The following is a 144,179-nucleotide window of genomic DNA, read 5'->3' on the forward strand; positions in this document are numbered from 1 at the left end:
CACGATTCACAGATTAACAAGTGTAGCTAGAATATAGCTCACTAACATTACTTCCTACTATTCTGAAAATACTCGCCGGTATTTATTGATAATCCCGCTATATTTAATCTGAAATAGTAGTTTTCTTGACGGTCGATGCTTAAACGCATCATACAGTTCGTCCTCAATGCCGCACTGTCTCTCTTCTACAAAGTACGGGCAGCACAGTTGGGCGGTACCATTCTAAAAGTAGAGGGGTGTCTCTTCCAAACGAGTAGCTTGCTCCTGCGCTGCGCTGATGTCAGCACCCCTCAGAGTGAGGTGACAGTCGGCCGGTCCGCGTCGGAAGCGGTGAGCGCGAGCGCAGCGTGTGGCGTGTCTCCCGGCGAGCCGCGCGCGAGGCAGGAAGCAGCTACCCTGGTCCTCATCCCCCCTCCCGGAGTCCGAGCAGCCGCCTTCCTACCTCAGACATGGCAGAGCCCGCCGAGAAGAGCCTCGATGACTTCTTTGCCAAGCGGGACAAGAAAAAGCGCAAGGACAAAGGAGGCGCGGGCAGCGCCGGGGCATCGGGAGGCCGCAGCGGCAACATGGGCTCTGGCAGGCCGCAGCCCGAAGGGGGGCAATCCGGTGGGCGTCCTGCTGGCAAGGTGAGGGGACTAGGGTGTGCAATGCCGAGATAGTGGGGCTCGGTGTCTTGAGCAGCAGTTTTAGAATAAGAGGCGAGCTTATCTGTAAAGTGGGAAACCTTGCTGAGGGTCAACTCGCTTGGTTATGCCCTCTTCTAGGGTGTGGGCAAAACACTAGGTTCATAATGTGATGCGGTGCTGTTAGTCACCCTTGGGGTGGAGTCCAAAAAAACAGACCGAGTGGCAGCGAGATCATGCTGACGGGCATGTGCCAGTCACCGGGGTGCCCCCTGCCTATGGCCAGGTGGTCTAGAGCGGGCAGATGCTTGGCTCAGTTGGCCCACGGGTTGGGCGTGGTCTTTATGGTGCCCTGGGCTAGGTTTTTAGGCAGGGGGCAGAGATAACCTCGCACGTTCTGTCCGGTTGTGTTGTTGCTTCTGTCCCTGTAATAAGTGATGATGCCGTGCTGGGGTCTTCTAACGAGGATGGGGCATGGAGAACTTTGACTTGAAGTAGCATCTGCGGCTCTGCCTGCCCCACCCTGGTCTGTGGTTGGGTAGTCTTGGTGTGGGAGAGGTGCCGCGTTGTCTGGCCTTGTATTTGTATTTGTCTTGTATAGCGCCTTAATCCAAGGTGCTTTACAATGAACAAAATATACATTAAACATGGAACAGTAGAAACTATAATGTTAAACATGAATCAAACCAGAAAATCAGCATGTAGAACAATTTACATATGAGGGGGTGGAGAAAGAAGAGGGGAGAGAGAGTAGTGAGTAAAGTGAAAAGGGAGATTTAGAATAGAAGGGGGAGAACAAGGGGAAGGGGGTACACCTTGTGGGGTACACCTTGTGGTTTAAGATTGTCATTCATCCTAACACTGCCCATACACAGTCGGTGAGGAGGAACTGTCATTGTGCAGTATGAGCAATAATGGGGACTTGAGTCGGACTGGCATTGGTGAAGGGAACCCCGAGACCCATCTGCGATATTGTAGTGATGCAGTAGTTGATCTTGTCGGCATATTGCGAAGCCGAGGTGAACGGTCTACTGAGGGGAATCCAGCAGTCAGTAGTTCTGTGGATGGTGGACCTAAACGCACCCATAGTTTTGGCAGCGTTTGGGCCAAAGCTCATGCACTGCTTAACGTTTGTCTTGCCACGTCCTGCCGTACTTGGAAAAAGCCTCAATCGTTGCGTCTGTGCGGGGGCCTTGCATCATCCAAGAAGGTCTTTCTCCCCTAAAAACACTTGTTGTAGAGGGGAGTAACGTGCTATGATTTCCGATTAGGGCCGTAGCACCGTGGCATCATTTTCTTGCATCTGCCCGTGTATACAGCTGTCATCTTAAACGTGCGTGCCTGAGCGCGTTCGAAGGGAGGAGCTAATTCGCCCTTAGACCGAAAAAAGTTAGACCGCGTTAGCTTTAGTCACCATCTGTCCAGCAGAGGGCAGTGCCAGCTCAGTATGCCACAGATATCTTTTGGGTGATGGCTACTGCACATTTTTCCTCTTTTTGTGCAAACGTGTCTTCGTGACCCTGCTGTCAATCATGCACTTAACACAAAGCTGATTGTACCGTGCACACGCTTGCTTCATTTTTTCTGTTGCTATAACTCGGTGATGATGATCGCACTTATATAGCGCCACGAGCCCTCAAGCATCGAAGTGCTGCTTATTGGACACAGTGTGGTTGATACTCGTATGCGTTTAACCTCCATATTGCCACCCTCTGTGTGTTTTCAAAACTTCTGCCTTTTTTCATTGTAGTTTTAGAAATAGCGGTGATGAATTTACTGTCGCAGGGCATGCCGGGAACTCTTTAGCTCTTGCTTGCCCAGGAGATCTTAATTTCACACCAACCTGCCGGTAGTTTCTTTTAACTCGCCATCTCTACTTCTCTATATGCACGTCTGCCTGTTTTCTAAAGTGTGTGATGGTAGGATAAATTCATCAAAAGCGGAATGGCTGACACTGAGCAGCAGCGGAGCCAGCTTCCCAACATTTTGGGGTGTTGGGGATGGAAGGTGTCTGGATGACGGTTTTAAAAGCTGTTCGGGATTGAAGACATTACCTATTCCAAGTGTCAGCCCCCCTCTAATGCCACCCGAATTCAGAGGACATTTACTTTCTCAAAATGCTACTCTTCAGGGGGTGTCTGTAAAAGCTGAGCCTAGTAAAATCTTTGGCTTTATCGTAGTGTGTCCTTGTCGGGTAATTCCCCCCCCCCCCCTTTTTAACAATATACACGGGTCTAAGGAATGTAGTTGCATCTTTGTTGATGGGATGAAGAAGTTGCCCAGTCTCTCCTCTTCCTCTATCGTTAAGGTTTACAATTCTTCAACACAGATTAGTTTTGGTCTGGTGAAACAGTCTGAGAGTGTTTTAGGTGGTAGGGGTATTGCACGATCGGACCGAAAAAAATAAGTCCGACCGCACAATACGACTGAAAAATGCTACCACCAAAGGTTTGGACACCAAAAGTTCGAACCTTTGGTGGTAGCATTGTAGATAAGTAAAAAAAAAAAGGCTGCGGGGTATCCCCACAACACCCCGCTCACTATACTATGTGGTATAGTGAGCGGGGTGTTGCGGGGACACCCCTGCAGCCCCTGTAGTATGTAAGTGTGTTCGCATGAGAAAGGTGTGAACTTTTGGTAGTTTACACCTTTCTCATATGAACGTTCCGGCCGCTGCAAAGCCAGATCACTTGGAATCGTAGATAGAATGCAATATTTGGCTCTGGGTCAGAGGTACTGGTCCTGCACCCGGTAGCGGCCCCTATGGCAGTTATTACTGTTATTCTGACACTAAAGCACAAACAGAATCAACTTCAGCGTTACTGAACAAGGCTAGCCATTGGGTGAATATTAATTTGCATCGACTTAAAATTGATCTACGTTCCATCTTAATGGCGAGGAGAGTAGGTTGGGTGGGCTGGTCTACCAAAACCGTTGAAGGTGACAGTGGTCTGACTCTGGTAAATCCCTCCCTTCCTCCCTGTTGTCCTATCTCGTTCAACTCTTGCTATCCTTATATTTTATCCCCTCCAAAACTTTAATTTTTGATAAAAATGTGACACAATATGAAAGAATCCCAAGTGGGAGCTAACACGGGAAATGACTGTAAGGGAGTGGACGTTGTAAATTCGTTGTTAAGTCTAGGGATGAGTTTGGGGATAAAGTCTCCCCTTCTGTTTCTTTGCTGGTGGGGGTCAGTATCTAACCAATTAGAAGTACTCTTCACAACCGAAGAGATTGATTGACTTGCTATTGCTCTTACCATGAGTACAAAGTTAGTACCCATTCCAGTGGTAAATCAAGGTAGGGAATGGGGGGGGAGTGGTGTTGCCTGGTGCCTTCACATTCTCCCTCCTTTTTGTCATGGTATATAGTGGGTGCTAGTGGGTCATTTCTGGATCAAGTTATATTGGCTATATATCTTTTTTACTCGCAGCCTCTCAAAATAAGAGATGACATCATTTTGGTGGCATGGCAATTTTCATCAAGGCCTCTCTGCAATGTAAGACGGTTATAAACATTTCTTACCATAAAAATATTAACCTAATTCATGCTAAGGAGCAACCTGTGACCATTGTACTTTTTTGTAGCAGCCCCCATAACTCTAAAACCAATAGATTGGATGCCCTCTAGATAATGTAATCTCTAGCCTAAATAACACCCTTTTTTTGGGGGGCAGTTTTGAATTTCGAAATTGGGGAGGGATTACAAGATGACCTTTCAGTTATTATAATGTGTTATTGTTGCATTGATTATTTCTTTGTAGAGGTTTAAAAATGTGCATCTGATCTGAGTTTGAAGTGCAGACTGACATAGCGATCAATTTCCTAGATGTCTCAGACTAGCATGTCTCTCTCCTTTCCTCTATTAATCATCTAGATAGAGCAGTGATTAAACTGTCATGTAAAAGTGGGAAAGAAGTGACCCTGGGAAAGGGGTGACCCTGTCCAACTCTATCAAGATTTGGGCACATCCTTTTCACCATTACCGTTGTCAATGTTGGATGAGGTAAGACATTTCTCACCTGTTATTGATTTTTTTTTTTTCTGTCTTGTTCATTTCAAAGAGACTTTACCAGGAACAAGCCACCAGCGAGTCTGGTTCAATGAACAGGGTAGGATGTCTAAACGTTCTATTCTCCACATTGAGATTCCCCCGCTAGGTCCCAAAGAGAAATTACTTCGGCTAGAGCCGTTTATCAGGGAGCTTTAGAAAGTGGTAACTGCAAGCCGATGCCTGGGAACCCTTGGTGGCAGCTTTGGAGGGTAATGACTCCAAGACCTTTTGAGTTTGTGGCCCAGGGCCTCAAACGTAAGCATGTCAATAAGGGCACACGTGGAGACTAGGGCCTGCGTTGAGCATTTCTTCAACTACTTTGGCCTGCCTGAGGAGTTTACTCTGGTGGCCCCCTCTTGCTTTGTATGAGTGAGGCCCCGTTGGCTTCTCTAAACAAGCCCATAATCTCCCCTCCCCCAGCTCAATGCTATCCCAGCAGACTTTCTAGCCCTAGAAGCGTTATGGGTGCCCATGCAGTTTGAATGCCAGCTTGGATTCAGGTATGATGACCACCCTTGTGGAAAATGACAATTTTACCTATTTTGTAAAAAGGAGATTAGCCTGACTGCTTATTGACCCATTTCTCAACACGTCTTTTAAGATCTTGGACAGATCTCTGTTCTAACATCTGGAACGTCTGGACATCTGGAACGTCCAATCATGTATTTGCAGATATTTAGTGTGCTTTATGCCTGTGGTAGGAACGGTATAACAGGCTTTGAACCTTTATTTGTGGAAAAGTCGGTTTCTCAAGATGAGCCCATGTTTTTTTGTGGCTTATACAGGCCTGAACACTGTCTGTGGCAAGGTTGATCGTGCCAGGTTGTAGTCAGTGCTCGTGTCCATGGGTTGGCGGCATGTGGAAGGTGTGGAGACCAGGGCTAGTGTACAGTTCACACCCTTCTATGAAGTTAATTTGCGGGTCCATCAGGGTTGTGTACTGGCTCCTGTTCTCTTCACCCTTTACATCATCAATGATTTACATCGGTCCCTAGTGGAGACTAGAGCAGACTATATCGACTGTGGGCAGTCAGAATAAAACAAATGTGCGCGGGGTGCACCAAACCATATGTTGGATTACATTCATCAAAAACCTTGGCTTGGAAGGTTTGGTCTAACTTGGTGACATCTTATAGTAGTGAACAAAAAGTAGTTGATACAATCAATACATTAAGTCCATGGAGTCGCGTCTCACCAGGTCTGGGGTTTAGCCAAGTACAAGACCCCTTGCAAAATAGTATAAGGTATAACTAACCTGGAAAGAGACTGCGCCTAATTTTTGCAAAATAGTTTTATTTCTCAGAAAATTGCCCTTATAGTTGATGACACATGTTTCGGTCCTCCAAGGACCTTTTTCAAATCTGGGCTATTGATTAGTCTTAACATATAATCATAAAAAATAAGCAAATAGTCACATTGGTAGACGTGTGTGTATATATCCAAAATAAAGTGATGATAAAAATAATAAGATTACGTATGCATTGAAAGAAAAATACATAAACACATAAGTGCATGGATGTTAGAAATAAAAAGTCAGACAATAATTGGATGGGGAATAGGGGTTGGAGAAAGTAGAGGTGAGATTCGGAGAAAAATAGATGCAAAGTCTTTGTTAGTTATGATACATGATGCATTTACAATAAAAACATTATTATAGTCATTCATATTCTTTCATGTCACAGAATATATGGAGAAGCGTGTTACCATGTAAGATGCCCGTCACATAATGTGAAAAATGAAGTTCCATATATCGAAATGGTAAATCCCTGTGGATATATACACATGTCTACCAATGTGACTATTTGTTTATTTTTTATGATTATATGATAAGACTAATCAATAGCCCTGATTTGAAAAAGGTCCTTGGAGGACCGAAACACGTGTCAACAACTATAAGGGCAATTTTCTGAGAAATAAAACTAATTTGCAAAAATTAGGCGCAGTCTCTTTCCAGGTTACTTATACCTTACAATATGTTAGATTACATAGGTGGTGCTCTGGGCTCAGTTGGCAAAACTGTCTCCTACGTAAGTGCAGGCAGCCCCACAAGCCACAAAGGGAAACGAACAAAAGCCCGAGCACTCATATGTACTTGATAGATTAATTTTATTAAATGTATTGCATCATAACGCAGTAAAAAAGATGTAAACCAGCCAATCTTAACGGACCAGGATAGAAACATTTGCCCTATAGGATTAAACCATGCCATGCGTTCTGCTCATAGCTTCTTCAGGCTGGAATTCATTAAACATGTTTGCTCGCTTACACAATATAACCGTTTGCCATACCCTGCATCCCATTCACTGGTCATGTGACCGCAAAGAAATGGAATAGTAAAGCCTACTACACAGGCGGCCATCTTTGAAGTCTTCTAAAAATTAAGAAATGAATGCATGGCACAATACTATGTGTATTTGAAATGTAACTATCAAGGTACATTACAGGAAACTTTTTGGTGTAGAATCGGAGGATTTGAAGGGCAAAAAAATTAATTAATTAAAGGGTGCATAAATTGCAAGTGCAAAACAATATGTAGCCACTTGTGCGTGTAAATGTCAATGCAAAATTAGCATATTCTCATAATGGGCGAGTGACTGGCAGCAGAAGCCTTAAAACGAGGCAATTGACATACACTCTGATAATTGAACGGGCACACGTGTGTGCGCTCCTATATTCCGGTCCCCTGGGTCAAGGTAATGTGATCACATATACAAACATTGCCGGACCTAACCTACAGAGATGAGACCTTGCCCTCTACACATTATTACTTTTAGACAATTACTAAAGTGCCAATGCATTACAAGAAGCATAATTGCGAAATACATTACTTTGTCCGTAGGAAGCCAGATCTTCTGGTAACCATATCTTACTACTAGAAGAATATGGCTCCAAAGCAGAACCCATAATGGGTTTAGCAACTACATTGTTGCACGTTCATAGGATCTAAAGCATTGATCATGGAATGCATTCTATTCACATTTCCGTTGCGCAGAAATAAGTGCATAATCTTTTAGACCATAGATGGATACCTAACCATTCTTATAATGTGCATGAGCAAACTTGAAATTGGAAAGGAAAAAACTATCCAACAAAAACGCTCTCTAAAGTGCATTCTGTTTCGTACATCTCCATTGTGCAAATCGCGCAAGTGCATGATCTTGTAAAACAGTTCATAAGTATCAAACGTTCCCATCAAATGCATATACAAACTTTCTATGGGAACAAAGTGAACTATGCAAAGGTGATATAGTGGGTATCGGTTAAGGAACGCCTACATTTCCGAGTCCAAATGGTTCATTGAGCTCAAATGGTTGTAAGGTGTTGTGTTTACATATTAATTTGGCTTCTAGCTGACGTGATTTCAGTTCTCTACTCCCCTTTCGTTTATATTATGGAATATGAGCTAGACCAAGAAACGTCATGTCTGACACATTCCCATTGTGCTTCTCCATAAAATGTTGAGTAAGCGGGTAACTCGTCTGCATTCTTTATGGCTATATAATGTTGCAGTATGCGCAGTTTCAAAGGACCAATAGTAGATCCAATATACCTCAAACTACAGCTACATATGACGTATACCACAAATTGTTATTCCATGTTTGTAAACCCACATTTTGCCATTTGGAGTTTAAAACAATTCTTTAGATGCAGATGCACAAGCACACATTTTACATACAACCTGAGGTTTGGACTCTCTCAGTGAGTCAACTGTTTGATTCTCCCTCATTTCTAATCCTACTGGGAGACAGAATGTTCTTTAGCGTAGGTGCTCTATAAAAGGTGACCTGTTGGGAAGAGCCCAATACTCTATTAAGATCCTTGAAATAATTTTCCAAAGATTTTGCATAATGGCTCTGACTTTATTGGCTTGATCTGTATAACCTGTGATATCTAATGACGTCATCTTTAGGTTTAGCCCTGGGCTTAAGATCCATTCTCGTGTTCGCTTCAACTTTATTGTGCGATTGTTGTATGGTTATACAGCTCTAAACTCGTGCATTTATTTATTTATTTTTTGCTTCTGTTTGATTATCTTTAGTACTAATACGCTGTGCTCTGAAAAATTCTCCTTAAGGTATAGACCTTTTGAGAGCCCACGGATGGTGACTCTCAGGCATAGTGGAGTTTGAACTGGTCTCCTTTTCTATACAAAGTAGACAACAATTCATTGTTAACAATCTGGAATTGAATGTTCAAAAATACCAGTTCCCTCGTGCTCGCGGTAGTGGTCAATTGGAGATTCATTTTATCATTAAGAACAGCTATATACTTGTATCCTCCGAGCCGTCCCACACAAGTTGTCTATATAAACAATACTATATTATATGCTTGGCATATTGCTCCAACTCCTCTTTGCCTGCAGTTTTGTTCTCTCACCATCCCATATACAGGTTAGCATATGCGGGAGCCATACAGTGTTGCAATGCCACGTTTTGCAGCTGTTTGTCTGCATTCTATTTTTGCTGTTTCTTCCCTATATCTCAATGTATCGGTTGATATAACTCTTCCTCTCAAAGTATCATTACTCTGGCTATATGTTTTTCAATTTCCTGGTTGTGGTTGCAACACCTTTTATTATCTATCTTGCACTGTCTCTTTATGCTATTGACCTGCCCTTCTCTAGTCTTGCTTTTCTATCTCCACCCCTCCTCCCCACCTCCTGTTGATCTGTTTTTATTTTACTGTCTCTTTTGCTCTGCTTCTATCCCTCACTCCTATTGTTAACTCTGCTTCCCTTCTCTTTGTTGCCCTCTTTCTGTTGCTCGAATTCCTGTTTTGGATTGTTTAGTCTGTTCTCGGTCCCTTTGCTCCCCCTCCCTGCCACACCTTTGTTCGTCTGTATTGCTTAGGTTCAGAGTTGCTCTTCCCCCCCTCCTGTTTGTCTTTTAACACAGCACCAATAAATATCCAAAAAGCTGAAAATGCCCTTTGCATTTATAATATCTAGTAGTGCAGCTTTACCATTGGGTGCTCCTTTTTTTAGATGTGTTCACACCATCTTTTGGCCACTAGGCTGGGAATTAGAGTTGAGGTTTCTCTCACCAGTTGCAGCACTTTCTTGAATGCAGCTTTTTCAACACAGTATGCCATTACAAGTATAAGAGCCCATATGAGACGTGTTCTGAGCCATTGCACGTATAGCAGTCCTCATGAGATGTGCGTGTTCTACATCTGAGCCATTGCAGCCCCAATGAGGTGTGTATCAGTATAGCAGCCCTGAAGAGTTGTAGGTTCGGAGCTATCACATGTAAAACAATCCTAATTAGTGAGCCATTACACATATAGCAGTCCTCATGGGATATGCTTATTCTGGGCTATTGAAAGTAAAGCAGCCCAAATGAGATGTCTGTTCTCAGCCCCCACAGGTTTTGCCACCCCAATGAGGTGTGTTGTGAGCCATTTCAAGCATAGCGGCCCTGAAGAGTTGTGTATAGCAGTCCTGATGAGGTGTGTTCTGAGCCAGTACAAGCATAGCAACCCTGAAAAGTTGTGTTCTGAGCCATTGCAAGTAGAGCATCCTGATGAAATGTTTGTGTTCTGAATCACTGAACATTTAGTAGTCAATTTGAAAGTTTAATCTGTTGCAATTGAATATTACCTGCATCTTAAATGCAGATCTCTGATGCAGACTTATTAACTCACCTATCAACGGGATTTGAACTGATGGGTTACACAATCTCTGCAGCAGGGTTATTGACCTACTGAGCTGCCTTTCCCAACAGACTGTTACTGAAAGGCACATGGGGGGTTAGTGCACTGGCAGTTCCATGCGAGGCTTGCTTGACATAAATGGCTTTTCAAAAGCTCTGCCTGTTTGCACTATCCTACATTAGTCAGAAGATTCATAACGAGGCTTTGAAGTTTGCTAGATTTTTGGCAGTGGAACTCAGTAATCAGACATGGGAGAAGCAGCAATTTTGAAAAGCTCAAGACCGAGCAGAAGGGATTGAAGTATGACCGCAATGCCATGTTACCTCCCTGTCGGAGGTTGGTGGGAAGAGCTCACACTGTTCTTGCTCAGTACTTGCTGCAGAAGATGCCAACACATGTTCGTGCTTTCTTAACAGCAGATCTATTAAATTCAGATACTGTCCCAAAACATAGCAGTCCTGCTAAGAAATGTGGGATGATGCAGCCCACATTCAATCAAATATGACATGCATATAGCAGCTCCGCTAATGCATTAGGCTACTTTGCCTGAATATATAGCAGTCCTGCTGAGAGAGGTACAGGTACAATCTATACCACTGCAAATATGTACAGCACTGCTTCTACCTGTATCCATTATACCTGCTTGCAAAAGAGAGTTGAAGTTCAGACCACATGCCTAGCTATTTGTTGGTCTCTAAGAAAACATATGTATAGTGCCCTTTCATGCACGTGAACGCATGCACTCTTAAGACTAAAAAAAAGAACACATATTCATATAGAACATCAACAAAGTTTTTTTTCTTTCTCACAAAAGCCAAAAAACTGCTTGCTGGGAGGCGCTCCTAAAAACTTCAAGATCAAGCGCCCAGATTCCCCAGGGCGCTTTATGAATTTTTATATTTATTTGCATTTATAAAGCGCACAGAGCTGCCCTGAGGCATCGTGGCGCTGTTACAGAAGGCTTGAGCTTAATATAGGTAGGATGTAACAATCGGTAGCAGTAGTACAATGACGGGTGTTAAGAGGCAGAGGTTATACTTTACTTTGGTTACAGTGCAAGCATAACCGTGCATGTTGGTTTGCAAAAACATTGGCGGAATAAAAAGGTTTTTAGGTTTTTGCGAAAGGTAGTGTATGATTCTTTATTCCTTAGTGAAGTAGGCAGGGCATTCCAGTTTTTGGGTGCAAGGTGTTGGAAGCTAGACCCTCCAGCTCGAGTTCTTTTGAATGTGGGGACATAGACCTGGTTGGTGCGGTGTGCTCTGGTCGGTCTGTTGGAGGTGTTGAGGATGATTCTTTCCGAGAGATGGGGTGGGGCATCTGATGTAAGGCACCTATGTGTGATGGCCATGGCTTTGAAGAGTATGCGTTCCTTTACCGGTAACCAATGGGCATCTTTCCTTGCTGCAGAGATGTGTTCCGTTTTAGGAATGGTCAGTGCTGCCCTGAGCGCCTTGTTTTGCGTGATTTGGAGTGTTTTTATATTATTGGCCGAGGTACGTAGGAAAATGGCATTACAGTAGTCCATTTTGGTACCTATTGTGGCTTTGGCGATGGATAGGCAATTTTTGGTGGAGAGGAACGTTTTGACTGCATTGATCACATTGGTGGGGAGGAGGAGACTATGGTGTTGACCTGGCGGGACATGGATAGTGAGGCATCTAGGTGAACACCTAGTGTTTTGACAGTCTTGGAGACTGTGATGATGAAGTTATCGATGTTAAAGGATTTATATTGTGGAGGTAGTTTGAGAGTTTTGCTGGTTCCTACTATGAGGATCTCGGTTTTATCCCCGTTTAAGCAGAGGCCGTTGGCAGCCATCCAGGTTTGGATGGCTGTGTAGATTTTAGTTAAGGCTGTCACATCTTCATCATAGATCCCGGTTAGTGGGAGTAGTGCCTGTGTGTCGTCCGCATAATTCGTGTACGCTATGTTACGACAGTCGAGGTCAATGAAGAGTGGAAGGTGTTAGGGAGAATTCTCTCTTTTAGGCTGAATTTCCTAACCTAGTGAGTCCCCCAGCAGCTTTGCTGGATTTCTGGAGTTTGTTTTTTTTTCTCCTGCCAAGAGTGAGACTCTTTTTCTCCCACTCTTGGACATGATTTATGATGTTCCTTTGACTGTTAATGTATTTTATGGGCTATGAGGTCCTTTACTCCATAGGGTCTCATGTGTTTTTACTGTGTGTTACACAGCACCCTCCGTACAGTAACACAGGGTTGTCATAGTGACACCCCACCATAGACCCATACCCTGGGACTGACTGTCTCCCAGGGCATGTAAAGTCACCATTGGCTTTACTAGTCCCAAATTATTAACTGAAACCAGTACAAACCATCATATTGTGGATATACTGGTCGGGGCAATTCGATTGCCCTGTGGTCTGTTAGTCGAGGGGGCACGTCTCCGTCCCCCCTGATCGAGTTTTGGCTGGTGGCAGTGGAAACTACTTTTTATATTCGACCGCAAATATTTCCCTATGGGATTTTCCCATTGTTCGAGGCTACCAACTTTAATTATTTAATTCTTATAGCCTCGAACATACCGCCGCTTTATTTAATATTAATTCGCCGGTTAGTATTTTTTGCCAGGGCTCTATTCTAAAATGGCATTTGTGTGCTCTTCTGTGACTCCAACCCAAGTCGAGCCCTTTGTTCCACTTATTGGTGGGCTTCTCCACAGAAGCCTCCAAAAGTGGTGCCACTCTGTCTGGGTACCACAGTGGGTGTGGGAGGGGGTTTAGGCACCCTGGACTGAGTTACCTTGGTAACTAAAATCGCACTCTTGTGTGATTGGCCGGCCGGCTCACCACTTAGCATGTTTGACAGCTAGGCTGAGTGGGGGTATGCTGCATAAAAGCAGGGCTTTGGGGACTGGAACTTGTCGCCACAGGACCTGAGAATCCGACGAGGGAGAAGCTGAGCCGACCTACCACGACAACACCACCGGTGGAGCCCTGCGGAACCGACTCGCCAGTTCCCGACGACAGAGAAGATCTCCCGGCTGGAGAGGCTTCTTCCCCTGACTGGTGGGCACAACCAGTTTACCTTTTCCTCGCATCCCAGAACGTCTTGTGGTCGAATTGCCCGTGCCAAGCACCCCGGCAACCGGATAGCCACTTACCACTGGACCGCGAATAAAGGGACCGCTCCTTTTACCTGAGAACTCCGCGGCTGGTTTCTTCCCTGGCAGTGCAACAGACTCCTGTCTTCCTCCCCGGCGAGATCCTCTCTTCCCCCGGACGGAGCACAGACTTGCATCCGCTGCAGGAACAACTGCCCCCGCTGGAGTATTCTCGCCACTTTAAGGTACCGTGTCCGCCAGGCCTCCCTTTCTAAAGATTGCTACAAGGTAATAATAACCCCTTAACCTTCTGGACTGGGCTGGCCGCCTTGACCCTCTAACTGGTCCCTTTCTTTGGTCCAACTCCTTTTTTCAACCGTTAGAAGACTTTGTGCACTGCAACCGTGTGACCTTGGACACATTTAGTTTTGATCCTCTTAAAGCGGACCCGGCCTACTGACTCTGAATTCACGGTGTTACTTTGCCTTCCTCTCGTTGTGTTAGTGAAAAAGTGTTGGGATCTGTTTCAATTTATTCTCTGCTTTTCTCTCCCTTTTAAAACGAATTATTTGAGTGCCATCTATGTTAAGCGCTCACCGCTGTCTGAAAATAAGTGGGGCTTTACTTAAGACTTGTCTAATATTCTTTTAAAGGAGTGTATATCTTTTAGTGACCGTGTTTTTGAATTGCTTACTATTAGTGCCTGTGTTTTTTCTAGATGTGGTTTATAAAAAATAATTATCTCTTTTACACCAAGCCCTGGTCAGTGTTTACTTGTTCTACTGGGTTCTCTTGACCTATTGTGAATACTCTGTATACTGCCTAACTCTTCTTGAGGGAAGTCTGACTGCTCAGCCACAACTACCAAGTGAATCTGTGTGGTACAGACTGCTACCAAGTGGGTTTACTGCCAAACACCTGTAGTCCTAAATCTTTTGCAGTGGTCCCAGAGGGAACTGCACAGGTTTCTGCCTAACAGAAGTGTAAATATATTGTAGAGTGTAGGGGCCGTGCAGGAGCCCTGAGGGACGCCGCAGTGGATGATGGTGGGAGTTGCCAAGGCAGTGTCTGAGAAGACCTTCATGAGTCTACCATTTAGGAACGAGGCCACCCAAGCGATAGCTTCTGGGGAGAAGTTTGCTTCCTTTTTTAGGTGCATGCCTAGAATTTCATGGTTGACCATGTCAAAGACGGCGGACAGATCCAGTAGGAGGAGTAGTGCTGGTTTGCCTTTGATGTCCCCAAGTTGTATTTTTAAGTCGAGTAGGACTGACTCTGTCCCGTGGCCTCGTCGGAATCCTGACTGTCTTTTACCTAGGATATGGTTGGTTTCAAGATATTCCTGGAATATTTAAATGAAGAACGCCAAGCCATTGAATGCAATTGATGTGCTTCTGTGATGAAAAGAAAGTATGAAATACCCATGCTGCTGCAACTGCGCTGCATGTATTAAAGCAGATTAAGACAGGAAAATGAAGCAGAAATGCAGCCCTTGTTTAAGACCACTTTCATTTTACACAATACCACCTGTGTCCTAAAGCAAAGTGAAAAGCATGTTCATGATTCAAGATGCTTTAATAACACTGAAACCTACAAAATGCAGGCAGGTGAACAAAACACAAATTCCCTTTTACATTATTCAGAAAGTATTATCTTGTTAGACTTAACAGAGGAGAGTATTAAAAAACTAAAGACCAGGACTCGCCCCAGTTGCTTCTTTCAAGGAACTGTGGATTGCTGAAGTAGAGGGTAATTTGCAACCTGCTGCTGGCAAGGCTGTCGCCAGTGAGTTCCTTTATTTTATGGGGGTGCTGCCATAAATAGCCTGTGTAAGTGGTTTGCAAGGAACAATTAAAGGGCCATAATGTCAAGATTGAAGTGCTTAAAAAGGCCTGATACGCTCCTTATATGGAGGGCTTAGTGCAATCCTCAAATTCTGCACTTGCATAATATTGTCTTGGCTAGTATGCAATCGTATGCTGAACTGAGTTGATGAGTGAATTTTTGTGAGGTGCTAGTAACTTGAAATTTTGGCTCCTGTTATGGTGGGTTGCATTATTGTATTTGCTCAGAATCTGTCAGAGGCGGACATGATCTTTCAAAATGTCCTAACTTTGAGGCAACTGCTCTCAACTATTGCGCTCAGTCGCAAACCCTCCTAATGAGGGTGACTTTCTGCAAGAAAGGGATCTGTCTGATTGCTATTGCTCTTAATGAATACTAAGTGACTATTTCCCTGGAAGCCCTCTACTTTTTCTTTTTGGCACACATACCTTACACATCAAAAAGAAAAAACACCAACTTAACAATTAACTTAATTTATAAACTTACAGTTCATGGTTGCATAAAACACATCTGCAATACATCCTTAGAAAAAAAGTTAAAATCCATTCGTCATTACCACCCCTAAAAATCAACCAATATTAATTTTACACACAAAATCCACTTCAGAGGTGAAGCAAGCCCATTGCCCACACTGTTTAACTTTGCCCCTTCCGCATGGCACTCTGGTGGTCATGCATTTCAACTCCTTCATTGCCCTCAAAAACTATCCATGTAAACCAAATTCTAGCTCGTTTAATCGGAGTATACTTTAGGCTTCCTTTCTTTTGTACTCTTTTCTCCATTGGGGCTTGATTCTGGAAGATATTGATCTGATTGGGGGCTTTCTTCTAATTCTCGATGCCTTTTGCATATTTGCCAGCAATGTGAACTTTCAGTCAACTGGTGTCACCACTGTAACTTAGTTTGCAATCTTGTCCTCCTACCCCCAGCACACAGGCAAACTTTGAATGCCATCTTCATCACCTGCTTCTTCATTTTCCACTCCATACCTCAAGTATTTTTGTACCTTCTCGCCTGGCACTTGTAACTTGATCAATAACCTTTCTTGCCTCCTTGAAACTCAACTGCCCAGCCTACATGGGACCTGTGAGCATGAGAAGTGACATCGGGGATATCATGAGGCTAGTCTTGTCGGTCCTGTTTTTCGCACATGACAATCTTGATTGTTTTTTTTGAAGCGTTTCTTTATTAGCACAGTTGTTAAATTACATCTGAGTAACCGGATAACTAGCGAAGGAATAGCAGCCACACATCGTTGGGGACATTACTCAATACATCACATGGGTGACTGTTGGAACAAAAGTGAGCGGTCACAGTTCAAGAGTCAGTTCTCCGGGGCAGGAGAGACATGCACAAGTATACCTTGAGTGATCCCCAAATGTGTCGGGCGCGATTGCACATGTTGCATATTCGCCCATTGTTACTCCGAATTATTTGGCCCACACTACATCTTGCAATTGATCGGCCAAGGGTAGTCTTGGAGTCATCCATCTCATCATTATGCATCTCTTGGCCAAGACTAGGCACACACGTACAAATGTATCCATGTGGACCAGTGCGGGCGTGAAAACCTGAAACAATGCATCAGCATAGGGTCAATACTTTTGCCCGTAATTTCCGACAGCAGCTGGCAGACATCCTACCAGAATGATACCAGTAGTGGACAGTCCCACATCATATGAAGATGATTTGCACCAGTAGCAGTGCCGCTAGACACTCACCCGTCGCCTCCCCAGATAATAATCGCAGCCTTTTCGGCATATATTGGTAATGGTGCAGACCCTTCAATTGCAGCAGCTGAAATTTCTAGTTGAAAGACACTGTTTGCACATGCATTTCCTCCTAGGGGGTCATCTGTGAGATCAACCTGCAAATACTCGCCTATTTGGCACGTACAATGCACCGGGGTGTTGCTGAGCAGCTTTGAATCAAGATAGAGGACACCCAGTGAAGATTAGCGCCTGCACCTTAAATGTACCCCTGCATTGCATCCCCCTCAGCCCGGCATGCCGCAACCCACAGCAGGGTTTTACGTTGTACATGTCTCCTAAGGTGTGAAATCATACTGTGCCCAGACTTTCTAGGAACCAGAAACCACCTGGGGCAAGGCGGTTATACAATTCCATGAGGTCTCTGATACGGGATGGACATGCCAAGCTCCTTCCAGAGCTTACGCCAGTCCATTGCTGTTGTACAAGCCAGCTCAAACTCGCAGCTTTCAACTGCTGGAGAGGGGAAGATTAAGTACCTATGGTCACTATCGCCAGCAGAATAATCCTCCAGCTTGACATGCGGTTGGGGAATGGGTTCTCAGAAAACCAAAAGGCAGCAAATTGCACCTGGGCTGCAACCCAGTGTAGGTAAGTTGGAGGCCACAACGCCACTTTTTTGTAGGGTTGCGACAGTATAGCCCATTTGAGACGGAATGCATTACAAACCAGCATAACTCGGCTTCAAGGTCCTGAAAAAATGCCTGCCTAGGCCACAATGAGACATTAATATAGAGATGAAGGAGCTTCGGGAGTACTGTCATTTTAATGAGCGCTATCCTGCCCACAAAAGTGATGGGAGTAGGGTCCACACCTTAAATTTAGCCACTAGTATGTTGCATAGTTACGTGTGAACATCTAGGCACCCTTCCGGGCAACCGCAACACCAGATATCGAAGGGTGGAGGGGGACCAAGTGAAACCCTGTGTCTCATTGGGCCACAGTAGCATCCGTGAGGGAAAAGAGCTCTGATTATCTGCAGTTGCCGGCCTAATACCTCCTTCAAATTCTCAGACATCAGTCGTTATGGGCGTCAGATGTATGGGGGAGTCTCTAATGAATAACTGCATCGTCTGCATACAGATTTCAGGTGTGCTGATAGTGGTTCAATGACAACAGCAAATCGAAGGGGCGATGGGGGGGGGGCAGCTCTGCCACATGACTCGGGCAACAGTACATTGGGAGATAGTTTTCTGTTGGTCCCTAGCTCTAGGTGCTGTGTACAGAAGGCGCAGAGATGAGAGAAACCCTAGACCAAACCTGCATTTCTTTTTTTACTGCTTACGTGAATTGCCAGAAAATCGAACGCCTTTATATCGAATGCGGCTGCCACTGCTTGTGCAGGGTCTATTAGCGCTAATATGTTGAAGAGGTGCTGCGCTGTAGAGTTAATGCAGTAGAACTCCCGGGGATAAAATCCGATTGGTCAGGGTGGACAATATTGGGGATAAATGCGATCAGTTGGGAAGCCAAGATCTTTGCGAAAATGTACCTCAATATTAGAGAAGGGGGCCTACATGATCCATATAATTCAATAGGCTTATCTGGTTTTAGGAGGACAGTAATGACCGCCTTGGGCATAGTATCTGCAAGAGCTTGTGCCGCCAGAGCTTCCTGCCACAACTGTAGTTGAGGGGAAAAGGGGGGGGGGTAAGGACTGCTTCATAGTGCTTGTAGAAGTCGGGACGCGAGGCACTTTGTGCCCAGCACTTTCCCTGCAGACCATCGCCCGTGGAATATCCGTGAGGGTAATCTGGAAATGCGCTCTGGCCTCCTGGGACAGCTGACTAAGCGGGAGTTTCCAGAGAAACCCATCCATGCCTGCCAGGGTACAAGTATACGTGTCGGAGTAAATATCTGCATGCCTGCATGTGCACCCACCTGTCCACCACGTCCTGCCGGGCTGCCATCGGGGCATCCAGGAATTTAAGTTCTCGTTCAGTGTACCATCTAAAGCCTCTTTAATCTTTGTAAAGTGTGGCCGTGGGCGGGATCACAGCATGCCCCCATTCAGCTCACCTAACCGCTCTTTACAATCTGCCATTCCACGCCGGATAAGGACACTGAACTTGACATGGCAATCCTGCGCACATAAACCTTAAAGACTCGCCAGAGCATACCCGTAGAGGGGACCATGCCTGCATTAATATCAAATCTTTTTTTACATGTTCATCTATCATGGTAGCAAATTCATGCAGAGCATGTGGCTTGAACCGCCAACTATGCAGAGGCCTTGGGAGCGATTGCAGAGTTGGGGAAATTTAGAATGGTGTGAATAGGTTCTTGGAAGCCTGTAAACCTTGAATACCCCAAGAGCACATCCAATGGCCACAATTTGAGAAATTGAATTATGCACAGTAGAATAAGGGAGTAGGCTCTCCGCCTAGCTTGCAAGTCCACGAAGCATCTACCAATCCCAAGTTCGCCATATCCCTTTCAATAATGCGAGCAGTCTGAGAGCGGCCTGTGGGTGTGAGTAGATCGGTCCAATTGCACATCATCACGTCTATGGACTACGTTGAGGATGCAGTATAAAATCGGTTTCTTTGTTCCTAGCGAATCCTTCGTAGTTTGCTGGCAAAGCGCGAGTTTCCTGTAAGAACAATATCGTTATGTTGCGACGTTCAATGTGCAGGAGTAACTTGCGCCTTTTGACAAGGATACCCAGTTCCCCTCAAGTTCCAGCTCACACGTTCTCCCATCACAGAAAGCACCACATCTCACAGCCACCCTCCCAGATGTCCACCCCCACTCCACCTCCATACACCCCACAGTGCCCGCATCCTCCCTGAATGTGTGCCCAGTGCATTTTCATGAACCTGCATACCCCCTTGAAACTGGGGTGACTTAAGTCCCCGAACCAGGTTACCCACACAGCACAACATTGCATGGGGAGGCCAATGCACGGACCCAGACCTGGGTCTGTTAACTAGCTTCAACATAAACAAGAACCAGCATTCACACACTTCTTCTCACCCTGTCTGGAAACCAATAAATGTACTGCATCTTATGCATATAGTTGAGGACGCCCTCTGTGGAACAATCTAGGTTAAACCTAGATCAGCAGTTGGTTGCACTAGAAAATAAGATCCATCAAGAAAGAATAAAGGAAAGAGAACATAGCAGGCTGGCAAAGCAAGATCCCTGGGAAGCCATCTGCTTGGTGGTCATGCCGGCGCTAAAGTGTTAATCTAGGAACTTCGTAGCCTCTTCGGGTAGCGTGAACAAATGTCTTGGCATTCCACTATCTGCAGCTTGGCAGGGTACAGCATTGCATACTTCAGCCCACTATCCCGCAGATGCTTCTTGACTGCCAGAAAGGTCCACTGCCACAGAAAAGTCGGGATAGATGTGTGCATGCTGTTGATCCCAGCATTGTCTCCCTACTCGCGGGCAGCTCTGAGGCGGAAATCCCGTTTGCAGTAGTTAAGAATATGGGTGATGATCGGCTGCAGGGGAACCCCATGTTTAGGTGCAAGAGACCTATGGGCCCGCTTGACGGCAAATTGCAATGAAAGTGGAGGGTTGCCCCATAGCGGAAATATGGTATTCTCTATACATTATATATACATTTTTCAAGCAATTTGTTTCGGGGTATACAGTCAATATAACGGAAAATGAATAACGAATGGAATTATAACGAAACATGACCAACTTTTTAAAAAGAAAATATGTGGGTATGGGTTAAATCTTGTGGGGCGGGGGTATGGGTATGTGGGGGATTAGCAAAAATAATTTGTTATAAAATTCATTCCTTATTTAGTCATTTGACATGGAACCATGTTTTGGTATTGCTCTCGGGCACTTCTTTGCCACTGTGTGAGCCTGTTTGGACAGGGCTTTCACTTCAGCCTTCAGGGCGGTTAACATCATCCTCCATCCTACCCGCGCTCGTTGTCTGTGATCTTTTCCATGCAAGCCGACAGTGGTGGTGGTGGCGGTGTCGTCCAGCTTGCTATGCACTGCAAAGAACCCCTCCTACATGTACACCATGTGCTGGGTTTCAGTGAGTTCCGGAGTCTGACTAGATCCATCGCCTCGCTAACCTCGGACGCCCTCAGTGTGGACTTGGTGTATATATTCAAGAAGCACTGCTTCTTTGCGCTTACTTTAAGTCCTCTTCGATGTGAGTGGGGGCCAAATCATAGATTGATCAGTGTTGGGCAGAAACCTGTGCAGTTCCCTCTGAGACCACTGCAAAAGATTTAGGACTACAGGTGTTTGGCAGTAAACCCACTTGGTAGCAGTCTGTACCACAGAGATTCAGTTGGTAGCTGTGGCTGAGCAGTCAGACTTCCCTCAAGAAGAGTTAGGCAGTATACAGAGTATTCACAATAGGTCAAGAGAACACAGTAGAACAAGTAAACACTGACCAGGGCTTGATGTAAAAGATATAATTATTTAAAACCACATCTAGAAAAACACACAGGCACTAATACTAAGCAATTCAAAAACACGGTCATTAAAAGATATACAGTCCCTTAAAATAATATTAGACAAGTCTTGTAAAAGCCACACTTATTTTCAGACAGCGGTCAGCGCTTAACGTAAACGGCACTCTAATAGTTTGTTTTAAAAAGGGAGAGCAGAGCAGAGAACAAGTTGAAACAGATCCAGATCCCAACACTTATCAGAACATACAAGGGGGAAAGGCAAAGTAAAACCGTGAAGTTTAGAGTTCAAGCGGCCGGATCCACGTTCAGAGGATCCAAACGAAATGTGTCCAAGGTCACACGGTTGCAGTGCACAAGAGTCTTGTTAAGGTTCAAAAAGGAGTTGGACCAAAGAAAGGGACCAGTTAGAGGCGGCCAGCCCAGTCCAGAAGGTTAAAGGGTTATTATTACCTTGTAGCAATCTTTAGAAAGGGAGGCCTGGCGGACACAGTACCTTAAAGTGGTGAGAATGCTCCAGCGGGGGCAGTTGTTCCTGGCAGCGGGTGCAAGTCGGTGCTTCGTCCAGGGGAAGAGGGGATCTCGTTGTGGAGGAAGACAGGAGTCTGTTGCACTGCCAGGGAAGAAACCAGCCGCGAAGTTTCTCGGGTACAAGGAGCGGTCTGGTGATTCGCGGTTCAGTGGTGAGTGGCTATCCGGCCGCCGGGGTGCTTGGCACAAGCAGATCGACCACACACCGGGCTGGGGTGCGAAGAAAGGAAGGTAAACTGGTTGTGCCCTCCAGTAAGGGGAAGAAGCCTCTCCAGCCGGGAGATCTTCTCTGTCGTCGGAAGTGGTGAGTCGGTTCTGCAGGGCTCCACCGCTGGTGTTGTCGTGGTAGGTCGGCTCAGCTTCTCCCTCGTCGGATTCTCAGGTCCTGTGGCGACTTCTGAAGTTCCAGCCCCCAAAGCCCTGCTTTTATGCAGAAAACCCCCATTCACTCAGCATGTTTGAGTGACAGCTAGGCTAAGTGGTGAGCCGGCCGGCTCACCACTTGGGCCAATCACACAAGAGTGCGATTTGAGTTACCAAGGTAACTCAGTCCAGGGTGCCTAAACCCCCTCCCACACTCCCTGTGGTACCCAGACAGAGTGGCACCACTTTTGGAGGCTTCTGTGGAGAAGGGCTCGACTTGGGTTGGAATCACAGAAGAGAACAAATGCCATTTTAGAATCGAGTCTTGGCAAAAAATACCAACCGGCGAATTAATAATTAAATAAAACGGCGGTATGTTCAAGGCTGTGAGAATTAAATAAAGTTGGTAGCCTCGAATAATGGGAAAATCCCATAAGAAAATACTGGTTTCTGTTAATAATTTGGGACTAGTAAAGCCAATGGTGACTTTACATGCCTTGGGAGACGACAGTCAGTCCTAGGGTATGGAGTCTATGGTGGGGTGTCACTATGATGCCCCTGTGTTACTGCACAGAGGGTGCTGCGTAACACACATAGGAAAAACACATGAGACCCTATGGAGTAAAGGACCCCATAGCCCATAAAACACATTACTAGTCAAAGGAATACCATAAATCATGTCCAAGAGTGGGAGAAAGAGTCTCATTCTTGGCAGGAGGAAAAAACCAACTCCAGAAATCCAGCAAAGCTGCTGGGGGACTCACTAGGTTAGGAAATTCAGCCTAAAGAGAGAATTCTCCCTAACAATCAGCCACCTAAGGTTGCGCAGCCACTTCCAGTGTTGCATGTCCACTTCCAGTGTTGCATGTCATCCACAACATGGCTTTACTGCAATAGCGCTCTCAGACCCCCTCCAAGGCAGAAGCCTCCGCAGGTAAAGGGGCACCATTGTCAAATGTGCCTACCTCTGCAACTTCTGCGGCACCATCCACCGAAAGTAATCTTCAAAGCGCAGGTAAATAACTGCAGTCCCAGGCACCTCAGTCCCCGTCCTAGGGGACGGGGTCAGAGCAGGCCAGCACATATGCCCTCGATATAACGGGCCACAGAAGCTCCAGTGGACACAGCACAAGGAAGGAGGTGGGGTGCTACATGCACCAGGAAGGGGAAGCTCAATTTTGACAAGTAGATGGGTCTACTGCAGAACCAGTAGGCAGGCACACAGTCCCAACAATAGCGGAGCAGCAGGGTGCACTCTCCAGAAATGGCACAGTAGTCAGCAAGTGTTAGTGGCCACAACCCTCTGGGGGCTCAATTAGGCCTCCCAACAACCCTGCAGGTGCCAGATGAGCCGGGCTGCCTGGCCTCCGGCGCCTTCAGCAGCAGAGGGACACAGCACACTGGGGCCAGGTGCTGCCTGCCGGCATGGCCCGTCGTTAATGTAACTTTTTTTCCTCTTTTCCTTCCTTAGTTTACTTTTTAAACTCGTATCTGAGTTTCTTTTCTACATGTAACACTTTTCTGTTCTTTTTTCTATCTGCAGTTATCTTTTAAAATGTTCTAAATTTGTAAAAGTATTGTTGAACCATAAACAAATTAAAAAAAATAATAATGTGGCACCAACGGGTGGAAAGTCCAGTGCCTGGGCCATCTTGCGTCCACAGAGTGCTCGCTACCAGCCAGATCAGCAAACCTTCCCTGTAGCTCCCGTGGAGTTGGGCCCACCAACCTAATTTTCTTTCGCGCGGCAGGGCTCCTGTAAACTGCTGCTCTCTGCTCCTGGGATCTGCACTGAGTGCAAGCAGATGCACTGCCCCAATATCTCTAGCCCAAGGAAGTATCATGATGCAGGAATATAGAGCAGATGTTGGCCCCCTAATGACAATAGGTTGTCGGAGCACAAAGTGTCCATCTTGGTTGCTGCGCAGTAGCGCCTCCCGAATTTGAGCTCTTTAAGTGAATCGAAATCCTGTTTTGGAGAAATTAATAGCAGACATGCAGATTTTGCCAGGCGGACTTAGTTGGATGTATGCAGAGGGCATGTGCAATAATGTTGTGCCGTCAAATTATCATATCTTTAGAATTATTTGGTATTAACAGGAGCGTGGTAATGCTTCTGTCAAACCTAAAGGTTATGAATCATTTGTCTTGGACTGATATTTTTTCCAAAGATTTAAGCAGATATGGAACACAAATGTTGTGACCGTGACCAGGTGAGAGGGTGGGGAAAGATGGTGTCGGAGGTTCATAGACGCAGCATGTCCAGCACTAGCACACGAAGGATAGAGGCTTCCATCCAAGGCCATCAGCATGCCGTTTTCAACCAGTCTGTCTTCGAACTCAGTATTCGTCAGGGCTAATATTGGTCACAGCAGGTGTAATGGTCATAGGCATCTGTTTTTCGATGGGCGGAAGAAACACATTCCAACTTCAAATACTTTCAGTAAGACTACTCGGTGAATGAGCAACTTATAATTGTGACAGTGAGTCTTAGTCTGAAGAGCTGCGCCAATAGGGTGGGGTTTGCATGTACATGTCTGGTTTTTTACTTTTTATTTTTTTATTCATTGATTCATTGTTGGGCTAGCCTTCATTTTGTGTGGAGATCTGGGCAGAAACGCCTGGTGGGTAGTTTTTCTGGTTACTCTAATTTGAGATCTCCATTCATGTTTTGCCCACTGAAGACATGCTTGGTTTTGTATTTGCAGCCCTTTCTCCAATGTTGAGGCACAGATTTCCCAACATAATCTGGATACGTTCTCCGACTGATTCGTACGTGGCTCACCCAGCTCTACACTGACCACACACATATACTTTCTGGCAATTGTACTGCGCCTCGCATGAAGCAAACGCCAATCATTGACTTCAACACACACCAGTTCGACAATGTCCACCCAACACCTAGTTCAGTAACAGGGCATGCCTCCACACCATTCCCTTTGACCTCTTTGGCTCATCCTTTTGCTTAAAATGCACCCTTAACAAACCAAGCTTTTGGGGCTTGGCACATGAGCAAGCCCTTTATGGAGGACTGTCTTCATATGGGAACTTGCAGCTGGCTAGCTTTATTCCGGGTTTATCATCCCTATTACAAGTCAAGCCTGTTGGGCAATCCTCAAACACCGGTAGCAGTGCCACCTCCCCTGTATGTTGAGCACCAATAGACTTGCCTAGATGAGGTGTAAAATGTGCACGCTCTGCTTGAGTGAGACATTTCATCTGCGTAAGACCATTTGCCTAAAGATACCTGTACTTGGCCTCAACAGCTTTCTGTGCTGGCAGCAAACCAGCTACTTGACCAACTTTAGCTTCCACAATGTACGTGAGACCAGGCCTGGCACGTGCTGGTTAGTGTAGAAGCACTGGCCAATAATTACCAGCCACGCAAATATCCTTTGGTTAAGGAAGCCCTCAGTCTGCTAGTAGTCTTGTGATCCAACCAAATCTGATGCCCAAGATTGAGACATGACATGCAGCCACTGCCAGGGATTTATACTTTCATTTTTGTCTGTACCTTGAGCATTGACCTACAATGCTTTGAGGCCTCCCAAGGTTCGTGCCAGGTCTTTAGTTTGATGGTGGGAGGGTAAGGCACAGTTGCATATATCTTAAACACTGTGGCAAAGTGGTCTTGTGAGCATCGAGAGTATTGATTGAGGAGGGCATTTTGGTTTAAGCTTCAGAACTGCAGTCACAACCTTGCAGCCGCGTCGTAGTGTGGGAGTCTTGCTCCTGCACATTCTCTAAACCCCAGTGTTGGGATTTGAATCTGTAATCTTTCAAATAAGCTTGAAGACTGTCAGTTTAACTAGAAGTTTTTTGGTGGTCCCAATTCTAGGAGCTAATTGAGAAGGCACATTGAACTAGTTAATATCAAAGATGGGTGGGTGGGAAGTGTAACTAAAGCACTCTATAATTTATAGGCTGGTGGAAGTTATGTATACCAAAATTGTTTGGTTGACCGGGAGAAAAAGGTAGCATCTGGGGATCGGGCATCGACCTTCGGCAGGAGCAATGTCTGGGGTTCAAGGAGCTAGTGCGCATGATGCATACATTTCGTCCATTATTTGGGGGTGTCTCGTACACGTTAACAAACTTAAACACAGTTAATATCACATAGCTATGTTTGTATTGCACCAGTTGCCTGGGGAGTCTCTTGGTTTCAAGCTAACCAGGCTTCCCTTGGCTATAACCAGGAGCTAAATGGCTTGCAGCTCCTGGCAATTTCGAACCCTGAATGTACATAGTACAGTTGTTGTTCCTCTACTAATTAGATGACTAGTTTACAATGTGAGACTTCACATCTTGTTAGACTTATTATTACTCGAGTGAGAGAATCTGTGGGTTTAGTTGGAAGAGAACTGCTGGAGGGTGGCTCCTGTTCACAATAAAACTTGCATCACCTTGATTGCAGTTTCTCAGTTCATCTTTACTATACTGTCGACAAGCCATCCTGACTGCGGTGGAGAGGGGGAGGGGGGATGATTCAGGACCCATGGGAGCAGTGAAGCGAGCAGGAAGTACTGTCCTGCAAGATTTGGAGACATGGCCTTCGGAGAAGCCCGGCACTGTAATCTGGTGTGTGGGCCTGCAAGAGGTGACTTCCTGGGTGAGCGCTGGCTGCCCTTCACCGAGATCTGGGGCAGACATGACGTGAAGGCCTCATGAGCGCGGCCTGTGACACGAAGAGTCCGAGGTGGTCTTCGTGCAATTACAAGTAAGGAGGCAGCGCGCTGGTGGGGGACGGGGGACGCTCAGGTGAGATTTGGTAGTAGCAACACCGGAGCCGAAGGGACACAGCAGGCTGCATGAGCACCAGTCTTCCTCTAGAGGCACAGACCTGTTAGTTGCTGTGCCAAGCTCCTCCTCGTCCCAGCTTTGCAGCATTCAACGTGCTCCAATGAGGAGACGGCGTCAGAGTACTCGTATATCCACAGGCTACGCTTATAAAGGCAAATAAGGGGTCATAAATACTAAGGAGGGGATCGCAGAGTATTGAGTCTGAAGCAGATTCACAGGTTGCACTGCAGGTGTTTTCTGCAGCTACAGATGGCAAATATCCCAGGACCTGCACTATTTTTCTCACAGCCAGGTGAACCACTAATGAAGTGGAATCACTGGACTGAAAGCTTCCTTAAATTTGTTATATTTTATTTATATAGCGCTCATACAAAAGTGTTTTTCAGAGCGCATGTTCTAGCTGTGTATGAGACAAATTATGCTGTTGAAGGGGAAAGATGATTTACTTTACCACTGTCTTGGTAATGCCGGACAGGAAGTGTTTAAAGAGCTTGCTCAGCCTGCAGGTGCAGCAATGTGGAACAGTTTTGATATTAGTATTGCGAAGCTAGGCAAACACAATGAAGTCAGAGAGCAAACTCAGATAACCATTTTGGAACTAGAGACCAGAAATGTGGCGAAACCATGCAAGATTTTGTTGCTGCTCCAAGGGGTCTCGACATCGAATGTCGGTTTGGCCATTGCCATGATGATTATATCTGAGACCAACTGATTTTAGTGCTCTGACAACAGGATAAGGGAGGAACTGTGGAAAGCGAGGGATCCCAATTCGCCAAACAGGTCGAACACACTGCTCAATGGTATAAATTAACTCAACATTGAAGCGGACAAAACTAACTGCCATGGAGTAAACTGCTCTAGAAGCTAGTGTGATCTTGGGCGTGAGGAGGCAACAGCAAGTGAGCAGAAAGACTAGTGAGGCGAAGAATAGTGTTGGCACGTAGTCCAGGAACTTAGCAAGAAACGAGAATTGGGAGAGACCAGAAGGGAAGGAAAAACAGCTGCCCTGGTGATCACAGCAGAAGAGATGTGTTTGATGCAAGAGTTCCGAGCATTTTGCAAATTGAAGAGACTGCATTACAGTATATGTAGAATGTCGTTTGTGGTGTTTGAGGGGCCATCTGGCCAAATGTTGCGGCTGTCTGCCAAGTCTGGGAGTGTACAAGAGAACGATTGTTGAGAGAAAGATCCAAAAAATTCACAATCTTTTGACGGTGTGAGAAAAGTGGTGAATGCGGTAATGGGGTTGGTTATGATCAATGGGGTTGATGTACAGCGGTTCTGATCTCAACTTGATTGGCAGAGACACCCGTGAATTGCGTAGGGAGATGTGTATGAATCAACATATCAAGTTCAGACTTAGGAACACAACATATAGAACAGCAGCTTGCCATCAACGGTTAGCACAGGTGTCATCCAAGCTTTTTCAGTATAGAGCCCATGTGTTCTAACAATCTTGAGGGTTTAACCGCTGGCTGTGGTCCCAACCCAAGCCGGGGTATATCGAGAGAAATTTCAAGCAACTATCAAAGTTAACAAACGTAACCTCATTTAAAAGGTTGTGGTGTTCAAGGTGGCTTATCGTCTGAAGGATAGTACAGACTGTATAAGGGAATTCTAGGCTAGTGACTTCTAGTTCACATGATCCCCTGCACACATTCTTATACCACTCTTTAGTCTTGGCCATACTTTAGTCTTGGCCAACTATCTTCTTGTATCCTGCCACCTATCTTCTTGTATCCTGCCACCACACAGCAGACGGCGGGCCGATGCTAATCTACAAGCAAAATAGAGCATGTGTCTTAAGGTCTTCGGGCGAGAGTACATACCCAATACACTCCTCAAGCGTCCATTTAAATTTGGTCATTTCCACATCCTCGATCCTCTGGCGGATAGTTCCCCAGAAACGCGTCCATGTACCGATCCAAAACATATGCATGACATCAGCAACATTACCACATCTGGGGCCGCAGGAAGATGCTGATGAAGAGAACCATGATATCTTGAATGGCGTTGTATATATCCTATAAAGGACATTCAGTGGAATAAGTTTATTTGTTAAAATATATTTTCTCATTGACTTCTCCCAATCCGAATCTTCTATATCCGAACCCAGGCCCTTCTCCCACAAGGCTTTTATCTGAAGTGCCCCTCCATGTAAACCAGAAGGTCTAGACACCAGTTTCTCACCATCCTCCAATTCCTCTAAAGGCGAAAGCGTCTCCTCTACCTCTGGTTCCTCGGGCAATCATGGCCATAGGTTCCCCACTAACGGTACCATCTAATTTCAGGAATTGTCCCAAATGTAAGCCATATTCTGCTGCCATCTTTGTTAATAGCATCCCATCCCTAAACATATTGCCCCAGGTGGCCAAACCTATATTTTCCCAAACCTTCATGAGTCCTACACCAGAGTTTACAAACTATCGGCATAAGAATCTTCTATCCACAAGGCCTCCTTCATCGTGATCGACTGCATTAAATCTGTGTCCGAGCGCCACCATGAGAGAAACAGACTATCCAGTTAAGAAGTACAATTCAAAATGCAGAATCTTTTAGCCTTGCTGAGTGTTTTCATGATTTCAGGTAGGACCTTTTGTTTGGTATATCTGGTGGTGTCAAGGGGATGTTGTGTGGCTGTTTGGTTGTTCTTTAACTGGGTGTTTGTAGGGTAAAGTAGGCTAAAGCTTTCAAGTGGCTGCCATTTTTGATTTTCTGTAGATATGTTAATTAGTTCCATGCAGGGCTCATAATTGGGAATTGACAAGGAGCAAAAAGCAACTCGATGGAATTGGGCATAACCTGTTAGGCAGGAGTTAGTATGTAGTGTGCAAAATGCAAACTCTTTAACACGTCTTATATATAATATCCTTTAAGTCCCCGTTATGTGTGTCCTTTTCCTAAACCCACACAGTTGATATTACACAGCTATGTTTGAAAGGCACCTCTTGCCAGGGGGAGTCAAGTTACTCATGGTAGCTGTTGTCTTCAAACCAATCCGGCTTCCTTTGGCTTGAACCGGGAGCTGAGACTCCCAGCTCCTAGCAATTTTGAACCCTCCTTTTGTGTAATTTCTGGGTCATCTGGAGGCTTCTCAGAGTTTCTGAATTTATTTTGTCGGGTCGTACTTTATTTATGATTTAGTTTGGACGCTAGGTTAAACTGATGGCAGGGTGTGTTTTGAGTAGTTATCTCTGTATTTAAATTATAGGTTCATCAGCTTTTAAGTTCAGTTGCCAGATTATTTTAGTGAGTGCCAGTTTTGCAGTGAGGGTGGAGAAAGCTACTCATCCATATTTGGTTTGTCTCAAAGTGCCCAACGTTGTCAAGTGTTCATTTTAATGGTGTTCTGGATGGGATAGCAGTTCAGTTCTGTTACCCTCATTGCTCTAAATCTTACCTGCAATGGATTCTGTAATCACATTTGATTGCTCGGGATTTCTGTGTATGTAGCCCTCCAGTATTTGGTTGGTTAGGGGAGCAAGCATGTAGTTATCTGGCCCTCATTCTTGCCATAGTTTTCTTCAGGAGCGGTTTAATTCAGGCAAGCAAATTTTGAAAGTAAAGCAGGGTTTCTGTTGTTGGGCAGGGACATTGGGTAAGCCAGTCTTATTCTCACTAGTTTGAGGGGTTTCTATAGTAATTGGTCTCAAACTTCTGTTGATGTCAATTATCTTGCTGGATCTTGATTTTGTTTCTGAGATGTCTCCAGGGATTCTGGAAAAGTATGGGTGAGGCAGGATTGCCTATTTGGAACCTTTCCTTTTGTGGGTTGGCCACCAATTCTTTCGGTGGTGTAACATTTCTTGACTTTAAGCATGCTTTGTATAGGCTCATTTGTTGGTTTTTCCTTTTCCGGATTAGTTGTAGTTTTTCTCCAGGTCTGTAAGCTACCTTGTTTTTTCTTGTGCGATGAACTTTTGTGGGGCTGTCTGCATATACAGGCTTTTTGTCGAGTAGTTATTTTGGCAAGGTGTCTGGCATCATTTAGTTCAATTGGAGGATGTTGGGATTGGTTCTGAATGTGATTGGTTCTCTCTCTAGACTAAGGTTTTAGCACTTTATTTTGGTTTTCATTGCTATGTCTCTCTGTGGAGCCGGTCTTCTAGTTGAAGTTTTGTTTGAGGGATCATATGGTGGCCACTTCAGATGACTGGCATGGGGTGAGGGAGAGGGTGGCAAGTGCTTCCATGCAGTTGATTGTATCTAGTGTATGTCGGGCCAGATTAGTAGCTCTGTTCTAAATTTGGTGGAGATGATGGCTCAGTAGATTAGCACTGGGAAAGTGCGCAGATGTTTCGTCCTTAGTATGATTTTTTTTTTTCTCTCGTTCCACTACTAGGTTGGCTGCTGCATGTGTGAAAATATCTGTAGTGGGTGGTGAAGAGGGATATGGAAGCCTACCACCCCTTTCTCCGAAATTCATGACTAGAGTAGGCCAGAAAGCAATGCAATCCTCCGTTCTATTTCGGACAGATTCCCAATAGACCTATGATTGACAAATATGTCGAGATATCCCCTCAGCCAGCCATACTGACCAAGGAACATACCGATCCGTCCATGTGTGGATGAAGAGCAACATGCCTTGATTAAGGACACCTGTATGGATAGTTTGGACTAAACGCCAAAAAGCCATGTTGCCCACGTTGTTGGAGATACCCCGACATAGCAGCGTTGGACACTAAGCACACGTGCCCTCCGCACCTTGGGAATTAAACACGTACTCAAATACATGAAGAGCACGAGCGTACAGTTCTATAGTTGGAGGACAGACGCAGAAACTGCAAGGCACAAGCAATCCTGAGCAAAGCTTGCAGATGCTTCCAAGGTTTACAAAAATTACAGCGGGCCTCAGAGCAAGGGACGAGCTGAACTGATTCAGACTGGACAGATAGCAAGATGTGCAACAGGACCCGCACGAAGGCCAAGAGATGAGGATGACATTCCAATTCCCAGACGACCAAGAGACCATCTGCCAAAAAGTCTAATCAATCCTCCTAATTCAGAGCTGCACAGGTCAAATATGTAGTCTTTGACTACGTGACGCGGGCGAAGCAAACAATGAGCAGCAGTGGGAAAGAGCTGGTCTCGGGCCTCCAGACAGCAACTAGTATGCATGAAGTGTTGCACTGATCAGGAGAGCCCTCATGAGCTAAGTTGGTACACACGTTTCAATGCAGTTATTCCTGTTAACATTGAAGATGTACACAGCGAGCTGAGAACCTTGGCGTATCCCAGGCCTGGGGACGTCGGCTCTAGCCAATCAGCTAGTACCCTAGGGGTGGGTAGCAACAGGCAACACCCAATGTTAAGTCCACAACACTGCAACTGTCTTGGGGATGGGTCCAGTGGAATAACATCTATAATGTCCACTATTGGTGGTAGAATACAACATAACCAATCCTGTGGTCCGATTTGTGGTTTTCTGGAGAAGGGCCCAGGTTGTGACGTCATGCTGACTGCATTGGTTATTAAAACCGGCCTGCAAGCTGAGGAAGGGCGAGATGTGCATGGATTCTTCCTGTTCCTGTGTTGATCCCTGTTGGGTTTGCTTGTAATAAATCAGTTTGAACTTGCCGTTGACGGAGTCCACCATGTATACTGGGGGAGGGAGTTGATAGTTCTGATGAGGTGGCATTTGTGATCCATGGCAAGGCCTCCCCTATTTAATTTTAGAAGTTTAAAGTTGTCGGGGAGTAGTGTGGTCACCTATTTTGTAGTAGTCTGCTAGCCATGTTTTTGTTAGGAATAGGTCTGTGCCTCCTTCACTCAAACTCGTGACTTTCCGTGTTGTGCACCATTGTTCGATTTGAGGTGGGGGATGTTCACGATCTGTGCTCCCGATGTCAGCTTAGTTTTGTTCACTAGTTCAACAGATTGTGTGCCGGGGTTGGGCCTTCCTTTTGCTGTTTGATGAATGGGGTTCTTTTCAGTCTTCTTTTTAGAAAAAAAAATACAACCTATTCAGCACACCCTTCCTATTTCCTTTTACCACACTTTCTGATGTCTTTTGTGCAACGAGGTTCTGTCGTGGGGTGCGTTTTCTCCAAGGTTGCTTCTTATTGGCAATTGCTGTATTGGCGGTACAGAAGTTCAAAAGAGTACATTGTCCATGCATTTTTGACTTGTTCTTGCAAAAGGGCTCTACTTGGTCAGAAGTTGTAACTAGGCATTGCGGTCAGTGATGGGGTGGCTGTTTTGTTCTATTGTAACGGCTATAGTGTTTCAATACCGTGTGCTGACTTTCCTGTGTGAAAAGGATGAGATGTTGGGTGCCAATTTTGCTCCCTATTTTGGGACGTTTCGAATACCTTTACAAAAAAATGTAATTATGTCTTTGGAAAAAACACTGACATCCTATGCAATATATCCGCATCAGGTAGCATTATAGTTGGAGGTCCTTTTTTATACATTTGTTTGGGCTGAGCACATCACGTGAGCAGTATAGGATACCTATACTCTTTTTGTTGGCAGTATTTGTTTAATTTTATGGTGTACAATAGTCTTGTACATCATTTCACAGAAGATTTTTGCATTTATATTTGAGTTGTTTTATAGCGGGTTCTGGCATTCTATTTTTGTAGGCTACGTTTTTGGGCCTAATTTGGACATATTTTTCCTGATCTACAAGGAAGACCTCTTACCCCTTTACTTTTGCTGCTTATTATTTACTTGCATGATACATGATTTCGTGTAATCCTTTGGTCTCTCGAGTTTCTGTATGGCTATTTTCTACTTCAAATGATCTCTGTTCTACCCCATGTCTTATTTTGCTTTGTAGATCAGGGTTCTGCAACCCTTTGCCCTTCAAGGTTTGTTGGACTAAAACTCCCATTAGCCCTAGTCTATAAGGATGGGTCCTGGGAGATGTACTGTAAAGCATCTGAGGCATCACTGGTTGCAGACACTTGAGTTGTGTTGGTGGTGATCATTTTTACTAATTAGCCAATATACTTAGACAATGTGCTTGTTTTAAACTAATAATAAAATGTAATACCAAATAGCAGAATTTCCGTTTAACTTTGAACCTTTTGGTGTACTTTATTATTTTTTTTACTTGCTCAGGTTATTAAGCAAATGTGCAAGCTTCCACGTCTGCGTTGGGGGATTGTGGCAGGAGTTTGGAGAGAGCACCCGCTGTAATTATGCCCATGGCAACTGAGCCTAATTACTTGGCTTTTAGTTTTTTTTTCATTGTGGGTACCACATGTTTGACCTCCATGTGTGGCTGTTGAACGTTTTAAACGTTTGTGATTTACATGGATTTGTCTGCAGCAGTCATATGCCTTGTATCTGGATTAATAGGACATTAAATGGCTGCATATTTTTCATGCTGTGCTGCGTTTTGACTGGGGGATTACCCATTCTTGTTTTCGTGAAATTCAGGTGCCAGGTCTGCTATACTAGTTTATTCCTTTCTATATACAGAAAGAAGCAACAAGTCAATAGTTGTCTTTTTTGAGTTTGACTTTGACTATCTCAAAGGGATTTAAAGCCAACCATGTATTTCAAATCTCGTGATCTGCAAGTATTGCCAGCAGAGGGTTGATTAAAACTTGTTTTGCACAGATTATTTTTCACAAAACCGAAAACTGAAGCTAATTTGTTTCATATTCTGGGCAGTATTGACCTGGTCATTTTGTCTATTTCAAAACGATATCTGCATTGTTCTTCATACTGGTGGGGTTCTCCTGTGCAGGGGGCAAGTTACTAGCGAGCAATAACTTGTCCCCTCAATTGTGTACTTACACAAATCACACCATTTCTTAATTGACCCGGAGTCCCCTCGCTAGCCAATGACTAGAGGAAAATTCGTTTTTGCACTTGTCTTGTACTATGTTTGTTTATGTTTGTTTATTGAATTTATATGGCGCTTTAAGCCAACGCGCTTTACAATATAACAGATACAAAAGTGAGAAGCATATTTACAAACATGAACAGGTCATTAGAACAATAAGTAGAACTATTTACAAGGGAGGGAGAAGGGGGGATAGGATAGAGGAGTGGGTAGGTGAAGGGAGTAACGGTGTAGGATTTGAGGTAGGGGGAGGAGGTGAGGGGAAGGGATGGGGAGTGATCTGGTGTCCTCATTGCCTTTAAGTAGTAATTGTTACTAATTTAAAGTCAGAGGGGAAGGAGAGGATGGGGGGGCAAGGGTAGGGAAGGGAAGTCGGGGGTGTAGAAGATGAGCTTTCAGGGAGTGGCAGAAGGATGAGTAGGTAGGGGTGGAGCGGATGGAGAGCGGGGAGGGAGTTCGTGTAGGGGGGGCAAGAGTTGTCAGGAGCGGAAGCGTGAGGAGGCACATGGGGCTGGGGGTACAGTGATGAGGTAGAGGTTTGCTGAGGGGGGAGTAAAATGAGGGGAGGGAGGAAAGGTAGGGGGGGGCGCCAGATTATGGAAAGGTTTATAGACAAGACAGAGGAATTTAAATTTCAGTTGTGAGAGGAAGGGAAGCCAGCCAAGTAGAGAGAGAGGAAGAAATGGTCTCAAGGGCCCAGGAGACAAAGGGTACGGATAGAGGAGTGGTAGATGGATTTTAGGGGAGTTAGGTGAGAGACGGGGAGTCCAAAGAGGAGAGAGGAGCAGTAGAAGAGGCAGGAGAAAATGAGGGAGGAGATTAGGAGTTTGGAAGCATGGAATGTGAGAGGTGCGGATGTTAGAGGTGGTACCGACCAAGCTCAATAGGTTAGAGATGTGGTTGGAGAAGGGGAGAGGAGCCGAGGTTGAGATTGCGGGCATGGGAAGATATGGGGAGGGTGGAAAGTGGATGAAGGGAGGGGGAGAAGCGGAGAGAGTATAGGAGGGAAGAAAATCTCCTCTGTTTTGTCAGTGTTGAGGGAAAGAAAGTGGGATGACATCCAATCTTTTATGGATAGCAGGGTAAACCTACTATGTAGGTTTACCCTGCAGTTCTCTATATACACACACCACCACTCCCTTGCTCTTATGGTCAGGTGAAACAATTCTTGCATTGAAGGTGTGCCATAAGGTGTGCTATAACCTGAGCCCAGCCTTAAGGCATTAAAAGCTGCAAAAGATCACCCCACGCTTTGACATACCTGGGGTTTGCTCATGCAGGAGTAGCCTCTGCAGCTGTTGACGCCAACGTTGGCACTTGCTTGGCTGAACAGCCTACATTTTCAGTGCATTGTCCGGTCTCCTCCAACATGTGCTTGGCTATCAGAGAAGGTTTTCACTCAACTATGAACAGATGGTACTTCTCCCTCCCCATCTGTGGATCAATAAATTGGCTTGTGTGCTGGTGCTCATTTTCGTTGATAGTTGTTGGAAGCGCTGTAAATTACTCACAAAACATTGCTACAGATAGTAGGGCGCAGTGTGAGTAGGTTGAGGTAGACTATTTAGGCATGGCTATTGGTACACACTGCTGCTTTAAAAGAAATTCTTCACTTCTAGTCTGTCCTAGTTTGCCTCTCAGTGATGGTAGTCACCGCCCCCACAACTCTTCTCCTACACCACACCCATTCATATATCATCTGTTCCAATACCCCCCCCCCCCCGCCTCCCCACACCACCAAATCTGCATTTGGATTGGCTTGTGATGTTCCTACATACTACTAAACTGTAATGCGCAAACAATTATCAACTAGTGAGTCGCCCTCCTACACTTGCTCTTACATTGGGGTGGTGATCTAGTTGCAAGCTGCTAGACAAGCATACAGTTACTTACCCCCTGCATGCAACACATGCACACAGCCGACAAGAGTTTATTGTAACTCTCCTATTGCAAGTGCAGCATAGTGTAAATCATGAGGTGTACACTATGTTGTATAGGTCTGTATTCTATAAAGGTGCGTTTTGACATTATTCCAAACTGGAAGGCACAGATTGAACAATGTTGGCACCCTGCCCAAATAGGCGCCCGCCGTGAAAGCAGAAGATTTATAATGGTATCAGTTAGGGATGTAACTGTATACCGTTAAAGATACCGTGAACCACTTAATTGAACAATAATAACCGTCACATTGTTTATACCGTTCATACCGTAAGTGTGCTTTTCAATCTGATTTGGAAAGGCTGCAGTAAGCAATTGCTGTGCAGTCTTGGTTTTGCACTGTTGGATGTGCCGTCTACCAAGTAGTTTCAGTTGGAGCAGTTTTTAATGCCATTCCATAAACCACACGTGCCTTAAACAAAATCAATGTTAGCAATAGGAAGAATAGATAGTGCCAAGAAGGAATAGGGTTTACTTTAGGGTTTGGATATTTATAATGGATAATATTCTCTACATATGGCAATGGGGGATTTCACTGGTTCTCTCATTGAATTTACGTATAATAAGTCACACTGCGAAATTCACTCATCTCTGTGGGTATTCCCTGCTGCCATACCAAAGGGTAACATGTCAGTGATTACTGAACACCTTTTGGCCCACAAGTAAACTAAAGGCTGTAACGTAAAGAGAAAGTGTGTGTTTGTGTGTGTGTATGTGCACAAGCGTATACTACATCAGCCTCCATTGATCTGTGGCATGCAGGTTATCAAGATGGCAACATGTTCATCTTCACCAGTAGCCAGTGGGGAAGCAAAAAGCCTAAATGACCACTTAAGAAAAGCTATTCAGTTTGCTTTGCCAGTTGCAGCAGGCCTCCACCGCACGCCCTCCTCTCCACACGTGTGTTTGTGTTTGGTGGAAGCAAAGCATTTCAGTGGAAAGTATGTTGAAAAGCCCAATTCTGGCCCTGGGTGCCTGGTTTTGTTTGTGATGATACATCTGTCAATTTATGACCTTTTTAGAAAATATTTAAGATCAGTTAACTCCACCTGCTATACCGCGATAACCATGATATACCGTCATTTGGCAAGAAGGTTATTGTACCGTCATAAAACGAATACCGTGACACCCCTAGTATCAGTATTTTTATCAGCAAATGAAGCTCATGTAATGGTCAAGCGATGACCAGCCTTTCCGTTTCCATGTTCTTTGAGCTGGGCCTGGTCTGTATAATGCCAACACAATTTTGCTGATTTATTGCATTGTAGTACTTTGTGAGGACGAAGTATGGCAGCTTAAGTAGCTCGTTCTCTGGGGGAAGTTGCACGCTCTGGAAGGTTTACAACTACCTTTTGGCACAATGCCTTACCAAAGGAGGTATTCATTTGCATATCAGTCCTGGCACGCAAGACACTGCAGCACAGCCACACCGGACTGACACCCAACAAGGGAGAATAACGTGTCCGATTGCTGTTAATCTTGTGAAGAGCAGAGCGTTGTCTAGAATGTTCCAGTGTTGGGCTGTTCTTGCGGGTGGAATCTGAAAAATGAATCTTCTGTAAACAAAGTGAGCTAAAGCATAATTGTAGACTCTACAGAGTGGGTCTTATCCGAGAACAGGTGATTTTGTCTACTCGGAGCTGCTCTCAACCTTTTAGGAACAAAATGGTACGCTCTATTGCCTACATGTGTTGAGGTCCGGATGGGTGTACGTGCATTCTCCTTAGGAAAATATTGACACACGCTTTGGTGCCATTGGTGGTGGTGTAAATCGTGTTGATTCCAAAATCCTGTTTAACACTTCTGTGCTGTTTGAAATGGTCAAAATAAACTGAATTGTGATGGAAGACAAACTAGCAGTCAATAAAAAGGAATCTGTATTGAAACTTACTATACCACCAGTAGGAAATGCCTTCCTACTTGAGCTCTTCGCTCCTCCAACTCCCTCAGGGTCAGTCGCTTCGCCAAGCAATGAGTTGGTTGTAGAACCTTCTTCGGCTGGGGCCTCCCTCTGGAACAGCCTCTCTGAAACTTGAGACCATCTCGGGTTCCGGAAGCACCTCAAGACCTTCCTCTTTGCTTCTGCCTTCTCTCTTCTCTCCCCTGCTAATTTCCTGTCTGATACTGTCATCTGGCTACCCTCTGATTTCAGGCCATGGTCCTTGCCTGCCCAGTGGTACACCTGCACTGCCTCCCGGCAACCCTCGTTCTTGGGTCTGTTTCTGTAACCCTACAGTCCCCCTGCCTGCACTTTTGGACACCTGCTGTCTGCACTTACCCTTGCACCTGCCACCTGCTGGCCACACTTATTATATTGATCTCATGTACAGCACTGCCCCTCCCTTTTCACTTCCCCTCCCCTGCACTTGCGCAATCTGAATATCACTTGGCCTAGTAAGATCGTTGTTTGTCCTCTGTTCCCCCCTTCCTTCATGCCTTTAAACACGTGTATAACCTCTAGGGTATAAAGCCAAGCAAGAAGTTGTACCATACCGCCGGGGTTTGCATAGATCTGGACAGTTTGAAGATATTGCCCCCAAAGAAATTCCCAATCCTCTAGAGCAATATGATGCCCCCAGCATTTCTTCCCACCTGCTCAGATGGGGCCATGTCACGGACCCGTGAGACTACTTAAAGATTTTGTAAAGTGACAAAACGAGAGGTTTATGTGATTTATTTTTCAAATGACGTTGGCTGTCTATTTGCAGCCAGTTTTTTGCGTGGATGTGATGCCCAATGCCGCAAATGGTAGTACCTTTCTATCTCCTCTCCCCAAGTTCTGTTTACATTTTTCGAAGTGATCACTTCCTGTTCCAGCATGGGATCCCTCAAATGCAAAAACCCTACCTCTCCAGCGTGTAGAGGAATTCATTCCTCTCTGTCCCCGTGAAACCAGGGCGTGAACAGGGCTGATGGAGACTAAATCACCCCACAGCTTCAATCCATATCATGATTTGATAGGCATATACTTCCCGGTGTGCTTTGTTGAGCCATAGGACCTTGGCTAGTGAGAAACCTACTACCGCACTATCTATATTGACCCACTGTTTCGTTGTCCATCACAAACCGCTGTTAACTCATCTGCACAGCTTGATAATAGTGGTAGAAATTAGGGTGTGGTGGGCTCCAGACATACTGCAGCTCTCAGAGCCATTTAATAATCGTAGAGAAGCCCTCTGCCTTTTATTATTCCAAATAAATGCTGATAATTTGTTTTTTATTTCCTAAAGGGGGTCTTAGGAAGGGGAATCTGTAAGGTTTGGAAGAGACAGCAACCTCAATGGTCATCAAAGCCATTCTACCCATCCATGATATATTAAGAGGGCTGCAATATTCCGATTGTGAGATGTTTGCTCCATATGTCTTTGTGATGGTAACACCCAGATATCCCCCCCCCCCCCCCCCCCACACACGGCCCCAGCCTGCTGGAACGGATAAAAGGGCCACGCCTCCAAATAATTCCCATGAGCAAATGATTTTGAATTTCTGACGCCATTAACTCTGTCACTGCAACTACGTGAGGTAACTGTGTCTGAAAGGGCCAGCAACAAAGGCCTTTACCGTATGCCCTTCACCTCCAAACATAATGCCAGCACTTTGGAAGATTCCCTCAGCCGTTGTAGAAAAGGTTCTAAATATATGGCATAGAACAGCGAGACCGGGCATCCCTGATTGTTCCCCCCACTCCCGATAAATCTGTCTCGACAGCTGGCCATTCACTAGAAGCCTCATAGAGGGAGAAAGATAATTGCACGTATCATCTGTAAAAACCTGCTCCCAAATCCCATCCACCCTATGGTGTGGAACAGGAAAGACCACTGACCCCATCAAAAGCCTTTTTGGCATCAAGGGGAGAGTAGGAGGGCAGGATTTTAAGATTGGATATTTTTTCTACAAGGTGACACCCCCTTCAGATATTATCGGACGTTAAGATTTAATAAATCCAGATTTATTGGAATGTATGTGATCCAGGAGAAGGCCCTCTAGTCTGGTCACCAATATATTTGTGCATTAGAATGCAGTCAGAATGCTGTCCGGGACAGGTGCTTTAATCTGGGGGGAGTTTCATAATGCTAATAACTGCTTCCTCTGAAATAATCCCCCTCCAGCAAATTAATCTTCTTTGGCTAGGGTCTTCAAATGTATTGAATCTTAAGTATTCTCCCTGGGGGCCTTCCTGGGGATGGTCAGAGGATTATAAGGCGTGTAGAAAATTGTAACATGTCCCTGTTCTCTAACAGTAGTTGCTCCCCCCCCCCCCCCCCCGAAATAATATATATTTTTTTCATTTATGAAGGGCACAGGCAGCCCGGGGGCATTTGCCACAATCTGAGGCTTCCAACTATTCCTTTAAGCAGATTTGTACCAGATACTAGTAACATTCAGCTGACCCACCTCAGCCACCACCGGACACTGATGTGCAACGCTTTGTCAACCGTTTTTACTTTGTCCTTAACCATCCCTTTCGTAGCACGGCTCCCTCGTCACTGCAGACCATTCCCACTGTTTCCTCTGACTGTCCAGTTTAGTGTCCTGGGAAGCTGAAGGAGCTGAATCATTGTTTCCCAACATTTTCCTGAATGAAGATCTTCACAAAACATCCTTTTTATTAAGGTGGATTGGGTTCAGTCTTTGAAAAGCTCAACCACATTAGTCCCCAAGGAGCCAGCCGACTACTACCTTCAGAAGTTCCTCTTTTTGCCCATAAGATGTTGGGGCCGCCAGCACATCTTAGCCGAGCCCCCCGGTTCCTTCCTTAGCGGGTCCACCCTATGAAGTCTGTCAAGACGCACCTCGTCCAGCGACCTCTGTTAGCTGAGAAATGCTGCGCGATCAACATAAGATCCTTGTCCAAGACATCCCCTGGCACATTTTTTAGGCGCACAGACCGCCATGATCTATTTTCTAGGGCCTCGCGATGGAGACCCAAGATTATGCGACAACCGTGATGGATGTTCTTAGACCTCATCTGTCGTCTTGAATTCTGCAACGACCTGCAATGCCCTCTCAGTGCCCATGGTTTCCTCCTAGTTTCGTCAATCCACCCTTTAACTACTGCATGGATGGTTTAGTACTGTCTAAGTTAAGCAAACTGCTCTTGGAACGAGTCACTTAAAAATCCATGAAACATTTCAGAAGCGCTTCTTTATTTACCACCATGGAGGCCAAAAATCTTTTTCTGCTTCTGCGCCGAGTGACGGGACTGCTTCTGTAGCTTGGACTTGTTGCGAGATCAGGTTAAGCGCATAGAGGGCACACAGCTGCTGGGAGCAGCTCCACCATGGTGACGCAAGACGCCTCCCTCCATACCTGCTTCAGAGCCTCAAGGTGTTCATTGCCACCTAGGCAAACCTCACTTTAACCCATGCCAGGGAGAGCGCCATTCGCCCTAGGACTGCTTGCAAACTCTGAGAAGCCACCCTCCATCTTCCTCTCACACCGATGACCGCAGAGCCCCCCCACTCTGGCCTCCCCTGGGCAGCGCCTGCCCCTTCAGATAAGCTCCAGATCTGGGGCAGCCGCGCCCAATCCTCCTTTCCTGTCTGCCTGCAGCCAGATGCTGCTCTGATTCTTCAGTACAGAGTCTGGGTCCCATGTGCTACCTCAGGCCATAGCCCTGTACCAGTGTGCCGATTCCAGATGCCGCTTCTATGCTGACTCTTTCCAGGGTGCCGGCACGGCTCTGATACTCATTTGTCCGCACCGGCTGTGGGCTCCTTGCTATGGGGGATGAAATTATTACCCCACCGTAACATCGTATTTGTGGTGGGCTGGAATGCGAGGCTCTCAGCACGCCCTTCCTCCGACCTGCTGTCATCTTGGAATCCTCCATCCATGCATTTTAACATGTTAAATGCTAGTTTTTGGACCATGGCCATATTTACCTGCCATTCCCCCGGCAGGAGGTGCAGGTCCTCCCTTACCTTATGAAACCATGTTCTAATCTGTGTGAAGTTCTTGCCATTCTCCTTTGCTCTTATTGGAGTCAATGTGCTCTAGTTTGAAGATGGTAGACATGCAACACAGCCAAATAGTGATTGCTATATTCATGGATGAACCCCTTCACAGGCAGAGCGAGCTATGAGTGTAAGGCCAACCAAAGCAGTTTTTTATTGCCCGGAACTGGGTGACTTGGCTCCAGCTTTTAGCCTAGAAGAGCCTGGTTAGCTTGCCAGCAAGAGCTACGAGCTAGTTTTGAGTGTGAAAAACACATTTAATAGTTTGCAAACTGATAATTGGCTAACAGCCAGTACCAGGCATGGCAACGTTGAATGGCCCAAAAGTAAGACTTCTAATCCAAGGGTGTTAAAACCACGATTCTCGTTACTTTAAGAGCTGAAGCGTGCAGCTCCAGCTCAAAATGTGTATGTAAGTTGTTGGTTCTTCCAGTTAGAATGTACAAGCATTTATCGGATTGAATCTGATTTTAGTTGGGGAGAATTGAAGGGTAGCTGAAGTCCTTCAATCCAGTGCTCAAATTTGCACCGGCTGGGTGGCTGTGTGGTGTACTCACTGGAGAGCTTTGGCATTACGTGAACTGAGGCAGTCCAAAATCTTTCAAGGATTACTATAGCGGTTACCTTGCAGCAGCTGTAACGGCATCTAAGGTGCCCAAACCAGCATGGAGGCAGTTCGGAGATGCAAGGAGAGCCAGGTATCGCATTCTTGGGCTATGGTTGCTGGGAGACCTAATCCAGCAGTTCCGTCACCTCCAGTGACAGGGTCTTGATTCTGGTGCTGCTACAGTGAGCCCCTTAGTCCAATGGTATTCTTCCCGCAACTGTTTCCAAGAGATGGTTAGGGGACATTGTTTTCCTCTGCTTGGATGCTGTCTTCATCACTATTGCTCCTCTGCTTGGATGCTGTGTCTTCATCACTATTGCAGAATCTATCCCCAATAGAGATCAGATAAGTTCTTCTTGATGGTCCTGAGATTAAATCCAAAAATGAGTGCTCCCCTCATTGGCAAACTGTGACATGTAATTGGCCCAAAGCAAGCCTGCTGTAAGTGTTCAAACCCTGTTGTAACTAGTGTTGCTGCCCTTTTTAAGAACCGACCCAGAGGGCCTTGCTTGCAGGAAATCTAGGCCACATGAAGGGGAAGAGAGCCAGAACGGAAAATGCACCACCGGTTTTCTTTCCTCTATGGATACTCTAATCATTCACACTTTCCATTGCATGCTAGTTTCTCCAGCATTGGATCTCTATAGATTCGCATGCTGTGAATATTTCCCAGTGGTCAGGCTGGGAAACCTCGGTAACGTTGGTATAGTAGTTTTCCTATGGAAAAAACGTTGACTCCTTGAGTGTCCCATCTATGTTAGGGGCGTTTTAGGCAGTGCTAATGGTACGTCCCCTATATAGCTACATCCCGCGGCTTCCCCTCGGATTTGAACAGTCTTGTTTGGATCACCATGTGTTCTCCAGAGAATTAATCTTTTTTGAACTCCCTTTTCTTGCAGACAGCATTCACTGTTCCCAGTCTGTTTTTGCTGTGAGGATTCCTGGTCTGTCCTCTTTTGGGACAAATAATCCTTATTTCGGCTGTGTGCGACCTGCGGCCTCAAGAATGTGTATGAGGGATGGGCATGCAGATTGGCTGTACTGCTTATACCCCAATCACTCTGCCAAGAACTGCAACATCTGTCTGAGGTTCTCCCGAAGACCCACAAGGACCGCAACAGGTGTTTGATTTGTTGGCTGAACGAAGGCCCTATCCGGGGTCAGATGTTGGCTCTTCCCGCAGACGCAGGGCCTCCATTCCCTCGGCCAAGAGTCCGCCTGCGCACCAGAGGAATCGGTCGGAGGAACCGCTGCCGAAGAAGCAGCAAATTTATGATGCCAAGACTTTGTCTGATCAGGGAAAGGGCGAGAATTCTTCTGCTGCAAGGCCTTTGTCGAGTGGGGTTCCTGCTCCAGCACCAGGCTCCGATGAGCAGAAGGCAACTTGTTCACACCTGCATAAGTCCGTAATCCCAGCTCGCAAGGCTTAGTCATCGGATAAGGTGAAGTCAAGGTCTCGTGATTCTTCCTCGTCGACTAAAAGGGCTTAATTCAAGGAGGAGCATCTCACCTTGTCTGGGTGTGAGTCGTCGAAGCACAGGTCCAAGTCATCATCCAGGCGGCCTTGTCTCCATCGGTGGTGGTACCGGTGTTGAAATCCGCGGCGACGACTCGACACTTGTCATCTGATCTTCTGACGGCAACTACGTTGTTCACGACTCTGCTGTTGACCGCTCTTTCATTCGCAGCCTACACCGAGTCAGTTGTGTCTACAGCAGCTAGTAGGAAGGCTCGAACTCGGCATTAGTGTGCTGCTACTCCAACGATAAAAAGGTCCTCTATCAGAGCCACTACAGTCAAGGCTGCCAACTCATTGGCTATCATGGTGAAGTGGGACTGCGAGATGTGGCACCTCCTGGCGCCTCTGTTGGGCCACCTGCCAGAGCAGCAGAGGAAGGAGGCCATGCTTTTGGTTCGCAAGGGAGAGGAGGCATTGTACCATAGTATTAACATTACAGTTGACTTGGCGGAGACCATCAATAATGGGGTGGTTCTCTGGTGTCAAGCCTGGCTTTGCTGCACTAACCTCTGGCAAGAGGTCCAGCATAAGGACATGGACATGCCTTGCAAGGGGTTAATCTTTTTGGCGAAAAGATTGGTGCGTTGAACGTGAAGGCACTGATGGAGCAAGGTCCCTCAGCCCTGCAAGGCAGGAATTCTTTTCACCCCTTTCGTGGTGGTTCTGAACACATGGTTTTTGGGATCTAGAGACAAGGGGATTCTCCAGCCATTCCTTCCAGGCTGCTCAATGGAACAAGGAGTACCAAGGACCGAGGAAAAAGGATCATCCTCTTTGGAAAGAGGCCGTCAAAGCAAGCAAGCAGCAATGACTGCAACATGGGCAGCTGTCGAGGGGGCTGGGGGAAAGGGGTTAGGGGGTTGCACCTACCTCGACGAGTGGTGTTCAATCACGACAGACAGAAGGGTGCTGGAAGCAGTCCAATACGGCCACTCAGTTTCAGCGTCCTGAAATCCCCATTCCTCCTGTAAATACTTCTCGGGCTCACTTGTCGCTCCAAAAAGGGGCAACCGAGAGGGTTCCCGCATCGGGAAGATGACAGAGGACCTATTCCCGTTTTTTTGTGATTAAAAAAAGCAAAACGGAAAATGGTGGTCCATTCTGGAGCTGTGGCCACTCGACGAATATAAAAATGCAAAAGTTCAGGATGCTAGCAATGCAAGACATACGAACGGTTCAACCAGGGGAGTTTTTTGGCATCTCTGGATCTCGAGGACCTTTGCTTTCACATCCCTTTGCACCCCAGGCATCGCACATTTCTCAGCTTCGTGGTAAGCCATTACCCATTTCTGGTTCTCCTTTTTGTCCTGAAGTCAGCTCCCAGGACTTTCAAGTGCTTGGCTCCGGTAGCGGCTTACCTATGCAGGAACGGACACCACGTTTATCCGTACCTGGACGACTGGCTAGTCAGGTGGTCGACTTGCCAGCGGATGTTGAGTCTCTGAAGGACGTTATGCTTCATTTTCATTATCTGGTCTTCGTAATCAACTTCAGCAAATCCTATCTGATGCCCTGCAAGGATTTGGTCTTTCTGGGGACCCATTTCCAGACAGCTCTCAATCCAGTCAAGCCATCGGAGGAGAGGGTGCAAAGACTTGTCCCTGGTGGGCTTGTTTGTGCCAGGAAAATTGGTCAGTCAGCTCGTACATGTCTCTCCTCGGCACCATATCGTCCTGCATATCACTCATTCCAAGTTGCCTTCTGTTTAAGTTCCCAGCACAGAATTTCTCGCTTCTCGGGGGTCCCAGAACCAGGGTTCCTGGTCGATAGGGTGCTCCTTTCCCAGACTGACAGCCGCTCTTCAGTGGTGGACTCATTCCGCCAACATCGAGCAGGGCATGCCCCTGGTGGAACCAGAGTATCAATGCACTATCGTGACCGACGCCCCACAGGCCGGATGGGGATTCACCGGGACCATTTCCAAAGACCTATGGTCTCCCATGGCGGTTCCTCTACTTATCCACATCCTGGAGTTGAGAGCGGTCCACTAGGCACTCAAGTCTTTTCTTCCCCTCATCCGGGGCTCAGTGGTGAGGATTCTCCCAGAGCGCACTCTACACGGTCCTCGGCAGCGGTATGGTCCCCAGGCACTACTCAACAGCACGCAGAGGACGTGCAGGTGGGGCGAACAGTGCTCCAACGCCTGTACCATTAAGGTAGGCCCTGCAGCTCCCAGTGTTTTTTGGCTCTACTACTGTTTTTGTTGGGTATTGCATGAGTGAGTTTTTTTATATAGTGTTTGTTATGTTGCCTCATGTCTGCATCCTGTTTGCCTGTTAGACTACATAGTCTATTCACAGCATGTGAATCCATGAAAGATCAATGCTGGAGAAGGGAGTAGTTTCTTACCTGTAACTCAATTTCTCCAGCATTGGTATCTTTTGTCAATGCTAGAATTGCAATGGCCGAGGTCTCCTTCAATAAACACACTAGTAAGTGGGTTTAACAATCATTTACACTCAAAAGGGCTTTCACGAAAGAGCCATCTCCAACACACCACCAGAAGGGTATTGCCCAAGTGAGCTGCCAACGTTGCAGACTCTCGGCTTTTTATTACACAAACTAACATGGCGTCCTATGGCTGACTTAGGATACAACATATTCCCCAGACCGGACAGACTGTTTTCACATGCATTCCAGGAAGGAGCAAATAGGCTGGACACTCTGGGGTCTATGGGTCACAGGTGGTCAAAACATGTTCAGGACGCAGCTGCAAAGTTGACGTGGGACCACATAAGCTAGCTGTCTCGTCAGTTGCAGGATCCAGTGGAAATAAACTATGCTCAGCGTTTTGTTTTGCTGAGGCAAATAAAATGGCACTTACAAAATGGATTTTATATTAACAAACTACCCTTTTGCATCAGCAAGACTCAATAGGGCCATACCTGCTCGTCGGGATATATCACTCGAATCATAGTTATTGTCAGAATCATCAATTTTATGTAAACCTTCCACGACTTCTTATGTATTATTCCACTGCTCAGCATTGCATTGGTAGGTTTAGGTTTCAGTGCGCCCATCAGTTTCTTACAACAATCAACTTATGAGTGATGCACATGGAAAACCATTGTGTACAGCAACAGCAGACCGCTATCGCTCCTCCCAATAGCCAAAATAGGAACAAGGAGTTTCCAACCCCAGGATTTAACCAATTCCCACAACATGATTCGTCTTTTTCATCCCCAATGTCCTAATGTATTTGAGCGGCGATCTTATGCATGTCATCAATGCCCTTAAAAATATCAGTACTCTAGGTCAGTTAACGGGGTGCAGCATGATGTCCCAATTATTTTACACGCCCCTCCTACTTCTGCTAACATTGTCTAATACAAGATGGTTGTGTAATGCGACCATTCGGATTGCTTTCATTTAAATAGTAATATTGGTAAGGACGCTACTGGCTACATGAAATTCCCTTTCCACCAATCTACCCAGATGCCTAATGTCTTGCGCGTTAATCATTCCTGCTGGCAACGACATACCCTTTAGACAGTCAAATTCCTGCTGGGTAGTATCCACATTAAAAACCATTCTTTTCCTTCCTTTAGTATTTGCTATGACCTTCTTTTTGTTTTCACTCCATCCAAAAGTTTATAATGTAAACCCAATAATAGATCACTTGGGGTACATCTGCCCGTCCAATAGCGAGGTAACCAAAGAAAGGCTTCCTTTCTGCAAACAAACCTCGCCCCCTTTGGAGGCAAGAGGCGCTGTAATTCGGTTTATATATACTGTTATCTGACCGGTGTGCTGGACCATAAACAATGGCTTTGTCATGGGTTTGGCTTTGTTGATAACAGAAGAGGGGCCTTCTGAACTATATTGGCTACATTGATCGGAGGGGCAATCTTTGCCCCACCCAATTGCAGTACTTGGAATAGGGGGGCTGTTCCCCTGCCAGAAGTGGATCTATTCAAATACAGGGTTGCGTTGGTCAGGCTAAAGCTATGCAGTAGGAGAGTTCACAAGGGTACACGCGTATCATTAGCCACGTGTGTATCGCATACCACTTTGGTCCGCTGTCATATCTGTGGGGACACATACGTGCATATGTAACAATTGGTCCTATTTATCTGGTTTGTATCATTCATCCACCTTAGGATACTATTCTTTGGGAATAGTCACTGGTTCTGGGATCAGGGTTGTGTTGGGCAATAGATTGAGCAGCATAAATTATGTTCAAGATAACCAAAGGAATACTGCGGACCCTACTGCTATTAATGTATACACATTGTAAATATGTCTCCTTTGGAGTACATGCATACTGGTCATGTCTGCCAGAGAGCAGAGATGCCATGCATAACTGTCATTCAATATTATCCATATTTATCCATATTTAACAACCTACTTGGTTCCCTCGCACAGAGCTAATCTCGAGGGGCTGAGTTCCGGAACTTGGCTGTCAAAAGTAATATAAACAATTATTTACACACAATGTCCAATTACCCTAACAGTGCCGTCCGTTTATGCGCTATATCGCAAGGGTTGCACAGTATAACCCGTCCTGTTGGCACCTCTTCGGCACCTTCCTTGACGCGTCTCGGTGAGGCTAATTACCCTTGAGGGGCAGTTGAGGAAATTAAATCTATTTTCAATTATCCTGGTTTGTTCTGACCCTTTACCAAGTCAGTCTCTCTGCAAAACACAGACAATGCTGTTTCCTAGGGCGTAGGTTGTACCTTTTTAGTGTCCTTTGTTGGCTCGGATGTCTGTGTCCTTGCTTGGGGGGGGGGGGGTGGAATATCTGAGGTGGTGCTGGTTCGCATGTATCCAAGGTTTGACCGTTCACTTTTACTGCTGATTGTGTTGCCAATAGGACCAGATAAGTTCCCTTCCACCGGGCCTGCAAGCAGTTGGTTCGATTGAATCTTTTGATCAGAACATGCACTCGCGGCTTGACGGAGTGGCCCGCTCCTTCTAGGACTGCTGGAGCTGCTTCCGTCACCCTGTTGATGGATAATAGACAGTTTGTGTGATTTCAGCACAGTATTTCCTCAACAATGGCTGTTATATTTACAATAGCTTTGGGCTTCGGAATGGACCAGGCACTCAAAGGCCGACCCATCACGATTTCATAAGGTGACAATTTCGGAGTAGTCTGCATGCTAAGCAATGCCAAAGGAAGTGCGTCTGGCCACTTCAGAGTTGTGGATGCACAAATTGTAGCCAACTTAATCATTAACACGGCGTTGGCCCGTTCAATTGAGGGTGGTACACAGAATGGAATTGCTGGTCAATCCCTAAAGCAGTGCAAACCTATTTCACAGCTTGACCAGTAAAATGCCCCCCATTGTCAGAATACAGCAGGCTGGGTGCCGTATACTGGGGCACCCAATATTTCAAAATGCACTTTGCTGTGTAGATGGCAGTGTTATCTCTCAGTGGGTAAGCATCTGTCTAGCCAGAAAACCCACACTTCATTACAAGGCAATATTTCAATTTGGCAACTTGCTCAATTTGTATAAAGTCTATGTACACTACTTCAAATGTTTGCGTGGGGAGCTTGCTATGACCTGCTGGCTTTACAGATTTACCCACATAATGCTGGATGCAAATGGCGCACTGCCCATCTCCGACAGTACGACACGTTTTTATTTTCCTCCACTCCTTCCCCCTCCCCAACACTCCCCACACTTTGCTGGGCATATCTGCCAGGGAGCAACCACCTCATTTGTAGTCTATCCAGCCAGACACCCTTGGTCGTTTTCTCTTAGTCCATGCTTTAATTTCACAATGAACAATCTGTTGCTTTTTCTTGAATCTGACTACTCCAATATCTCTTCCTACTTCACCCTCCCCTTTTTCCTTCCACATCCCTCTGTGTCCTGTTACATGCTGAAAGGGGCATTTTACAATGTACCACAGCATATTTGGCCGCCTGGTGTGCCAAATCATTCACCTGACGCACAGTATCTTTTTGTGGGCTGAGCGTTTCACTGTCATCTGGGCGGGTTCAGCCAATTCTGCTAACCATCTGCTTAAGTCACCATGCTTTATCATGGTACCATGTGAGGTAAGAAATCCTCTTTCCATAGTAAGCCAAAATTAAAGGCCTCACCATGTGCATATGCTGAATCTGTATAGATGGTTGCAGCTAAGTCTTTGCTTGATTCTAGAGCCTTTGCCAATGCTTTTCTGCAGCTTGTGCTGATAATTCAAGTATGCGTTACATATGGACAATATCATTTTCAGTTCTCATACCTGGTCACTGTTTCCCCACTTTTCAATTTTTAATATAAGCCATCACAAAATAGAATCCCATCACCTTCTTCCAAGGGAAGATCAACCCTACCTCGGCTCTGTTGTATCAATCGTATATCTTGGTCTCCTTCCCCGTTTGACAAGGGCAAAAGGGATGCCGGATTCAAAGTATTATATCTTGCAATAGTCACATTTGGTGCAAACACTATCAATTCAAACTTTAAGCGTGCTGCTGTCAAATGCAGAGCCTGTCTTGTTGAGCAACACAGCATGGGGTACCCCTACAGTTATTGCAGTTCCTAATACTAAGCCAGCGCTATGTTTACTGCTGCAGCAACTGATCTCATAAATGGGGAAAGCGCGGCCGCGTCATTATCCAGAGTTCCAGAAAAATAGGCACAGGGCCTCTGTCTTCCATTTTCTCTCCTGAGTTAATACTGAATACTGATAGGGTACAACCTTCTTTTTCATGTATGAAAAGGGTAAATGGCCGTACACCCTCACCGGGCCCCTGCATGACAGCGTCTAATTTTTCAACATTGACATCTGTCTCAGGTAATACTGTGGTTAGGGCTGCAAAAACTTGCATACCATTTTTTTTTGTACTGTCTGCAGATAGGGTTGCAAAAGATTTAAGACTACAGGTGTTTGACAGTAAACCCACTTGGTAGCAGTCTGTACCACACAGATTCACTTGGTAGCTGTGGCTGAGCAGTCAGACTTCCCTCAAGAAGAGTTAGGCAGTATATAGAGTATACACAATAGGGACAGAGATACAGTAGCACAAGCAAACACTGACCAGAGCTTTGGTGTGTATATAATTATTTAAAGACACTTGTAAATTACACTAGCACAAAAGAGGTAAGTAAATTCAGCACACAGTCACTATTAGGGTTGTGTATATATATATATATATATATATATATATATATATATATATATATATATATATATATATATATATATATATATATATATATATATATATATATATATATATATATATATATATATATCCCTAATTACCTATTAGACAAGTCTTAGTGAGAAACACCACTTATTTTCAGACAGAGGTGAGCGCTTAACATAAGATGGCACTCTAATAAGTTATAAAAAAAGGAGGGAAAAAGGCAGTTATGGAAGCACACAAATGTCAATACTTTTAAAAGAACCACAGTAAGGCAGGATAGGCAGAGTCCTACTGGAGAGCAAGGAAGTACATTGCAAGGCCCACTCTTGGAAAGAGCAAGCAGAAGGGGTCCAGGTTCACACAGTGGGGTTATGCCCAAAGAGTCTTGTAGATAGTTCGCATACAAAGAATTAAATTAAAGTCAGGAAAAGTTAGCTAGGTTGTCCCAGGCCAGGCCAGGAAGTCGAGGCTTTACTGTCACCCCGAACGATCTGTTGCAAGGGAAGCCAGGCGGGACACAGTACCTTAAGTGTGAAGGAAGCTCCAGCGGGGGCAGTTGTTCCTGGCAGCGGGTGCAAGTCGGTGTTTCGTCCAGAGGAAGAGGTCTCGCCGTGGAGGAAAGATGAAGGTCGTTGCACTGCCAGGGAAGAAACCAGCTGCGGTGTTCTTTAGTTAAAAGGTACTACCCTTCTATTCGCGGTAGTGATAAACCGTGGTATTCCAGTTGCCGGGGTGCTTGACACGGGCAAGGCGGCCACGAGATGCTCCAGGAAGATGAAAAGAACGCAAAACTGGTTATCCCCACCAGTCAAAGGAAGAAGACTCTCTGGACTGGAGATCTCCTCTGTCGTCGGGAAAAGTGGTGAGGCGGTTCAGCAGGGCTCCACCGGTGGTGTCGTTGCAGGTCGGCTCAGCTTCTCCCTCCTCGGATTCTTAGGTCCTGTGGCGACTTCTGAAGTTCCAGTCCCCAAAGCCCTGCTTTTATGCAGCAAACCCCATTCATTCAGCCTAGCTGTCAATCAAACATGCTAAAGGGTGAGCCGGCCGGCTCATCACTTAGGCCAATCACACAAGAGTGCGACTTGAGTTGCCAAGGCAACTCAGTCCAGGGTGCCTAAACCCCCCCCCCCCCCCCCCCACACACCCTCTGTGCTAGCCAGACAGAGTGGCACCACTTTTGGAGGCTTCTGTGGAGAAGCCCGCCAAAAAGGGGAACAAAGGGCTCGACTTGGGTTGGAGTCACAGAAGAGAACACAAGCCATTTTAGAATCGAGTTCTGGCAAAAAATAATTAATAAATAAATAAACGGTGGTATTTTCGAGGCTATAGGAATTAAATAATTAAAGCTGGTAGCCTCGAACAATGGGAAAATCCCATAGATATATTTGCGATCAAATATAAAAGGCAGTATCCACTGCCACCAGCCAAAACTCGATCAGGGGGGACGGAGACGTGCCCCCTCGAACAACAAACCCTGGGGCAATCGAATTGCCCCGACCAGTACGTCCACAATATGATGGTTTGTACTAGTTTCTATTCATAATTTGGGACTAGCAAAGCCAATGGTGACTTTACATGCCTTGGGAGACAGTAGTCAGTCCCAGGGTATGGAGTCTATGTTGTGGGGGTGGGGGGTAGCTACGACACACCCCCTGGGTTACGGCACAGAGGGTGCTGTGTAACGCACATCAAAAATACATGAAACCCTATGGAGTAAAAGACCCCAAAGCCCATAAAACGCATGGAAAGGCAAAGGAACACCTCAAATCATGTAAAAGAGTAAATGTCTCACTCTTAGCAGGAGAAAAAAAATAAACCCCAAAAATCCAGCAAAGCGGCTGGGGGACTCGCTAGGTTTGGAAAATTAGCCGTTACAGAGAATTCTCCCTAACAGGTGTGTTCGTCATGATCTGTGGCCCTAAAAGGGTCCCGAATTTCACTACGAAGGCAACCGACAAAGGCTGCATCCTGACTGAGCCTGAGGTGCTTTCCTGGCTGGTTGAGATTGGAGCAGGAGCTGCCCCATGCAGCTACAAGCATTGCCTGGTTTATGGTAAGCCTGGAGGCTACACCTTTCATTATTAGGCACTGCCTACAGCATCCCAAAATCCTTTATTTTCGTTTTTATTAAGGCATTGTCCAAGCGTTGCCTTTAAAAGCATTTCTGCCCTCTGCGCTGCCTGAAAAGAGAAACGAAATATACATCATCCAAATTCGAATCTGCAAAAACACAAGGTTTTTGCCACTCTAAGATGGCCGCCGCCGCTTTATCTGATTGAAATCTACATTGCTTAAAAGGCCAGAAGCCCGCCTTGCCTTGTGATTGGCTGGCCGCATCCCCTTAGCCTATTGGCGAGCACCGGCAGGCGAAGCCGACCCCGACAAAGGCTGCATCCTGACTGAGCCTGACCGAGCTTGGTCGTGCTAGAGTACGCCTGTCCCGCTTCTGCACATCATGGTGAGATCCCAGAACTGTAGCTAAAGACTCTGGGTAAGTCTCTCGTAACCAGGACTAATGTCTGGCAGAGGGACTCCCAGGACCCCCCCTTGTTAAATCTGCATATTTAAGTAACTTTGGGTCTCACCCTAAGTTACTAGGGGAATCCAGACGTGGACCCCTTGCTCACTATTCTTAGAGAGGCACAGATCCACCCTACTGATGAGGTCCAACCAGACCGAAACACGTGTCTAGGGTTTCTGTTGGTACGCTTGTTCAGAGGAGAACTGCCTCGCATTTCGGTGCTGGACTGCCCCAGGGCAGGACAAAGACTGATATGTTTGGGATATTTCTTCTCTGTGAAAGATAGTGAGCTAAAGACTCTGGGTAAGTCTCTCGTAACCAGGACTAATGTCTGGCAGAGGGACTCCCAGGACCCCCCTTGTTAACTCTGCATTGCTGCCCGCGCCATTGAACCCGCTGCCCGCGCCATTGAACCCGCTGCCCCTTGGTTGCCGATCTGCCATGCCTGCTTACTACAGTGCGTTTACAGCATCCGAACTGCACCACTACCATTAGTCAACTAATGTACTCTGCGCACTCGCTCATGCACAGCACTAAGTCGCTAAATACTGCCCGTGCTTGCCATTGTAATGATCACAAAGGTACTTGTAATTGCAAATGTATGCTACCTGTTGATGTGTACTTTCTAATCTATCTGCCATTACTACATGCCTCCTCAGTTCTCCTCCCATTGGTCTAAGACCACCATCCTCTCATCACTGTCTGACCTGTCTAGCGCCCGCATGACCTGCTTTACATTTCTTAATTATTTGCGCCATTGTGCAAGTTACCTATGCCGACTTGCTCACTGCTTTGCCATCCTCTGTGCCTACCCGATTCTAGTTGTTGTTATCCTTATCCTAGTTTCTAGATGCTGCTCATGTCACGTTGGCCCATTGCCTCATTTGGTTGCTCATGATGTATGTCTGCTCTGCCCCAGAGGTTCACTATTGCTTGTTAGCAGCCACCTGCTCCAAGACTATCTCCAGGTGCCACCTATGTGCATCCCAACAATCCTCTTTCTTCCTAAATGACAGCCTCTCATGCTAGCACAGCACTACCAATGCATGGTTGGCTCCCTCATAGTGCCCACTGATGCTTGCCAATGTTTGTGCACGAGGCATGCCACAAGAGCATTGAGACTGAATCTATACACCCCACTCACTTAACTGAGGCCAGTATCTCTCCTTGCCCTGCGCTACGTCCTTTGCCATTACACAGTCCAAGAGCCTAATCTTGCATCGGCCCAAGTCCAAGCATTTCTCCTAAGCGCCAGACTATCTATCCTCTTTGAATACACTTGCTATTACCACTTAGTATGTCTCCTCTATTCATCACCTTGCCTGCCTGCTTCCTGCTCCTTATAAATAATATAGCACTGTTCAGTATGCCACCTCACCATCCGATAATTATGTACTCGACCATACCTAACAAATCATCTAGTAGCTCACCTTTAGTTATAAATGACTCACCTCCAGTGCTACCTACTAGGTCCCGTTGCCTCACCATAGACAGGCACTTAAGACTCAGAGCTAGACTAGCTGAAATCTACGAGCCATTCGCCCGTTCAATGCCTATTGCACAGAGACTAAATCCACGACCGTAATCCCAAACACCCCAAAACTTAATTCATCTCAGAATTACCACCCTAAACCCCCACACAGTCCCATTAATCACAGCAGCACTAAAATAACACAGGAATTCATTCCCACTACAACTGCCACAACTACAGTGGGCCCACAAATTAAGGGAGCACTGATCGACGCCAGATTGTTATTAGCTCATGCAACAGATTGCAGACCTGATTCTTGAAGACCTTGACCTCCTTGCTATCACGGAGACATGGTTTCATCCGGCAGCAGGCCCTATGCTCATGCTTGCTGTCCCAGAAAATGATTCTATCCTGAGACAAGACCGACCCAACTCTAGAGAAGGAGGTGTTGCCATTATCCACAAATGCAGTCTTATTATGAGATTGGCTACCAACCATCAATGTCCCCTCTTGTGAACTACTTTCAAAGTTCCCCTTACTAATACCCAAACTCTCAACATCCATGTGATCGTCTTCCAGGCCCAAATGGCTAATTTGATGAGGATATTAATACCATCTTATCCACCAACCTTAAAAATTCCACTCAGGTACTCTCCCTCGGAGACTTCAACATGGGTTTCAATGACCCAGAAGAGCAACTTGCCATCACTACTCAATACCCTTACCGAACTAGGATTCACCCAAAGAAGTATGAAACCTACCCATGCCAAAGGTAGAATACTCGATTGGGTGGCTGACTACAATTGTCTAGCTAACATTACCGACATCTCACCACTTGCCTGGACTGACCACCACCTGGTATCGTTCTCGCTCTCCACCCATGCCAACCAGCAGGGTTCCACCCACGAGAAATGGAGAGTATCACTGTGGAGAGACATATCCCGAATTTACTCCCTACACTCAACACACTCCCTGACAACCTGGATCCTGAGACTTTGGTCGAGGAATACAATAAAATCATGTCCACCTCACTTGACTTAATCGCCCCTCTCAAACTCAGACCAAGCAAGCCCAAAATGCACCTGAACAAATGGTATACACCATTCCTTAAAAACGTAAGACAGCCAAAAAGAAACTGTGAGGCTATTTGGAAAAAAGTCCCATCAGTAGCCAATAAAATCAAACTCCCTAAACTAGCAGCCCTGTACAAAAAAGAAATCGTCTAGCAAAACGTGCGTCCTTCGACTCCCGTATTTCCCAAGCCAAATCAAACATGAAGGAATTATTCTCTAGCCTCAGAAGTAGAAACCCCCATAGCACCACCAGATATCTACATTAAAGATAAGAATTGGTGCTCAGAAATCCAAAATGCCCTAGCTAACAAAATTGCTTCTCTACAAAACAATCTCCTGTAAAAAAGCCTCCTTGAACAACCCCCCACCTGAAAAGCCGACTTTAAGGGAAACCACCCGTTTCAATTTCACCAAAGTGACCATACTTGAAGTTGAAAAAACCATCCTGTCTTTGAAACCCTCCAACTGTCATGGAGACTTGTGCCCGGCACAGCTCATTAGACACTGCCCGCGACCTCTCCCCATTCATCACAAAGTTAATCAACTCCTCCTTTTCTACCGGATCCATCCCCACTAATCTAAAACAATCTTGGGTATTACCTCTACTAAAAAAAAACACACTTGACCCAGCCACTCCCACAAACTACAGACCCATAACGACTGTACCATTCCTTCTAAAAATCCTGGACAAGGTGCCTATGTACAAATACAGAAGCACTTGGAAGAACATCACCTACTAGGAGCCAGACAATCGGGCTTCCGTCCCCAACATGGGACTGAGACGGCTCTTAATGACCTTAAAAACACAGATTGATATGCTCAGATGATGGCCAAGCCACCTTACTCCTCCTCCATCTCTCTGCAGCATTCGACCTTGTTGACCACTCTGTCCTATACACACACACCAGCTCACTTCTCTGCCGAGGCCATTACATGGATTAGATCATTGACGGCAGAACCATGAGTGTCTTTTCACCCACAGATGCAGCAGTCCCCATACCTATCACCTGTGGCGTACCACAGCGATCTGTCTCCCCCACACTATACACTATACAATATATATATACCAAGCCCCTTTTCGATGATCTGGATCGTCTCTGTATCACCTACACTAACTATGCAGATGATGCCCAGATCCGCTTTCTGGAGATTATGGGAAGGATTTGGCCTTGATTTGGCCTATATGGACTATGCCTGAATGATGATAAAACTGAACTCCTCACCTTGGGTACCACTGCCAGCCTAAAGAAACTAAGCCCTGCCTATTCATCTTTCATGATCGATGGTAACAGTATCAGGGTGGGACATGAAGTTAATACATTGGGCTTCTACTTGGACTCCAACTTCTCCTTCAATAGACGGGTGCACTTACTAGCCTCTTCTACGTGCAAATTGATCCGCGCAGCCAAACCTTTTCTATCTGACACTAGCTGCTTGACCCTTGCCAGAGCCCTCCTATTGTCCTGTCTGGACTATTGCAACGCTCTATCTTGGGTCCTCCAAAGCTACCACTAGTAATTACAAACCCTCCAGAATAACACTCTTAGAGCGGCCCTGGGCATCTCTAGAAGAGATCATATCACAGTATACAGCCAACAGATGTTTCATACTGTTTGAAGGAGCGTCTCATTGTTTAAACGTTCCGCGCTCCAACGGCTGCTACTTCAGCATACCTTGCCCCCTCGGCACTGCGAGCGAGGCTCTTGCCGAGGGCTCTACTGCTTCCTGGAGGAGGCGGACCTGACTGCGGTCACGTGACGGATCACGTGACTTTGAAGGTCCTCTTATTCATGGACTAACCACCCTTGCGGCGTTAAGCCCGGTGGGGACAAGCCCTTTGGCTGTTGTGCGGCTGTTTGGCGGATGGTCATAGGAGAGAATCCCCCACCTAAGGTACTGTTCAAAACCAACGTTATCAATCATTCCAGGTTTCCGAACCAAGCACTGTGGCGAACTCAGGAATCTTCTAGATATCAAAACTATTAACATATTAGGTTGTCATTTCATATTTTTAAGACTACATAGTGTTTTTACTCAAGAAAGAAAGTGTTTTTTATATATTATTCTATGTTCACCCTAAGAACAGGCATGCCATCAGAGATAACTAGAGACTCAATGATTACTCCATCATCTATCATGCCTAATATACTGGACTCAGAGCTGCTCCCTCAAACCCCCATTAACCAAAACCTTTCTACATCACAGGAAAAGACCAAAAGTCGAATTCGCACATCAAAAAAAAACATCACTTTAACCCCAATCAATAAAAATTCAAATGACATTTGCAATTTTTATGTAAAAAAATGAGGTTTTAATCTCTAATTTGCCTGATTCTGCTTCTTCTGTACCGATCAGTGCAGATCCTTTACTACCTAATGGTGATGTAAATGTTTTGATCCCTATACTCCCAATCCAAATAATGAGGCACCTGCTCCTCTTTTGAGCTCTTCCGTATCAGATCAAACTCTACTAACTGTACCCCACTTGCCGATTAAAATTATTAAACCTATGCAAATTTTCACCACTGTTTTAGAAGAGTCATCTCTAGACTCTGATGTGATGACAAATGAATGCCAAAAAACATCACAAAATTCACTATTGGAGAATGTTACATTGGCTTCAGTAATTATTGACGACGTGGGACATGCCTCTAATAACTCTTTCAGCCCCGTCACAAAGTCCTCCTGAATGTAGAGACCTTGAAAGCTCAAGAGTTTCGATCATGACTGATTATGCACAGGCTTGTTCCATGGATTCAACAAGACAAGATCTCTTTTCTGCAACCTACCCCTCGTCGCTGTCAAACTTCTAATAAGAAACGACAACCAATTGTATCTTTACGGAATCCTGTCTTATTAGAAGTTACCTTGGGGGCTATTAATACTACTATGGCTACTCTATTCAAGGTTTTTAATTCCTTAGATCAGAAGCTAGCTGTCCAAACCGACAAGATACATCATATAAGTGACTGGATGAGAGACACCTCACGTAAATGTTCTAAAGAGCTTTCTTTAGTAAACCTGGAGCAAAGAATTGTACAGCTTGAATCCAACTGGTCAGCTTATCAAGGTTCAAATGTACACTCAGGACCATCTATTTTTCAGTGCATATCACACTTAGAGAGTATGATCCAAGATCCTCTAACAATTACGCCTGCCTTACCAATGTTTGCTAAAATTATTCGTCCTATTGAATGTGTTGACGAAGAAGAAACAGCAAAACCTAACAAATCTTGGATTAGTATTGAATCTCCTGTGAGAACTGTGGATCAATAGATACCATGTCAATCACGTGGAGACACCACCCAGAATGCACAAAAGGTAGGAGGATCTTTGTTAAATAATAGAAAAATAAAACTGTTGCCATCCAAAGTTATACAAAGAAATAAAAAAGCTCTATCGGAGTTAAAAAAAAAATACCTCAGATACTACTTTCGTCAGATGTCACGAAATCTCTTACTCACAGTGCTGTTGGTTCGCCAGTTATAGGCAATGAGATAACTAATGCCGACTGTCGATATAACCAGCAATACGCGTGTAGATGAAGCTTTGCAAGACATCCCTCCTTCCTCTCAGGTTGTTCCCCCTCACAGTATCCCAACAGCAATTCTCAAGCCATCCCCCAATTATGATCCTTTGAATGAGCTAGTCCTTTTAACATCCAAACCTGATAACATACAGACAAAACAATCTTGCCCGATTGTACAAACAACACTAGCTATCCAAAATTATGTTGTTTCGACTGGTGCGGCCAAGGTATCTCTCCCTCTCGCTCCGATAGTGAAAGTGGAAGACCGTTTAACTGCGTTAAGAACTGCAGTGGATTCCTATTTACTTAATAGAATATCAGAAGTGCTACCTGAAGCTCCACATGTCTTTGAACATCCCCCTCATATACACAATGTTAATAAAAACTCGCAAAATGAGTCCCGAGGTTTCAAAAACAGATCTGATAATTGCACAACAATCATGCCTTTCTTCTAATAGGCAGCACCTTCAAGATCAACCTAAAGATAGAAACAGGAGTAACAAGAATATACGCAATGGCAGTAATAAACGCTACATAAATGAAAACAGTGCTGCATTTTCAAAGACACTTAACCAGTATCATACTCTGATCCTGTAATGTCGTGATGGGTCCTTCCCAAAGTATGATTTATGTTGTGCCAGTGTCTTCAACATATTTGGAGATATAGAGGGACTGGAAGCAATTTCCTCATCAGAGGTGGACCAAGTTGAGTTTCTTTGTGACAAGAACCTTTCCATCTTTAGGCTTTGGATAAAGTCTGGTATTGTTCGTAATACACTATGGCATGCCAGAATGGAATTGTTTAATCTGGGTTTCTTGTTAGCTCAAGACCCAGCACGCCAGCAATCTGAGGAGACCGATGGTAATAAGTCTATTGGTGGCACAAATTTCGAACCCTCATCTGCCTGCAATTATTGCATTAATCACTCGTCATCAGGTCCCAATTATGGGACCCAATATCTGTTTGTAACCACGAGCAACCATCTCCACCAATACTCTTTCACTTGCTAGTTGGAATACCAGAGGTTACTCTCATTTGCAGCGGAATGTAGATAATGGTTTGAATAGTTATGATATTGTGGCCCTACAAGAAACCTGGTTACTAAATCCTCCCATATGGGACGATCATGAGATTAGTTTACGGCCAGCAGCGCGTGGTGGTAAAGGTAGACCCACAGCCGGGTTGTTAGTAGCAGTGAAAGTGAGCAGGGGATTGAAAATCTTCCCCTGGCAAACAACAAATAAATTCATCCAATTGGTTAAGATCCTTTTCAACTCAGACATATGCACTTATTAATCTTTATAGAAACCCGGCAGGCATCACTGATGATAGCTTTCATGATGCCCTTTCCTGTATTTTCGAACTTATCTCAAATCAAATTAATATCTCTGGAATATTGTTAATGGGTGATTTGAATTTTTCCTGTTTTTATTCGAATAAGAGGAATTGGATTCGAGAAGGTGCAAGATGGAATTCCTTTATGGAAGATCATGGCTTAAAGTTGATTAATGGTGCAATCACAGGTGATATCCCACCTATGAATACTTGGGAAAGAGGCTCCTCCAAATCTACCATCGACTATATCTTTGTATCGAACTCCATATTTACGAACACTAGCAAATTTGTTATAATCAAACAGACATCCAGTGATCACCACCTCTTATCCTTATACTGGGCGGTGGAAAGTGGTGATCACACGAAAACTGCAGTGTACTATAAACATACTTTTATCTGTTAACAATGGCAGAAATCGATTCAAATGGTCTGCCAACAAACTGTTAGCCTTGGATGATGCTATTTTAAAAAAATCATAGCTCACCCAAGCCTGGTTCTTATATAGATATCTTAAGCACCTTCGCAAATCTTTTTCCTGCTCGTAGTAAACCAGTTAAAAGACATGCTCATGGCTTTGATCTAGCTCGCTGTGAACGAAAGAAAGCCTACAGAAGAGAGATCCGAATTAAGGCAGTTAAAAATGCTTCTTCGAGATATCGAAACTGGGTTCGAGCAAGGAGAGCTACTTTGTATCAAATAGATAGAAAGCATTCACTATCAGCTTGCCGTGGTAAAAATTCAGCCTTAATCTGGGAGCTGCTGAATAAATGTATCATCTCATCCCAAGCCCATGTGCAGCTTAACGGCGTATCTGAATCGATGTGGGTTACACATTTTTCATCCTTATACGATGATCCTATGATGAACCACAATAGTAATGTTGTAAACAGTTGGTCTTTACATTGTACAAAATTTACTATTCAAGCCTTCATCAAAGCCTCTTCATCATCTAGAGCGGCAGGCCTGGATGGGCTGACCAATGTAATGCTCAAACAAAACATAACAGAGTGGTCACTAATCTTGAATAATACTTTTCATCATATATTACAAACTAAAAATATTCCGCAATCATGGTGGTCTTCTGTAATCATTCCAGTCTATAAAAAAGGTGATCGAACGAACCCGAAAAATTATCGTCCAATAACGTTAGACGTGCCGGGAAAATTTTTTTGTAGACTGGTGCTAAGATTTTAATGCTTGGTCAAATAAAGTAAATCAACTTGACCCAGCACAGACTGGATTCGTGGCAGGGCTGGGCACGGGCGTTAATTTAATTACTTTAAATGCTATAAAACAACAAGCAATTCATAAGAAGCAAGCCAGATATTTCGCGTTTGAGATCTTCATTCCGCATTTGATTCGGTCTCAAGACCAAAACTTATAGTTAGTCAAAGCGGACTGCCCATCTACTCTTATTGACGTTATTTTTGCCCTCCACTCACAAACCAAGGTTTATGTAAGGCTAAACTCTGAGGGGCTTCTATCAACCCCAATTCCAACATATAGAGGGCTGAAACAGGGGTGCATTTTAGCGGCTGCCTTATTCAATTTTTTCATTAATGATGTACGTGACATTTTTTACAAAGTAATTGCTGATGCTTCTAAATTGAACAATGTAAAAATCTGTGCATTATGGTATGCGGACGATCTTGTGTTGTATCAAAAACCTCAAGTGGTTTACACAATCTCCTGTCAGCTCTATGCTCTTATTTTAAAGAAAATGAATTAGTAGTAAACACGAGTAAAACACAAATTGTTGCGTATGTTCCTAAAGGCTCACGCAAACACTTAATGAACTGGCAGATCGAGGGGATCCCCTTAAAGACGGTACCAAATTATGTTTATTTGGGCCTTATCTTTGAGGGCAGCCCAACGTTAGACTCACATCTAAATAAAATTAAGCAGAAGTTAACCACGGCAATTTGTCAGACACGAGTAATCACTTCTAAATATGGTAAATTTTCCATCAAAGCGGCCATTACTTATTGGGACCAGAATGTTGTAGCAACCATCCTTTATGGTCTGGCAACACTAATTGTCCCCTTAGGGTTTCTGTATCTATTAGAAGCCAAGTTTTGGGTGCAATTTTAAATCTACCTCAATGTATTCCAGGTGTGTTAATAAGATATGAATTGGGATTAATTTCTCTAAGTGCATTATATAACTGGCGATTATGTGCCTTATTTCGCAAATGTTTATTATCTACATATGGTAACTCTACATTATCCATCATTTCAAGTTACCTGCTCAATTCTACAGAAATGTTTCCGAAATACTGGTCTACGAAAATATTAACAATCATGGTACATGCCGACATTTCACTTAAACTTCTTATTGCTCATCCAGAGCTTGCGAAGAAGGTGTATATGATGGACTGGATTGACACCAGAACTCAGTGTCTAACCTATAAAGACTTTGATCCTACAATCTTTGGTCCAAAACGTTTTAAAAACATTGCGTCCTATTTGTGCTTAGCACCTTCTGCTGCTTTAAGAACTGCATTCTTCGGTTGAGGTTTAACATCTGGCCCACCCGCGAGATCAAAACAAGAAGGAAACAAATCTCCTCTGACCTTAACTGGTGTCGGTTCTGTAAAAATGTTATGATTGTGGAATCTCTTCAACACTTAATATTGGAATGTCCAGCACTTAGTACCTTAAGAAAATTGCACTTTGTTAACCATTTTGCATACTTTGCACAACTTGATCCAAAAAATAGATGGGTCGCCTTGGCTGCCACTGAATGTATGAGTATAAGAATTGCAACGATTAATTTTGTACAGGCCTTGTACATAGAATGATGATGATTGTACATTGTCTTAATTTATATGGTTTTCTTAACTAGATTTTATGCTTATGAATTTTTCTAATCTGTATAAATTGTGATGTAATTTCAACTATAGTCAATAAATAATAATAAAACAAATAAATAATAGAATACAGCCAACAGAACTGGATCCCCATCAAAGATAAAATTCTCCTAAAAACTACTTCACTTACCCACAAGTCCCTCAATAACGCTGCTCCCATTAACCTGATTGACAGGTTTCATAGACAGTCCTCTGAGACCCACAAGAACAGCATATAGAGACTGCCTCTCTGTCCCCAACTACAAACGATCCACTATAGGGGCAACAGCTTCCCAGTGAAAGCGGCTAAACTGTGGAACTCCCTACCACCAACTCTCAGAATGGACTTACCTTACCAAAACTTCTGATCCAAGATTATTTCTTGGTTGAAAACGTAAGCTCTCTAAACAGAGTCCCTAGTCTTGCACACCCCTGCCACCTGTACATATTATACTCACTTGTGTTAACCTGTATATATGTATAATCCTGCTATTATTATTGTGTGTATGTATATATCATTATTGATGCAACTAAGCTTCGCAAATTCATGTAACTGCTGCGCCCTGTTACCCTAGGGTATTCTGGCGCATTACAAATAATAAACATGGACATAACAATGTTCACATCTTCAAATATTAAGGTCCCTGCTTTAAACAGGAGTGCTTTATAAAATCCTGCCTGGTTGATCCTAGGGTCTGGAGTACTTTTAGCTATACTCATTAATTCTGCTCCAGTCAGTGGTACATGTACACTAGTTTTAACCTCCGCATTACAGAAGCACTCTCTCTCACAGGCATGGCAGGCTCCCCTTTTGGGAGTCCTACTAATATCAATTCTTTGAATAGTCGGCGGGTCCTCCTTGTCCCCTTTTCCCAATTGTAATCATTCTTTCAATTTCTTAAATTCCCTGGCCTGTTCACACCCCTCCGTCACCACGTTCAGTTCCTTTTGCTTCTATTCATGCCTTCAACCATGCCAGTTGTACAGCTTCATTATGCGAGTCATACATTTCCATCCAATGTTGTATCATTCCACCTTTATTTCTTTTATTACGGCCTTGGCTAGTCTTTTTCCCTTTTGGCTGGGCTTCTTTCAATGCTGTATTCCTCCTCTCTTCCTTCTCTTCGCCCTGCTTCTCTTCCTCATACTCTTATACATTTTTCTACTCACAATGATCTGGAAATATTTATCCCACAACCCCTCGCGATCGGAGTCAACACTCATCCCACAGGCCAACTATTCTTAGCTTCCTTCATCCATCCATCCATGCATGCACAAAGTCCATGTTTATTTCCCTAAATTCCCCCTTTGTGTAAGTTTTTATTCTTAATACCCCCTGATCCTTTCCTGGTGTCATGTCTTGCAACTCCTGCAGCTTGTCCTGGGGAGAGTCAAGGGGCTGATCACCCAACCCTCATCTTCCTCCGGACCTTCTCTATCCATTCCTCCTGGAGGAGGGGTCGCTTGATAAGGAGGTGGGGATGCCGTAGCCAATAGGTCTACCAATGGGGCTACGTGAACAGTCTTGGATGACAGGCATAGTAGCCACTCAGTGGTTTTTACCTCGCTTTGTTCCTCTTCGTTGTTAGGGTTAGTCATCATCTTTGGACTGTTATTTTGTTTGTATCGCGCCAAAGCCCGAAGTCATCCAGGTGCCGAGAGACAGGAGCATGAGGCTCAAGCTACTAAAAGAATTAATCGTGTTGGTTGAAAAGCATGGTTTTTAACTGCTTTCTAAATTCAAGATTTTTGGTTTTTCATACTGATGGTGGCAAGTCATTCCCGGCTGTTGCCCTCTGATCGTGAAAGGCCCGACCAAGGCCCCTGGCACGTTTAACCTGGTGCTTTTTCAAGAAAAAACCTCTCAGCAGATCTCGAGTTTCTTTGCGGATGGTATATGCTTACGCAAGCTTTTAAGTACACTGGAGCATTCCCAAAAATGCATTTATGACAGAATTGAATACAAGCTGCCACTGGTAGCCAGTGTAATCTTTTCTTTGCTGACCGTTTCATCTGAAAGATGATGCGTGTAGCGGAATTCTGAAATTTTTGTAGCTCTTGAACATCTGACCTATTTGCACCTACCAATAAGGCGTTGCAGTAATCCACACAAGGGAGGATCACTGCCCTCACCAGTTTAGTTCTATTTTCTATCAAAATTAGTGGTGCAACCTGTCGGAGCACCTTGAGGTGTTCATGTTTTTTGTGATGGCAGCTACATGGGCATTACATTCCTGTATGGGCAAGAGGGGGATACATGTGATATTTTATTAGTGCTGTTCTATCTTCTATGTCTAATTGATAATGCAACTCGCACGCTTTCTGTTCTACTGTTTGTTTTTCTATCCTTTTGTGCCATTTTGGTTTTAATTGCCTCAATCCGCCATTGTCGAACAGCGTCATGTTGTGCATGGCAAACCTTTTTCCTTAACAATACCAATACTAAATGTTCAATGATTTTTTAAATCAAAAGTCCCTGCTTGTGGCCATTGACACTGTACGGTATTCTTCCCAATATGTACAAAATTGTTTTGCCCCTAGCCCATGTTTTGTCAACATATGGTCAGAGTGCCCTCAGCAGGTGCATACATAGGTTTCTCATTACTATTTCGATGACAAATTACCCATGTTCAATAAATTATCCTTACCAGGACCAAACAATACTTGGTATATAACTGATACTAATGTGGCTTACGGTCCGCCAATGCAATATCTCTAGATACAATTGACTTACCACACCATTGGAGACCTCGGTTCTCTGGGCCTCTGGCAGGACAGCCTCCTATCTCCGGTCTTAAGCCCGTCTATCAACGAGGACAGCGCTGTTCGTGCATCAAAGGTGCAATAGACATGCGGCCCAGGTGTCGGTGCAGCAGACAAGGTTCAATGGGGGAGGGTGGGCACACCAAGTGATGGTGCGCCTCTGCAGCAGCGGTAGCCCAAGGGATGCTGTTTGTCAATACTAAAATTGTAATAGCTGAGGTCTCCTTCAATAAACACACTAGTAAGTGGGTTTAACAATCATTTATTTCAATCCAGACAATGGCTTTTGCGAGGGCTGACTCCAACACACCACCAGAAGGGTAGTGCCCAAGCGAGCTGCTAAAGTTAGATGCAGGGCCTTTTATTACCAAAACTAACCTTGAGTCCGATGGCTGACAAAACAGGATACACTTATGTAATTGCAATTTCCTGCCTAAAACACTTTGGGCTGTTTTCCCAGCCCTTGCAGAAAGTAGTATGAAGACTGCACAGGGACTGTTTTCACATGCATTTCAGGTAGGAGCAAATAGGCTCGACACTCTGGGGTTTCTGGGTCATAGGTGATCAAAACCTGTTCAGGGCGCAGCTGCGAGTTGACGTGGGGACCACATAAGCTAACTGTCATCAGTTTCAGGATCCAGTGGAAATGATGCTCAGCGTTTTGTTTTGCTGAGGCAAATAAAATGGCAGTCTTACAAAATTGATTTTATATTCACTTTCATGGATTCACATGTGCCCTCCAGCCTTCCCCTCTAGGCAAACTTCTTTGGCCATCCTCGTTTTGGGGCGAGGTTAAAAGGGGGAAAGCCGCAGGGGGTGGAGCTATACACTGGACATACCATTTGGTGCTGCCTAAAACTCCCATAACGACGTTGATACGTTTTTTTTCCCTAGGTTAACTACTATACTAAGGTTACCAAGATTTCCCAGCCTGACGGGGTAATATTCACAGCATGTGAATCAATGAAAGATACCAATGCTGGAGAAATGGAGTTACAGGTAAACTACTCCCTTCAAAGGCATTCTAGTGATCTGCACCCTTGTGTAAAGATGGCTTTGTCAATGCTGCCTCAACGCACGGTCTGCATTCTAGCTATTCAGAAGGCAGCTGTGGAGACCTTCAGCCCAGACACCAAAAAATATATTGCCGCAAGCTGAGTTGATAACTGGTGATATCAAATTGATATGGCTTGTGCTCCTATCAGTCACCATGCCAAAACCAGGCTTGGCTTGTTTTTGGGGATTAACCTGCCACCAGACTGCATTAAAGCAGAACATTATGTTAGCCTCCGCAGGGAGGGGTAGACTTTTCTATGTCCCAGCAGCTATCTGTGGTGCACAAGTGACCTTTGAACATGTTCGTGGCACACTCATGTCGGACTGGTTACAGCAAGGCACTTGTGTGCAATGTAATTTTAACATGGAGAATTATGAAGAGGGAGGGGGTGCTTCTGATTAACTGAATAGCAGACCTCTTTCAGAAACCGGTTACCAGCATGATATTTTATAAGTGAAAATCTTAAAATAACAGGGCTTTCAACCCCTCGCATCACTGCCACCTTGCCTTCACCCAGCATGTTCCAGTACAATGCTGTCCGTTCTTCACTTTCCCAGCCCTTTAACACAAAGAGGACTAGAGGTGCTCAACTGTACTTTGGATCTGGCTTGCTCCGGGATCTCTACATTCCTTCCCTTGCTTTCTTCTTGGGCGTGGCAGCGATTTGGCCCAAATACTGCAGTTCTATGCTAGCTTGTTTAGTTGCAACGTTGCCCTAAATAAATCCAATTCCATCCATTGAGCTTATTCAGTGAGCAAGCAGCAGCTCCACCGCTATCATGTTAAGCTTCTGAAAAAGCCTTGAAAGAATTGAATTAATTTAAAGTGTTCATGCTGCCAATTAAAAGGGGCACACGGCTATAAAAAAACATGGCTGGAACTCTATTTAGTATCCAGGTTAAAAACTGTCGCTGAATTGCAAGACCTATTTAAGAAATGTCCATGCTCTTCCTTAAGTAGACCTCACAAGATTTCAAACTCTTAAACAACCCAAACTAGAATTATTGAATCTAGTTGGTGGCAACATGAGGGAAGGGATTACTAAAGTTGGGGGGGCACAAATTAAAGTTGCAAGCTACTTCGTAGCCATGTAAAGCCACTTGCTGACTCAATTCTATAGCTACAACATACCCAGTGTTCCGTGCCAAGAGTCCAATATCTCAAGCCAACGGCGAGTGCAAATAGTGCACCCTGGTTAAGGTCACATGAGACCTGTAGTGTCAAGTAGCTGTTGCTGTCAAGCTAACCTGGCGCTTTTAGGCTAACCAAATTTTCTAAATTGCATAAAGCGATTTGATGCCAGCATGAAGACTAGGGATGCCCTGCCCTGCTGTTCAGTAGTGTTGCTGGGCTCTTGGTGAAGGTTGGAGGAGGGGGGGGGGGCGATTAGCTTTTTGCTATTTACTACTTACTACAAGTAGGCCTGTTATACTACAAGTAGGCCTGTTATGTATCATGGCCATGTCATGCATGTGTTCCAACTGCAAACACAAAATAAGTTTTCTCAAAGGTCATCACACTTGGGAAACAAAATGTACTCTTGTCATTCTATTTCTTTGTTTTGCAGCCAGAAGATGAGTGGAAGGAATTTGAGCAGAAAGAAGTTGATTACAGTGGACTTAGAATTCAATCCTTACAGATAAGGTATCTTCCTTTTTAGTTTGGGCGTTTTGTTGATGTGATCTGTGCCATTGAAATAGTTGTTAGAGCACACATGAAAGAAATGGGGAGGAAAATAGCTTTTTCTTCTGGGCATTGAACTAGGTGGTCTAGATTCTTGGACATCGCGCTAGGCTTTCATATTTGCTTTTTTTTCTTTTTTTGGTCTCGTATTTAAACGCCAGTCAGTTGTAGTGGTATTTGCTTGGTTTGTGCGCCACCTTAAATGTTGAGATAATTTAAGGGCCAGTCTTTCAAGCACTATGGTACAAACCTAGTTGAGCACTTCAAGAAAGGTGTTCAGAATTGGATGAATTCGCCCACTAAAGCTGAAATGTAATGTCACTTGGACTCTACGAACACCTTTTGCTCACCGGAGCTATTAGCTCTGTATTCTGAATTATTTTTCAAATTCCTAAGTTACGTTACCTGTAAACTGGTGTCGGCTGTCTCCTGTTTCCCACTCTGAGAAATAAAAATCAACATCCAAAGTTATTGGTGTGGAGACAAACCATGTGTAACGAATACCCAGTACCATTATTTTTACACCCTTCATTTTTTTTCAAATGATACTAATATAGCGTTTGCTGCAGTCACCAGCAAAAAAGGGAACCTCTATACGTAGCCACCAGTCTACATGAACTGAGTTTTGCACATAATTTAGGTCATCATCTTGTACTACCGATGGCAAAAGCAGTCTGAAATGCATGATTTAAAAAAAAAAAAGCCAAATGCCAGGGGAGGAAAATAACTGCCCCAGTAAGTCCTACTAGCACATGTGAACAGCTTCGGTGTTAGTCTAGAAGTGTTTGCCTTTTTACTTAAATAAATTTGATGTGCAAGTAGCAGAAAGAAAAACGTAACTAATTCTGCAGAGCATTAGTTAGTTATCCACCTACTTTTTGTAGGAAATTGTCTGATTAATAATGCTCCTAGCCCGTGGCATAGACTTTCATCTGTCTTTCAGACAGAGACTTATAGATCCTTAAATTACTCAAGCACTGTTTCTACTTTCCACTTCAATGTCAAATTGATCAGATTTTCTTAGCTGTATATTTACCACCAAAATTGGCTGTGATAGTAGAATGCATGATGTGCAGTAGAGTAGTATTTTGCTAATGCTAGCTAGCCATTGCTTTTTGTAAAGCCTAATTTCATTTTCTACATTACAAAATGATGATAAACCTGTCAAAACGTTTGTGGTGTTGATCTCTTCTGGCCTTCAGGAATTGGCAATTTGTGCATGTTGTGAGTTTTCAAATCCTAAGTGTTTTTTTCTGTTTAAATAAAAGCAATGAAAGGGAGGATGATGAAAATGATAGGCGAGAAGATCAAGGTGGGGATGGGGAAGAACAAGGCAGTGGTGTAGAGAAAGTTACTGGTCCCTGGAACAAGACTGCCCCAGCTCAAGCACCTGCTCCTGTTGGTAAGAGTTTTCAGTCATGTAGTATTGTTTTCAGTAAACTGTTCATAAAACTAAATGTATTAACCTCAAGTGGCAAATGTTATGTTTACTTCCAGGCCATGCAAATGACAGCAGGCTGCAGTATACATTCCTAAGCTAATATTTTAGAAACATGTATGAAATGCAACTTTCTGAGTAATGCCATTTGATGTCCAAATTCTCAATTGTGGAATCTTATGGCCATATTCTGCTGGTATTTATCCGCTCTCTATAAAACACAAGAGCTGATAATGTGTGTCATAAAACGTGCCATAAAGGTGCAGGTACTCTGCTGTTTTATATGAAGCTACCAGGAGATTCCAATGACCACTGAATTGAAATCTTGGTAGTGATGCTAGTTCCTCTAGTTTCTTTGTTATCTGGCTTGGGTAATTCCTTTTTGTTCCGCTTGTGGTGAACGTATTACATTATTCTTCCAAATAAAAGTTGGGAATCCAAACTGAATTCAGTAACTGACCACATTAGGTGGCCTAGCAGTCGAACCCATTTTCAGTTTCCTTAAGTTTTTAAGAGCTCTCCTCTTCCTCTTTGTCTTGAATATTTGTCAACTAGGTTGGGAGCAACTGGTTTTATTTGAGGTGTGTTCACTGTCTACTTCCGCTATCTTCACCTGCCATCAACTACCCTATTTGTATTGGCCATTTTAACATCGGTTGGTTGTTAAAAACATTTGGATCCATTTCCGTGATCCTGGGATAATCTACACCTCACTGCAGAAGTCTTGAAGCTCCAGTTCCTATCCACGATCTTCTGTTGTCATTCCCCTAAAGTTTAAATCTCGCAATTTGGCACTGCTTCATTTGCATAATTAAGTGGGGCCAGCTCCCATTATTCCGATTGTTAATCTGTTGCCAATTGGGGCTATTTGTTACAGTGCAGAGGGCGATTTTGAGACCTGGGCTTCTTTCACGCTCGCCAGTACCTTTTCTTCCCACTTAACCACACAGCATTTGCAGACTGAACTTCCTTTTTCCATTGTGAGCATTCCTCTTTGCAGTTCAGTCTTAATAGCTCCTCCGAACATTTCATTGCAGTAGCCCCACAAACTTGATCTTTTGTTTTTGGGTCCTGAACACTTCTGTCTCCTGCATCCTTTGGCACATCTTGCAGGTCAGTGTTGCCACGTCTTTAATTCTGGGAGGAGCTCTTTGGTTGTCATCCAGCATTTAGTGACTTTCTCTTGCACAGAAGAGGAAGGAAAGATTGGGTAAATCTGCAAATGTCTTCAGTGCTCCACCCCTGCAACTCGGGTCTCCGTTTACAACGTCTGCTGTAACTCCACAAGTACATGCCACACCTGAAAGCCGTTTTTGTACACTTACAAAACATTTAGCAACAGTATATGGTAAGCTTTCCCCAAGCAGAGACGTTGCAAGGTGTCTGGAAGCCGCCTGACCCAGAAGCATTGCTCACACAACTAGTTTTTTCCTCTCACTATTCTAAACCGTGCTTTTATACGGAGACTACTCTAGTGGGGTTTTTTTTCTTTTTGTGGGAGGAACCCTATTCTGATCAGTTGCAGCTTCTGTCAAATGTTTTTAGTGCTGTGATGGTACATATGCACATCGAAGCCCCGGTTAGCTTTTTCATTCTGACTCCTTCAAAGCAAGGTGTAGGCCTGTGGCTACTATGTTGTATGCTCTTCTGACAGTGTGGTACAACGCATGTATACAGCTGGTAAAGGGCGTGTTATGGGTTAGTTTCAGATAGCCCAACTTAGTGATATATGTGGTCCACATAAGTAACCAAACTCTCAATGGTCATCTGGCTGAGCAGCAAGGCTTCTGCTTATTTTATTTTTGCATTTGTTATAGCACAGTCATCTGGCATCTAGGCGCTAGTTAGTTACCGGATAATTGCAGGTTCGTTATGAAGTGGTTACAGTTCGGTACATGACACTGAGGTGATTCAACAGGAAGCTCTTGGCGACATTCTCCACTCACTAGTCCATATAAGGGTACGATCGGGGTGTGGGATAACAGCAAGCGGATAAGGGGGACAGTTATAAATGTGTCACAAGGCACATTTGGGCAAGCCGTACCCAGTAGGGCTGGGGGGTGGTACGGGTGGGGGGGTTCACATCAGAATAGTTTAGTTTGCAGGATTAGATGGAGCACACTTTAGGCAGAAGGCCCTGGGTGGTAGGCTCACTCTGGCTGAGAAGAGTGGGGTGGGGTGGGGGAAGGGAGTTGATAGTTGGGTACGTGTGGCAGTGTGCTGGTAGGTCACACAGCAGTGGCCTGAATGAGCAGTGTGAAATGCAACCATGCGCCCAATGAATGTAGCAGGTGGGAGAGGCGGCTATAATGTACAGGGTGGAGCGGGATAGCTGGCATTACAAGGGGAGGGCATTAAGAGTGGCTTGCTAAGGCTGTACACTTCTAACCTTATTACGATCGGTGCGGGAGCGCCTCCAGTGAGCCCGACCTGCGCTCCTTTGGGCCAACAGGTTACTTTAAGAGGGACGTGGAGGAAGTATTGTGTTCTCCAGGATGCACAGGTTCACAGAAGTAGTTAAATCACGTTTGCTCCTAACATTCTGCTGCCCCGGTCTAACCCAGACAGGTGTGCTCAGCCTGCCAGCAAGCTATGGGCCCCAGTGTAGGCTTGGCTGGCGCTCAATCACATCTTGCAAAGCATTCTGGTGGAGCTGGGTGGTCAGGGGCTCTGGCAGACTTCTTGGAAAGGGAACAAGTGCTGCATTGTACACGAGGTAAACCCAGCAGGGGGGGCTCACAACGTGATCTTCTGCATCCTGGAGGCGGCCCTTTTGATGGGGCGGCACTGTCCTATCAGCACTTTGGTGGTGTGTGCTGCAATGCAAATACAAAGATTGGAACAAGTTACCAATGCAGAAAGACACCTCATTAACACTTGGAGGATCTAAAGAACCTACTGTTGAAAGTACTTCTTGCTGATTTGTTTGGAACACTTAAACCACGGTGTGCCTACCACCCTAACTTTCTTATTTCACCTCATTCAGTACTACCGACATCACTTGTTCTTTCTAAAGCTGTGCTGCCTTATGTTTTGTGCTTGCAGTGTTACTTCTGAAAACGGAATGTAGGTGCCCTTACATCTGTGCTGGCAATTTCGTTTTTGTGCATTCAGGGTACCTTCGAATTTGGCTGCCCCTCATGTTGTGTGCTTTGACTGCTACTTCCTAGTGCATGTTTCTTGCTTCTCTTGGGTACTAGGCCATTTGGGGAGCTGTGTTCGTATTGTGCTGTTCAGCCATCTTTCTCCCTCCTTGCCTCACCACTATAGCATTCACCATCTCCCCAATCTTTTCTAACTGCTATACTCTCTCCTACCCTCCCTCTCAAAGTCTGGAAGACAAAAGCACAAAAAAGATATTCTGGCCTCGAAACCCAGCCTACCCATTGCAGACACCTATGTCAACGCAACTTCCAGACAGATCTTTACTGATATCCTCTTCTCTGTCCCTTCTCCAGATCTGACGCTTCATCTCTATTCTCTCCTCTTACATCCTTGCACCATTGACCACACCCCGGCCAGCCCTGCCAACCTCTTTCACAGACATCCGTCCAATGAAATTAGTTAGTTGCTGGCTTGGCATCTACCTTCACTCCACCCCACTTTCCCCTCACTCCAGACTCCACCTGTGGCGCTGTTAGCAACCTCCAACTTGCTGTTACTAATACCCTTGACATTCTTGCCCCAGTCCTGAGGATCCACCTATAACATGCCTCTAAGTGCAACACCTGGTGTAACTCTTGCAGACCTGAAACGCAAGTGCAGAATGGAAGTGGCAGACCTCGGGCTCACCCTCTGACAAACTGGCCTGTCGCATGCTCCAAAGGCAATAAAGACCCTCCATCCGCACCAAGAAAAGGGCCCACATCCAGGCTTGCTTCTCTGGTGCGTCCAACAACACAGCTAAATTCTTTAAAATCTGCACGGAACTAGACAACCCTTCTGCAGTCTCCTACTCATCTCTTCCCTCCCAGGCCCTCTGCAACACACTAGCCACACACTTCACTGAAAAAACACAGGACATCCTGAGTACCCTTGGCTCCCCCTGCCCTTCCCATATCCCCTTGTCTTCAATGGCCTCCCATCAGCCTGTCTCTCCTACCACACCTGATGAGGTCACCAGAGTGGTCTGCTCTGTGAAGGTGGGCTCCTGCTCCTCCAGAACCATTAAGGACAACATCGGCTCCCTTGCCCCGGCACTTGCTGATTTCTGCAATTACTCTTTTGCCAATGGATCTTCCCCCTCCTCCCTTAAGCACTCTTGTGCGCCCCTCCTGAAAAATCCTTGAGCTGAACTGTCCTGTCCAGCCAATGACCACCCCATATTGATCACCCGCTTCCTTGGGGAAACACTTGAGAAGCTGGTCTTCCCACAACTTACCCAGCCATACTGAACTTATTGGCTGCCCCCATGAAAATCAACCTAGATTCCGAGCATCCAGAGGCACAAACGCTCTTCTGATCACCTGTGAGGTACTGCTCACATCTTACTCTGTCTGCATTCTACTTGATTTCTCCTCTGCATTTGATATGGTCAACCACTCCATCCTCATAAAACTGCTCCACAATACCCTAGGTTTCACAGAGCGGGCACTGGACTGGCTGGCCACTTACTCAGTGACCGTCCGTCCCAGGTTATTCTGCGTTCTTCCCCCCACCTCTATCTCCACCTGTGGCATTCCCCAGGGCTCTAACAGCTACCGTACTCTGCTTGCCCACCTGATTTACACATCCCCAAACTTCCAGTGTTATGCAGATGATGCACAACTACTTTCAAACTTCCTTCTGATCCTCTTCTTTCTTCCTCCTTCATTCGAAAAGATTTAAAAACGTATTTGTTTTAGTCCTTGTTGTTTAGCAGCCTTTATATCCCACTCTTAGCGCCTTGATGCCTCGCAGTCCTTGTTGCGCTCTATAAATAGCTATACAATTCCTGAATGCCTATTCCTGAATGCCTATCTGCCATCCAGTCCTGGGGTACTTCCAATGATCTCTGCCGCAACGCCAGCAAGACTGAGACCCTTCCTATTTGGACTCATGCTCTCTGTCCATCCCTCTGGCCATCTTCTATGGGCTTTCCCCTTCTCCTTCATCCAAGGCCTGAAACCTTGGAGTTATCTTTGACGACTTTCCTTCATCCCTCACATCCAGGACCTTGCCAAGAAGTGCCACTTTCAGCTCCACCTCAAAGGAATTCTTTCTTTTCTCACTTTCACCCAGAAGCTCAATGTCTCCGGAGCGCTGGTTCTCTCCAGGCTACACTACTGCAATAACCTCAATCTTAATCTACCCTCTTCTTCCTAACAGCCTCCCTCTTCGTCTTGTGCCGGATCAGCTCCTGAAGACTCCTTTTTCGCCACCTCCGTCCCCATCTCTACTAAATCCTTTCAGTTGCTGAGATTGGTCACTGGGCACTTTATTCGTCCTCCCGGGCCCTGGCTTTCCCCCTTTCTCCCTTGCACTTTCTTAATGCTTGCAAGGCCTAGTAGGTACGCTTTTATCTTTCATATCTTCACTCCTGTGTTCCCTCCCTGTTGCCCTGTGGGTGCTTTGAAAACGTAAGTGCCTTACAAATGCAAAATTAATAAAAACAAATTGCTCCCCTACTATCCCTGCATCCTACTTGTAACCACTGTGTCTCCCTGGATGTATGATGTAAAACAATACTGTAAAATGATCATTTTCCAAGAAATTGCTGCGGGTGCAAAGTACAACTTGGGAAGATCTTAATTTGATCTTTGTTCACTGGTGGTATGTGAGAAAAGTGGGCAGCGATTGCTTTTGTGGGATTTTGAATTTTTATACTCTGCAGATGTTACTTGACAAGCAGATTACTCAGAAGAAAACATTTGGGCTCATGCCATAGCACCAGGTTCCCGTGTTTACAGCATAAGTTTGTTTGAATTACGACTGAAATGTCTCATTGCACCCTCTGCAATTACCAAGTAAGATTAATTTACATGTTGTGAAGCAGAAAAATTGCAGTAAGCAAAAACAATTTAAAGATTGTGCCTCAATGTGTTCCTGGCATTTGATTGATGTGCATTGCAACTGGACTCTAAACTTTGACAGGGTCACTAGCCTACATGGTGCAACACAGATTTTAAAAGGGCGAAACTGGTGTTCATGGGTAGTCTTAAGAGGCATTGGGTGATCGCTCAAATGCCCTTTAAGTTGTCATCTGAGCACTCTACATTGCAGCTAGCTCCTTCTGGCAAACCCAGCTTGGAGTATCTTGTTTAAGACTGGTCACTGGTGCAATTACCAAATAGTTGCCAATGGGGACCTGGCCTAGTAAGATCGTTATGTCTTCCCTCTGTTCCCCCTCCTTGCCTCGTCGCACCTTGAAACACTTGTTTCTGATGCTTGTTAATCTGCTTAGAATCACATGCTGTGCATATGGTCCGACATCCAGTGGTAACTGCAGAGTATTGCATCTTGTCTTTCGAGGACCGAAAGAGGACGTCGGCATAGGTGTGTCTGTAACACTATCCCTATCGTGACGTGTAGTGTACCCAAAATCCCTCAAGTTCCGAGGTCCCTCGGATTGTTTTTTTCCGCCCCGATAACTGGTCGCCTTTAGCGGAGCTCTTACTAGAGACATTGTTTATCTTAAAATTCCCAGTTTCATTTCTTTGCTCAAAGAACCTCTTCGACGAAGACTTTAGGGGTATAGTCTGCGGCTGTGGGTTTCGGCGCCGCGGGAAGTATGTCTTTCCTCCTTTCCCCTCTATTCCCTTTTGGTCTGGTCATCCTTCCCTTTAGCTATGGAAAGGACTCCTTTTAGATTCTGCCCTAAGTGTAGGGTCAGGTATCCTTGGAAGGACGAACACAGGACGTGGAACGCCTATCTCCCCCTAGAGCACTACTAGAAGAGGGGTGTGGCGTGCAAGCTCCTTCGGCCTAAGACCCTTAGGGAGCACCGTGTAAAGCCGTGGGCCGCGTACCGGATGTCACACGTGGGTCCCACCCGCCACACCCGCTAAGTGACAGGGGTACTTCGGATGACCAAGCATCCGTTACGGATGTTATAGACCTTGAGGCGGACGCTTCTAGGTCTGCCACACCCGTCCCAACCCCTTAAGGCTTGGCTCCGGTCTTGCTACGGGGACAAAACCCGGCTAAGGGCGTAGAAGCGCATCACACCAAGCACACAACCCCTACGCCAGTTTTCGACATCTTCGTCGAAAAAGGCCAAAGCACCACCGAAATCTTCGGTTTCCTTGGATCGTTCAGATTCAAAGCCTTCACCGCATCAGCGTCTTGCGACTGGGCACTCGAAGACAAATAAGGGCGCTACTTCAAAAACTACACGCGTCGAAGCGCGGGAGCCCGACGCTTCGACAGCCTCTAAGGCCGCGGTAGACTCAAACTACAGCTAGGCCTTTACCCGAAAAACCTACTGTTAGGCCTCTAGCGCCGCGGAAGGTACACCTGCCAATAAGTCATCAGAGCCTTTGTCTCCCGACGATTCGGCGTCTATCGTAACCAGTATCAACAGAATCACGGCGGTGGTGGGTCTTACAACGGTTCCACCTAAAGTTATGGGACCAGCCGCAGAAATAATTTCAACGGATCGGGTTTCCGATTTTAAGGATGCTTCGAAGAAAGTCGAGAGCCTCTCTCCAACACCCTAAGGGACTCCTTTCGGGCCCATTTGGGTCCTCTAAATGGACTACAGAAAAATTTGAGGGGTGTATGGATCGGCTGGAGAAGGTCATCACTTTTTCTGATCATCTTCCCCCGAAAAGGGCTTGGGTAGACCTCAGATTCAGGAAGAGCCGTCTCCTGCTTTCCAACAGGAAGACGTGGTCCAGATGGACACTTAGAGACATTTATGATGAAGAAGCTATGAGGAAGAACAAGATACTACGGACAACTGGGAGGAAACCCAGCAGGAAGGTCAGGACCCATGGATACAGCAACATCAGGACGCTGATGTTTTGTGCCTAGACTCCTCTGTCCACCCCAGCTTGCCAGGCCTCTCTGTGGATGACCAAATGGCATTCAACACTGTTGAAAACAGCAGCTGAATAAATTTCCACTCGAGGCGGTACCTGAACAGGATTTTGTGGAGGATAGCATTAAGGAGAAACCTCCAGCAAGTCCATCTATTCCCCTCCTTAACTCTGTTAAGAGAAGGGTAGCCCCCTCTTTGGTAACGCCAGCCCAGACACGGGCTGTGAACCCGGGGGTCAAAATTATTTCGTCCTTCCCCCTTCTGACCCTCTATACATGAAGGGCCATGCTATCCCAGATTCACTGGTAGTGACGACCACTCGTAAGAGGGCAGGGGTACCCCTTGTCACGGGAGATCACCGCCGGACAAGGAATCTAAGCGGCTGTATGCCCTTGGCAAACATCACTTCAGCGGCTGCATGCACTATACGGGTTGCTAATAATACAACTCTGTTAGCAAGTTATGCTGATACCCAATGGAACTTGATCCAGGAAGGCCTCCAAGAGGTCCCCAAACCTGCCAAGTCAAAGCTTCTCTCCATTGTGATAGAAGGAAGACAAGTTAGTCACAATGTGGTCAAGAACACCCTGGACACTGCGGAAACTGCAGGCAGGTCGCTTGCTGAAGGGACCCTTCTGAAAAGACACGCTTGGTTGCATACATCAGGATTCAAACCGGAGACTCAGGCCTCCCTCATTAATAAACCCATTGAGGAGACCAACCTCTTCGGGAAAGCGGTAGACGAGGACTTTGAAACAGCCAAGAAAGAGCATGTGACTCTGAAGTCCTTGCAACAAATTACACAAACCCTCCTCCCAGAAGGGTAATAACACTCGGCGCTCCTTTCGAGGGCAAGCCGTGCTGGTCAAAACTACGGCACGGGTAACTTCAACACAGGTCAAACATCTGGAAGCCCCATTTACTACCCTTCAAGGGGTCAAACGAGGCAGAGGCCCCAATACCAGAGGAGCCACAGCCTCTGGTCAGAAATGACCACCAAGTCCAGGTCCCCTCCCATGTCACCCCGGTCGGGGGGGGGGGGGGGATTAACATCTTTCCTCATAGCATGGGAGGGGATAACGTCAGACCAGTGGGTCTTAAAGACGGTCGCCCACAAGAACTGCATGGAATTCCCCCGACCTCCACAGTTCAGACCGCAGGGCTCACTGCGCCTCTTACCGGACCATCTAGAGATCCTGATTCCAGAAGTGGAAGCACTCCTGGGTAAGGATGCCATAGAAGCCGTCCCTATCCGTCAGGTAAACGAGGGTATTTATTCAGTGTGCTTCCTTGTACCCAAAAAGGATCTCACCATGCGCCCTATTCTAGACCTGCGCCCAGCTAACATGTTTTTATAAAACCCCAGATGTTTCGCATGGTAACGATGCAGGAGTTCATTCCCTTGCTGAAACAAGGGGATTTCATGGCAACATTGCACATGAAAGATGCATACTTTCATATTTCAATGTTGCCAGCGCACAGGAAATATCTAAGGTTCATGATCCAGGACAAACATTACCTGTGTATAGGCGCGTTACAAATGCCATATATCATATCATTATCAATTCAAGGTACTCCCCTTTGGCATGGCCTCGACGGCAAGGGTGTTTACCAAGGTCCTGGCAGCAGCACACCTGCGCAGACTAGCGGTCCCTGTTTACCCTTACCTCGCCGACTGGCTCATCTCGGGGGACGCGTTTGCTTGTTTTTTGAACACCCAAAACACAGTAGATCTCCTCCAGCCTGGGTTTCTGAATCAACGAAAGGAAATCCAGTTTAGTCCCCAGCCAAATCATTTCTGGGAGTTCTAATTCAGACGGACGGCCTCGTCTTCCCCTCAAACGAGAGGGTTCAGAACATACTTTTCCAGATCCCTCAATGTAGCCAGTCGGGAAGTGACGGTGCGCAAGGCCATGCGCTTGATTGAAATGATGGCGTCATGCATATACTTGGTACCCCACGCGCGGCTGCGCATGCGTCCCATGCAAGAGTGCCTCAACAGCCAGTGGTGTCAGGCCAGTGGACAATGGGAAGATCTGGTAGTTGTCTCGCCAGCCCGCGTTCTATCTGCAGTGGTGGTCAAGAGAAAACCTCTTGAAGGGGAAGACCTTCACCACCCCTGCAGTGGAAGCCACTCTCGTGACACTCATCTCTCAAGGGGTGGGGAGCTCATCTGCTTCAACAGACAGTGCACAGAGTTTAGTCTCCTCAAATGGCGTCCAACCGTATAAACTAACTGGAGCTGTTAGCGGCGTTCAAGGCTTTGAAAGCCTTTCAGGTGCAACTGCAAGAAAAGACGGTGCTGATTCTAACGGACAGCACTACAGCAATGTATTACCTGAACAAACAGGGGGGCAGTCACTCTCCAAGGCTATCCAAGCTTTCCCAAAACATTTGGATATGGGCTCTCAAACACAAGTTGTTTTTCTTGTCCTAACATGTTCCAGGGGAACTCAATCTTCTGGCAGACGTACTCGGCAGAGATTTCCCTCTACCCGAAGAATACGAATGGTGGCTGCACAAAGACATTGTGTCCACGTCTTTGCAGAATGGGGTTTCCCAGAGATCGACCTGTTCGCTACTCAGAACGCTCAATGCCAAGATTACGCCTCCAGGTACCCCCAGAACCGATCCAAGGGGAACAGTCTTTGGATAACATGCCCCCCCCCCCCCCCGACTCCCCTCTCAACAAGATAGTGCACAAGATGCACCAGGAACCAGTTACCATGATACTGGTGGGCCTGCCAACCCTGATTCGCTCACCTGATGGAAATGTCCCTCTCCACACCAGTGAAACTACCCTGTCTGCACAACATGTTGTCTTAGGACAGGGGGGAGACCCTACACCCATGCTTACAAACTCTGAACTTGGCAGCCTGGCTCTTGAGGTCATAGTTTGGGCACCTGCAACTCCCCCAGAGGTGCATGGACATACTCAGGGAAGCGAGAAAGCCTAATACACGTTATTGCTATGCCAACGTTTTGTCATCTGGTGCAACTCCAAGAGCGTCAATCACATCGATTGTTCACCCGCACACATGTGCTGTATCCAACCCATCTATTGGACACTGGATTAGCCTTCAATTCCCTAAAGGTTCATCTGGCTGCTCTGTCAGCCTACACCACTTCACAACATAAGGTATCGTGGTGGAAAATACCGGTGATTAAAGCCTTTATGGAAGGGGTTAAGGGGGGTTTATCCTCCCATTTCTCATCCAGCCCCGGGATGGGATCTGAATGTGGTTTTGACCCGGCTCATGGGAGCCCCCTTTGAGCCTATGCATAAAGCATGTCTATAAGACCTAACTTATAAGACAGCCTTCCTAGTAGCTATCCCTTCTATCAGAAGGGTTGGCGAAATACAGGCTCTTTCTGTTCTAGACCCCTTTGTCACAGTCCACAAAGATAAGGTAGTTCTGCGCACACATCCCAGGTTTGCGCCTAAATAAGTTCCATGTGAACGAATCTATCGAACTACCTACTTTCTTCCAGAACCCTACTACCATGGCTGAAAGCCTTCACACGCTAGATGTGTGCAGGGCAGTCATGTTTTACCTGGAAAGAACTAAACAACTTAGGAAGACAAAACAATTCTTCGTTTCAGTGGCAGCTGGTAGAGAAGGAGATCCTGTCTCTAAATCAGCTATCACAAGGTGGATTGTCAAATGCATCACACTGTTCTCTCTTGCTAAGAGAGAACTGCCCTTCAAGCCTAGAGCGCACTCTACAAAGCAGCAACCTGGAGTTTTGTACACACCTTTATAAAACACTATTGCCTAGACACTAATCTGATTCTCAGGTGGGACAAGCAGTATTAAGACATCTTTTCTCTACTGTTCCTTCTCACAACACACCTCCAACTCTGGGTACTGCTCTCTAGTCTATGCACAGCGTGTGATTCTAAGCAGATTAACAAGCATCAGAAGACACGCATTACTCACCGTAATAGCATTTCTGATGTGCATCTGCTTGGATTCACATGCGCCCTCCCTACCTCCCCGCTCGGTGTGGAAGGATCATAGACGTCTTACTACTTTCTCTTTCACATACTCGCTCACTATAGCCTTGGGCTCCCTCATGGCAGAAAAAATAGTCGGAGGGACCTCGATGCGTGAGGGATTTTGGGTACACTACACGTCACGATGGGGATAGTGTTACAGACACGCCTATGCAGATGTCCCCTTTCGGACCCCGAAAGACCAGATGCAATACTCCGCGGTTACCACTGGATGTCAGACCATATGCATAGCATGTGAATCTAAGCAGATCCAATCAGAAATGCTATTACGGTGAGTAATGCATGTCGTATAGGCGCGTTACAAATGCTGTACCCTATGGAAAAGGACCAATTGGAAGGATCTGTCATTTTCATTTATAGAGAACTGCTTCTCTAGGAGTATGCCGGCTCATCAATGCCATATCTATTTTAACCCCTCGTCAGGATACACAGACACCCTTATCCCACCTTGCCACTTGAGTATATGGGGCTAGGTTTGGTGTATTCATACTCTTGCATAGTAACCTAATATGTAGGCCTGCTTACCTATAACACTAAGTATACAACTTATTCTGATGGGCGCATGTGTATGATTCGATGTGTTAAAACATTTTTGTTTTTAATCCCCCTACAGTTGAAGCAGCCCCAGAACCTGTACAGTCTGGTGTATATCGACCTCCTGGAGCTAGATCTGGCGCTGTGACAAGGAAACCACAAGGGCCTCCCGAGATCTACAACGATTCGCAGTTTCCATCATTGCAGTCCACTGCCAAGCATATAGAATCTCGAAGGTAATTAAGTATTTAAAAGTTAAACCTAGTATCCATTAAACATGATTTGATTTGCAATAACCTGCCTAGACCTTCTATGCTAGGTGCTATACTCTGTTCATTTTAGCTAGATCCCCATCAACTATTCAAAAGTGTATTCGGAGCCCTAAAGTGGAGAGAAAAAAAACGGCCTGCCCTCCTTAAAATTCTGGGTAGAGCACTAAACTTGCGTGCATATTCTCCTAAGGTACTACTCATTATGCCCAGTTATATCCGATCTATTAAGCTGGTTGTTGAAAACTGTAGCTTCCTTCTGTGGGGTATTTAAAAGATTGGGGCTCATTTGTGCCAAGATTAGCCTGGGAAGCCGGATTATGTAAATGAAAACTTATTGTGATGCCGCATGAACTTGCATACATTTCTTTAGCTTTGATATATACACATTTTAATCTGTCCAGTTAAAATATTACAGGCAAGTTTTGAAAGCAGATTTTAGTCTTCTAGGGACCGGACCCCTCACCTTCACGCTCCCTTCGCTACAGGGGACACATTTTTGGGAATGTTAAGTTTCATGGATTCTCACTTTCATTCGCACCCCCTCTGCTTTTGCTTAATTTTCGAGTATTGGTGGTTTCTTTCATATTTCAAATTGGCTAATGAAATTAGTGAATGCTCTCGGCTACTCAGTTACTTCGTGACTGCTGCTCTCAATACAACCGAGAACCTTGTAATTTTTTTCTTTCAAATTGTACTTCCGCTGCACTGCTGTATACATTTTCTTATTGGCACAGTGCACGTTTTCAAATATTGGCCTCAGCAATTCCATAGGCCATGCTGGGGAGGTAGTTTCAAATTTCTTCTTTCTTGCATCAAATTAGTTGGGTGTGAAATCTGTCTGCTGCTTTTGAAACATCCCCCTTCAAATATGTTCATCCATCAGTCATCTCCTTTTAGTCTCCTAGTTAACTAATCTGTCCTGCATGGCATATCTACTTTCAAAGCTCTAATGGGTTTCTCCTCCCCCTCACACTTTATACTCTTGGTGGTATTGTATATTCTGGGGTCAACATTTCAATGTACAAACTAGTAGCCATACATAGTCGCTTGCTCCCTCAGTTCTCCAATTTCACAGAGCACACTGGCTTACTTGCAAAGATGACATTATCACCTAGTTCAGAGCAGAGTGCACATTTTGAGGCCTGGTGGACTGTGCTTTTCTGGTCACCTTTTTGCTGACCCAACCACATCTTCCCTGGCCCCTCCCAACCCTTATATCCTATCTGCTACAACAAACTGCCACTTACGCTTACGTCCCGTCCCCTTTCCTCCGTACTGCATTGGCGTCCCTTCCTAGGGACGGGAGATGGACCTTTTCCATCAGAAACACCTTCTTCCCCCTTTAAATTTGGAGGCACGCGGCCCTGGGAGCATGCGCTACAGACTCTGCAACTGGCGCTGTACCTCTGTCCCCTTTTCCGCGTCAACGGGAACAGGCTGATTTCACCAGCGCTCTTGGCTTTGGCCATGTTATTCCATGCACACTTCCCCGTATTCTTTTATCTTTTGTCGTCTTTCTGTCATTCGGGTACATGGTCCTCCGGCATCACGCTCCTCCCTGGCGCATGTCGACTTCAGTGGGCTTCAGCAGGTGTCCAGCCTGCAAGGGGCTCTTCCCTATGTTGACCCCAGTTGGCAAGGTTGTACCGCGTACGACACACTGAACAGGCTAGGTAGGTGGAGGGAGCTCTTCGAAAGATTGCCTCACGAGGACTTGAAGGACTTCGTCAAACTGAGATTGCGGCCCAAGGGAGGGCTGATATTTTCCATCGCACCCTGTAAGGACGACTCCTTCCCAAGGGAATGCCCAAGCTGGAACTTCTCAGGTTCTTGTACCAGCACACGCAATGAGGCTAGTCCAGCTACCAGCCTCACAGTAGCCTTCCGTGGTGAGGGGCCGCAAAGTTCTTTTACACCCAAGGGGCAACGCACTAGTACTGGTTTAATGTCTGAGGGGACGCCTGCACGCAGTACTACAAACTAATGCCGAGGGCAATACGCCTTCCAGGCCTAGGCTTGAGGTGCAGAGTAGGCCTCATGCTCCACCAGCAAGAGTTTTGGAGGAGGCTGGGCCCAGGGAGCCATGCACCACGACTTTTGCACGTGGCACGCAACTTCACATGGCCACTCGTCCGATGCCACTCCTAGGAACAGAGCAGGCAGGTGAATGGGTCTCAAGGTGGGACTGGTGTCAACCAGATACGTGGCCTACAGTTTATCCATCAGCAGCACAGGGCCTGTTTCCCCTGCAACCTAGACGGTGTGCTCCGGCCCCAGCAGCCCCGGGCCACTCTGCATCTCCTGCCACCTCTTCTTCCTCCAACAGGTTTTTCGAAAGGTTGCTGGTGCTGATGCAAACCCCCCAGATGGGGGCCATCCTGCAGGATGCAATCAGGGACTTGCTCCCTCCGGTCACTCCACCAGTGCCCATAGTCTCATCGCATGGCTCCGGTGCCACAGGCCCCAGCACAGCTCCCGCTGCCCCTTCGATTCTGGCTCCCCTGCCTCCCACAGTAAGGCGGTTCCACAGCAGGGTCCAGTCTCTGTACCGCAGCCAATGGCACCCGGCACTCCTCCACCCGCTCCGGACCAGCCAGACACCCTGGTGGACACAGACGAGGAGGAGGACCCCGACACGCCGTCAGCAAAAGCCTTCTACAAAAGGCTTGCAGGTTTGGTGGAAAATCTGGGCCTTCCTCAACCTGGTCAAGCAGCCCGAGGAGGGGGTGGGGGGGGTCTTTCACCCTACAACTACCCCCACAACAAGCTACACTCCTCAATGGCAAGTATAGCAGATGGAGGGGCATCAACTCTTGCTGTTGGCGCACCCTCAAACTCCCTCAGGATTGCTGCGGCATCACTTTAAGCAGCAGTCCTCAGTGCTGCTAGGCAAGGAAAAGATCTTGGAGGCCTATGGGAAGAAGCTGTACTCCTAAAACCTCGCTACGCCAATCCAACACTGCAGCCATGCTGGCAGCCGCTAACCAGAGACTTTGGCCGGAAATAACTGATTTCTTTCCAGAGCTTCCGGTGCAGAGCCAGGCACGCTTCAAAGCTGGTCTAGGAGAAGCCAAGCACGTAGCGCAGGACATCATGGAGTCCACTGTGGCCCACAACATCGCCATGGACATGAGAGGGGCTGGCTTCAGGCTACTAAACTTAACACTGATGTCGAACACATTTTGGCCCTTCCGTTCAAGGGTAGCAACCTCTTTCACTCTACCACCGATGAGGAATTAGATAAAAAAAGAACAGCTTGCAAACTGCAAAGTCTTTATCCTAAAGAAGGCCACGCCCAAGGTAGTTCACCCAGTCGCATCAACGCTCCGACAAGGGGGGCGGGGTGGGTCATTCAGTGCGTTCCAGGGCTTCCAGGAACGGAAGTAGAGACAACCTGACCGCTCGGCCAGTCGGCACTGGCGCAAGCAACAGGGGCAGGAGCAGCAAGGACTTCTTCCAGTCCGTAACCCCTCACCCCCCTCTCAGCAGCCCAACCCCCCCCCCCCCCCCCCCCCCTCTCTCAGCAGCAGCCTCCGAAGGAAAGAAAGCATGACACATCCCTTTGGGCCCACGTGTCTCCAGTAAAAGGGGGGGGGGGGCAGACTTGCCTTCCACATGCAATTTTGGTGCCAGAACTTTGCAGACCTCTGGATCCTCTGTAGTGTCCTCGGGGTACCCCCGTCCTCCTCCCCTCCCACAGATTGGGACAGCAATTCTGTTAGCGGAGATGCAGTGATTTGTCGAGAGCCAGGCGGTGGAAGAAGCCCCAGCCTCCCAGAGGATTGGGCTTTCATGCCATGATTTTCAACATACAAAAGAACCAGGCTGGCCTGGGAGTTGTGTTGCACCTATCCACCCTCAACCTCTCTTCAGAAATTCAAGGTGGTTACTCCAGCACTCATTGCAGAGACACTAGACTTTGGAGAAGGGATGTGCTCCTTAGATCTGAAGGACGCCCATCTACATGTCCCGATTTGGCAACCACATTGCTTCTTCCTGCACTTCAGGATCATGGGCTGCCATTTCCAGTACAAGGTGCTACCCTTTGGCCTCAACTCAGCCCCAGGTTATTTACCAGCCCCACAAATGCGGAGGCAGTCCTCCTCAGGCTCCAGGGCTACCATGTCTACCTGTACCTGGATGACTGGCTTGTCAGGGCGAGATCCCCAGAGGGGGTTAGCCACACCTCCTCTGCACTTATGAGCACTCTTCACAGCCTAGGGCTTATGATCTACCTCAAGTCTCAGCTGCAGCCCACGCATAGCCTCACCTTCCTGGGCCTCATCTGGGGAAACGAGCACCGAGAAGATTCCTTGGAGGACAAGATTACGGCCATCAAGAGGGCCACTATGCACTTCCTTACCAGAGCAGTGACCTCAGCCTGGTGGTACTAACACTTACTGGGTATCATGGCAGCGGTCCTCCTGGCCATGCCACACACAAGTCTCGGGATGAGGAGATTACAGCTGCACTTTGCAGCCTCATGGAGTCAGGAAAAGGGCTCCCAAGCAGAGCTGATCAACATACCTCCTTCTCTCCACTTGGACCTCACATGGTGGTCCAGGGACTGCAACCTGCGGACAGACCAGCCCTTCCAGCAGCTGTCCCGCAGGTCACCATCACTATGGACTCCTCCCTAGAGGGGTGGGGAGCCACTCTGGATAGCCACAGAATCCATGGAATCTGGACCCGACAGGATCAGAAGTCGCATTCAACTGGCTGGAACTCGGGAGCCATCTGGCTAGCTCTCCAAGCTTTCCTTCTGCTCATTGGGGCAAGACCGTCCTTATCCGGACCGACCACTCCACCAGCATGTACTATGTCAACAAGCAGAAGGGGTACCAGGTCCCCTCGACTGCATCTTAGCGGTCAGCATATGGGAATGGGCCCTGGAGAAAACAATGTACCTCACATCGGTTCGCCTCATGGGGGAGGCCAACTTGGAAGCAGACAGGCTCAGCAGACTGGGAGCGAACAATTGAGTATCAATTGAACAACCAATTTGCTGATGGAGTTCTTCAGCAGATGGGGGCACCCTTGGGTGGATCTATTTGCCTCCTGGAGGAACGGGAAGTGCCACCAGTTCGCGTCTTGGCAGGGCCCCGGCTCCCTGGGTGACTTATTACAGATTTGGTGGGAAAGCATGACAGCCTATGCCTTCTCGGCCACACCCCTGGTCCACAGGGTAACCCACAAGATAAAAGAAGCTTGTCACTGCAGCATCATTCTGATGGCTCCTTGGTGGCCGGCGAGACTGTGGCTCTGAGCTGCTCAGCCTCACGTACAGACCACCCATTCACCTTCTGCTGGGTCCAGCCCATTGCTTGTTCAGTGGGTGGGTGGGGGCAGGGTAGCCAACCTGCAGAAGTTAGCCCTTGCAGCGTGGTGCCTGAGCAGGTTACCCTCAGGCACCTGAGCCTCTCACAGGCTAACTTAGATCATTCGGTTGCCAGGACCAAGGCTACCAAGACCTAATGCAGGAGAAAATGGACTATGTTCTGTCATTGGGCAGACGCTAAGGAGATCAACCCCCTTACGTGCACACTGGATGACATACTCTCCTTCTTGCGCACACAGGCATACAGGTAACACATGTTGCACCCATCTGGTAGCCATAGGGGCCTACAGAAACTCAGCGGCAGAAGTCTTCTCGTCTTCCAACCCGATAGTCCCAACATCTGGCAGGCTTGTCCAGACTCTACCTGCCCAAGAGGCCACACCCCGTGTGGGACCTCCATGTGGTGTCGGGCGGCTACGAGCCAATGGCATCTGTGGACATCAGGCTGGTCACCATTGAGACAGCTTTGTTGGTGGGCCTCACCTCTGCTTGAAGAGTCGGCGAGATCCAGGCTCTGGTGGCCTCAGAACCCTATAACACTTTCCACAGGGATAAGGTGGTCATGCATACTCTCCCAGCTTTCCATCTAAACGAGGGAGTAGTCTTACCTGCCGGAGTCTTGCACTATCTGGATGTCAGGCGCGCTCTGAAATTCTATCTGGACAGGACCAAGGGCTTCTGCAAGTCAGACACTTTTTGTCAGGTTTAGGGGCTCCAGACCCCGTTATCAAGCATCCAAGGCTTCTATTGCCCGGTGGAAGGTTGCGGCCGTCTGCCTTTGAGGGGCAACACAAGCCGCTGCCAGCCAACATGCATGCTCACGCTGTCGGAGCCAGGGCCACGGGCATTGCATTACAGCAGCAGGTTCCGTGGCAAGTCATAAGCAGTGCGGCCACCTGGGCCACCCCTTCAGCTTTCTGTAAGCATTTTGTTCACGTCCTTCGGACATGCGGTTCTAAGGAACCTATTTGCTTAAGGAGGATCTCCTCTCCACTGCGAAGCTACATTCAGTTGTAATCGCCCATGCAGTATGGAGGAAAGGGGACGGAAGTAATAATCGCTGTAGTGATGACTAACATACTCTTAGTCACCTTTCCACACGTCCCACCATCGACCAACCCCCCCCCCCCCCCCCCCCCGTCGCAAACCCCCTCCCCCAGGGCCCCCTAATACTGGTGTCATTAGGGAATGTTAAATATTGTTGACGTGTCAATGGGGACTGAGGTGTGGTGCTGGTGGGTGGAGTCAAGGTAGCACATGCTCTTAGGGCTGCACCACTAACCCCAGCCCCCCATCCCCGTGCCTCTAAATTTAAAGGGTAAGGTTTGTTGTTTGAAAAAGGTTCTGTCTCCCGTCCCTAGGAAGGGACGCCCGAGCAGTATGGAGGAAAGGGGGCCAGGTTAGTCAATACGGCGAGTAACTTAGTTTTTCAGCATCTGGAAGATGTCGCCACTTTTTCCAAGAGCCTTTGGACTTGGCATACTCATTTACAACCAAAGCTATCCAGGTCCCCCAAAATATTAAGAAGGTGCTTTTACTTGGACACCAGCACTCTTCCCATTGCGCCCACTTGTGCTTCTCCAACCGGTCTGTTTCATGCTTGCTTTGCTCCACACTGACGTTTCCAAATACCTGTGCATGAAATCTAGCCAATGGCACCCTTATTTCTAAGACTCCTGGTCCTCCATTTAATCGGATCCAAACCCCAACTCATGAACATCTATAGCTCTAATAGTTTAGGCTGTTGAAGCTCTTGACAGTCATATGAAACTACTTATCCACTTCACCCCTTTATAGCTGCCTAGATACAGGTTTTAAAATTGCTCCAGAATTTTACCACCCAGCTGAATCTTACTCGCCTGACTTAACGGTGTCTGCTCGCTTCAGAGTAGATGGTCTTGTATGTCTAACGTTTCCAGACTATTCATGCTGTTTGGTAGCTCCACCAACCTCTACAGCTGTGTGCTGTTCTGTCTAGCGTCACTTCTTTGATCTGTTTGCTTTGTCTGCACCTAACCACCTTTCCCTTCTTGCCTCCTTTCTTATTCCGCAGCCTGCCTTAAACTTGTATGGACATTGTAGTCATGGCATTTCAGCAGGTTACTCCTACTGTCCTTCGTCTGCGCCATTATTTTCTTAAACCCTGTTCCTCCCTCACATACCAGAAAAACTTTTTTTTTTTTTTTTTTTTTTGCTTGTGATCTGGTATTACTTAGAAATTGGAGGACTTCTGCCTTTAAGGTTTGCGTCGCTCGCATTCCTTTATAATGTTTGAGGCTAGTATTTGGGTGGGAATAAGTAACCAGCGCTCCGTATTTCGAGCAGATTGTGCAGAGTAGATGCTCCGATTAATTTGTTTGCTACATATTGGCAGAGAACAGCTGTCTTGAACATCCGGGAATCGCTGCTGCCGTTCACATTTCTATTGGCCTAGTAACCTGCATCCTTGTATTTGCAGTTGTGTGAATACAGCAGCTGGAATCTTGGTGTTTTGCCAAATGACACGATTTGCCAAGTCATGGTGTGTTTAATGTTTAAATATGGCAATGTACAATATTGCACATATGTTGGTCAATTGCCTTCTAAAGCTGGTGTTTTGACCGCTACACCCATGCAAAATACATTGTTTTAAAGTTATTTAATTTTAATTGGCTGCTGTTTTGGGAGTTTTAAAGGTAAAAAGGCACATTTGAATATTGCTAAGGAAAAAATATGAACTTATTGTATCTGTTTTCCCTTAGAGACAGAGAAATGGAGAAGACCTTTGAAGTAGTAAAACACAAAAGTAGAGGTAGGGAAGAGGGCTCGAAAAACCAAGCGCTTCAACTTCAGCTAGGCAACCAGTATGCTGTGCTAGATGACCAGTAAGCAGCAGAAAAAAACATGTAACAATTAAGGAATGCTTTTTTGATAACCCCTCTACTAAGGTAACTAAACTACAGCTGGCGACTATGAACATAACCATCTTGAGAACTCTGCTGGATCAAGTGCAGCCTACGTGAGACACAATTTTGGATCTCCTGCGTTCTGGAAGGCAAACCTTACCAACTGCTTTTTATCTTACAAAAGGGGGAAAAGGTGTCAGTTGTACCTGAAATGTTTGAGTAGATTCACTGGTTATTTGATAAATATACTGTAAAAAATATCTGCATCCAGTGGTCATTTGAAAATCTTTTTACGTTCAGATACTAAATCGTCATGTGGGTTGACTACCTCAGATGTGCTGCGTTCCTGGCGGACACCTTGTGGATCACAACCTCTGAAAGCCGAAGGTTCAACTGCTTTTTTTTTTGGCAAACGTTGATTTGGAAAGAAACACAACTCTACCAGCTCTGCTGAGTTTGTGGAAGAGATCCTCCGGTCAGCCATTTCCGTTTAAGCGACAGAAGTGACCTTAAAGTCCTCCCTGCAACCTTTCCTTTCTGACTTTTAATAAAGGAAGCAGTTTCAGCTTATAACTTCGTGCTGTGCTGCTGCTTTCAAGAAAACGTTTTATCTCTGTTAATTCAAATGTAGCAGAGCTGTAGTTTGTTTACCTTTCAAATAACACGTTTTTGAGTTGAACTTTCTTTTTGTTCCTGGGGGTGGGAGAGAAGTGTGAACGTTTTCTGGTTGTTGGCAAAAGATTAAGGTGTTGTGGGTACCTGCTCCCTTTTCTCCCCCATTCACCTGTATTATCCGTATCCACGCATCCCTATTTTTGACCTTCGAGCTCTCTTCACTCTTCTGAACTGAAGCGCTCTAAACTAATCCAATCATTCTCAAATAATTGGGTCTTTTCCCAAGGAGACCTTAAGATGGGCTGTTACATTTTAAAATATGTTCCTTCATTGAAATTCTGCAACATTTTGGGGGGCAGAGGGGACATTACAATTTGAATAGCACAGGTATGTTGTGGTAAAAGCATATTGAACATGGCTATTGTGTACTATTTTTTTTTTTCCAGTGAATGTCCCATTAAGTTGAGGATGTGCACCTTTCCAGCAATGCTGACCAAATCTTAAAATGGAAAAATGTTCTAGACATGAGAAATTGAAGTATTTAATAGGCGTTTCTTGCAAGTGTTTCAAATGTCAGTCAATATGTAATACAGTAACTATGCCAAGATGAAATGCCGCTCCTTTTTTGATGGTGTTCTCGTATCTCATTTATCCAAAAATCTGTATAATCGAATGGGTGACTGTCAGAAAAGCAAGTATGCGGTGCCTTCAACAAACATCAGTCAATGTTAGCGTGTTTACTGCGTTAATTGGTCTACAGCCATTATCCATATTGGCCACCAGAAACCTGCTCTGCACTTACTCACTTATAGGTGGTTCGTGTAATATTACAGGCCAGCTGTTTCTATGGGATGACTAAACCTTTGCTATAACTTATGTTTTGTACCAATTGTTCTCTACCCATGTTAAGTGATGCTTTCGTGGTGCTGCTTTTTTAAATTAGCATGTTAGACCCAGGAGCTCCCATCGGTTTGGACCTCATGCCATGTTTTACTTAAAAATCCTGACACTGACCACAGTTTAATAACGCATTTTGTATTGTGGGCATGCAGTCTGACGTGGTGTGACAGTCTGCCTCATGCTGGGCTTTTACGTGCAAGGCCAAATACCTTAAGCTCAACAGAAGCATCGGTCACTTGCACCACTGGCCTTTCCTGTGAAAGCATGCAGTTTGATGCGAGAACCATTCATGCAGATTGAAGGACTTTTAACACTAGAGGAACAATCTGTGAAACTAAAAAATAGGCCCGTGAAAGAAAAGATTGTAATCTTGTTGAAATAAGACCTAAATTGAACTGTTGGACCTTGAGCTATGCATTTGTTTCCTCGAGTGTGTATCCTTGCCAACAAACCGTGAAAGGTCTTTTGTTTGAGATGTAATTAAAAATGAAAGTTTGAAATAAGGTTATTTATGTGAAATTTGTGGTAGAATGTAGACTTCATTTTTTAATGACATAATACTTTCGAAAGACCTTTAAAAGCGATTTTAAATACCCTTAAACATTTTTAGAACGTTTGGGAAATGTCAAAATGCACATGAATCAAGAATGTTTAAATAGGTAATATGATGGATGACTATGTCTATCCATTAGACCTCTTTACTTTGGATTCGCGGGCATCGTTTGACAGTGCAAATCCCCTGTAACATTAATAAATTGAATAAAACTGAAAAGTATACTACAATGGAGTTTGTTTTTCTTTTACTGAATGAAGCCTGCTATAATCTCGATAACGGAATGTTGTGTGCATGAAATAGGAAATGTAAACAACTTGACGAAACTATTTTGCCATGTACCATTAGCCTGTCCTTGCCCCTCTAAATCTATATCAAATCTTGTGTATACAGGCTTGAGCCACCCTCTCTCCGACTCTTGGTTGGCAGACATGGAGAAATGTGCTGATTGTGGCTCTGTCCTGTTTTGAGAGCCCACTAGCTGGCAGAAGGGCCTCACCAGTAGGCCTTTAATCTTTTGATATGCTCCAGAGGAGCCTTTGATTTAATTCTGGCTTTTGGCACCTGCTCTGGGTGTGCTAGCCTATTGCGCTGCTCAGAATGTGGACATGGTGAAACTCCTTGTTAGGAGTGCAACTGCTGTGCATGTAATCCTTGCTCCAACACGTAAACCTTAAACATCAACTCACCTACAGTCTCCTTTCCACTGGCCCTTCACACCTGGCTGCATATGGGGAGAGGAAAGGGACACCTAGAACTCGTTTGCACTGTCTGCAGTGGCCATTTTGTATTTTTGGTGATGTTGTATTTGTTTGCATGCTATAACATTTAGTTCCCCCAGAAAGGTAGTGTTTGCACCCCAGACATTGCCAGGGTATCTACTGGCCACCATTAATTTGGTGGGTTGCATTACCAGAACCTTTGGTAATAACCCTCTGTGCTCAGGTTAGCTTAGCCTGCCAGCTGGTACTCCTATCACCAAGGTATTTGAGCCAATTTAATCTAAATGGGACTGCTTTTAAACTCTACCTAAAATGGGGTTGATTTCCCATAGATCTCCCACGCAAGATTCTTGACACTGGTTTTGTACTTTTATTTTATTTGTAAAGCACTCCCGGCCCTGGGGCAACTGGGCGCGTATTTTACAGCATGTACAGTTTCACATTATACAGTAATGTTATATTATGCAAGGACAGGCAAAGCACAGTATTAAATGCAAGCAAATACAGAACAGGTAGCATCAAATGGCGTAGTCGCAGCAGTACTAACGAGAAGCATAAGAGTGCTGACGGTCAAGATCAAGTTCATGCAACCAGTGTTTAGATTTTCTCTTAGGGGGTTCAGACCCTAGGGGAGGCGGAAGCGTGTTTTATTAATGAAAGACTGCAACCAAGACTTCATTTTTGGGAAGAATTGCATTTGATCCTTTTATGTATGCTTTCTATATTGTTGAATGTCTACAGTTTCATCAATATCTACTGTCCCAAGCATTGTTACCAGGTGAGTTTAACTTGTGCGCTCCAAAGAAAGATAACTTGAGTTCCTTTTTCAACTAGGTGGAGCCACCAAATTTTGCATTACAGGGAGGTCCACTCCTAGGATCAGTAGTAGAAAGCCGTGCAGAATGAGATGATTTTATGCTGTACACTTGATACTCAACCGTCCTAGAGACCAGCTCATGAGAACCAATCTGAGAAAGGCTACCCTACATCTTGCAACACAACTGATTTGTTTCAGGTAGAAATGTTTAGCTAGTGGTTGGAGCAGATCTAGAGGCTAGAATGTAGATCTATGATCCAATCAAATCTGGAACATGCTATAAAAGCAAGTTTTAAAATTGGATAGGATTCAAAATTGTACACATTTAGCAACACACAGAATATACCCCATGCAGAATATACCTCCTGCCCTAACTCCCCTCCTTCTCTTATCTCTCTCCTTTATCTCTACCCTCCTTCCTACTTCCCCTCTTCACTTTTTCTCATCCCTCCTCCTGTTCTCTGTACTCTTCCCCCGCTCTGACCTCCCTTTCTACTTCCCTTCTTCCTCTTAACTTCCTCCTTTAAACTGGTCAATTGATCTACATACTGTTTTTGATGGTTTGTTTAATGTCTTTGTAACTTTATGCTTGTTTACTATGTATTCTCGTTGTATTGTAAGCACTTTGGCGTAAAGCGCTATATAAACCTAATAAATACAAATATGTACATTTAGATTAGTAGGAATTCAGTTTGGAAGGAAATTGCTAATTATGAGTAGGACTTGGCAGAGCTACTGAATTTGGAACTGTCCCTTTTGTTACACAAGGATGTATGTTTAAAGGTGATTTCTCAAGCATTGGATCTTTCATAGATTGACCTGCTGTTTGAATATTCCCCATAGACTGTCTGGGAATCTTGGCAATATTATAGAAGTTACATTAAGAAATATAAAACTGCTGTCTCTTTAGTCTTCTCTGTTTTGCCATTTATCCGTTAGCCAATAGGCAGCGTCTCCATAGCTCCAGCCCTGGAGGCCATCTTCAGATTTTTACTGCGCATTCAAGTGCTGGGAGTCCTCTCCTAGTGTTCTACTTTAACTCACTTGTTCACTTAGCAAATTACTTTATTGTTGGTTTGGGAAGAGGGCTAAAAGTGCTTCACCCATTTGGTGTTCCCCTAATGGACGCTTACCTCTTATGTTCCCCCAGGGTTTGAGCCGAGTGGCATTCAACGGCCATGACTGAATACAAGTCTAAAGTTTTTTTTTTCATGGCCTGTTCTACCTACAACCTCAAGAACATAAATTTCGAACCAAAAAGGGGGCAACAGCTTCCCAGTGAAAGCAGCTAAACTGTGGAATTCCCTACCCCCAACTCTCAGAATGGACCTGCCTTATCAAAACTTCCGATTCAAGGTTGTCTTATGGTTGAAAACGTAGGCCCAACACATCCAGGTGCTAAGTCCTCCGTATTCCATCCCTTTGTACATTCCACACCCTCATGTGCTTAATTGTATATAAGATTGCTACTACTTACTGTGTGTATGTATATATTTTTGCTGTTGTAACCAAGTTTTACATATACATTTAACTGCTGTGCACTGTTACCTCAGGGTATGATCGCGCATTACAAATAATAAAACAAACATGACTGTCTTTATTGTTTAAAACCAGATCATGATCTACACTACTGTTCCGGATGCCACTCTTTTTAGAATAACAAAGACCAACACAGGTGACTAGTGACCTGGCTGGATGAGACGACACTGGCAGTGATGCTGCACTACACCACAGTAGGCACCCTGGGCGCACTCTTCTAAGAGGTTGAGATTCCACTGGTAGCTTGCCTGTGGGAAAAGGGTGAGTGAAGGAGATGCCACTCGTGCTGTCATGTCTAAGGTGGCAAACGTTTGATCTCCTCCCCACAGAACAGTGCAAAGAGGGTTTCCTGGATCAATGGCAGGAACAGGCCCAGAAGACTGTCCTGTCCACCATGATTCTGAATATACAGGAAGGAAGACTGCTTGTTTACTATGAACAATCAAATTACTACACCTTTGAAGGACTAGTTTGGCTTCAGACAATCCCCTCTGCCCACTCTCTCGTGAGTCTGCGCCCAACCCTGTTCTGAAGTTCTGATTGTTTCTGCAGCTGCTTGGAAGAGATCATCCAACCCCTCCATCATATGCTGTACCCAGAAAGGAGGATAACTGGATGCCTTTGTAAAACTGATCATTTCACCTGCGGCCACTATCAAGGCTGCTAATTGCCTTGCAATTTTTATCCAGGTATGCTCAGGAGTTGGGGCAAATTTGGCCCCATGCTTTATTCGTTTTGGGGCAAGCCTTTGTGCTACTTGATAGTGAATACACATCAGATTATTCCATCTCTGTGTCAACAAACATTACAGGTATTATTTTCCATCCGATGAACAATGGTGCCGTTCTATGTCCCCAACGGTGGCTGAAGGACAAACACTTGCCCCCAAGTCCAAGCCAAAGTGATGTCTTTTGATGCAGTAGATCTCTTTTGGAAGAAAGTGGACGTTCTCCAGCATGGGGTCTGGCATGGATTCACATGCTAATGAATATTCCCCGTCAGGCTGGGAATCCTCGGTAAAGAAAAAACCAGTATCAGTTTTGTTTCTGATCTGTCTTTCGTAGTAGTAACCAATCACTGATCTCTGCGTCATACTGACCACAGCCAATGACTGCCCGCTAACTAAGCCCCGCCTCTGGCAGCCATCTTTAGATTTTTACCGCACGTTCAAGTGTTGGGATCCTCGTGCTATTGCTCTCGAGCGTTAGTGCTATTTTTCACGTTTTTTCCTCAACTTCGATTTTTCGGTCAAAAGAGCCTCAAGCTCCACCGTTTCTTCATCCGATCAACGGGGACTCGTGTCGGATTCGTCTACGCCCCTCAAGGGTGAAGATTTCGTCGAGCCATGCTTTTGGAGGACTCCAGAAGTTTCTCAGGCCCATCTCGGACATGGCCCAGGAGAAGGGAAGCTCGACGCCCGGAAAGCTGTTCAGGGTCTGCCCTGGATTCCAGCTTCAGAATGTCTTTAAGGAGGACGAACACTCCTTTTGTCTTTACTGCCTACATGAGGACAAGACGCACGTGGAGAAGGACTGCGTTTTGCGGCAATATGTCGGAGCGGACCATGAAGGACCGCCATCAACGTCTCGCCAACTGGCTGGAAGGGAAGAGCCCATCAGGCGAGAAGAAGAAATCCGAGCGGTCTTCTAAGACCTTTGAGGACGCCCCGGCGACAGTGGTCCAACACAAGGCCAAGCACCGCGAGTCCGCTGGCACCGGGAGCGCCAAACGGTCGGGCTCTACGGGCGCCAGGCAGGGCGCATCCTCCCCGTCACCATCAACCACGGGCCAACGCTCTGGTTCGGGTAAGAGGAAGGCCGAGCACCCGGCGAAGCTCCTGGAGAGGCCCCGGTCAATCTCTAAGGCCCCATCGGAGGGAGAGCGAGGCAGTGATCCTCCCCCCAAGGAGAAGGCGGTGAGCGCACCTAAGGTGGTGAAAGCCTTAATCCATCCAGCCAAGGCCTCTATCGAGACAGTCGCGGCGGCCCTGGCTCAGCCTGTGGAGGCTACACCAGTGGTGGCGACCTCGGGGCTCAGTCTTCCTGCCACCGCGGAGGGAGTCCTCTTTTATGCCCATCGACAGGACCCCCGTGAAACCTCAGACAGAGAAGAAAAAGGGGGGCAGGAGGTCGTCGTGGATTCGGCCTCAACCTCTGAGGAAGAGCTGATCGAAGTCTTAAGCCACGGCATTGGCGTGGAAGAAGACCAGCCCGTCTGGAGGGATCCCGACGTAAGACGACGATAACGTTGTTGGCTATACAGTCCTTATGCTCGGAGATAAGGATGAGACTGCCATTACCACCAGCGGAGGAACCGCTCCCGACGGGGGACCCGGAGCCAGGCCCTTCTGGGAGCCCTCCCCCTAAGAGAAGGATTCATCCTCCACCTCCTTTTCAGACATCGCGCCCTGTTCAGCCGCCCTCCCCGTCCACGACTCGGGGGGGGGGGGGGGGGGGGGGGTGCGACGGAATGATACGGGGACTGACACGGCCGCAACGGCTACGGACGACGAGGTTTATGACGAGGATCTGCCATCGTCACCTCCCACCCGAGCTTCCCCGCCCGACGAGATTGGGTCGTTTCACTCCATGATCGCCAGGGCATCCGAGCTTTTCCAGCTCAGCCCGGAAGCGAAGAAGGAAGGATTCCTTTATCAACGGCGCGAAGCCAAGAGGAACACGGTCCTCTCCGTACCTCTACTGGACGATATTTGGGATGAGGGCCTCGCCCTCCTCAAGAACCCATCCACGACGGCAGCTAGAAGGGATCGGTACGAGAAGTACCGGGTCCCAGACGTGGCCCCCTTGTGCCTTCGGGTACAGCCGACCCCGGACTCGGTCGTCTCCGCGGCGGCCAGGAAGAAAGCGGTGGGGGGGCACGGCCTCTACGTCGACCTCCCCGCCGGACAGCGAGGGAAAGAAATTGGATACGATGGGACGCAGGGTCATCTCGTCTGCAGCGACGATGATTAAGGCGGCCAACGCCTTGGCTATCGTAGCCCACTACGACAGGGAGTTGTGGTACAAACAGGCCCCCCTGCTGGACTTCCTACCGGACGACAAGAGGGCGGATGCCCTAGAGATCTTGCAGGAAGGAGAGGTGGCGTCGGACCACGCCATAACGATTGCGACGGACATCCCTGACACTGGGTTTCGCCAGTTGGGCAACGGCGTGTGCCTTAGGCGGCATGGATGGCTCAAGGCTACTGACTTCCGTCAGGACGTGCAGACCAGGGTCTTGGACATGCCGTTCGACGGAAACAACCTGTTTGGGAAAACAGTGGACGATTCCCTTCAAGCCATCAAGGCAGACACGGAGACGGCCCGGGCTCTTGGGGTTCTCCAGCAACGGCGGCCGCCCTTTCGGAGCGGCGGAGGCAAACAGGGTGCCTCCAAAGGTTCCGGCGGCGGATTTTCCAGCTACTGTCAAGCGGCCCGTTCGTCGTCGCAGGAAGCTTACAGGGGACGAGGCAAGTCAGGCGGGCCCCGCCGTCGTCGCCAAGGAGGTCAAGGCGGCAAAGCCTCGTCGAAGCAGGACTGAACCGGCCGTGGGGTCGGGCCCTCACCGAAGCACCCCGGTGGGAGGCCGGCTGGCGAGCTTAGTCAGCGTGTGGGAGTCCATCTCCACCGACCGTTGGGTGCTGGACGCCCTAGCCCAGGGTCACGCGCTCGAGTTTCTAAAGAGGTGCCTGCGCGTTCCCCCTGTGGCCAGGACAGAACATCACGTCCCTCAACTTCTCTTGGGGGTAAAGGCGATGCTCAAGAAGGGCGCCATCAAGCTCGTCCCAAAGAGGCTTCGGGGCTCCGGAGTTTACTCAAGATACTTCCTCGTGAAGAAGATGCGAGGATGGCGTCCCATCCTGGACCTACGACTGAACAAATTCATCAAGGCATGGCAGTTCCGGATGGTCACCCTCCAACACGTCCTGGGTCAGCTGGAGGAGGGCGATTTCCTGTCGTTAGATTTGGAGGATGCCTACTTCCATATTCCCATCCTAAAGGGACACCGAATGTTTCTCAGGTTCGTGGTCCAAGGGCGTCACTATCAGTTCAGAGCCCTTCCCTTCGGACTGAGGTCGGCACCCAGGGTGTTCACCAAGTGCCTTGCACCGGTGGCGGCGCAGCTGCGCTGAGAGGGGATCCACGTCTACCCCTACCTGGACGACTGGCTCATCCGAGCGAAGACGAAGGAGCTCGCTGTGGAACACACGGCAAGGACCGTCCAACTTCTCACGGACCTGGGATTCTCCATAAACTACGCCAAGTCCCACCTGGTGCCTGCGCAAGATGCACTGTTTCTGGGAGCGAAGCTCGACACAGTGTCGCTTCTGGCCTCTCCGTCGGAGGAAAGGACGAGGGCCATTTTGGGCAAGGTGCAGCGGATGCTGGTTGCGGATGCGGACGCGGCCAGAGTGAGGTCCATCAAGTCCCTCCTCGGAATGTCTTCCTGCATTTACCTCATCCCCCTGTGCAGGCTCCGGATGCGCCCGTTGCAGGAATTCCTGGACACGCGCTGGATCCAGACGGGCAGCTTCGAGGAGAGGATCACACTCGACGAGAGTTTCCGACGAGCGATCCGGTGGTGGGGCACCCGTGCGCATCTGACGGCGGGCATGGACTTCCAGACCCCCGACCACCAGGAGACAGTGACCACGGATGCCTCCCTGGAAAGGTGGGGAGCGCACACCAAAAATCTGCACGCGAGAGGCCTTTGGCTCCCGACGGAGAAGTCCCTCCATATCAACGTCCTGGAGCTCCATGCAGTGTTTTGGGTCCTCAGGTCCTTCCTTCCGTCCCTCAAGGGCAAGGTGGTGAGGATCTTCACCGACAACACCACCACCATGTTCTACATCAGGAAACAGGGCAGAACCAGGTCCCCAGCCCTGTCCAGGGAGGCGCAGGATCTGTGGCATTGGGCCGTCGCCCAAGGGATGTTTCTGGTGCCGTTTCATCTGGCAGGGATAAAAAAAAAACCATCGCCGACTCAACTCAGCAGGGAGCTGCGCTCGTGCCACGAGTGGGAACTACGACAGGATCTAGTGGACCACCTCTTCCGACGGTGGGGCACACCCCAGACCGATCTGTTCGCGGCGACGAACTCCAAGTACCGGAGGTTCGCCAGCAGGTTTCCCCAGCCGAGGAGCATGGGCGATGCTTTCTCGTTCCCCTGGGAGGGCCTGTTTCTATACGCGTTCCCTCCATTGCCATTGCTGATCCGGCTCATCAACCAGCTCAAGAGGTCACGGTGCAGGATGATCCTCGTCGCACCTGCGTGGTCGAGGCAGATATGGTTCCCGGACCTTCTGGACTTGTCAGCGTCCCCGTCAATCAAGCTGCCAGTGGATGCGGATCTTCTCTCCAGGGAAGGAGGCGCCATCCTCCATCACAACCCGAAGTCGCTGAACTTGCAGGCCTGGCTCCTGCAGCGTTAGAGTTTGGAGGATACGACATACTGGCCGACTGCACAGAGGTTCTTGCAAAGGCCAGGGCGTCCTCAACTCTTAAATGCTACAGACACAAAGAGGTTCTCTGTCTGGTGCCACGCACAGAAGATTAACCCTCTACGGATTACGGCTCCCCAAATACTGCCGTACCTAGTGGTGCTGGCCAAAGCTGGACTGGCGCACGCGTCCATCAAGATTCATCTTGCTGCGATCTCCCGATACACCAGAACCACGGGGCGGATGTCTTTGTGGTCTCATCGTCTGGTGAAAGAGTTCATGAAGGGACTGTTCAGATCGTTCCCGCCGGTGAAGGCTCCGGCCCCGGCGTGGGAGCTCAACGTGGTGCTGACCAAGCTCATGGGACCTCCGTTCGAGCCTCTGCACTCGGCTCCGTTGAAGTTCTTGTCGTGGAAAACAGTGTTTCTTGTGGCCATCACCTCTGCACGACGGGTGGGAGAGATCCAGGCCCTTTCCTGCAAGGCCCCGTACTTGACTTTTCACGACACGAGGGTAGTGCTCAGGACGCACCCCTCCTTCATGCCCAAGGTGCCGTCGGACTTCCACCTCAACGAACCCTTGGTGTTGCCTGTTTTCTTCCCGTCGCCGGCTGAAAGGACTTTGCACTCGCTGGATGTGGCTAGAGCACTGAAGTTCTACGTGGACCGCACGAAGTGTTTTCGGAAGACGTCACAACTCTTTGTGAACTTTGGGCCTGTCGGTCAGGGGAATCTCTCTCGAAGGCTTCCATTTCCAGATGGCTCTCCGGCTGTATCATGTACTGTCATCGGTTGGCAAACCGACCGCTGCCTGGCCGTCCGAGAGCCCATTCCACCAGAGCGATCGCAGCTACCACGGCGTTCCTATCTGGTGTGCCCTTGCTGGACATCTGCAGGGCTACGTGGAGGTCGACGCACACCTTCACGAAATTCTACTGCGTTGTTCGGGATTCCAGGGAGGAGTCCAGGGTCAGCCAAGCAGTGCTGCGCAACCTGTTCGCCTAAGGTGAGCCTGGTGAGGAGGTAAGATTTGCTTAATGTTGAGTTTGATGTAATGCTTAATGTTGAGCCTTTGCCACCTCCCGTGGTTGTGCATGTGTGTACTGCTATGTATTCTTTATTCATGAGCATGTGAATCCATGCCAGACCCCATGCTGGAGAAGGAACAAGTTACTTACCTGTAACTGTTGTTCTCCAGCATGGGTCTGGCATGAATTCACATGTGAACCCTCCCGCCTACCCCTCTGCGGCTCTTCACTTGGTCATACTGCCACTTCACGTGCTACCAAATCTGAAGATGGCTGCCAGAGGCGGGGCTTAGGTAGAGGGCAGTCATTGGCTGTGGTCAGTATGACGCAGAGATCAGTGATTGGTTACTACTACGAAAGACAGATCAGAAACGAAACTGGTACTGGTTTTTTCTTTACCGGGGATTCCCAGCCTGACGACGGGGAATATTCATGAGCATGTGAATCCATGCCAGACCCATGCTGGAGAACAACAGTTACAGGTAAGTAACTTGTTCCGTACCCTTCAGGCGATTAAAACGTACACCGATACGGCCCGATCCCTGGGCACTTTACAACAATGTTGTCTGTCCTTTTCAGAGCTGTTTGTTCAGATCGCGCCATGATGATTGGCCTGCATACTGCTCAGAATCAAACAAAGGAGCAGACTATTCATTAGGTGATTACTTCAAATCAAGGTCCGTCTTAGAGGGGTAAACCAATCGTGCAGAGGGTCAGCTCAGAGAGCAAATCTGACTCTGAAATAAGTCCTCCTGCACCCCAGTGGGAGGGCCCTCTTCACCCTTTGAAACAATTTCACTACTAGCCCAGGGCCATTCTCTGGAATTCCTCCCAATCCCTTCGCATCAATGTGAAAAAAACGCTTCACACGCCCAAGCAGTAAATTCTCGCACTTCTTTCAAAGGGAGTAGTGGAACGGGTCCCTTGTGCCTAGTAGCGCCAGGGCATTTACTCATGCTACCTACTAGTCAAAGACTTTTGGAGACCCATGTTTGACCTGCGCTATCTAAACTAGTGTCTTTGCTCCCAGTCCTTTCGGATGGTTATGTTGCAACACTGAGTCAACTGGCCAAACAGGCTTTCATGTTGCGCCTGGCTTTGGGGATATATATTTCCATATACTTATCCACCTCCGCCAACAGAAGTTTCTGCATTGCATGGTGGCAGGATTTCGTTAGCAGTTCAGTCCTTCTCTTTGGCCTAAAGTTCTCCCCAATGGTGTTCACAACATGCCTGGCGCTGGTGGCTGCACACCTCCCGGAAGGTGGACAATCCTATTTCAGTATTTGTAGGACTGGTTGGTCAGAGCTCCATCCCTGTACCTTGCCTACAAATCCGCCCCAAATATCTTGCCTTTCCTCATTGGGCTTCTCGAACACATCCTTTCTAAATCCTCCTGGCAAATGCAATTTCAGGGAGCATGATTGGACCCATTTTCTACACAGCTACCAGTCAACTGACCCTGTGGGGCCCTTGGATAAAAGTGGTCTTTACCCTGTCATGGTGGCAAGTTGCCTCAGTTCGGACACGTCCCTCTTGGGAATATTTTTTTGTATTCCACTGCTAGGTCATGGTCTCCTTCTCATGCGACCTATCGATAGTGCTTGGATGCACGTTGGCAACAAATACCCAGCCATTGGAGCGACAACCTATTACTCGCATCCATTCTACAAACCACTACGCTAGCAGTCTGACATCGCCTGACTTATGGAAGGAGTTTTGTCATCCCTGCACGAAACGGATGTGGAAGGTTGGGGAACCCACACCATAACTCTTCATGCCAGGGACATCTGGTTGTAAAAGAAAATGTCCATGCACATTCAAGTCCTGAAGGTGGTCTTGTGGGCTCTGAAATCATTCATTTGCAAGGGATGATGGTTTGTGTTCATGGACAACACAAACTAAAATGTTCTATATTCGATAACGGTGGCACCAGGCCACTTATGCTGTTCTTTAAAGCACACTCCCTCAAAGGGGGCCATTCCTCACAGGATGTTCCTTCCCAGTTTCACCTGCTAGTTATCCACAACTCTGTAGCTAATTCCATGAGCACGGAACTCTTTTCCTGCTACGAGTGGGAACTCATTCTTTTGTGTCCTTCTCTGATTATGGACGTGGGGGACACCAGACATGGACCTCTTTGCCGCCGAAAACAACATGAAGTTCCTTGCGTTTGCAAGCAGGTTCCTGCAACTGCAGAGCCTGGGGATTACTTCACATTTCCCTGGACAGGTCAGTTCATTTATGCATTTTCCTGCTCATGCTAGAGTGCCAAACAGCAGCGGTGCTGACTGATCCTTGTTGCCCTGGCTTGGCAGAGACCATTTTGGTTCTCAGAGCTAGTCTCTTCCCGCAGTCACGAGCTGGCCTCCCTCAACCTGGTGGCCTGGCTCCTTCATCCCTGGAGTTTAGCCGTATTGACATGCCCCAGAACTTCAGAGAAATCTTGGCGACAGCACCTACTGCCTTCTGCTAGAACATTGCATGGAAATGCTTTGAGTGGTGCATTCCTCATGGGGTGGATTCTTGGCGCTTCCAGCTGCAACAAATTCTGCTGTACTTCGTCTCCTTGGTGGATGGTGTCCTGGCCCACGCTTCTTTCAGGGCTCACTTGGCAGCGATTTCTTGCTTTACGCATATTCCAACTACCGCATTATAGTCTCATCAAGTAATTGCTTGATTGCCTATTCCATGCCTTTACACCAGTGCTCACATTGGCTTCTGCTTGGGAGCTAAACTTTGTACTCTACACATTAATGGGCCAATATTTTCAGCTTTGGCTTCGATGAAGTTCCTTTCATGGAACACTGCATTCTTGGTTGCCCTCCCCTCAGACAGCAGGGTGGGTGAAATTCATACTCTGTTCTCCAAAAATCCCAATCTGGATTTCCACAAATCCAGGGTCCTTTTTAAGGACGAGTCCTAGGTTCATGCCTAACAAGGCCCTCCTATTTTCACCTCAATGAGCTTTTGGTACTGCCAGTGTTTTTCGGCTCTCCATCCACTCTGGATGTCATGCTAGCGCTCAAGTACTGTTACTTGCACCAAGCCATTTCAGAAGTTCTCAACTGTTAGGAGAGAAGCAATGTACTGTCCAAATCCTACATCTCCTGGTGGCTTTCTGCTTGAATTTCCTTTTTACATAGCCTTGCTAACAGGTGGCTTCCAGGATGACCTAAGAGGCTCTTGTCTGCCTTCCTCTCTGGTGTTCCTCGGGCAGACATCTGCAGGGTGGCTACGTGGGGGGTCTGTTCATAAAGTTAGCTACTTTTACTACATTGACGGGAACCCTACAGAGGATTCCAAAGTTCTAACGGCATTCTTCAACCTCTGCTTGCCTATTGTAAGCCATATCCTATGCAGAGTTGTATGTACTGCTACGTAGTCTATTCAAGCAGCATGTGAATCTGTAACTTATTCCTTCTCCCACACTAGCAGCCCCAGCAAGCATTTCAGTGTTCACAAATATGGATTTTATATATTAGAATACAAAACCCCGCATGGGCCTATGTGAACTGCAGTGAAGATAAGATGGACCTTAATTTCCAAGTTGAGAAAGGTAGACCATTTGGCCCATGATGAGTCTCATGGAGCACCAGTGAGACTTTTTGCAAACTAACCCTAGGCTCATGTACCGTTGGCAGCTGAGTTCTTGTTTGATGAAGCACCTAATTTGTCTGTGGAAAACTCATCGACCGGACCCAACACCTCTGGCACCAGTGTTGCTCATCTCCCCAACACCCTCTGAGTGTTAGGTACCCAGCATTCTCTTAAGCCAACCAAGTAACCCAATTTAACTTGATCGAAAAGGCACTAAGTAGCCATTGGATCGATTGTCACAAATTTTGGTCATGAAAATTGAAGATTGAATAGACATATCACTTGGGTGTATGGTCTATACAGTTTTCTTAAGTCACCCCAATAGGCCAGTCTAACATGCAGCATTAGCAACGAAAAATATCAGTGTTTAATGCTATGCACATGATATTAAATATTAGAACGGGTGAAAGGAGCAAACTGTAGCAAACCCCAGCTTGGCATGACCAATTTCCCATCATGTAGAACCTAGGAACATCACAAAGGGGAGAAGAAATGTTGAAAACCATCCAGAAACAAGACCACAATGGAAAGCAGGGCACAACCTAAAGAAGAGCTGCACTTTGGTGTCAATAAACTAATTGAAAGATAATTTAGAGTGGAACCTTTTGTTTATTTACTGTGGATCACTGTGCCTATAATGTATGACACGGGGAACATCTGAAAAGAGTGAATCTCACCTCAGACAACAAGTGTGGAAATGGGGGGGGGGTAGCCTGTATGCAAAAATGGGCAGGAGATGGGTTGCATTACTCAATGTTGGGCTCTTTTGGACACCCGGACACCAAAGGTTGACCTGTGGGTGCTTCAAGTGTATGAACAAAATGTCCTGTGTGTAAAATAAAGTATGGTTCCTCCACCTGGTGTGAATCACAGGACCAAATTACAAGATCCTCTTTGGAAAAAGCAAGACCAAATGTGTTAAAACTGTTAGGCAGAATCCAGTACAGTTCCCTTAGGGAGCACTACACCAGATTAGGACTACAGGTGAGAACAATAAATCCCCTTTGGTATCGGTCTGTACCACAAAGATTTAGTTGGTAGCGGTGGCTGAGCAGTCAGACTTAGCTCAAGCGGGAGATGAGCAGTATTCAGGGTTTACACAATAGACAGTACAGTACTATGGAGCAAGAAAACACTGACCAAAGCTTTGTATCAAAAAGAGAATATATTTATTCTATACACGTCTAGTCTCAACACATAGATCAGTTTAAAGTAAGTTAAGTTTAGTCAAGGAAAAGCATATACAACTCCCTATTCAATTGTAGACAAGTTTGCGGTAAAGTGAAAACTGAGCAAAACGGCACAGTGAAAACCAACTAAGGTAGTAACCACTGCCACCAGCCAGAACCTTTGTAGAGGGGGACTTTAAGGTACCCTCTCGAAAATGAACATGGGGGGGGGGGACTATTAACCTCTTCCAGTACTTCCATTTTAAGATGGGTTGTACTGGTTTAGTTCATAGAGATTGACTAGTAAAGTCAATGGGGACTTTACATGCCCTGGGAGACAGTAGTCAGTCCCAGGTATGGAGTCTATGATTGGGGGTCGCTACAACACCCCTGTGTCACTGCACGGAGGGTACTGTGTAACACGTGCATAAAGATGGTTCCTATGGGTGAGAGAAGAGATCCCCTAGGCATTAAACGCAAAAATAGCCTAGAACACACATAGCAAGGATGCCTAAGAGTGGGGAAAAGAGTCTCTTAGCAGGTAAAAAGAAACAAACCCTTCAAATCCAGCAAAGCTGCTGGGGGACTCTATAGGTAAGGGAAATTAGCCATGAAATGAGAATTCTCCGTAACGTAAACATAAGCAATGAAAATATAGAAACACAGGTGGATATGACTCCTTGGGATGCATAGGTCTTCTCGCCAACCTGGCTTTTGCATATAAGGTGTGCATACTTGCCTGGAAGTATAACTGCAGCAAAAGAATGGTGATGGCCAAACTCGGCCGTCCCATCCCATTCATCCCTGTGGGTGTCCCCTGGCACGGGGGGGTGGTACTGTAACCTCTTGGTAGCATGAGCTTCCCCTTTAGATTTAGTGCGCTCTGCTGGGTGTAGGAGCACCCACCAGGCCCACTCTCTGATCCCTCGCCTCGGTCCCTTTTTCCAGACCCGAATGAACCTGCTTGCACAGGCATATTTTGTTTGCGTGCTTCCCTATAATTTTTTTCCAATCTTTCACCACCTGGTGTCTCGCTTCCCCGGGGAATTTCTGTCACAGGAGGCTTTACTAGGTATGCCTCGCGCAGCCGTTCCTTCCTGACATTGGACCCCCATGCACTTTGTTTAGAGTACCTGGAACCTGACTACCATTGGAACACGTGCTCAGCGTGTGGCACCCTTGCTCCTTTAAAGAACTGCTCATCCTGCTGGAGGGTTATTTTCAATACCTTGCCCCTGGGTCATCTGAAGGACTTGAGACACGACAAGATAAGCCATCTCTTCACCAAGGCATCCCAGCCTGGTGTTTTCTTCCTGGGGATGCAGTCTGGGAGGGGCCATCCAGGCTATACCGCCAGTGGTAGACCAAAGGATGTAAAGGCTACAGGCGCATGTACAGATGGGCTATGAGGCCCTCCCAGGCCTGCCTCGGAGGGGCTACCAAGCTCTACTATGGCACCAGGGAGAGAAGGGCCCTCAGGCTCTGGATCAGATGGAAGCGATCAGACTACCAGTGCCAGCACTGAGGGCAAGAGGCCTTCTGGAGCAGTCTCTGAGGGCGGTTCTTGGCGTGACAGGACTACGAGCCACGAAATTGAGGGCATCCCGCCTCCTGGATTCCCCTCGGCCCGCACTTCACCTTCAGTACCAAGCTGATCCTGAGGACCCTGCTCCAGATGAGGCTCCCACAGCATTCCTCAAGGCACAGTGTGGAAACACAATGGCAGCCATCTCAGCTAAAGTCTGGGCTGGAAGAGGGGCTGCATGGGACAACTTCTCCATCTGAGTGGGCCACACAGGTGGAGCAACATCGCTTTGTCCCCAGACCGCCATTAGCGGATGACCCTCCACAGCCCCCCTCCGCGGAGTCCATCTAGATTAGTCAGCCCCTTGGCTACTCCTCGGAGGTCTGTGCTTCGGAGAGCTGTGAGCCTTACAGAGGGCCCAGTGTCAGTACTTTGAGAATCCCCTAGTTCAAATAAGGTGATGGAGGATTGTTATTTCGAGCAATTTACTCCCTCATGAAGTCAAAGCAGATGGCGGTCTATTAAAGATGTAGTCCCACAAATGTCGCTCCCCCATGTCTGCCGCTTCGTGCCTCCACTGTATTCCCCCTGGGGTCCCTGTCCCCAGTTCCGAGGTGTTCAGCCTCCCACGCAGGCCCCTCTGTCTCACCCTCAAATCCTGGTGCCCCAGGCTCTGCCCTTGCAGGGCACTAATCTGCAGGAGTGGGCAATCTGGCTCGATGGGCACTTTTTCCCCTTTCCTCGCCACCCCCACACTACACAAGACAATACTGACACGGAGGAGGGCAAGGCCTATGCCTCGATCGGAGTGTTTCATGGCCAGCTCCAGAGTCTGGTAGAATTTCTGTGGGGGGGGTTCCACAAGCCGAACGGGCTTCGCAGCAACCAGGGGTGCTAGCAGAGGTGTTGGCTCTCAAATTGGCCAGCAGGTCAGGGATCAGTGTACTGGTGGCCACATGTTGTGTACTCTTGATTTTGCTGTGCCGAATCTTACTGTCCTCAACTGAGTTTTGCTGCGGCACAGCGCACTTCGGAAATACTATAGTGCTCCTTTCACTGAAGGACTGCCCCGCTGCCTCTGCCGCCTCACTTGCACGTCCTAAAAGGAGCTTTTTCTGTGCAAAGCTGTAAACAAAGTGATGTCTGTCTATTTTGGGCTTTGTAGCAAGAGCAAGTCTGGGATATATTGGGGGGGGCTATTTTCAAACTACTGGGACTGGTTAATGCCCAAATTCAATCAGCTTGATTAATCAATTGTGCTGCTGCAGGGCTGTGATTTCTGTTTTCGTTTCTTTTGACTTTTTTCGAAATTTTTGAGAATCCAGATACAGGTAGAGGAGAGAGAAGCTGGTGCCATATTGGCAATAATCAATGAATCCTTGGCATTGGAGGCCAGACAATCAAATTCCAGCGACGGGGGCTGCAGCCTGGGGGCCAAGCACCCCTTAGGCCTGCCTCTGTGATAACTAATGAGGGCCGACCCGCGATTAGCATTCATGTCATACCCTTCGAGGCCAATGCTGAAGCTACTGAACAAGCAGCTGTTGATCTGTCCCAGTATACACCTAAGAAGGTTGCAAAGAAAGTTACGTACTCGTGTGGCTCCAAACAAGCAGCTGATGTAAATGTGGCCGCAACAACTCCAGTGCGTCAATCAATCCCTGTACTTGTCACATCCTTGGATAAAAATTTAAAGATTGACAAATAGTTCAGCTTCTTGGGAGCCTCATTGCCTATGGGAACTGACAGTCTCCATAGAGAACTAAAACCCCTAATTGGGGCGACTCATCTGGATCTAGGTATTGGAAGAGGTGGAGAGTTTCCAAGTATCTATCGTGGATTACTTGGAGCCATTAGGCACCTTCAACATCAAACAAATGTTTGCTGCTGAGGTGCATAGCCAGTTCAGTAGTGAGCTGCCAAATTATCAGGACATTGTTAATTCACGATTAATGGGCAGGGGCTGGCGGTGCAGAGTTATTTAAACAGGCAGGTTAAAATCATTGAGGTGGGTGGCGCCACTAGTGGGAATCCCCAAATAAAATTGGCACCAGTGCCTGCTCGGCCTCTGCATTCCGACCAATCGCCTAATTCCACACCAAATTGTGATGTGATTTGGAATTAGTTTCATAACTTGGAAACAGAAGGGAACGCGTGTAGCTAAAAGTATAATGAAAAATGCCTTAATATTTTCAGTTGTGGGGCCCGATTTACTAGTACAGATCGCAGACGACCACCTGTAAGATGGCTGGATGAGAGCAAATCATCCACCTCTTAGTCATATGAGCTTGCTAGAATTAGCCCCTCGGCAGACTTGGAATTTTTTTTGCAAAAAGACAGGCCAGCAATAAGTCGGAAGCTGAGATGTCTGAAGAGGTGCAATTCTCATTTCTGATTAAGCATATAAACGGCGATATAGTCGCTGAACCAGAAGATCTTGATCTAAGCCCCGTAATGTTCATGCATCATGCTTTAAAAGATCTTGATGATCAGATTGCCCATCCTGCCTTGATGAGGGAGATCTAGGAACTGTGGAGCATGCAAGTGGTGAGAGCCAGTGCCTCTTCAGGACCACTCTGCTGATTCCAGAATGTGTTGCAGTAACCAAAAACAACCAGGCGGGCCAGGGTAGGTGTGGATCTCTTTCCTAAACCTTTTCCCTACCCATCGAACGCTTAAAGATGATTACACCCGCTCCGATAGTGGAGTCGCTATGCACAGGAGACTGGACATAAATACTATCCGCACCTCCCCATCTTTAAGCAGCACAGACTATTTCTGTGGTTCACGATCATGACGCACCATTTCCAGTACAAGGGGCTGCCCTTTGGCCTCAATTCCGCCTGCCCCTATGTATTAACCAAGTTTAGGAACTTCCTGGCAGGCTTCCTTGACCTAGAAGGCCATCACCTGTATCCTTATCCGGATGACTGGCTGGTGAGGCCCAGTGCCCCAGAGGGGGCCCTCCGCCCGTGCCAGAGGCTAGCAGACATACATTTCCAGTTGGGGTGCTCCCTCAACCAGAAGTTCCATTTCCCTCGTAGGATATCATGGCACAGAGTCTTCCCTGTCCCTGAATGGACGAAGTCTCTCCACAAGGCGGTCTGCCATTTTCTGCACAACTCTTCGACTTCATCATGGTGGTTTCAACCCTTGCTGGGTCTCATTGCCTTGTGTGTCCTAACAGTAAAAGATTTCAGACTCAAAATGAGGTGCTGGGGGTGGGTGGGAGGTCGGAGTAGTTTGGGGCATGGCCAGAGGGGCGTGCATTCACCCTCCCATTTAAACAAAGCCCCCCATTCCTCTCTAAATGTCTCCAGCTGGTCTATCACAGCTGTCAATCTTTCCATCACCATCATGTTATGTTTTCGTTCCCAAATATGCTTTGTTGCAAGTATGTCCCCTTTCCATCCCTGAGCTATGGCCAAACTGCCTGCCCTAAGCATAGCTTCCTCCAAACTGGGGAGCCTATGCTCATCTTTTGCTGGGACCCCCAAATAAGCTTTAGAGGGTCTAACCTTAACTCAACCCTGTGACTTCTTTCATCCACCACCAGATATGGTAAAGAGACCCCATCTGACCACACCCCCTAGGGCAGAGAGCAGAGACCCCTGTAACATCTTGAACATCTTGAAACGCTCCAGTGGGTCCCTATGCTGTCCCACCAGCATTTTGTCATTGTTCCATCGTGGAGTTATACAAACTGCAATGAAAGGTTGCTCTATAGGCTCTTGCCCATTCCTCCTGTGTCCTCCCCGCCAGATACACCAGTACCTCTGAAATGTTTGTCTCCCTGTAAGGCGCGTTGTGTTTGTGGCTTAAAATGCCCTTTCTTGTGGGGGACAAGTCTAGAGCCTTGTCAAAAGGGGTAAGCTCTCTTGACCAAAATCTCCTGTGTTTCGGTTTGGTCAACATACCCTTGACATGCCTCCGGTTCCAGAAATTCCCCATCTTTAAATAATTGGCCAACTTTCTTGAGGCCCAAGACAGACCATTTCTGCGATAATCCCAAAACCTGGAGCGCAAGGTCAAATGGGGGACCCAACACTGAGGAAATCAGTGAGGGCCTTGCCGAGAACAATCAGTTGGCCTCACGTCCATACCAGACTACCTTCAGGGGGTGGACTATCAGATCCTCCAAGTCCAGTAGGTCCACGTATCGTTTCGTGTTCAAGCATTACCTGCAATTGGGACGTCTTAAATTATAATCAAACGTCAGGGAACCCAAACCCTCCTCTGTCCATCAGGAGTGAGAGTTGCTATTTTCACCCTCGACGTCTTATTTTGCCATATATATCTGCAGAGTTCTCCCATCAGTTTGTTTAAAAAAATAATCATTCAGGGGGCAGAAAAAAGGTACAGAAGACTGGGAAAGCACATTCATTTTTATGCAAGTCATACGTCCGTACCATGACGATATTAAGGGAGCACATCACTTCCAGTTTGATTTCAACCGATTAAATAGGAGTCATTCACTCTCCCCCAGATCTCTTGTATCTGATACCTAAATATTGTATGCTCTTGTGTTCAACCCTCGTGCCCAGATATCTACTCGCGTCCAAATGAGGATTTGTTTTTGTATGGGCATGATGCACTACTTCTCCACATTGATTTTAGACCAGAGAGGTCACAATATATTGAAATGTGTTCCATTAAGGCTGGGAGTGAAAGCTGTATATCTGATGCCCTAGTATATCTTCTGCAAATAGCGAAAGTGTTCAATCTTGCCCCCATTTATGCCCCTAATTCGTCGGTTCTCCCAAATGGAAACAGCCAAAGGCTCCATTGCCAAAGCACAGTAATGGCAAGAGGCGACAGCTCTGTCTCATACCCCTCATTAACCTGAAAGCGTCCGACAGCACCCCCCTGTTAATTTGGACTCTTGCACTGGGTTCTTTACAAATGGCTGCCACCCAACTCATACTGTCAGTTTCCCCAATACTTTCATCCTAAATGGCCACTCAACCCTATCTGCTTTTTCGGAGTCTGGAGATATTAAACGGGTGTCCAGGTCTGCTATTTGGGCACAGTGAACCAGGTCCGTAGTCGTTTGTATGTTGTCTGAACCTTGTCTCTCCCGGACAAATCCTCCTTGATCGCCATATATCGGCTTTGGCAACCATATCTCCAATCTTGTTCCAACATCCTCGCTTGGATCTTAACATTATTAAGGAGGAAGATGGGTCTATGAGGAGCAATTAGCGGGGTCTTTCCCCTTGTGATTGGCCACTATTCCTGCTAGCATTGTGGTGGGCAGAGCTTCCCCCTCCAATCTTGCATTAAAAATTCTCCCTAGATACGGAGCAAGTAACAATCGAAATAATTGATAGAACTTCATAGAGAACCAGTCTTCCCCTGGGGCAGTCCCTGAATTCATACCCTTTATAGCTTGCTGTATTTTCTCTTCTGAGATGGGTTGGTTGAGATTCTCTGCCATGGTGTGTGAAAAGCCAGGGAGGGGGCAGACCTAAAAAAATGTATCTAGTATCAATCTGTTCCTCCCCTACCCCTTCCATTCCAAGGTGTATAACTTCTCATAATATTTAGAAAATTCCCTTCAGTGGCCCTCTTGATCATACACGGTGCCCCCCCCTTCCTCGGTTGTAATAATACCCCCAATCGTTCTCTGCTTTCTTTCCTCCCTTAATCTCCACACCAGAATCTTGTCTGCCTTCTCCCCTTTTTTGTTACTCCTGATTCAAAAATATTTTTCAGTATCCTGAACAGGTATAGTATTGAATATATGGTCACCGCTCTGGTTTAGAAACACTTTTGTGCAGGTGCATTAAAATTGCCATATCAATTGCTTTCTGAACAGTCTGACCCATTTGTATCCTGACCCCCCGAATTGTTGCCTTGAAACCTTCCCAGAGTCTGGATGCCTACCTCCCCAGTGCCATTGAAAACAAATTATTCCTTTATCACTGTGAGTAGTTCTTATGTCCTTCCCTGTCTCTAAGCAGGAAGTCGTTACACCGCCAACTCATTGGGGGGGCTCCGTGTCCCTAACGTCCTCATAACCATTACCATATCCTGGTCAGACCACGGGATTGGGGCAAATTGGGAATCCAAGACATGCACTTTCGAATGGTCATTCACTAATAAGTCTCCACGAGTGGCAATTATGCACTACTGGAAAAAAGTAAATGGCTGATCTCCTAAGAGGGGGTGGGGGGAAGGCAGGATAGTGAGTCTACCAAGCCCAGGTTGTCATTCGCTCTTCTGAAAAGGCTTGTCACCATCACTCATCCGGGCTGCTCAGTCCTTCCCCATTCTTAGTCTTTCACTGGGTTAAGCACCATGTTGAAATCTCTCCCCACCCCCACCAGTTGGCCCTCCGCAAACCATCAATCTATCTCTTCACACTCCCAAAAGTCACATTGACCCAAATTATGAGCATACATGGATCCCAATGTTATCTGGGAGCAATTCAGTTTCCCCTTAAACACAATGGCTGTTCTTGTCTGTTAACCCCTTCTGCCAGAAATCCTATACGGGTTGAAACTAGGACAGCCACACCCCTTCCACTGTTCCCCCTGCACCCCCACCCCCCGCGGCAGAGGCCGTAAACACTTCTCCGGTGTTTAGACGGGGTTCCTTGCTCTTCTGCCAGTGTCTCTCCTGTAAGCACAGCCAATCAAAATGTTGCCCTTCTGAATTCCCGGAGAACCATCAACTTCTTAGATGGCGATTTGAGGCCTCTCGCATTGAGGGAGCCGATTGCCATTTCAAAAAGTAAGGGACAACTACCCGCCCCTACAATCGTCAACTCCGTCCCTCGGTTAACCATCATTGGTATTCATTGGCTTTTTTTTTTTCGTCGGGTGCTGGGGGGGGTCGAGTTTCTTAACCTTGCGTGATCTTGGAATTTCCCTGCTTTTTGCTCCATACGCTGTATCACCCAGGCTGTTGAGCCAATCTCTGGGGTCTTCCATGATTTGAGCAGTGACTCTCTGAATATCCTCCCGAGTCACTAGTTTATGTATATCCCACATGTTCAAAGGAGATTGAGAAAGGGAAGCCCCAGCGGTATCGTAACCCCTTTTCGTTAGCCAGGGGCCTGCATTGCTTCATGGCCACAGTAAAAGCTGAAAGGTCCTTGTAGTTGGTAATTTTGGTGGAATCATAGTCTAGGGGGCCTGCTTTCCTGGAATCTGGGCAAACCTGTTCTTGGGACCTGGTGCGCCCGATCAATCGTGGGTTCGATTGTAACAGAACAGGAGCCTCAGCACTTCAATTATTCCCACTCTTTCTCATGGAACCCAAAGAAGCGGAGATAGTTTCTTCGCTCCCTAGTCTCAATCGTCCATTGTCGCTGAGCTTGCCTTCTCATTTCCAGTTCTGATACTTATATCGATTTGCATTTCCATTGTGTCCAATGATAGGCCCTGGACCCTTTCATCTATTGAGTCCATCCTCTGGTCCAAAACCATACATATCCCCCTGATTTCCTCCATGAGCTCTACCTTTCTTCGTGGATACTGGGTCTTCCACCATAATCTCGATCTGCGTTGGCTCAGTAGGGTCAATATTTGCTGTAGGGGCCAGTAGTGCCGTTCTTCAGGTCATTTAGACAGTCGCCTGCTGCACTGCTTCAGATCCCCGTGCTCTACTGTTTCTCACGTGTGCACTCTTTCCTCCTGTTCCGCTTCCATGGGTTGGCGGTTGAAAGGAACTCTGCTCTGAGGGCTCCCTGCAGGGACTCTACCAGATCTCACATGCCTCCCTGGGTTGGCTGGGCCTGCCGGCCACAGGTTGTTGGTAAATGTTCAACCTCCCTGTTACTTTAGGTAGTGCACGCAGGCATTTATTCCCCTGCGCTTGCGCAGGGGGAGGCATTGGGCCCTTGGGACAGGAGACTATGCCTCTATCGGCAGTGCAGAGAATGCAGGATGCGATAATGGGAGCACTGCCGGTGAGATATTGTCAAGGGTTCTCAGGTGGGCTATTCAGCTCAGTTGCTGCTCCAGGCTATTACCTTTGTCAGGTGGGGGGTGGGGCATTTGCGGTCCCTCCCCCACCACCCTGTCGGGTCGTCCTTGCGCTTGTGTTCCCATCTGGGGAATCAAGCAAATCTTATATGGCCACTTCTAGACCTCTGCTCCCCGCTGCCTTAGAGACCTGCTGAAGTCCGTTTTCTAGTGCCCAATGTCTGGATTGGCGTTTGCTCACTTAGGGAGCCCGAGACCACAAGACTCCTTTCGGCCTTCTATTGGGACCTTTTCAGCTGCTTGTACTTATGTTCAGTGCCCCTGGGACTGTGGGTATTGCTTTTCCAGTAAGCTGGCCTTGCCCGGATTCCCAATGTGCAAACGGCGTAAGTCCCCACTGCGGGTTCACGCTGATGGGTGCACCAAGAACAATTGCCAAGTGGATCCCCGGATCCCAGCTCTCCTAGTTGCACACTTGCTTGCCCTCGGCCTGCTTTACCCTTATCTTGCTCGTGTCCTTCGGTGCTGTGGTGTGCTAACTTTCCTCTTGCTTTCCTGAAAGCAGCTGCAGGAGCAGATCAGCACTTGGAGCTGTTTCTAAATTTGGTGGTTTGTAGGACTATTTGCATTACTGGGTCGCGTCGGCCTTCCCCGCAAAGGACTCCTCTATATACGCCTCCTGAATCTAGATTTTCTCCAATCTTGGAGGAAGTGTGCCCTGAATCCACCTGTGGGGGTTCAGGGTGAACTTTGGATCTGCTCTTTGGGGGTGTAAAAGGCTACTTGGTGCCCCTTTACGCCCCACCGGTCTGGGACCGTGAGGTGTAGTCTGCTTTCCTCCATCTGCACCCTGGTGGTCTCCGCTATACTACATTTAAAGGAGAAGCGCCTGTTTTTTGTTGCCAAAAGGTTCGGTACCATCCCTGTGCCATGGGACGCCCACAAAGATGGAGGAAAGGGGACTTGGGTCTAGGAGTACTCTAGTCACTACAGTGAGTAACCTTTTAGCTATACCCCCAATTAAGCACTTTGAACACTGACTTTCAAATTCAATTAATATAATTATGGGTATTTGAGTGCAGACCTAGCTTCAGGAAGCAACCGAGTTTACAATCCAACGTAGGGGGTTACACTGTGAAGAATGCAGATATACAAGGAAACAGGAAGCTAACAATTGGAGGGGAGTTGCAGGCAATTGGCAACCAGGGGAGGAAACGGGAGAGAGCAGATGACAGGTCCCTTGTTAGGTGGAAGTTGTGTGAACTTGGGTGTTGGGAGGAGCCATTCCTTGAAGCAGAGGGTTTTGGTCACTCCTGAAATGTAAAAGTTTAGGTCGAATCTCATGCTGGTAAGATAGCTTGGTGGGTTGAGGGGTTGCTGATGCAATCTGTCTGATATGTGGGTTTGAATCACGGAATGGCCAACTCAGCCTTTCATCCTTCAGGGGTTGATAAATGAGTAGCGATTTTGGCTTGATAATTGTATGTACATTTTTTTATGTACAGTGCTTTTGCAAAGACTTAATCTAAACCATTAATGTGTTGATGAGCAGGCGGTTACGGAGTCTCGGGGATGCAGACTGCAAAGGCCTGTCTTCTGGTACTTACCTTCATGTGCTGGTAGACTAAAAGTCTCCAGATATCTTGACTTCGAGGGGATTGGGTCCTCCGACGTATTCCATATCTATGACGGGTAATGTCCACAGCTGTGCTGCTTTGGAAAATCTTTGGTGTCTGCGTCCTGCATCGATGCGCCGTCCCCGAGGACCTCCTCCGACGGCCGACGTCACCCAATGTGATAAGTGGGACACACGACGCCCATAGCCTCAGTTCCGTTTTTTCTGCGAACGTGTTCGCTTCGTGAATCTCGATACGCCTCGACTCGGAGTTGGTGTTCTTTCTCGGTTCGTTGAACCTGTTCAGTTGGTGCGAGACCTGTTTGTGGTGATGTCTATTTCATCTTCGACCCCGCGTCCGGGCTTCAAGAACTGCGGCGACTGTGGGTCCAAGATGTCGGTCACGGACTCGCAAGACGCCTGCCTCTGGTGCCTCAGGGAGGCCCACGATACGGACGACTGTCGACTGCCAGTCGCTCACTGCGAAGGCCTTGCGAGAACGCAAGAAGAAACGGTCGGTAGGTCGGGTGTCTAAAGCCCGGAAATCGAGGTCTGCAGGGTTTTTGACCGATGACTCGAGGGGTGACTCTCCGCCTTGTCGTCGGAAGTCCGGTGGGTCTCCTTCCAGAAGTCGGTCTCGCCACTCCTCCGCCTCTTCTAGGCATTCCAGGAAGTGCCGGCATAGGTCGCCTTCCCCGTCCTCTTCCGATGACTCCGCCCTTTGGCGGGTCGCTTATCCCTCCATGCAAGTGACACCGGAGGAATGGGCTCCGAGTGGGGTCGGTACCGGTCGAGAGACACCGCCCGTACGCCTTCGGGCTCGGGTGGTCGGCACGGCTTGCGGGAGAGGTCCCGCTCGGACAAGAGTAACCGTTCTCGCCATGCCCATTCAGGTCCGGTCCTCGACGCGCTTGAGACCGCGTGATCCTGTGCCGTCTTCGAAGAAGACGTCGACGATTTCTCTCGAGGTTCCGTCTTCGAGGGGGTCGTCGGCGCCCAGGTTGTCGAGAGACACGCTCGGAGCTCCGGCTTAGAGGACTGTCGACGCCGCAGATGCTGGAGGCGATCCGCTCGACGTCGACGCTTTTTCTGTCGACGCCGACTCGGTCGGCGCCCTCGACGCCTTTTTCTGTCGACGCCGACTCGCTCAGCGCCCTCGATGCCTTTCGAGGCAGTGGTGTTGGAGGGGCCCCGTGGCACGGGGTTTGCCCCTAAAAAGGCTATGGCTAAGGTCCGGCACTGCTTTGGTCCGCAGAAGTCTTCCTCTCCCCGCCTGGAGTACATTTCAGAGGGTGATGAAGGCTCTGATGGCGGCCTGGTTCCGGTTACGGTTCCGGATGACCTTATCTCGGGCCATAGTCAGTTTGATGACCTGAGGCAGTCACTACATGATGCCAGTGGGCTGGACACCTCTCCGGAGGTGGAGTTTTGTCGGCCTCAGCCTGGCACTCATGCCGATTCGTCATATCGGCGCCTTATGTCTCAGGTTACCGAGTACTTGGTCAGCTCCCCCAGGGGAGTTCATTCAGGATGATCTCACGGACATCCTTGATCTCTGTCCACCCACTGACCCGGTTTTGCCTTTTCATATGGCTTTGCAGAGAAGGGCGGCGGCGGCGGCTTGGACTGCTCCGGAGAGTCTCCCGGCAGTGGGCAAGTCTTTGTCGCGAAAATACCGTCCAGCCAGTGGCGACCCCTTCTACTTGTCTAGGCACCCCACCACGAAGAGTTTGGTGGTGCAGGCGGCTACGGCCCCGGCAAAGCAGGCGTCGTATCCTACCATCCCTCTGGATAGGGACGACAAACGTTTTGACGGCTGGGCGAACAAAGTGTTTTCTTCTGGGTGTATGGCGCTTCAGTCGGCCAACTCCATATGTGCCTTGTCTCGTTTCACACACACTCTGTGGAACTGTGTTGCATTAGCGGCTGATCATATTCCCGAAGGGGACGAACGGGATGGTTTCCTAGCTATGGTTCAGGATGGCAAGGATGCCATGTGTGAGGCCGTTCAGTCGGGTTTGGACTTGGCGGATTGTCAGCCGGTCCATGGCGGCGAGCACCGTAATGCGCAGGTTTGCGTGGTTGAAGTCTGGGTTCGCTCCTGATGTGCAGTCCCGGCTCCTCAACATGCCCTTTGACGGTGAACACCTTTTTGGCAGCAAGGCTGACGAGAGCCTTGAGAGGTTGCAGACCTCCAAAGCTGCAGCGAAGTCGTTGGGCGCTGCAGTTCGCCAACCTCCGCCTTTTCGTCCTAGGGGACAGCAATGGAGGGGAGGTTCCTTTCGCTATTACTCGTCCTTCAGTAAAGCGAGAGGAGCTAGCAGTCAAAGAGGCCATCGTAAGAGTGCCAGAGGTGGAAACAAAGGTACTCTAGGTGACAAGGCCGCTCGGGCAGTTGCCTCTTTGACCTCAGGCAACGCCGCAGCCGCTACCACTCAGTCATGAGGCTAGGTCCCATGGTTCGCCGGTTGTGGGAAGGCTGGCGCAGCATCTTGTAGAGTGGCAAGCCATTACTTCGGATGTGTGGGTTCTGGAGATCATAACCCACGGCTACTGTCTTCCTTTTCGGCAGAGGCCTCACGACAATCCACCAGGGAACCTCTCTTTGAAGAGTCCGGATCCGCTCCTTGCGCAGGAAATTCAAGCCCTGCTGGAGAAAGGCGCCATAGAACTGGTGCCTGTAGCGGAGAGGAACAAGGGATGGTATTCCCCTTATTTTTTTATTTCAAAGAAAGACTGAGGATTGAGACCCATCATGGACTTGCGCGGTTTGAACAAACTCCTCAGGAAGGACAAGTTCAAGATGGTGACTTTCTCAAGTCCTTCAACTTCAGGACTTGGTTGGCGTCTCGACCTCAAGGATGCTTACTTCCATGTGCCGATCCATCCCAAGCAAAAGAAGTACCTGAGGTTCCCGGTTGGCGACTCGCACTTTCAGTTTCGGGTCCTGCCATTTGGATTGACCACCGCCCCGAGGGTTTTCACCAAGCTCATGGTGGTGGTGGCAGCGCATTTCAGGAAAGGGGATTCACGTCTACCCCTACCTGGACGATTGGTTGATCAGGGGGAGCTCTCCCGAGCAAGTCCTGGATCATCTGTCCGTCACCTGCCACTCTCTTCACAGGCTGGGCTTCTCCCTCAATTTAAAGAAGTCCCATTTGACACCAACACAGCGGCTCCAGTACATCGGAGCAGTGCTCGACACGTCCCTGGGGCAGTGTTTTCCTCCTCAGGTGAGGGCTCTTCACATTCAGCAGATGGTGCACAAGTTTCAGTTTGCCCAGACTCTCCCAGCGTCCGAGTTCTTGAGACTGCTCAGCCTCATGGCATCCTGCATTCTTCTGGTGCCAGAGGCTCATCTGCGGATGAGATCTTTGCAGTGGGCGCTCAAGCTCTAGTGGTCTCAGTCCTCCGGCAGGCTGTCGGACCCTGTTCAGGTGCCGCCCTCGGTAGCCCGGGACCTTCTGTGGTGAGCCGTCGAGGGCAATCTGATGAAGGGTGCCCCATTTTGGCTGCCCTGGCCTGAGGTGACGATCGTGACGGACGCATCCCTCACGGGATGGGGAGCTCATGCCAACGAGCTGACAGCGGTCGTTGGTCTCCGTCGGAGTCCAGACTCCATATCAATCTGTTGGAGCTGAGGGCCATCAGGCTAGCCCTGAAGGCTTTTCTGCTGACTGTGCGCGGGAAGAGTGTCCTGATTCTGACTGACAACACGGTGGCCATGCACTACCTCAACAAAAAGGGGGAGTGGGGGCAGGGTCACTTCCGCTGTGCAGGGAGGCGATGCAGCTCGAGTTCTGGGCCATCCAGCAGGAAGTTTCGATCTCGGCAGTTCATCTGGCCGGAGATGACAACGAGACGGCGGACGCTCTGAGCAGGCACAGCACGATCTCTCACGAGTGGGAGCTGGCTCAGGAGATTCTCCTGGAGATCTTTGCCCTTTGGGGGACTCCTCAAGTGGATCTCTTCGCCTCCAGTGTCAACCGGAAGTGTGAAAGGTTTTGCTCGCGGGAATTTCCTCCAAAAGGAGCCTTAGGAGACGCGTTTGTGGTGGAGTGGTCATTCCCACTGCTTGTACGCGTTTCCTCCAGTCCCCGTCATCCCGCAAGTGTTGCGGAGGTTCGGTTCCCGGATGACCCTCATTGCTCCGGTGTGGGCCCGGAGGACGTGATACCCGGACCTTCTAGACTTGTCCATCTGCCCTCCACGTCGTCTTCCCTACCGAGACGATCTGCTCTCACGGGAGGGGAGGGGGTCAGGTTCTCCATCCAGAGGTCAGATCACTCAATCTTCATGCTTGGCTTCTGAAAGGTTGAGGTATAAGGATTGGGACCTCCCTGAAGACGTGATGGAGGTGTTGCTCTCGGCCAGGCGGCCGGCAACTAAGTCTCTGTACCGTTGCCGTTGGAGAAAGTTCTGCGACTGGTGCAGAGTTCAGAATGTGGATCCTTTTGAATGCGACATTCCCATGGTTTTTGTCTTTTTTGCTTTCTTTGGCCCACGGGGGCTTGCAAGTGGGGACCTTTAAAGGTTACCTGGCGACGCTGTCCATATTTAAGCGCTCGTCTGAAGAGTGTTCCTATTTTAAGATTCATTTAATTTTGCAGTTTTTGAAAGGGCTCACTAATGTGTTCCCTCCGTCACCTTTTTTGGTGCAAGGTTGGGATTTGAACCTTGTTCTTAAGTTTCTTATGGGTGCTCCGTCTGAGCCTTTAACTTCTTGCCCTTTGAGGCTGTTAACTCTGAAAACTGTGTTTTTAGTTGTGGTTACTTCCGCTCCCAGAGTGAGTTACAGGCACTTTCAGTTAAGCCACCCTTCACTGCGTTTCACAAGGACAGGGTTGTCCTTAGAGTTCGTCCTTCTTTTCTTCCGAAGGTGATTTTGGAATTTCATTTGAGCCAGAAGGTTGTTCTTCCGGCATTCTATCCTCCTCCACATCCTGGTAAGGAAGAGGAGAGGCTCCATAGGCTTGATCCTAGTAGAGCGTTGAGCTTTTATATCTCGCGCATGTCTCGGGTCAGAGTGGACGATCAACTTTTCATTGGTTACGCTGGAAAGCGTTTGGGACAAGCTGTGACGAAACAGACTTTGTCTCGTTGGATTATTTTAGCGATCTCAGAGTTTTACCGCTTGGCAGGTAAGGACCCTCCGGCTGGCTTGCGGGCCCATTCTACCAGAGGAGTGGCTGCGTCTACTGCCCTGCAGAGGGGAGTTCCTATTCGTCACATCTGTGATGCAGCCACCTGGGCTTCAGTACATACTTTTGTACGTCACTATTCCCTCTATTCCATCAGAGGGCAAGATCTGGCCTTTGGCAAGGCAGTTCTCTATTCCGCAATTTGATTGGGCATGCTAAATTTGTATTCTAAATTCTTTCCCACCTCCTTGCTTGGTGTCATAGATGTGGAATACGTCGGAGGACCAATCCCCTCGAAGAACAAGTTACTTTCTTACCTGGTAACGTTCTTTCAATGGAATGGTCCGACGACGTATTCCATATCGCTCCCCCCCTGCCTTCCCCGCTGCAGAATTTCTTTTGCGATTGCAGCTTGCATTCCGCAAGGCCTTGTGTGTCTGCTGGCAGAAAACTGGTGGCACACGTTCTGGGAAAAAACTATAACTGAGGCTATGGGCGTCATGCGTCCTACTTATCACATCGGGTGCCGTCGGAGGAGGTCCTCGGGGATGGCGCATCGATGTCATCGATGCAGGACGCAGACGCCAAAGATTTTCCGAAGCAGCACAGCTGTGGACATTACCTGTCATAGATATGGAATACGTCGTCGGACCATCCCATCGAAAGAACGTTAACAAGTAACTTGTTCTTCTAGTGGATTGTAGGCCCTCACAGGTGTTGAGCTTCTTGGAGGGTGTGGGGGATTGTAAAATCATAGATTGCCAGATCAGGATATTTGGTGTTGATCAGCGTAGAAATTGGGTGGTAAGAGGGGTTGTGATTCAAGTAAGCACTGGATGTCCAGGACTATCAATATGAGGCAGGCCTAGCGCCTGTGGAGGATGATCTTCAGGCAGAGCTGCATGTCCTCTGTATACTGGTCTCCGTGGAGCAGGAGGGTTTCTGAGCAGTTCTATGTAAGGATTGAAGATTAAGGGGGGGGGGTGAGAGGTAGGGACCTTGTGACATCACTGGTCATGGGTAGAGTTGGTGATCTGGAGCAATGTATTTGCACAATTTGGTGCTGGTTAGCAAGGTAGGATTTGTACTAGCTGAGGACAATCTCGCTGATACCCCAGAAAGTTGAGTGGTGGTCTACTTTATTAAAAATCTGCTGAGGAGAGCTAGGTGGGGAAGGATGGCCCTTTGTTGGTTAAAGGACTACGTGTCCGGAACTCACCCGGGTCTTGCCTCCAGGCTGGAAGTGCCTGTTCAGTCCCTGCAACATCAGCGGTGAGTACACCCATCTGTGTTCGGATCCTGTTGTGCCTGCTCCCTTCCTCCATTATTTGTTTTCTTTGATAATGCTGCTGTGCCCACTCTCTGTCACCGGCCACCCGTATTTATTTTCTGGTAGTCCCCCGGCCTCCCCTGTCCTGATGCCCTCTGCCAGCCCAGTATGCATCGGATAGACCTGCACTGTAACACCTGTCCATAATCCCTCACTTTAGGAACTGCCTCAGGGCACACGGCTAAGGGCCACGGCAGAGGGAAGCTCCCTTATAGGCATCGCCCCTGCCGGTTTGTGCCTGCTCTCCCCTGAATTACCACTGAAGCACCCTACTGTAACAACTGAGGTAAGGTGGCATGGGCGGTGGAACACAACCATCACTGTGCTTAATTAAAACCCTGCCACTCCTTTCCCTCGTTACCACCATCATGTTATAACACTGTGTAGATGTATTGGGCATTATCTGTGTATTTCACTTAGCTGTATTTTGGGCTGTTTAATACCTGCAGTTGGCGTACATGGGGGTTACCCTTCCATGCCACAGATCTGCTGCTATTGCGGCTATTCTCTTTTTACTTTGGGAGGATTTTGTGCTCTCCAGACCCTCTGATTCAGCCGTCAGACCACTTAAGTCATTGAATTACTCCAGTAAAGCCCACCACACTTGGTACCTAAGAGATCATAGATTATTTCTGTCGGATCTCACATTAAGCCCATTTGTGCTAGTGGGCCATATTGTACACAGACGGCCCACAGGGCACACATGACCTGTGAAGAAACCCATGGGGTGGTAATTGTTGCACATAAGAATGTATGGCTGGGGAAGAGGATATGGGCGGCAGTTTGTCAGAACAGCAGGGGTAACAAAGGTACTGCCACTAACCTCACTATATTGAGTAGGGTAACGCATGCGTTTGAGCTCGAAGAAAGTTGGTTAGCAGATGTGAAGGCTAGCACGTGTACGTCTCTAGAAGAATTTGGGAAGGTATATTGCAGCATATATTGCACTCAGATCTGTAGGCCAGACTGATTTGAGGGTGGGCAGTATGCTGCACTTAGATGGACTTGGGAGAGGGCACCTGTGTTGCACTTGATGTTATCCTGTCCATTGCGTTCAAAGACATAACCTATATATTGCACTTATAGATCTTCTAAGTTATCCTTTGTTACACATAAATATATGCCAGTATTCTCGATGCTGCACTAGAAGTTAGTAGGACTATACAGGTAGCTTGTCTATTGTGGTAGAAAGTCCTATGACCGTATATCTTAAGGCAGGCTGTCTGCCATGCCTAGAAGACGTTCTAAGATGGACCGTCTAATAGACCTTGAGGATAGCTTGTCTATAGTGCCTAGAAGAGCATATGAGAGTACCTTGTCTTCACACAGATCCGATCACACAGCAAGATCAAAGATGAGCTCCATCTGAGCTTAAGGTATGCATAAACACCACTTCGGTGGACATCTGCCACAGGCACAGCTTCCATCCACACGCTTTAGAATGCTGCTATGACAAATAGGGTGTGGTAATGTTTATTTCCGAAGTGCCTATACACAAAGAAAGTGTTTCAAAGTGCTCAAGGAGGGAGGGCACAAGGGGAAAACAAGTTGTTAGAGCCCTTGAAATTATGGGACGATAGTCTGCACAGAGTAAGTGCCTATAACACATTAAACAGTAGAGGTAACTGCCAATATGACTCGACAATTCTGCAGTTTTTTAAAGTGCCATGCAGGGAGGGAAGACGAAAAAAAGAACAGACTATCTTCAGGCATGCTAAGTTCGGATCGTACAAGTGCACAGAGGGTTACATGGGGGTGGGGGGGTGTCCAAGTGTGCTCAGTAGTGGTTGGGGTAAGTGTAGAGAGATTGTGGGATGTATTGACCCACTAGGCTCTGCCCTGCAACATCACTGCGTGCGGCTTTTACCTGAACCAAAAGAATGGCCGCAAAAAGCGCTGTGCGCGCTAAAACCTCTCGAATTGCCCAGTGAAACCGGAAAAATTGGATGCCAATCTACTTTGCCTGTGTCAGTGGTAGAACAGGAGACCACACTGCCAAAACCTGTCATTGGGCTGCCCACAGAGGGAAAGGGAGCCATCTGAAAAGGCAGTGCTTCATTGCCAGGAAACCCAGAAGTGCTCTAAAAGCCGTTTTTCCTTGGCTGTTGAAATTGCAAAATAATGGTTCTCAAACATCAGAAAAGATCCAACATCCTTGCTGGCTGTTAACCATCACCTTATTTAAGGAATCCACATAAGTGCACTATGTCAGGAAAAAAATCTATCAGAGAATAGCCACTTTAAAAAGTGTGCTTGTTTGTGGAAATCTGTCCGAATATGGGCGCAGTACCGCTGCCTGCCCGCACGACAGCTGTCAGTTAAGGGCATTAGGAGTTTAAAAGGGATTACCCAAATTGTTCATTTACAATTGTTCGAATGAACAATTGACCGAATTTAAAGGGTTACAATTGACCGCATATATATATATTGGTTTTGTGGTGTTGGGTGGGTGGTTTCCCCCCACATATGTTACAATTGACCTTCACAATTCGGTCAATTGTGAAAAGGTCAATTGTAATTCGAACAGTTGTAAAACGAACAATTCGTATACAACCGTTTAAAACTTGTGCATTAAAATCAAACTGTTGAAAAGAAGAGACTTGCCATCAAAAGCCATATAGGTTGCTACTATTTAATTTCTATGTTGAAAAAGACTGGAATTGGAGATATGTTTGCCTGTTTGTAAAATTGTAACTTTAAAGTAAAATGTTACATTGTTCTTTGTTGAAATTAAAGTAACCTCTGATGCCAGCCAGAGAACTTCAAAGGCAAATTCCACAGTGTGCCCCAAACAAAAGGTGCCTTCCTTCTGCTCTCTGCCCCAGGAACTCTCAGTTGGATGTTAATGGAGGGGGGAGGAGATTTGGCTCTGCTACTGTGGGGAGAGACCATAGACTTCCTGGACTGAAAGGGTATGCAAATTCAAGTGTCAACAAGAAATCCTGTCAGCAGGAAGAGAGGCCTGGATTGCTTTTGGCCAGACAGATGTGTATCCCTAAACCACAAGAAAGTATCTTTTTGAAAAAGACAGAACTGTGCAAAATTGTAAAAATCTGTAAAATATAGTGTTAACATGAAAATTATGGTCACATTTTGAAACTACTCAGAACTCTGTGCTATGTTCAAAGACATGGCTACAGAAATTGTGATTTTGTAGCAGTTGTGGTGATGCTAGAAATATGAAACTTCACAGGATTATGCCCAGATGTCATGCGCATATATGTATAAAACGGTGGACAAATCTGACACTGGGTACCCAACCAAAAGTGCGAAAAACTGTCAAATCTGAACTAAAGCTCTCACCGAGATGGAACTCGGATGAATACTTGCTCCACTAAATCTGTGATGTAAATGTTATTGCTAGCAAGTTGGTAATATTGTAAATATGCTTTATATGAAAAATAGATTTACTGTGCAGAAACAAAGGGGAGGTTCTCCCTGGATTGTGAAATACAGCATCATCATGACACCAGATTTCTTTCTCAAATCAGGAAAGGGGAAATACTGTAACCAATAGGATTCCTAGAGGGTGTGCCTAGTATAATTCAGCCTACCCACCCCTTAGGGAAATACATACATAAATAGAGACAGCTTAGGACCTACAGACGCACACATTCACCCATCAACGGATTGCTGGCGAAGCCCTTTGCAAGAAGAAATCCATATCCAAGACTCCAGAACTTTGAAAGCAGAGAGGCCCTATTCCAAAGCTGAACCCTTCTCAGCTTGGCTTTTTTAGAATCCTGAAACCAGATTGTACCCCCAGACCTCCAAGGGGCACCAAAAAGAACAGCCTGGTTGTGCTGTTTCTGCTTCCTTGCTAAGAATTCTTGCTAGAATCCAGAGATCCAAAGCTGTAACCAGATAGCTGTGAACCAGTCAGATCCAGTCCAGAGTGCTGTGCTGAGTGCAGAAGCAGATTGCCTTGAGTCCAGTCCGAGGTGCTAGCAGAATTCCAGTCCAGAAACCTTTGACCAGATACCTGATGGGCCCATTCCAAACGGAAGTAGTGAGTATCTATAGCATAGAATTGTTCCTAGCCAGTATCTTATCCATAAGTAATCCTATCCAAACCATTCTATCATATCCAGAATTGCTTTGTCGAAAATCTTTGTCTTCTCTGAATTTTTCTCTCATTCCTATAGTCCTTTGATAATTGTAGTGATAATATCATCTTTGCGCTAATATATTTGCTGAAGAAAGACCAGCGTCTCGGCAGGTAGAAACCATCCAGAGACTTCGCTGGATTGGTGGCTGTGCTGTCGTGTAGCTTGTGGCTTCTTAGACTCCCTAGTGTAAAGAAAATGTTTGTAATATTCAAAAGCGCATCTTTCTTTTGTAAATGTTGACTCCTTCTGAGAAAAACTGACCTCTACTAAAATCTTCATCACTTCCGTACCATGTATGCTAGAAACAAAATTTAAGTGTCAAATTGAAGCTAACATCCAATGAATCCAAATTCGAGTCTTTCCGCAATCGCACTTCTCGAGCGCAGGAAAGTTTGCCGCAAATGTTTCGTTTGGCTCAATTTCATCACGTGTAAAACAGCTGTTCTTTGCATCCGACCTCAGAATTCAGTGTTCAATTTGCTAGTGCCTCCATAATCATTGCACATGTTTATCTGATACTATACAAATCGGCTCCCACTAGTTTTGACTCCTATTTAGTGAATAAAATCAATTTTTCTGTGTTTTTAACCATTCATTCAAAGCCACATTCAAAAGCATTTCACCAGTTTGCAATCATTCCTGTTTCTCTCGGAGTTTGCTAGGGGAAATTGGAATTGAAACTATATTTGTTGAGTTTGTATTCCTGAAACCTGTTTTCTCTCCTTCCATCTCTTTATCTTGCATATTGGGGGGATTGGGATTGAGTAGCTTGCAGGGGGAAAGTGACATTGCATTTGACTGAACCCCCACAAAGTTTTATTCTATGCTGCATTATTTTTCCTATCCATACTCCTGATTAAAGAGATTGTTGATTGTAAAATCACCCCTTTGGTGATCATTGTATAAATATTAAATAGTGTGATATAGATTGTTCAAATCCATAAAATAAATTTTTTAACTTTGCAAAACAGCCTGCTTCCTGGTTCATTGAGACCGGGGGGATTCAAAGAGAGGGGCATGATATAAGGGTACATCGTTCAGAAATAAAAACTTAGACAAAAATATATAATTAAGGGTTCCAGCTGTGCATCACAAGTTAGGCATTGACTTAGGTGGAGTGCCAGGTTGAAATCACTTACAAGATGCCACGCTCTTGGGCCATTGACCAAGTGCAGTGATGAAAATGCGAAGTGAAAGACCCAGAGGCAAGTGCGAGAGGACTGGCAGGGGTGCCTACCTGGGACCTCAGAGACTGAGGTACAGCCCCCCCCCTCCCTCGGAAAATGAGGTAGGGAATGGAGTAGAGAGACTGGTTAGTAGGGTAGAGTAATGTCTTGGAGTTTCTGGAACTTAAGGAGGTCAGATTCAAGGTGGAGGGCAGCAAGGAGGCCATTCCAGAGGGAGGCCCCTGCTGAAAATAAAGATCTCATCCCAAATTTTGACTGAAGAACCGGCTCACTCGCAGAAGGTTGGAGGTAGAGGAGTGGCGGGCTCGGGAAGGACAGTATTTAGGTAGGCATCTTTTCAGATGGGTAGGCCCCAGGCCCCAGAAAGCCTTGTGGACAATGCAGAGGGCCTTGAACTTGATCCTTGCAGCCACGGGGAGTGGCGGAGGGATTTCCACGCCAGAGAGGTGCAGTCCCTGGGCTTGAGGCCAATTGCGGTTCTGTTCTGGATGAGTTGCAGAGGCAGGGAGGTTAGGAAAGAGGCTGCTGCAGTAGTGCAGCCTAGAGCGAACCAGAGCTCTGGAGACAGTGAGCCGCTGGGAGTAGGTGAGGAAAGGAAGAGTACCTCTGAGGAGGTGCAGCTTGTAGTTGGACTTCTGAGAGATGTCGGAAATGTGAGTGGAGAAGGAGAGTGGATTTGAAGATACCCTTTTTTTTCGCCTCACAGATGGGTGCGGGCACAGGGTTAAGGGAAGCTGGCCAGAGAAGGAAAGCAGGAGTCCCACTGCGCATGATCTCAGTCTTGCTGGCGTTGAGGCAGAGGTCGTTTGCAGCACACCATGACTGAATTGCGGACTGCCAGTCTAGCTGGACATGTAACTGCGTTGCCCCTGACACACACAAGGAAAAACACATTACCCCTCTTTGTCCAAGCAATGTTAACTGGTTAACTCCATATAGTGAGTCTACCATTCTTCGCCATGAAGTATGAGTGAAACGCTAAACAATGTTTAAAAAAAGTAACTATAATTTATTTAAACAAATACAGAGTTCCAAAAATTAATTTCTAATGACATCCGATACATTTGGAAAAATGCAATACTCCAGAAATAACTTGAATCAAGCCAAAAACGATTCTCATAAAACATATATAAAAAGACTGTGTCGTGAAATGGACTGGAGCAATGCATCTGTCCAAACTGGGACAGAACAAACTTTCTGTATAATCACTTTTCAAATGTTCAAAAAAGCATCACTCTCTGTTGTGTCAACATCATTTTTACACACACCTGCACGATAGCAAAACCGCACAACTGGAAGACTTGTGGTTATTTCGGTCTTCTAGGATTGTCAACATGTTTCGGCCATGGTTCTTAGTGAGACACCATCCCTGGTGTCCTTAATCGTTGTTATACTGGCCTTCTTCAGGACGCATAAGCACTTTTGTGTGTTGGGTGGTATACATCTTCTATGCCCACATGGTATGGCAATGGTCACTTCATCTTAGTGAAGTGGTTACTTCTCAGGACCAACAGCTTCAACACAGTAGACTGACTTCTACTCTTCTGTCCAAGTAGTCAGTGAACAGGCTCTGGACCTGTTAAGGTGCAATGCAGCCGGGACTCTGTTTATAGGTCACTTTGCTTGCTTCCCCGGAAATCCGTTGAACCGAGGCGGGAGGCTGTCTTCAACCAAAATCGGAAATGAGGAGGGCTCTGTACTCTCGTTTCTCCATAACGAGTGGTCATGTTTTTTTTATTTTTTTATTAGAGCAAACCCACTTGTCCTTGCTGCAACGATTATGTATTGCATTCTTTTGGGTCCCGAACAGTATTAGTTGTGCTGTAAAAGCCTGAGGACAAGCGATTCGAGCTTCGTCAGTCTGTCAATCGCCCTACCCCAATCGCCCATCTTGCAATCCTAGGAAAGATCCTTGAAAAAGCAGTAGTCATGCAACTCTTCCAACACAGAAACAACCTCCCAGAATCCTACCTATGTCATTTCTGACTCAGATGCACCGTGGAAACCGCTACCATTAAGGTGCTAGATGATATGCATAAGTAGTAGTCATTTATATAGAGCATTTTCCTAATTGTATCAACATGCTTTGTGGTAGGAATGCCCTTGGGGACCGCAGTCCAGGTATAGGAACATTCTCAGGCAAGTGTGTAAGCACATGCACATTTGGCCAAGATTAGGTAGGGTGGCTAGGCTCCAGAACGCAACTTAAAAGGCCAGGCATGTGGATGGGTGGTGAGGGAGGTCACGACAAAGCGCTAGTGCAAGAGACTTGATATGTGACCCGCTAGACCAAATATTGTTGTAGGTTGTCGCTGTATTCTAATGGCAGAGGTGCTGGGGGAAGTCTGGTGAAAGGGGCAAAGCAGTGATCTCATAATTGGGTGTGTTCCCTTTTTTTTTTGTTAATGGGGGGACTGGTTTTAAAGGGAGGTAACTGACACACACACAAGGAAAAAACGATTACCCCTCTTTGTCCAAGCAAAGTTAACTAGTTAACTCCATATAGTGAGTCTACCATTCTTTGCCATGAAGTATGAGTATTTGATCTTTGTCAGTCCGTCAATCGGACTAAGATCGATTTGCTTGACCTCAGGCTTTTTGAGCATATCTAATACTGTCAGGGACCCAAAAGAATACGATACATAATCGTTGCGGCAAGGAAAAGTGGGTTTGCTCTAATATTTAAAAAAAAAAAAAAAAACACCTGTTGGGAGATTGAGATTCCAAGAGGGCCGCGATGCCGTGCACACCGCGGCCAAAGTCTTGCATGTAAAGTGCAGTAGCCCTCCCCAGGCGACTTCGACTTACAGCGAGGCCTCCCTCCCACGTAGTGGCATGGGAGCAGGCGTGATTCATCCCCGGCCTGGTGTACCTTGGAGGTGGCGGACTGCTGGAGGTTCCAACAGCACTGCTCTTGGCAGCTAGGCTGCACCCGCGCGGCGTACAACGGCCGGTGGCCACTTGGCAGTAGAGGAGGTGGGGGTCTGCGCCTCTGGAAGATCCTGAGGACCTGCGGCGCGGCCCTGGCCAGACCCCTTGACTTTCTGGCCTTGGTAGCGGTGACCCTCCCCCTCAATCTCTCAGAGGGACCGGGGGTTGAGGCTGAGGCAGGAGCGCGCTGGGGAGCCGGACTGAGCCGGCGGACGGTGCCCCCCGTGACGGTGGAGAGAGGAGGGGTATCCCGTGAGAGCAGCGAGTGCCTGGAGGAGAGCAGCCCTCTTTGGCATCAAGCAGAGGTCGGCCATAGGAGGTGGCGCACTGCGCATGGCAGCGAGACCCAGGAGCTGCCGTGTGAATCGTGACCTCCCTGGGGAGTAGAGCACACTGCACCCTAGCAGCTCCTCTGTGGTACAACATTTGGAGGGGGGGGGAGAACGGTGCCCCCCCTTGTGCCTACCCCCACCATTCATCCATGGGCCCTACCTCCCCGGACCCGACCCAAAAGGGGTTCTCGCTCGCCACTCAAGCTCCCACCTACCAGCTGGGGTGGAGGCCCGCACGTGGGGGTGCGCTGTGGGAAAGGTGGAGGTGGGGGGTGGAATCCCCTCTCCCCTTAGAGACCATCACTCCTACACGAGGGGCCCCTGGATGGGACAGTAGCATACGGGCCCCTACACCAGCAGAGAGGCGCAAGCAAAGTTCCCTGGGGCTCCCTCTAGCGTCATACGCAGCCCCTGACCTGTGGACCTCGAAGCGGACTAACATCACAACTGTGAGCAGCCCCCTCCTCTGGGCAAGCAGGGAGGCCCCAATGTTTTAGCGGGAACCCCAGACTGAATTGGGGAGCCATAGTGTGGATCATTGATATATCAAGGCCATCCTTCGCTCAACCATCCAAATCACCCCAGATTTATGGTTTAAGGGGGCCCAATGGGTGGAGGCCCGGACGATCCTGTGGGCCCTCCCACCCGCTGCTGGAGGAATCCAGAAGACCAGTCACCTGGCGCAACTTCGGGAGACGCTGCCACCATGTCTAAGAATATAATAAAGGACGCCCAATCCCTCCAAAGATCCCAAAGGAGGCTACAGGAGAACACACTGACTAAGATATGGGACAAGGATACGGAGGACGCCCAGGGAACGGCTCCTAATGACTGGCCGGCAGGGGAATCGCTGGCTGATCTTGAGCCCCGAGAACAACCCGTCACGCAATCGGCTCTGAAGCGCCTGCTGGCTGATATTGTAGAAAAGATTACCACCGCAGGCCAAAACAAATGGACGCCCTTGGGGAGGATCTGGCAGAGGGCATGCAAGAGATCAAGAGGGATATCGGCAAGATAGAGGAAAGGGTGGATACGAATGAGAGGGTGATCCAGGATATGGGCAGCAGAGGATGCACGAAAGATGGACACGCTCCTGGACACTCTGGTGACGGCCACGTACGTTGGAAGATTTAGAAAACCGGTCCAGGCGCTCGAATATCCGCATTAAGGCCCTCCCAGAGGACACCTAAGATCAGGATCTCTCCCAGGTGGTGAAGGGTATCTTTGTGGACCTCCTGGAGACCCCAGAGACAGAGGACGTGGTCTTTGATAGAACACAGAGTGGGCCCCAAACGAGCAGAGCCAGGCACCAGACCTAGGGATGTCCTAGTGGCATTGCATAGTTACTCGGCGAAGGAGCGAATCCTCTCAGCAGCGTGCAAAGCAGGCCGGATTACGTATAACGGAACAGAGATTGCGTTACATCAGGATTTGCCGCAAGAAACTCTAAAACACCGAAGAATGGGGCCGGTCCTTGTGCACTTAAGAGCCCAGGGTACTCTATACAGATGGCTACACCCCTTCGGCCTAGCCCCTTTGAATGGCAAGGCAAAGCTGAGTATATAACCACATGTGAGCAGGGTCTCCCCCTTTTGGGGGTGGAGGAGGATGCTCCGCCTCCACCTACTCCGTCTTCTGCCCAGTGAACCGGACAGAGAGACTGGGAATGGTCCACGGCCTGCTCAAAGAAGACAAGGAAGAACGGCAACTTGACATCCAGTTAATCTCGATAAGGTCGTCATAATGGAAGGGGCATGATAAGAATTGCCCAGATGTTTACTGAAAGTGACCAGCAATATAGGAACCGGAGGGAGGGTAGGAAAAGGATGCCTGGGGGGAGGGCATACGAAGCAGGATTGGCCTATGGCAAGATTGAGGCATTTGGCTATATTTAAAGGGTCCGGGGGGAGGAGAGGGGAACTCAGTTCTTGGGATGGGGAGGTCCCACGTTGGAACACTTGAAAGGCAATCGATGGGACGACTTTCGAGGTGCGGATTCGAGGGGGAGCTGAGGCCAGTCGTCTCACGGAGGGCGGGCGGGTAGGGAGGGACTGGGAGACCCAGGGTTCCAGAAACTAATGCAAGGGTGCTGCAGTGCACACCAAAGGAGAATGCCCAAGGGAGGAGGTTGGGGCAAAAGGGGAGGGGCTGCGTGTTAGAGGTTGGGGCATTGGACCATCAATGCCTAATCCGCGAGCAATTAGGATCTTTTCCCTAAATGTAAACTGCCTCAACTTGCCGTTTAACGTAAGAAAGTAGAGCGTTTTATCAGGAGCGAACGGCCGGATATTATTACGCTCCAAGAAACTCTCATCCGAACGGCAGACCACAGAAGGGTCAAGCTGTGGGGTTACTCCAGGGTACTACAAGCGACCCAAGCTGAAAAGAAAGCGTGGGTCTACTGGCCCTTAGGGACGGGCTGGGGCTACATATCACCGGGAAGGTTATAGATGACCAAGGAAGGTTTTTGGCGGTGTCCTTGGAAGGCAATGAAATGCCCCTCAATGTTGCGACAGTATATGCCCCAAACACAGCCCAAGATCTCGTTCTTCAGAGCACATTGGAAAAGCTTGAGAAGTTCGCCAAGTCCTCTATTGTTCTTACAGGTGATTTCAACATTGCGTGGGATCCGGCTAGAGAGATCGGCGGGATGGGCGGGCCCACAAGGGAGATCAACACACGACCTGAAGGAGAAAATAAATAACCTGGGCCTAGTAGATGGGTGGCGGGAGATATGGGGGATGCCGGGGGGTATACCTTTTTATTCTAACGCACACCGATCCCACTCGAGAATAGATTATATTTGGATGTCTGCCAATCTGCTGCGGAGGGCGCTGGACATCACCATGGGCTCCACAACACTATTCGATCACGCCCCATTGATTGTAGCCTTGGAAGTGAGGGGCAGACCCCCGGAACTGTGGAAATGGTGCTATCCGACAGCACTCTTTAAAGACCAAGTTCTGGTCCGTGAGATTGAGGTGCTAATACAATACAAAGTTAATCACTCAATCTCGAAAAATTAGACCAGAACTATTACGCATTTGAGATCAATGGGAACACTATTAAGGTTGCAAGGGAAGTGAAAACTCTTGGCTTTCACCTAGATGCCACCCTCTCCTTCAACAAACAGGTAAACTCACTGGCCACAGCTTACACATGTAAACTTATCAGAGCAGGTAAACACTTTCTAGCTAGAGCTTTTGCTCTATCCAGACTTGACTACTGCATCGCCTTGTACATCGGGGCCAACAAACGCACCATGCACAGAATTCAAATTCTGCAAAATAACGTCCTCCGAGCAGCCCTGGGTATCCCTAGACGAGCGCACATCTCTAAGATAAGGCGCAACAACACCTGGTTGTCTACCCAAGATAAAATACTACTGAAAGTAGCCTCCCTCACTCACAAAGCCCTCAACAACATGACTCCCCGCTACCTAACTGACAGATTTGTAGAAAGAAGATCCTCCAGACCCACTAGAATCTCCAGTGCCAACACACTGATCATTCCCAGATTTAAAATCACCAAGACGGGATGGGCCAGCTTCCCCATCCGTGCGGCCCAAGTCTGGAACTCATTGCCCCACACTATTCGTCAGGAGAAATCTTACCCGAAATTCAGATCCAACTACATCAACTATCTGAAACTGGTCAGCTAAACCAGCATCGCCTACCCCCACCATCCTGTCGATATACCACCCGCATTTTGTCTAAATATCCTGTATATAACGCTCTGTACCATTGATACAACCTGTATATATTTTAACTATGTGTAATTATGCAACGACGTAACCCATGCCTCGCATATCCTGCACTGCTGCGCCCTATTACCTTCGGGTCTGGTGTGCATTATAAATGAATAAAACAAACAAAAATGCTTCGCGCGGAGAACCCAGTAGAGGATACGACTCCCCAGGTTTAGGTGGGACGCCTTTAAAGTGACCTTGAGAGGGGCGATAATAGCGGCTAAAGCAAGAAGGGACAGAGAATTGAGAATAGAGGAGGCACGCCTGGAGGAAACACTCAGGGGGGGGTAACCGCAAAAATGGGACTAAATCAGACCCAGGCCACTAAAAGGGAATATAGGGTAATTCGGACCCAGCTGGACCTGATTCAGACACGAGCAGCTGAGCGCAGCCTACTAGGTCTCAGGCAGAAAAACTAAATTAAAGGAAACCAGGAAGACCGACTGCTTGCGAGAATGCTCCGAAAGGATCAAAGGGAGAAGACCATACTGAAAATTAAGGGGGAGGGAAGGAGCACCAGCACTAAAAATGAGGACATCTTGAGGGAATTTGCTAGATTCTACTCCGCGTTGTATGCGACTGGTGCCCCGGCGCAGGCTGCCCAAGTAAAGTATCTAGATAGGGTTAAATTGCCCCACATAACCCAATAAGAGATGGAAACTCTCAAAAGGGACATTACTGAGGATGAGTTTAGGGACGCAATCGGAACCCTGCCTAATCTGAAGTCGCCGGGCCCGGATAGCTATGTGGCGGAATTCTATAAACTACATAAGGTAATCCTCACCCCCATCCTAACCAAGCTCTTCAATCAAATAGGGAGGGAAAGCGCAATCATGGGAACAATGGAGGAGGCGAAAGTCGTCCTTATTCATAAAGGGCAAGGACCCAACCGAGTGTGCCTCCTACCGCCCCATAGCTTTAATGTTGACACTAAAATATGTGCCAAGATCCTAGCGAAAATAATAGACCATTTGGTTCTGAACCTAGGCCGCCAGGATCAGCCTGGATTTGTTGGAGGCAGACAAACCATGGATAACGTCAGAAGGCTGGCCCACTTAACAGAGAAGGCCTGCAAAAGGGGAATCCCCGCTCTCCTGATGGCTATTGACGCAGAGAAGGTGTTCGATCGGGTGGAGTGGGGATTCCTTTTTGCAACTATTGTCAGGATGGGTTTTGGTCTCAAATTTATTGATGGGATTAGAGCAAATTATAGACACCCATCCCTCAGATTAGCAGTGAATGGGCAATTGTCAGAACCTGTGCTAGTTGAGAGGGGCACTAAGCAGGGATGCCCTCTGTCCCCGATATTGTACGCCCTCCACTTGGAACCATTCCTCGAGGTGGTGCGTTCCAATCTGCTCATAACTGGCCCACCATTTGCAGGGGAAGAGCACAAAATTGCAGCCTTTGCTGACGATATGTTACTCTCATTGACCCTCCCAAGCACGGCGATTCCTGCAGTGGAAGCTGAACTAGCTCATTTTGGTAGCATGGCGGGCCTGAAAATAAACGCCTCTAAAACAGAAATTCTTAACCTCACAATCCCGATCCCAGAAGTCCACTACTCGAAGAGCACCTCTCCCTATAGATGGGTCGGACACTCTCTCACGTATTTGGGAATACAATTGACGACAAATGTGGATCAGCTGTATCCGGCGAATTATCCACCCCTGCTGGAGAAGTTAAAGAGTAAGATGATAGACTGGGGACCTCTAGCTATTTCTTGGTTAGGCCGTATCAACACCCTAAAAATGACCATACTTCCAAAGCTCTTGTACCACTTCGCCGCCTTGCCGGTGCACGCTCCCCCAGCTTTCTTCAGGTCACTGAACAAAATTACTAGCAGGTTTGTGTGGGTCAATAAGCCTCCAAGGATAGCGGTCAGGGTGATGAGAACGCCCACTGACCGGGGGGCATGGGTTCACCCGACTTTAGGGAGTACTATAGGGCGGCTCAGCTGAAGGTGCTCTGGGATTGGCAAAGAGACGATCGGGAGAAAGTATCGAGGCCCATGGACAGGGCGCTCCTGGGGGAGGATCTCGAAGGGGTCTTGTGGAAGCTGAAACAGGACAGGCTGTTGCGGATGTATAGCAGTGCAATTCTAGCCTTTGGCGTTTCAACTCTGGCATCAAGGGGGGTGCAGGATGGTACGAGACATGTTCGAGGGGGGTCAAGTAAAGCAGTTCAAACGGTGTAAAGCTGACTTTGCGCTGAATGAAAAGGAAAGATATCGCTACTGCCAGCTTAGACATTGGCTCACCCATCCCACCCTAAAGCAAGCCGCAACTCGACAACTAACCCCATTTGAGAGATATCTCAGCAGGGAAACGGTGACAAGCATCTTATCGCAGCCATATATAAGCATATGAAAGCAGGAGAGGACCCTCCACTGCGAGCCTATGTGAAGAACTGGGAGATAGCTACCAGGTCCGCTATTGAAGATGACTGGGGTTGGTTATGGAAGCAAATACCAAAGCTAGCTAGATCCCTTCAAATAAGGGAGCTGTGGATGAAGATGCTCACCCAGTGGCACATGACCCCCTCCAAACTTCATAAAATGTATCCCAGGGTATCCCCTTCTTGCTGGAGAGAATGCGGGGCAGTGGGTACTTGGAAGCATATTTGGTGGGAGTGCCCAAAACCTGAGAAATATTGGGCAGGGATTTGGGACGCTCTCAAACAAGTCTTGGGATTTAGCTATGGAGGGAGCAAAGGTCTGGCGATACTGGGCTTGGGGGGGGGGGACCCTAGCATCGATTAAATCCAAGGCGGACCGCAAGCTTTACGCAATCATGATGGTGGCAGCTACTATGGTCTTAGCTCGCAGATGAAAGCGAAGGATCCGCCGCAGGATCATGAGTGGGTGGCAAAGTTGTGGTTATTGCTGGCGCTGGAGTGGCTTACTTATTCAATACAGGGAGATCACCTGAGGTTCAGGGCGGACTGGGACACTCTACTCTCATACTTGATGGATGGTATAAGGCAGCGGTGGTGACTGCAGAGCATGAGTCTCTTGGGCATAATAGATGCCTCCGATGAAGCAGATGCATGAAAGGGCAGCTCAAGTCCCTTTAATTCAACTGTTAGGGGCTCGGGAGGGGGGCAGGAAGGCTGGTCAATTATTGGAGATGCGTTGTAGCACTGGACTAATCTCAAACCTTGGGTCGGGGAGGGGGGCAGTTGGGGTGTTCGTTACTTGTGGTGTTCTGTTTACCTTATGAGAGTGCCAATAAAAACTAAGTTGAAAAAAAAAATGACCGCTTGTTACTGAGAAACGAGAGAGTACAGAGCACCTCCTCATTTCCTCTTTGGTTGAAGACAGTGTCTTGCATCGGTTCACCGGATTCCCGGGGAAGCAAGCAAAGTAACCTATAAACAGAGTCCCAGCTGTATTGCACCGTGACAACAGGTCCAGAGCCTGTTCACTGACTAGTTGGACAGAAGAGTAGAAGTCAGTCTACAGTGTTGAAGCTGTTGGTCCTGAGAAGTAACCGCTTCACTAAGATGAAGTGACCATTGCCACACCATGTGGGCATAGAAGATGTATACCATACAACACACAAGTGCTAATGTGTCATGAAGAAGGCCAGTGTAACTGTTAAGGAAACCATGGATGGTGTCTCACTAAGAACCATGGCCGAAACATGTTGACAATCCTAGAAGACCAAAATGACCACAAGTCTTTGTTGTAGTCTCCACTTGTGCTGTTTTGCTAAAGTGCTGGTGTGTGTAAAAATGATATTCACACAATAGTGATGCTTTTTTGAACATTTGAAAAGTGATTATACAGAAAGTCAACACTGTTGTTCTGTCCCAGTTTGGACAGATGCATTGCTCCAGTCCACTTAACGACATGGTCTTTGTTTTTTGAGAATCGTTTTTGGCTTGATTGAAGTAATTTCTTGAGTATTGTATTTTTTCGAATGTATTGGATGGCCATTAGAAATGAATTTTTGTAACTCTGTATTTGTTTAAATAAAAAATAGTTGCTTTTTTGAAACATTGTTTAGCGTCTCACTCGTATCATGGCGAAGAATGGTAGATTCACTATGTGGAGTTAACCAGTTAACATTGCTTGGACAAAGAGAGGGTTAATAGGTTTTTCCTTGTGTGTCTGTTGCCTTCCCTTAAAAACCAGTCCCCCGTTAATTAAAAAAAGGGAATATACCAAATTTTGAGAACTGCTTTGCCCCTTACACCAGACTTCCCCCAGCACCTCTGCCATTAGAATACAGCGACAACCTACAACAATTTTTGGTCTAATGGGTCACATATCGAGTCTCTTGCACTAGCGCTTTGTCGTGACCTCCCTCACCACCCCTCCACATGCCTGGTCTTTTGAGTTGCGTACTGGAGCCTAGCCACCCCACCTAATTCCTAATCTTGGCCAAATGTGCATGTGCTTACACACTTGCCTGAGAATGTTCCTATACCTGGACTTCGGTCCCCAAGGGCATTCCTACCACAAAGCATGTTGATACAAATAGGAAAATGTGCTATATAAATGACTACTACTTATGCATATCATCTAGCACCTTAATGGTAGCGGTTTCCGTGGTGCATCTGAGTCAGAATTGACATAGGTAGGATTCTGGGAGGTTGTTTGTGTTGGAAGAGTTGCACGACTACTGCTTTTTCAAGGATCTTTCCTAGGATGGCAAGATTGGCGATTGGGGTAGTAGTTGATAAGGTTGTCTGTGCCCAGTGTTTGCTTCTTGAGAAGTGGCAGGATTTGGCCGGTCTTGAGGACAGAGGCTAGGATCCCTTGAGTGAAGGAGCTGTTGATTGCCAGGTAAGGGCAGAGTGCTTTCGTTGGAAGGTTCCTGAGTGAAGAGCTTGTCCTCTGCGTGCAATGTATTTAGGGGGGGCAGGGTGGCATTAAGGGAATCCATGATGAGTTTTGAAAGTTGTTCAGATAGTGGTAGTTTTTCATGATGGGCAGTGGTGTGCGCTGTTCTTTGTGGCATTGGTGTGTATTTGCTGGCGGATCATGAGTTGATGGTAGATGTTTCGATGTGCAGTGCTGGTGGGTTGAGAAGAGGGTTGTTGCAATGTTTGAGGGCTCTGCTTTCGTTGCTGGCCCTAGCTATTGTGTTTTTAGTAGGTAGCATTTGCAGTGGTGATCAGTTGTCTGCAGGTAGTTCTTGTTCCTTGAGCTGGAAGAGGTTGTATGTGCTGCAGGATTGTGCCCAGTCTTTCC

The 144,179-nt window shown here is 47.0% G+C and overlaps 1 protein-coding gene across 4 annotated transcripts; it reads left to right on the forward strand.

Annotated features, from left to right (window-relative positions):
* Positions 1-251: 251 nt before the first annotated feature.
* CDV3 (CDV3 homolog) lies at positions 252-95,046 on the forward strand. 4 transcript variants are annotated; one of them, XM_069648706.1, is made up of 5 exons: positions 252-626; positions 70,188-70,264; positions 71,572-71,705; positions 84,333-84,489; positions 92,605-95,046. In XM_069648706.1, the coding sequence occupies exons 1-5, from the start codon at positions 450-452 to the stop codon at positions 92,729-92,731; spliced, it is 672 nt and encodes a 223-aa protein (XP_069504807.1). In that variant the 5' UTR covers positions 252-449; the 3' UTR covers positions 92,732-95,046. The 4 variants fall into 4 exon arrangements, with proteins under 4 accessions (XP_069504807.1, XP_069504809.1, XP_069504808.1 ...); XM_069648708.1 differs by having other exon boundaries at positions 335-626; positions 93,049-95,046; XM_069648707.1 differs by lacking the exon at positions 92,605-95,046 and adding an exon at positions 91,917-92,027 and having other exon boundaries at positions 335-626.
* Positions 95,047-144,179: the final 49,133 nt, after the last annotated feature.

The sequence above is a fragment of the Ambystoma mexicanum genome, chromosome 2q (assembly GCF_040938575.1).
Source record: "Ambystoma mexicanum isolate Mex_15411 chromosome 2q, UKY_AmexF1_1, whole genome shotgun sequence".
Classification (NCBI taxonomy): Eukaryota; Metazoa; Chordata; class Amphibia; order Caudata; family Ambystomatidae; genus Ambystoma; species Ambystoma mexicanum.

Coding starts and splice junctions, on each gene's coding strand:
- CDV3 (XM_069648706.1), top strand. CDS start 450: ATGGCAGAGCCCGCCGAGAAGAGCCTCGATGACTTCTTTGCCAAGCGG. Junction 71,706..84,332: donor TCAAGCACCTGCTCCTGTTG/GTAAGAGTTTTC, acceptor ATCCCCCTACAG/TTGAAGCAGCCCCAGAACCT. Junction 84,490..92,604: donor AAGCATATAGAATCTCGAAG/GTAATTAAGTAT, acceptor GTTTTCCCTTAG/AGACAGAGAAATGGAGAAGA.